At 47.2% G+C, this 106,627-nt stretch overlaps 1 protein-coding gene and 1 pseudogene across 1 annotated transcript; one reads left to right on the top strand and one right to left on the bottom strand.

Annotated features, from left to right (window-relative positions):
* Positions 1 to 264: 264 nt before the first annotated feature.
* Positions 265 to 102,364, bottom strand: TMEM147 (transmembrane protein 147). Its single transcript, XM_069604831.1, has 8 exons — positions 102,240 to 102,364; positions 64,964 to 65,153; positions 55,126 to 55,195; positions 20,965 to 21,030; positions 3,025 to 3,161; positions 2,131 to 2,215; positions 1,532 to 1,653; positions 265 to 866 (listed from the first exon to the last, which is right to left on the bottom strand). The coding sequence occupies exons 2-8, from the start codon at positions 65,038 to 65,040 to the stop codon at positions 746 to 748; spliced, it is 678 nt and encodes a 225-aa protein (XP_069460932.1). The 5' UTR covers positions 65,041 to 65,153; positions 102,240 to 102,364; the 3' UTR covers positions 265 to 745.
* Positions 102,365 to 106,192: 3,828 nt separating this feature from the next.
* On the top strand, positions 106,193 to 106,343 carry LOC138457071 (5.8S ribosomal RNA; annotated as a pseudogene).
* The last annotated feature ends 284 nt before the right edge of the window (positions 106,344 to 106,627 follow it).

Below are 106,627 nucleotides of genomic sequence, written 5' to 3'. Positions count from 1 at the left end.
AAAGTTAACTAGATTTGATACCTACATCAGTCTCCAATAAGGCAGCTCTCGCTTTGTTCCACTATCCGGACCTCTTTCACCCCAGTGTGAAGCCCATCAGCAGCAGGACTTCACTAGAGTGTCACTGATGGAGGTAAGCAATGGAAATACACCCCAACTCCAAGCATCGTGACCCCTTATCATTGGACTGCCCAATTACATATTCTGTGAGTTACACTATTAAGCATGTTGCCACTTGGAAAAAAATCCCCAAAAATGCAGACATAAGGGAGAACACAGAAATAGGTTTGATTATTGATCTGTGCTCAAGTTCCATGGGTGAAAATACAGGTTAAAAAAAGAAATACAATAACATTGCGTGTCAGAGATTCATTCACTTGTACAAAAGCTGTTCCGAGAGCTGTCCAAGCAGATCCCATTTCCCACCAGCATAGACATGCTAATGCTCACATTTGCATAGGTTGCCTTAGTCAATGTTGCTCGAGCTTTCTGCAGATCCAGCTTAACCATGGGACCTGCTCCACGATCCCTGGCAGGTGCGGTTGATGGGTTTGCAGTCTGTCCTACTGGCTCGCCCGTATAAGAGGTTTTTCTGAGAGTGCTGGTCAGGGTGTGGCAGTGGTTCCAAGACCAGAAGTGTGCTGCATGAAATTCCTGCTGTTGAAAAGATTGCATGATAAATTAAGTCTTTGCATCAAAGAATTCTAGATCCTGGTGCAGCCACATTGGATGTGGAGAGGGGATTTCAGTTACTATGCACAAGGGTTACAAAGAGAGTGAGTGAGCTGAGAGACAGGACACCAGTTATCACCGCTTTCACCACAAGAGCAGTCCAGCTCCCCAAGAGGAAAACATGAACAAAAGACCTAAGAGAGAAAGGGAAAACAGGCAATTTAGACCAAGTAAAAAGTGTGTGGCTCTTTACAGTCACAGCAACAAATCATCCATCACCACGTACACATACTGCCTCCTCAAAGAAGGCATTAAATAGGATCCAAACTTTTCACAGCATCCCTGTCATGACACCCTGTTTTCCAACAAGCAAATCATATGGAGAACCCCGCCCCCCTACATGGCACATCTTCACTGCTACCATAATGTGGGGATGGAAAGAACATTCCCAAGATATCCAAATAGGAGACGATACAGGCCTGGCTAGCCAATCAGACCAGGAACACAAAATAGGGGCAGGTCATGACAGAGGGGTACAGAATGCCACTGTAAAGTAGAGCTAACGCTCCAAAGTATACTGTAGCCATAAAACATCACATGTCACCATTATGTTCCAAATTACTCAAATGTCCTCAACTACCAATATATTTACAACCATGAACCTCTGCCCAACTCGTCCTGCACCACAAATTAGCCATTGCATCCTGGTTTCAGACACTTCCAATTTCCTTCTTCTGCCCCACCTCAAAAGAAGGAGACACCAGCTTACGGCTGGAAACTATGGAAAATACTACGGGTTCAGATATAAAACCAACTCAGAGAAGGAGCATTTTACGAAAATTAAACAATGAAAACTCACTCCATCAAGAATGCTTTGTACACGCTCACTCCCAGCAGGAATGTCACCGGCAGTCGGAAATGTTTGGGGAGGTCATATCGTGTGAACATCCAGACAAGAGCTGCCATTGCAATGTAATGAACCTGAAAACACAAATGCAAGTGTTATAGTGACCCCAATAGTCACAGCAAAAGGGAGATGACTCCTCAACATACATGTGGGGGACAGGCACATCACTCCAAGAATATTGCATGCGGGAGTCCAATGACAGAGTTGAGCGATTACGTCACAGTACTGGAAGATACACAGAAATTATCGTAGCGCAGTGATTGGGCACAGCTACAAAACGGAACTGCAATGCAAGCACTGCTGAAGGGACTATCGTTACTGGTGGGTAGTGTAGTACATAGCGTACTACTGGGACATAGCTAATGCTTGTCAGGACTTCGATCCCTGACAGGCTGCTGTTGGCTGAATAACGAAAACAGCAACCCCCACCCCCTCAAACTCCCAATCATTCAAGAAATTCTAATGCTGGATTTCCATAGCATAGCTGAAAAAACTCGATTGCTGCAATAGACTCATCAGTCATTTGTGAAAATAATTCTTCCATTTCATACCAGACTTATGTTCGAATCAATACTCATTTGTATATATTTCCAATCAAACTCAATGCCACGCGCTCCAACCCAAAGAGGAAGACACCTGAAATAGAGGAGGGGGAAAAAGTGTGAGAAGACATATCGAAACATCGTAGAGCAAAGAAAGGTGCCCATGTTGGGGCGGGTGGGCAGCAATAAATAAAGAAAATACAGAAAAGATAAGCTTTGCCAAAACCACTATTATGGCATGTGTACGTATGGGATACCTATTTGCCAAGCACTATCATAATGTCAATACCTGCTCATAAAATCACCTTGCAAATGCTGATCTAAAGTCTATGCAAGAGCCAAAGCTGTTGGCTTTGCCAAGGCTTGTTTTTAACAGAAATTCAGTCTAAGAAACAGATTCGAGGACATAACACTGCTTATAAATCAAGGGGCTGAGGACACATTTAGTTAAGTCATTCTTATTACACCAGCAGGTAATTTCCAGATGAAGTGAAGCCATTAACGTTAGGAAAACTGCTGATTAACAATGGTATCTCCTAAGCAGCACAGAGCTAGCAGAAAGCAATCCTAGAAGGGTGTCTCTTGTGCAGGGATGTGCGTAGTGGGAGGAAGTGGCGAAAGAACGGCAATGGGCGGGTAAAAGCCGAACACCCATCGGCTGCATGTCCATCCACATATCCCATGCCCCCTTCCCTATATGTATTCCTAAGCCAATCGTTTCGGCTTCTGTACCCAATAGTCAAAGCAAAAAAATGTAAACCTAGAACTGCAGACGAACAAAATGCCTACGAGATGCTTCAACAGCTCCCAGCTCATGGGAAAGCCACGCAGAGAAATGCACAGGAACATAAAATCACCACCCATTCTCCTGCACCCAGCCTCTAGCATCTAAGCTAGTCTTACCTGGACATGATCAGTTCTGCAGTGGCCCATCCCATAGCTGCCACCATAATCTTATATTCACCCTTCCCAGCATTCCTTGACATCACAAGATGGAGGCCCACCAAATCTGCTAGATCTACGGTGGCCTTCATGAATTCCTGCAAAAGAGAGGAGAATATGCATGACTTTAGTACTCAATTTGCCACCTGTGCTTAACCTCTTTAGCTTTAAACTGCTACTTAAACTGAAATGTCCAAGGCACCATCATCACCCAATTTACCGGCCCACCAGAATAGACATTCCAAAACGTTTACCACTGAAAGATATTCAGAATTCACAGAAACGCAAACAAAAGTTATTATCTTGGTTTCCAAATCTTATAACAAACACTACCTTGGCTCTGGTTTCCCTTTGGTACCAGTGTACAAGGCTGTGTTCCCTCCACAAGGTCTGACCTCATGGGTCGTCACGTCTGGCCACTGAGAGCAGACATAGATTCAAATACCCGAGTAAAGAGTGGAAGGCAGCCCATGAAGGCCGTTCTGAACATAGCCCCAGGATAGGACATCTTAGCTAGCGACTGTAAGATTCTTCTGCAGCTGAAGTAGAAGATTTGTGCCCCAGCTGCCCTTCAGGTATTGCTCGAAAATGTGTGATAAAGAAAGCTTACAAGTGATGTGTCAGGAGAGGGACTCACCATGCGCCTGGTGCAGTTGCACCCCTATATGTGGGCGAGTGCTCGGCTTACAGACCTGCACACATAATGCCAAACTGAGTATTATGCTCAAGTAGAAGGCAAGAGTGCTTTGCCAGGGCAGCAGGTCTTGCGCCTCATGTCTTGCACCATTACCCATATGTAAAAGACATTGCAAGCGCAGTAGCGGGAAAGGGTCTCAGATAGTTGGGCATCTAGTTTGCAAAGTAAACGGTCATATTTTGTAATTAATGTTAGGGAGATGTAGCATTTGTATGCTTCATCCCTTCTCCTAATGAGACCCCCCCCCTCCCCAGCACTTTCTGCAGACCTTCTGGGCATTTTCCTTTCGATCCTGAATGAGTGGAACGTTTTTCCACTAATTCATTCTTACAGGCTCTGTCTTTTGGCCTCTGTTCTCTCGGTTTCACCTTTACTATGGAGTCTACTGTCATCTCTCTTTTAGGGCATCTCTGCGTTTAACTTTTGCAGCACACAGCTCCTTATGGGCAGCGTTACTGGGAACCCTTTGGGATATTTCTTTATCCTCAAGTAACTACAGTTCATGAGGATTGAGGGATACTTTGTTTTGTTCTCAAGCGTAAGTGTGACGGAATACATGAACTTCAATGGCATTGTACAAAGTGGCATAGATAGCTAGTCTCTACCCCAAAAAACGGTCAACGTTGCAGTCCTACATTTTGCCGTTTTTGGACTACCCCTGGCAGCCCCCTCTTCCTAAATCAAGGTGTTTGATACTTTGATTTAATAAATAGCACAAGATAATGTGCATTGTTAACATACTTTATATGCAGGCGAGTTCTGGTGGCTTTTTCTCTAAATTTGATATGGTAAACGTGAAACCTCTTCCATGGGAGCTATCTTGCACACTAGTCTTGGGTACTCAAAGAACGTGTGCATGCCTCCTTATTTAGTGCCCAATGTAACAATTTCTGCAAGGATAAACTAATGTAACCATATAGTTGAAATTTTACATTTGTGTCAAAATTAAGATAGCCTTCTGAGGTTAAACGTGCTTTGAATTTCTCCAGCACACATTTCAATAAAGGAATGGCATTTTAATGTTCTTAGATCCCAAAATGTTGCACCTAAATAATTGACATGCAATTTCTTTTTAAAGTGTTTTATGCATTTGACAATTGTTTGCAAATTTTTGCCTTTTATATAAATTGTAGTGGCGCACACGGCCAAGTACCGGCACAAGTACAGCTTTGCCGCTGTGACACGCTGCTACTGCTCTTGTGAACCTGGATTGTGGAACGAGGAACGAAGAATCAGTGATTTCCCAGTGATTGACAGCTACTGTTGCCGTTTGCTTTTGTCCCGCCTTGGACTTGCTGGGATTGGCCCCGGCGCTAGCCAGTAACTTCCTATTTAGTGCCCACGCACGCGCACAGCGTGCGCGCGCGCAAATGGGCAAGTACCGGCACAAGTATTGCTTTGCCGCTTCGCAGCGGCGTGGGGTCAGTAGATATTAAAAAAAAAAAAAAAGTTTTGTATTTGATCAGCGTATTCTGAACTGTAGGGGTCTGTGGAAATTTGTTACATTTTATTTTGTGTTCTTTTTAACTTTGTATCTTTATGGTGTGAAGTGAATTACCCTGTGTAAAAAGCTTCAACAAGCCCTGTTCCCAGTCGGCTCTCTTATGTATACCTTGAAAACAAACATGCCGCTGTGTAATAACTTACCCATTAAAAGGACTGAAGCAGTGTCGTCCCAGGCACGCTGCGCAAGCCGCACCGCGATTACATTAACTCCATATAATAGCTCGGTGAGAAGTGCTCACGGTGCAGCTTCTACAGCGAGTGATTCTCTCATTGCCTCCCATCCTCAAGTTGCTTTAGACCCTGAAAATGGGCAATCTCAGTCGCTCCCTCCTCAGGTTCATCCACAGGATAAGAGGCTCATACCTAGTAGGATCCCCAGGAGTGAGCAATTGTCTGACCAAACAATCCTTGATTCTGTAAAAGCAAAATCGTGCCCCTCTTGCTAATCTTCCTTTAACGGCTTTATCACCCATTCCTTTCCCCACTGACTCATGTGGCAACTCGGCCATCTCAATTTATGCCTCTCAATGTGAGTCCCCGATCTCCATCAGAGAAGGTATCGAGGCTTGCATGAGTATGATAGAGACTATTTCGTCTTCTATCTCTCACTCCCACTCCCACTTACCCTCCTTTGCACAACCTACTCCCAGGGCGTGTCGAAACCTCTATCTGGTATACAACGACCTCTTACGCCAACAAATTCTGCTATGTTGGAACTGGCTCTCTCTGCAGTGAACACCTCAGTGCAGAGTCTTTTTAGACTCTTTGAGACCCTAGATAACAGATTGGAGAAACAAACCTCCCTTTTGGAAGAACTCACTCGTGGCTTGACCACGAATCGCATACTTTTGGAGGCACTTAGCCTCAAATGTGCGAAAGTGAGCGAAATTGACCGCCCTGCAAGTGAAATGGAGGCCAGCCTAGTGTATGAAGGATATAGAGCTAGTTTGGATCAGACACCTCAAAATGGGGTTCCTACATCAGCGTTGCCAATGATAGCTGAAATGATCCGCCCCATAGAAGGATCCCCATTAAATGTCCAACCACTTGCGGCCAAAGATTCCTCATACATTGATCTTTCAATAGATGAGATTAATCAGCCTTCTGAAAGATGTGAGGAAGTGACTGACGTCACACAATCTGAACCTAATCAGCACACGAAAAAGCCCCTTCAAAAAAAAGAATTCCCTCAAAGTCTTTAAGAATAAAAGGTCCAAAAGCTATTGTCAAAAAAACAAAAAACATGCCCTACATGAAAGGTCCAAAGAAAACATTGAATGCTTTATTTAAGGCCATTGGTAGCTCCCTTCCGCCACCTCACCCCCCCCACCCATGGCCTCTATTCATCTTGATACAAATGGACCTAATCCAAATATGGTTCCAAATCAAACATCCAGTATATCCATTGGGAGGGTTGCCTCCCCTGTTAGGACAAGTGCCCCTTTAGTATGCCCACCTATTCATTCGCCTCTGAATCAACTTGTAGATTCATTGAAGGCGGCAACACTTGACAAACAGAACAAAGCAGATGTTTTGCCAATGAAATAGTTGACGCTAATGTAATTGTGAATACAAAAGATGATCAAACACAAAATATGACTGCTTCCATCAAACAAATGATAGACAAGTATCTATCTGAGCGTATAGTTGTGACTTCTACTTCTCTATCACAAATGGAGCGTGACAATGTCACATCACAGAGAGAGAGATAAGGAGTTAATCGACCTAACCTTCCTTCGTTCGTTCGTATGATGATACATCTGCATCTGAAAACATGCCTAATGGTAGGGGAGATTTGATACAACCCACTCTAAATCTGCGAGATATATCCTCTAATGATATTGAGCGAATCGAATTTATATCACACTTCACTAACTGTCATCAGATTGTGGATACATTCAGGTGTTGTTGCCAATTTGATTTGGAAAGAAAAAAAATGAACCTTTTTAACATGGGCTTCCTTTTGGCTGAAGAGCCTGAACAGCTGCCTAGCAAAGAACAATCTGTGATTCCAAAACCACATTTCTATCAAAGTACTACTAACATCAAGAGTCATGAAGAACAGTGTTTTAGTGAGGGGGGAATATTAACCACGAACACATGCTATCCCCCCCAACTTTAAAACTTGCGAGTTGGAATTCGAGAGGTCACTCTCACCTGCACTTTTCTCTGAAAAAATTTGCCATAGAATTTGACATCATAGCTCTTCAAGAGACTTGGCTCACTACTACCCCATTATGGGATGGCTTTGATGTCATTTTATTACCTGCCCTACTAACAGGAGGGCGGCCTTCATCAGGGCTACTAGTAGCAGTGACTCTGCGACAGGGTTTGTTAATTAAGGAATGGGCAGCAGAAAGTGCTTATTTACAGTTAGTGAAGATCACACGTGGAACATGGAATATAGCACTTGTTAGCCTTTATAGAAACCAGTTGGCTATGACAGATGAAGGCTTTTATAGCTCTTTAGATAGAATATTAATCAGCAGTACAAACAGTATAACTAATACAGTTATTTTAGGGGACTTAAATTTAGACTGTTGGGCTTTACATCACCAAACTAAAGATACATGCAGATGGTTATCATATATGGAAGAAAGACAATTTTGTATGGTGAATGGAGCAGTTCACGGTGATGTACCAGCCCACACTACTTGGTTTAGAAATAACAGTTCCAGCACGATGATTAGATCTTTGTAGATTCCCTTCTGTTCCAACAAGTTTCGAGCCTAATGGTGCTCGAGTCTTCGCATAGTGACCATAAATTGCTATCATTAACTATAACAGAAGGTGGCCATAGGGATAAAAGGATTTTGCTACAACAACCAGTATTGATTAATACAGGCAAATCTCGAGAGAAATGCTCTGACAACAAGGTAGCGGCTTACAGTACCGCTGTGATGGAAAATGCTAAAGCAAAAGTGCCTCTGCATTACACAGAGCCATTACAACCATTTACTAATACCTATTATGGCCCCTCTAAAGCGCATACAAAGCACTGGCATATATTTGATCAGGACATTCAAACCACACGTGCAACCTATAGGAAACAAAGGAAAAAAAATCATAGCTGCAGGTTCGGCAAGGTGCCAGCAAGACCTAAAAAATGCCAAATGTGTCTACAAAAATTGGATCAAATCAAGAAAATACTTAATGTACCAACATGATAGCGCACACATGGCTTGTGCCATGTCTAATAAAAACATCGGCCCAGATGTGGATGCTTTTGAACAATCATGCTGGTCCCTCACAAGCCAATATTCAATTGACAGCAGTGCACGAGGAAAAAATGGGTTGAATACTTTGACAAATTATATGCAGATGCTGATTTTGCGAAAATACAATCTGTTACACCTAGTGCTATTGGTTGGTCCCTGGTGTTTTCACCATCGATCATTGAATTGATAATTAAGAAAGCAAGCACCTCGAGAGCTGCAGGGCCGGATGGCATCACTAATATGACATTAAAATCAAACCCACATGAGTGGGCCATTATATTAGATCAGATATTTCGACTAATAATAAAAACTGCCCAAGTCCCTGCATCATGGAAAACCTCAATTATCATTCCCGTTTTCAAAAAAGGTGATCGCACTTTACCGGGAAACTATAGGCCAATTGCATTATGAGATGCCCCGGGCAAGATTTTTACTAAACTTGTATTGAGGGACTTTAACTATTGGACAAAAAAAAAAAATCATCTGCGCAATCCTTGCCAAACAGGCTTTGTCCCAGGTATGGGAACACATATCAATTTGTTCTGTTTAAATGCAATCAACGCTAAGTGTCAATCCATGAAATGTCCAGCATATTTTGCATTTGTCAATTTGCACTCAGCTTTTGATTCTATCTCTAGAGTACTACTGTTTGAGACAAATGCCCGCTTTCGTTGCATGAAATCATCTATGCACTGCACTCAGACACCTCTATTCGTGTTCGACTTTCCTTAGATGGAGTATTGTCCGCCCGGATCAACACGGCTCGGGGCATTAAGCAGGGTTGCTCGTTAGCCTCATACATTTTTAATTATTTCATTTATGATTTGAAAAATGTATTTGCAGAGATTATATCTGATTCTCCAAAGCTAGGCATGCATACTTTTAAGGCATTGATGTATGCAGATGATCTAGTGCCGATTTCGAAGACCCAAATTGGTCTCCAAAATCTTTTATCCGCCTTTCAGACATACATCCATCTGAATCAACTGAGGGTGAACACCAAGAAAACTCAAATTGTTATTTATTCCCCAATACGGACAGGCCCTAGGTGCTTTTCATGGTCCATTAATCATGTGATCTTACAAACAGTACCTTATTATACCTAACTGGGAATGTGCTTTGAGGGCTCAAATAATGTCAAAACGCAAGTGGAGTGGGTGGAGAGGAAACTCGACACAGCCATAGCACAGACCAAGTTGACCATGTCTAAATTTGGGAAATTTTCCCTCAAACCGGCCTGGGTATATTGGACCCAGAAAGCAATACCGGCCATGTTATATGGTCTGGAAACGCTCCCGAGCAGTACTTTGCTCCCGTTCGATCAATGGGAGGCTACATTTTGGAGAAAAAAATTATCTTTTTGCCAGGTTGTGTACCGCACGTCTGGATCAGATATGAACTGGGTCTTGTTTCCCTCCAAGCTCTACATTACTGGAGACTCTGTTCCTTGTTCAGGAAATGCCTATTATCCACTGATAAGATCACCCTATGTCCACTATCTGCATATATGTTTTCATCGAAAGATAGATTTATTTCAGCATGGATAAATAAGATCTGTCAGATTATGGGTAATGCCGACCGTTCCATCAATCTATTGATATCACATCCTGATAAAGCCTGATAAAGCCAAAAGAAATCTATACCGAGCTGGTTGGATCAATACATGTGATGAATGTTTGCATTATCAAGGAGGAGATATTATCAGATTCCCACCCAAAAAACTGCGGATTTTACCACCCTATTTAGTAAGATCTCCTACGCCGGCTTATAGATCTGCCATCATACGATTACGCTTTAATGCTTAAACCTTTGGCATACCCGGGAGGTATTATCTAAACAGCATCTTATGCTATCTACTGACAACATTTGTCGCTTTTGCACTGTTAGTGGGGTGCCCGAAACATTGCAACACTTGATAACACAATGTCCCGGTCTTATGCCCCGAAGACAAAAGCACTTCGCACAATACTGTCAACAATTGGGAAATCTCGGTGAGGCAGCTTGTTGGGCAACCATTTTGAGTTGCGCTCAACCGAAGATACAATTAGCAACAGTGAATTTTCTAATAAGTCTCCATCTAACTACAGATCCTGGCTCTTAGTACTACTTTAGCTTTGGGGGCTTATAATTAGCTGGTCTAGTAATGCACCTTTTTTTTTTCCTGACTTCAGTGGTTCACCGTTGCCTTTTCATCTTTGTTTCGATGGCTTGTATTGTATCATATGTATCAAGATAATGAATTCATGTATATATGAAACTGTTATATTTTAAATTATGAACTTGTATATTAATTCTGTTTTACATTTTGATATTGTAAGGTTGATTAAATTCAACTAATTCAATACAAAAAAAAAAGAAAATGAATAAATGTAAAAAAAATTGTAGTGATCTTTATAATATCAAATTGGGTTTTCATCATGGCACAACATGCCAGTCCAGCCTCTACGCACAGGACTGGGCATTGGACCCATGCTGCTCAGTGTTGTCTTGCTTCCGGACAAGCACATTTCCTCCGAGCTATCATTCCAGCAAATTAAGATTTCTTCAGATTCTTACAGGGCACCAGGCCCTCCTCGTCCAGTCTACTCCTGCACTTGGTCTCCTCTGGCCCCCGCCCCCACCCTGCACTTGCCCTTCTGGGCCCCCTACCCCTGCACTAGCCTGGCTGGGACTGCACCCCTTGAGCCCTTCCAGCCCTGTACCTCGCAGTTAGTATGTGGACCTTCTTCCCCTGCACTCCCCCGGCTCAGTTCACCAGGCCTCCTGTGACACCCAACGGCCCTTACGCCCGGACCCTCTCACCCACACTTGTTAATGCACTTGCACAATCTGATTGTCACAAGGCCTAGTAGGACTGTTTTTTGCATTGGTCATCCCCGTTACCCCACCCCTCATCTTGAAACACATTGTGTATAGGCGCATTATAAATACCCAATAAATAAAATAAATAAGTCCCTCCTAAAACATACTATGAGAGATTTTCACACACCACCTTATGTGGAGTGCCAAGGAGATACCTAGTATTCCCATTCTCTCGGCTCCTGTGACTTTCTAGTCACATAGACATCCTTCTAGTTATGGCTGGTGGCAGTGGACATGTTCTACCAACTATTCTGCTATTTCTTAGTACAGACGTATTCACAGTATCAGTTGTGCACAATAGGGTCACCTAAGTACTAAACACAGTGGCTCTTCTAGAATGCACTTGCCACCTTCCAGAGAATGGTTAATCATGTTCTGAATGGGTTAGAGAACTTCTGCATGGCATACTGACATTGCAGTGTTCAGGCCTACCTGGTAAGAACATATCCACCTGGGATATGTCCTGCAGGGTCTTCCTTAGGCCAATCTGACCATAAAAGCAAGTAAGTGCCAAGTTGGTCAGAAAAAAGTGGTATACCCTGGTCATGGAGGTAGGAGGAGTGGAGATTAAGCCCTTACCCAGCAAAGTACAGGCTGTACAAGACTGGGCCACCACAACTACTCAAACTCCAGTAAGAACCTTCCTAGGACTTACTGGTTACTACAGGAACTTCCTTGGGAATTACAGGACCATAGCACCTCCTCTGAATACTGTGTCCTCTCCCAAGTACCCTAAGAAAGTCAAGTGGAATGAGGACTATGAAAAAGCCTTCCATCTGCTTTATTATTCGAAAAATAAAAGATAGGAAAACAGGGTGGGCCACAATTGAACGTGAATGTTTTTCTATTGTATGGGCCTTGAAGTTCAGGCCATAAACTGACAACCAACCCTTAAGCTGTTTGATGCAGATGAAAGGAGAAACCCCAACATTGCTCAGGTCGTCCATAAGCCTACAAAGATTTGATTCCACTATTGAGCACAGGTCAGGTATACAACATAATGTGGATCGTCTCTCCAGAAAGGATTACCAACTGGCCAAGGTATTAATCCAGGAGTGGATTAGATTCTCCTGTCCCTTAATCTGTGGGAGAGATGTGTTGCTGAGATTTATCATGTGGATGCTTCATCTACTCTCCTAGTGAGACCCCAGCACTTTCTGCTAGAGTTCTGGACCTTTTTCTGTCTAGCCTGAATGAGTGGAGCCTTTTTCCACTCATTCATTTTTATGGGCTCTGTCTCTGTGTTTTACCTTTAGTTTCCTCCATATTTCTTTTGGGGCACCTGTGTTTAACTTTTGCAGCACAAAGCTCCTTATGGGCAGTGTTGCAGGGAACCCTTTGGGTTCTCCTTTGAGAATCTTTCTTTATCCTCGAGTAACTCCAGTTACTAAGGATACAGGGATACTTTGCATCCCTCCTAAAACCTTACACTATGAGGCACAACCTTATGTGGAGTGCCAAGGGGATAAGGAACAAGTTACTTACCTGTAACTGTTGTTTTCCAGCATGAGTCTGGCATGGATTCACATGCTCATGAATATTCCTGGTCAGTCTGGGAATCCTCAGTAAAGAAAAAAATCAGTTTCCCTTCTAAACTGTCTTTCTCCTAACTACCAATCACTGGTCTCGGGGGTCATACTGCCCCCAGCCAATGACTGCCCTCTAACTAAGCCCCTCCTCGGGCAGCCATCTTCATATTTGGTAGCACGGAAAGTGGCAGTAGGACCAAGAGAAGAGAAGAGCCGCAGAGGGGTAGGCGGGAGGGTTCGCATGTGAATCCATGTCAGACCATGCTGGAGCACAACAGTTACAGGTAAGTAACTTGTTCCTTCTCCAGCATGCGGTCTGGCATGGATTCACATGCTCATGAAGAAAGAATACATAGAAGCATACACATGCACAACCACGGGAAGTGGCAAGGCTCAACAATAAGCATCTCTTACCTCCTCAACTGCTTTGCCGACTTCTGGACTCCTCCCTGGAATCCCAGTCGACGCAGTAGAATCTTGTGAAGGTGTGAGTCGACCTCCACGTAGCAACCCTGCAGATGTCCAGCAGGGGCACACCAGACAGGAACGTTGTAGTTGCAGTGATCGCTCTAGTCGAATGGGCTCTCGGACGGCCAGGCAACGGTCGGTTTGCCAACGGTGACAATGGGTGATGCAGCTGGAGAGCCACCTGGAAATGGAAGCCTTGGAGAGGGCCTTCCCTTGGTTCACAGGGCCAAAGTTCACGAACAGTTGTGATAGTCTCCAAAAGCGGTTTGTGCGGTCGACGTAGAACTTCAGCGCTCTAGCCATATCCAGCAAGTGCAAAGTCCTCTCAGCAGGCGACGAAGGCTCTGGGAAGAAAACCTCTAACATCAAGGGCTCATTGAGCTAAAAGTCTGACGGCACCTTTGGCATGAAGGAGGGGTGCGTCCGTAGCACTACACATGAAATGGTAAGTACGGTAGTTTACAAGAGAGGGCCTAGATCTCTTCCACTCGTCGTGCAGAGGTGATGGCCACAAGAAACGCTGTCTTCCACGATAGGAATTTCAGTGGTGCTGAATGCATAGGCTTGAAAGGTGGACTCATGAGCCTAGTCAGTACCCCATTGAGCTCCCACGCCGGGGTCAGAGCCTTCACTGGCGGGAAGGAACGAAAAGTCCTTTGATGAACTCCTTGACCAGGCAGTGTGACCACAGCGACAACCATCTCGGAGTTCTGCTGTAGCCGGAGATAGACGCCAGATGAACCTTGATGGAAGCATGCACCAGCCATGCTTTGGCCAGCGACAGCAAATACGGCAGCACCTGTAGAGCCGTAATCCGTAGAGGGTCGATCTTCTGTGCACGGCACCAGACTGCAAACCTCTTCCACTTATGTCCATAGCATTTCAGTGTAGACAAAGCCCTGGCCTTGGCAAGCACATCCTTGCAGTCCGCCAGGATATCATATCCTCCATACTCTAGCGCTGCAGGTGCCAGGCCTGCAAGTTCAGTGAACCTGGATCGTGATGCAGGATGGAGCCTCCTTCTCTGGTGAGCAGATCTGCGACCACTGGAAGCTTGACTGGTGGGGACACTGACAAGCCCAGAAGGTCCGGGTACCATATCTGTCTCAGCCATGGGGTGCGATGTGGATCATCCTGCACCGGGACAGTGAGTTGAGTGATTAGTTGCAGAAGCAACGGAGGGAACACAGAGAAACAGGCCGTCCCAGGGGAATGAGAATGCATCCCCCATGCTCCCCGGGTGGGGAAACCTGTTGGTGAACCTCCGGCACTTCACTTGGTGTTCATCGCTGTCGCAAACAGATCGATGTGGGGATTGCCCCATTGTCAGAACAGAAGATCCACTTGGTCCTGCCGAAGCTCCCACTTGTGGCACGAGCGCAGCTCCCTGCTAAGCGAATCGGCAATTGTGTTCTTCACTCCTGCCAGATGAAACGGGACAAGGAACATCCCCCAGGCAACGGCCCAGTGCCATAGGTCCTGCGCTTCTCTGGAGAGCGCTGGGGATCTTGTGCCCCCCTTCTTCCGGATGTAGAACATTGTGGTGGTGGTGTCCGTGAAGACCCACATCACCTTGCCCTTGAGAGACGAAAGGAAATACTTGAGGGCCCAAAACACTGCCTAGCTCCAGTACGTTGATATGCAACGGCTTCTACTCCAGTAGCCACAGGCCTCTTGCGTGGAGACCTCCGGTGTGCACGCTGCATCCTTCCGGGAGGCGTCTGTCGTGACCGTCTCCTGATGAGGTGGGGTCTGGAAGTCCGAGCCCGCCAACAGATGCGTGTGGACTCCCCACCAACGTATCGCTCCACGTAAATTCTCGTAGGAAATTCTCGTCGAGAGAGATCTTGTCCTCGAAGCTTCCCGATACATGGAGCCAACAGGCGCCGACGAACTCTTGCAGTGGCCGCATCCGCAGCCTGGACAGCCGAATGAGGTACATGCATGACGACATCATGCCGAGAAGGGACTTGATGGCCCTCACCCTCGCGATCTTCAGGGTCAACAGCCGTTGCACCTTGCCCAGGATGGCCGCTATCCTCTTCCGACGGAGATGCCAGTCATGACACCATGTTGAGTCGAGACCGCAGAAACAGTGCGCAGCTGCACCGCCACTGGCACCAGGCACTTGGTGAAAACCCTTGGTGCTGTTCAATCCGAAGGGAAGGGCCTTGAGCTGATAATGTTGCTCTTGAACCACGAAGCGCAGAAACTTGCGGTGTCCCTTGTGAATGGGGATGTGAAAGGAATCCTCCAAGTCCAGCGACGATAGGAAATCCCCTTCTTCCAGCTGTCCTAGCACGTGCTGAAGGATGACCATCCAAAACTTCTGGGATCTGATGTACTTGTTCAGAATGCGGAGGTCTAGGATGGGCCTCCAACAGTCTGTCTTCTTCTTGATGAGAAAGTACTGAGAGTACACTCCGGAGCCTCTTTGGGACGAGCTCCATCGCGCCCTTCTTCAGCATGGCCAGCACCTCCAGCAGAAGCTGAGGGATGTGGTTTTCCTGCCTGGCCACTGGTGGTATGGCCACTGGTGGTATGCGAGAACACTTTTGTTGGCATTCCAGGATGTGTCTGTGGGCCAGAGCGTCCAGCACCCAACTGTCGGTGGAGATGGACTTCCACACACTGATGAAGTTCGCCAGCCTGCTTCCCACTGCGGTGCGCGGGTGGCGGCCCTGCTTTGCCGTGGAGGTGCCGCCTTGGGGACCTTGGCGACAAAGGCGACCTCCTCCGGACTTGCTGTGGCCCCTGTAGGCCTTCTGGGCCGAAGAACGGGACGGTTGACGGTAGACTATGAGCTTCTGCCGAAGCCCTTGAAGGAACCTTGAGATTTTCCTCCAGAGGGCCAAAAGGATGGCCGTCGCTGTTGAAGCGCACCCAAGGCACAAGCCATCTCAGTATCCGCCTTGATGGCTTGAAGGGACTCATTCATGGTCTTTCCGAACAAATTATCCCCATCGAAGGGCATGTCCAATACCCTCGACTGCACCTCCTGGCAAATGTTGGTGGCCTTCAGCCATCCCCGCCGACGAAGGCAAATGCTGTTACCAATTTGGCGGAATCCTGTTTCAGCAATGTCCATGGCCACTGTAATGGCATGGTCCGATGCCACGCCCTCCTACAGGATCTCCAACGCTTCCGCTCTCTTGTCATCGGGAAGGAAGTCCAGGAGGGGAGCGATTTTAAACCAGAGCTCCCTGTTGTAGCGCACCACGATGGCGAGGGCATTGGCCTTGATGGTCGTCACTGCCGATACGATGACTCATCGTCCCATGGCGTCCAACCTCTTCCCCTGGGTGTCCGCGGGAGAGGAGGTCATTGACACCGCAGAGCCAGAGGATTTCTTCCTCGCAGCTGCCGAAACTACTGAATCCGGGGAAGGTTGGGACCTCAAACACTTGGTGCAGAGTCCGGCACCCTGTAGTTCTTTTTGTACCGGTCCCTCTTCGGCGGGGCTGAGTTCTTCATAAGAGACAGCCCCTCGTCCCAAATGTCGTCCAACAGAGGAACCGAAAGCACGGTCTTCCTCTTTGCCTCGCGGTGTTGGTACAGGAAACCCTCTTTCTTCTTTTCCTCAGGGGTCAGCTGAAACAGGTCCCTGGCCCTAAAGATCATGTCATGGAACAAGCCTATCTTGTCGGGCGGGGAGGCTCTAGGCGGCGAAGGGAGGTCTCCTAACCTGCAGCGTCGTCTGTGCCCGTCCCTGTCATGTCCGGTCCGCATCCTCCCCCGGTGGAGGGGTGGGGGGCGAAGGGTGAAAAGGCGGTGGAGGGTGAACTCTCCTCTTCTTGGTAGGGGGCGCACCCGATGGCCCTGGTGCCGTGGGATCTTCCGTCAACAGAAGGGGCATCCTCGTCTGAATCTCCGAATACAAGGTGTGGAGTGCCTGGAGAATGCTGAGGTGGCGGAAGTGGGAGCGACGGAGGCAGGGGGGTAGGGTTCTCCAACTACTCCACGGCCTGCTCCTCCTCGTCGGTCTCATCGCCACTCTCGACGTCTCCATCACCGGGTCCCTCCCATAGGCCTTGGCCTCGATGAATTTCTTGATGGGCATTGCCTTCTCCGGTGTCTTCTCTATGGGCTGAAACGATGATTCCCTCCTGGCAGGCAGGGAAACTCTTGCCTTGGGGACTGTAAGTGCGAATCGACGTACGCGGCCTTTGCTAGGGACGCCGCCACGCCTTCAATGGAGGGCTTCGCCGGATGAATCTGGGCCTGTACGACCTTGGTCGAGCTAAGTGCCTTCACCTTGGTGGGGGAGAGGGGTGGGTCAGCGCCCCGCTCCCCCTTGGCCTTCTCCGACTGGTCCGTCCGGGGCTTCTCCAGAAGCTTACCCGGGTGGTCAGATTTCCTCTTCTTCGCCAAACCTGAGCGTTGGCTCGTGGACCAAGGTGCCGGAGATGCTGAGCTCGCCCTGGCTGCCGGGGAGCCCGTCGCAACGGCGCTCCCGGACTTGCAGTGCTTGACCATATGATGGGCCCCCGTCGCTGAGGTGCCCTCAAAGGTCTTAGAAGACTGCTCAGATGTCTTCTTGTGGCTGGGAGAGGCATGTACCGGGACTCACCCGTAGCAGGGGCCTTGGCCTGCAGCCACTCGTGAGGCGCCTGCGCCGGTCCTTCATGGTGCGGGGGACCATCTCCTGGCAATACGCCCAGTCATCCTCCACTTGCATTTGGTCTGAATACAGGCAGTAGAGGACACGGAGTGGCCATCTTCCAAGTAGATGTTCTGTACGCCGCATCCTGGACAAATCCTGAACAGAGGCGTTGAGTCTTCCTTCTCCTCTGCCATCTCCACGCGAGGTAGGTAAGAAGCTTCTGGAATCCTCAAAGAAGAAACTTGACGAAAAAACACCCTCGAGGGACGCTGAAGAATCCGAAAACGGGTTCCTGTTAATCGCAAGATGGATCGGCGGCGCTTGAGGCTCGATTCAGAAAAATAGAGTAGCACACTTAGAAAAATTGCAAAATGCAGTAAAAGCTCGAGGGCTATAGCACAAGAACTCCCAACACTTGACGTGCGGTAAAAATCTGAAGATGGCTGCCAGAGGAGGGGCTTAGGTAGAGGGCAGACATTGGCTGGGGGCAGTATGACCCAGAGACCAGTGATTGGTTGTTAGGAGAAAGACAGTTCAGAAGTGAAACTAAACAGATTTTTTTCTTGACCAAGGATTCCCAGCCTGACTACAGGGAAAATTCATCAGCATGTGAATCCATGCAAGACCCTGTGCTGGAGAACTAGTATCCTCCTACCCTCTGCCCCTGTGACTTTTTAATCACATAGTTAGACTTCTAGTTATGGCTGGTGGCAGTGGACGTGTCCTACCGACTATTTGATATTTTTTAACCGCAGAGGGTTTTCACTGTCTCGGTTGTGCAAAAAAGGGGCATCTATCTACTAACTCGATGGCTCTGGGAGCCCGTGTGTGTGTTTTGCCTTTGGCAGGAACTCTTGGGTGTCCCCGCCTAGGCTCGAGTGCGTCTGAGTAGGCAGGAAGTGGGGGAGGAGTTTTTCACTCCCCTCCCGTTTGTCTGCCCGAGTGCCTGAATGGAACCAGCTCCCACTGGGTGTCTGGCTGTTCTGATTGGACAGTCACCCGACCCTTTCTGGAAACTGCTGAGAGACACTGCAGAGGAGTGTGTGCTGAAACTGAATAAAAGGTGAGGTTTTTGAGGTGAAAGGCAAGTCGAAACTGGAAACTGAAATAACCGAAGAAGACGACCAGAGACACTACAGACCCTTTGCAAAACCATGAATCGACCACTGCTGCCCTAACCCCATTTTCTATGCGACAGGAACTCCTAAGAGTACGACTCCTTCCCTTTGACTGGTGGGACAAACCAGCCACGAGACGAACAACAATCTGAGTCATCTCCCGAGATGCTGTGCCTCTCCAGAGCTGCAGACCGTGAATACCATGAGACCTCCGAATACAGTGCATTGTATTGCCTAGGGCAAATCCATCCAAGTCTTTGCTGAGCTCCAGGTGAACCTCCATAGACACAATGTGACTAGTCCCAGTCCCCTCACCGGAGTGCAGGACTCAGGAATCGAAGAGGACTGACCGGGAAAATCATGTCCTTTGTTGGTGCTGCAGAAAAGGCCCCAAAACCGCAGACTGACCAGAGAAGCTGAAGCAATCCATGTCAGAGGTCCCCTTCCGAGACTGCTGCAGAGACATCCCACTCATTGCCCTGCCTTTCGTCACCAGACCAAGGAATCCGGAGACCAGGTCGATCGCTGCTGCATGGAGGAGAATCCAGCCAAACATTTCTTCTAACCTAAGGTACTGTGGGATGAAAAGGTATTGCTTACCTTGATCCAAGAGGTCGCTGCAGAGCGTTGGAGTGCACAAAGAGGTGTCCACTCTTGGGAGTCCAAGCTGCCAGCTTGTGTCCCTTTTGCGAGTCCTTTGGCAGGGTCTCCACTGTTGTGTCAATTCTTTTAGCTTCTTTCACTAGAGGCTCAATGCACTGGAACTTTTGCTGTTTCCCTACTTTGTAAGACTTCAAGCTCCATTCTGACTGACATTTGCTGCTAATTAGGAACTGGACTTTAAAAGCTTTAGCTTACCCGGAAACGGTCTCTAAAGCCTTATGCTCTGATACTGTTCGACTAACCAACTGTTTTCCTTCCAAAAAGACATGATCTTATGTGGTGTTGCTAACTAAATACAATTCCTGTATATCTTTGTGCGCGAGTGTGCGGTATTACCGATGATACGGTAGAGCAGTCAGTGTCAAACTCTAGCAATTGTAAGCGCGAGCAACTACTAAGCAGTGGCCTTTGAAAAGTATCTAGAAGTAATCCTATGTGTTTTGGTTTTATGATCCAAGTATTTTAAAACATATTGTGTAAATATAATAAATGTATATCCTATATACATTTATTGGTGTGTTTCTTTGATCTGCTTTACCAACTGGGTTCAGTGTACCTACCCACAAGGCACATCTTATTATAAGCCGGACCACTCTGCCACTCGTTTCAGAAGTAGTACAGACTGATACTAAGAGTTGGGGACCTGTATACCTTTGGGATAGTTTTAAAATGTCTTACCAAGTGGACTTTAGGAAACTCCCCTAACACTTAATAAACATTTATACAAAAATCAGCTATTCTACCAAATTAATAACAGTATTTTCTAGTACAATATCAACTACTATAAACAAATAAACATACAGGTATTTTTATATTGTATTCATTTAAAACGTCAGTTCATTTTCAATAATCTTTGATGTACAGGTTGTCCCACATTATCTGCGACTTTAAACTTCAAACAATACGTGAACACATTAAGAGATCATGTGCAAAGGTTAAGAGCACTAGAAAACGGATTACACAAAACTCCTTTCTGGGGGCAATCACTGGTTGCATCTCTACCGACCTTCCATGCTGGAGCAGAGCAGGTTTGTTTTAAAGACAGAGCGAACGTCCAAGTAAATCAAGTTTTGCGAGTACTGCTTGGACCCAGTCAGTAGGCAAGGACTACTAGTTGGTCGACTGAGGGTGTATGGATGACAGAAATAAAGTTAAAAAGGTAGGACACCTGGTCTCACCCACAAATCCAAACGGACCAAATAGATTTAGACTAAGGTTTAAACAGGTTGACACTTACCCCAATGAAATCATAAGCACCAACGCCTCCTTCCCAGGTCGGGAAAAAAGTTGCTAGAAACAGCATCTACAATAAGACAAAAATACACAATGAAAAACAATAGGTGACCACAAAACACAGACAAAAAATGAAGATTAAGCACTCCTCCCGCCCACATTAGCAAATGTCCACAGCACCAGATAGAGTAAAACAAAAAAGAAATAACATTTCCCTATATTATAGATTTTTTTATAGTGACATTGTCGAATTACATAATCTCGAATGCAAAAATGTGGAAACATTTTGGCCGAAAAAGTCAAATCTTTTTTTTTTATTTTCCGTTCGAAATGGGGGGGGGGGTTCTCCTTCCCCAAACCCCCCCTTTTTTTAAAACCGTTTTTTTTTTAAACACACGAAAGCAAAAAAAACATTATGGATTCGATATATTAACTGGATACCTTATAGATTATGCAGCTATAAAACAGACACTGACTAATTACTACCTGGCAAATGAATATCACAGAAAAACTTTACAAAAAGCTATCAAACATTTCTACAACTGGGAGCCTTTGTACTACTAGTCAGGCACTAAGGTCGCGGGCCACAATTTCAGAAAACAGCTGTATGCAAACTCGTTTATCCATGTGCAAATGCTCTGCCTAGGTTTGAAACAGCATGCAGGTCCTCTCCAAATCCATCATCTCGTCCAGTCTTTCATTCCAGCCATGAGGTAATGCGTGATATTGGCCAAAAGAGTGCGCGAAAGGAGATCGATTGCCAGAAGTAGCGAACCACAAGGCCAGCCTTCTTTAACAACTTACTTACCATGCCCTGCCCTACCCTACCCGAAAACAGGCAGCTGATCGGGGGCCTGGTGACCAATGGAACCAGGCCATGTGGCATCCTCTTTGGGATCTCCGACACCAAGGTGTGGAGGGTCGACAGGATGTCCAGAGACTCATCCCTCGGCTGAGCTGGCGTGATCTGAACACTAGGCCCTGCGCCATCATCTTCTTCAATGACCTTGTGGACTGTGTGTAAGCACTCCTTGTCGTCCGTGGACAAAACCTCCATGGTATGGGCCACGGCCTGGGACTGATCAAGGACCTCCTTGCCCCCCTCTGCTTTTTCCACCTTGAGGGGCTGGGACGGTTTCCCCTTTTCCAGCGTGCCAGTGGACTTTTCCAAAGTGGCTGCAGCGGTTTTGCACATCAGGGGCAGGGATACCTTCTGTGCTGTGGGGGCTACCTTCACAGGGTCAGCCCCCGTAGCCTTTGTGAGTGCAGCCGCCACCAACTATATCATCGACTAAGTCTTATTCTGTGACGATTGGGCCTTCTTGCGCAGTTCCGACTTCTTGTCCTCCGTCCGCGGCTTCTCTGGACTCTCCCACTGTTTAGCCTGGTTGGACGATTTTCTTTTTGAGGAGGAGCTTGATTGCCGTCTGGCAATGAAGGTGGAGGGTGATGCCGATAGCGCCCTGTCCACCGCGGGACCTGCTTCCGCGGTGACCCAGTGGACTCCGACTTGCAGTTCTTGGCCTTCTCTTGGGCCCCCCACAGATGAGGTGCCCTCAAGGACTTAGAAGACTGCTTCTCTGACTGGCCGTTCCTGGGTAAGGCATGACCCTGCTCAGAGCACGGGGCAGAGGCCTTCATGTTGAGCTACACCACCAGTCTACTGTGCCTATCCTTCGTTGTCTTCTTGGAGAAACCGAGACATATCTCACACTCTCCTTCCTTGTGGTCTTCAACAAACACATTCCGTAGCCTGCACTTGGTGCAGGACTTGAAGAGGGATCTTCCCTCCTTCTCCTCCGTCATGGTCGGAGGGCGCGAATAAGGCTCTATGGCCTTCTGGAATCTTTGACTATCTTCGCCCTTGAAGGGCGCTGAACTTCCCTGACAACGGATACCCCTGCTGCCGGCAGATGGAAAAAAAGAGCACACAGTCTCTGTCGGAACAAAAATAGAACCTTTTTCCATCGAAAGCACGAAAAAAACTTAGAAATAGTTTGCAGAGCAAACTCAAGTATTCCCAACACTGATGCGTGCAGTAAAAATCTGAAGATGGCAGCCAGAGGAGGGGCTTAGGAGAGGGCTGCCATTGGATGAGGGCAGAATGACCCGGAGGACAGTGATTGGTTTAAAGGAGAAATACAGTTTGCAAGTGAAACTGTTTTTTTCCTTTTATAGAGGATTCCCAGCTTGACGACAGGGAATATTCATGAGCATGTGAGTACATGCCAGAACCCCATGCTGGAGAAGATAGAAGGCGAGTTCTGCTCACCAACCATCCCCAGAAAACAGTGCAGATGGACCAAGCTTTCACTGAGGCTGCAGTGTAATTCGTACCTGGTCCCTGGAGTGGAAGTACACCAAAAGACTGAATATAAAAAACTGTATGGCATATTGGACTGAATTTAGGCTGTACAAAAATCTCCTATAGCCTAAAAATGCAAACAAACATGCCATACAAACCCATTATAGCGAACAAGGGGACCGGGGGTGTCCCCCACTCCCCTTGTTCGCTATAGCAGGAACAGGGGTTGAGGGGGGGAGGGGGGCCTCCATACAGGAGTAAAGTTTTTTTATTTTTTTTAAAAGAGAAAGGAACCTGTGGGGTCGGTGCCCAATAACATACGTAAAGGGAACCGGTGTTGCAGGAAGTCAGGGGCACCAAACGAGGTGTTACGCCCAAATGTAAGCATAGGGGTAAGGAGGGGAGTTCGGGCAAGGTGGAGTGTATTTATAGACTATGGGTTGTTTGACCATAACGGTCAAGTTAGCTACGGTCATATGAACCGCTAACTTTTCAGTTACGGTCAAACAACCCAAATTCCCTGGAGTTAGGTATTCCCCCTGTAGGTGCCAGCCAAGCTCCATGGAATGGGAGGGCAACAGAAGGATGCACAGTGTTATTGGGTCACTAGTTGGAAACTCACAGGATCTGCAGAACCAAGGAGGTGACCCCGTTGGATCGCTTTGCATCTCTGAACCGCTTAGACTTCAGTTTAGGAATGTTTTGTCAGTTGCCTTGGCGAAAGCTTGGATGTGTCTGAGTCATTGTTTCCCCTTGACGCTCAAAGGTCTCTGCATCTCAGAATTCGATTGACGCTAAAGCTCAGTATCCAAGCATCTTTTAGAATCCAAATACAACGCGACAACCACCTGGTCACCAGTTTAGAGCTCCATGCAGACACCACTGTAGTATCCAGACACCTGTGTGGAACTAGCTCTGCCTGCTTGCCGCTGAAGCAAACAGCACGCCATTTGCAGCATCTTGGGCTTGCAAGCAGATAGTGTTGTCGGCTGTTGCTGAACAGCATTGCACGCCTCCTGAAGATAAACCCTGTGCTACCACATACGTTGGAGGTTTACCTTTCATCTGTGTCCGTTTCACAGGGCATCACTGCTGGTTTAGACGTAGAATGGAGCCAAGTAGCCGGTTTAGCCTCTACTCATTGCTGTACTCCTGCTCAGCAAGTCACTGTGTTACAAACATGCAGCAGGGATGTCTAATCATAACAAGGGGCACACACCACGTACGGCAAAAGCAAGGTCATGCATGCTTCCCACATGATCCAGTACACAGACATAGTTCTCTTAAGCCAGCAAGTGAAGAAAAAACTGTGTCCAACAGTTGCACACTGAAGAGGAGGCAGCATGGGTAGAACAGTGCTCCAAAACACATCACAGTAAGCAAACTACCCATAACAAATAATATTAGAGTGCACACCCCTCCCCTCTCGATCCACAGTTTGCCTGGTGATGGACACAGCTGAGCAGACATCTACAAAACAGGTCCTGGAACACATTACAGGACAACATAGCCTCACCAGCTTGCACGCATAGGCAAGTAGATACACCATCAAGGTCTAAAGCCCATGTGGGAAAACAACACGCAAGGAAATGGGTAATCAAACAAGAAAATGTGCAAACAGAGGCCACAACTGGCATATCCACACACCACACACCACACACGAGTGGGGGGAGGTGGCTGTACTCCTGCTCGGACCCCAGCCATATGGTAAACGTGGGCGAGCAATCAAGGTCTAGCTTCTCAGGAGGTGATGTGGGCTGGTTCTTAAGTACACTGTAGTCCTCGAGCACCCACAAAGGAATGTCCACACACTGCATTAGTTAAAACACAGTGTTTATATAAATAAGGCTCAAGGTTATATACCCATTCACGATAATACACTTTGTGCTCCGGGAATTCTAAAATGGTAAATATATACAATTCTAGGTGGTACCACGATTACTCCGATTCCATTAAAATGGATCAACTGTACTCAGTTCAAATAGCATACGAATCAACACAGCAAAACAATATCAACCATAGACTTAGGAGGAAGACATGTTTGTTAGACAATTGGCATAATACTGAGTCCCTACCCACCAGACACAGTTCTGTATGAGGATCGCCCCACCTGGGCAACCTGTAAATGAAGATGCACAACAAGCCTAGTCCATATATTGTCTATTAAAGACTTATCTTCTTCTATAGTTCTGCAACCCAAACGTACCTTGTGTTGTAGAGTTCTTTGTCAGGTAATCGACGGGCCCTTTTTGAGTGCGTATTCTTTCAAGCAGGAGCCATGGGTCGTCAAACTTCCGAGATGAAGAAAGGGTGAACGTTGTCGTTGAGGCATCAGCTTCGGTCCTTGCAGTGTTCGTTGACGAGTGATCGAAAACATCCTGCAACAGGGGAGGCATGCGGTGCACATCAACGACGATGGTTTGTTGCCACAAAGAGTGAATGAAGAACTTTGGCCCAGCAAGGGCGTCAGCATCATGCGTCCGCAATGGCCCGCGACCACAGCTGGCTTCAGTAGCTTTGACGGCGTCTGCGGTCTTTGGGTGGCGGGAAACCCAGCGGCGAATTCTCCTCGGTCGTCGACGACCTCTGGATCTAATGTTCTTAGGCAATGGGAGCACAGCGGTTCTGGTCAGCGACGGCAGTCGTCGACGGCCGGCTGTCCGGTGCTTCTCTTCAATCTCCTCAGCGGTCCCCTTCTCCGGTCGGCAGTCTTTCGTAAGTCTGTCTACCAGGGAGCTTTGACAAAGATCAGCTGGTGCATTATGGTCCCTCGTAGCTCGTGGAGAGGTCTCCTTACCAGGTCCTCTCTTGGATGAGTCCTTGACAGCAGCTTTCAGATTACACGGAAGGGACGAGCGGTTCACCTTCTTCCGGCTCGGCTTTGAGAGTAAGAATCAAGTATCAACTTCAGCTTCTGAACGATTTCTAGGAGTGAGAGGCCCCAAGTTATACTGTTGATCTCCCTTTGATTCTGCTGGGTCACACTCGTGCAACCAATCTCTCAGAAGGGCATTCAGGCAGTCAGTCAGTTAGCCAATCAGGCGTACAGTGCATTCAGGCCATTCTTCTCCATCCAGACACTGAACACAGAATGTAGATTCGGACAAGTACTCTGCCATTCAGCACTACACACTGCATTCATACCAGTTCCGGTGCAGGGCTGTCTCAGTCATTGTGCCAAACACCAGATACTAGACACCCATAACACAGAATGCGGATTCATCACACAGTCCATTCACCCAGGTTCCACCCCACGGGCCTACCCACAACATACAGTCATTGTGAAGCCTCCAGCCAGTCTGGCTTGGACTTTCCCACAACACCATATATGGAACTTCCACCCAACAGCCAGTCAGTGGGAAGGGACAGAGACGGGGCTTTGCGGGTCTTCAGGAAATGTAAGATAACAGGCGATAGAAAGCAAAAGGCCAAAGGGGCCATCTCGTTTCCTATCAGGAATCCATGGATTCCAATGACAGGGCAGGGCCTGGGCATCCCAAAATGGAGGATGCACAGGGCACCTGTCAATTCAACATGGGGCTGCCACCAGCCCGTACCCTACTCTGTGTGGGGGGGGGAGGGACACACACACACACACACACACACACACACGTGCCATAAGGGTATCGCACGGGTCTGTTCACCAAACCAAATACAGGAAGAGCCGCACCGCCAGGAGTCCCACATGAACTCCTGCACGGAAAAAAGTCAGAACACACATAAGGAAGGACAAGGATTCAGAGGCCCTGTCCCTCTGACGAGTTTCCAGCATCACAGGCCTCACATCACAACTAATTGAGTGCTGCACTAGGCTTCAAACAGCATGATACTAAATAAGAAGTGAAGGCAACAAGATGCTTAATGTGCCACCAAGACAACTCTTTAAACAAAACAAAACAAGGAGGTTTGTAATCAATAACTTTCACTCGGCACTGGCCATTGGCTAATGAGAATTGACTCTTGGCGAGTAAGAAATTGAGTGCTATTTGTATTCATCGAATTGAGGAGGCAAGTGACGCAAGGCTAGTTAGTAGCTTGCAACTTGAAAATGTTCTCCATACGAATACATTGGCAATCAGACATGTTAGTGTTCTTGAGGGAAACGCTGGATTAACGACCTTCCTTTGCAAGAGTGATTCATTACAAGCCACAGATGTATAGTAGCTGCACCACTACTTAAAGTTCAGATTGAGACTGGTCGGGTCATTTGGGTATTAGGGGAGGTGGCGGTTTGTAGAGAGCAGCGATCACCCAAAAGGGTATCTTAGCGCGGTAGTGAAGGCAACATCGGCTACATCAATGAATAAATAGCTATTTGTATTCGAGCTGATTGGCATTCTGGAAATCTTTGACCCATCTGTTAAAGGTTTGATCTCCATACAGAGGAAATGCAGGGGAGAGTTCTATTGAAATAATGCCCCCCAACTTTTTTGTAATATTTGGGAATTATAATTTGTCTGTTCTGACTGGATCTCAAGTTTACTTGAAAGAAAGTGTGAGGTTTTTATATTGAAAACAATTACCAGTGAGAAGCTTTTGAATTAGATGTGCTTGTGTACAGGCAGGCAGTGTAGAGAATGCAACACTGCTAGGGAAGGAACAAGTTACTTACCTGTAACTGTTGTTCTCCAGCATGGGTCTGGCATGGATTCACATGCTCATATTCCCCGTCGTCAGGCCGGGAATCCTCGGTATAGAAAAATAAATCAGTATCAGTTTCGTTTCTGATCTGTCTTTCTTAGTAGTAACCAATCACTGGTCTCTGGGTCATACTGCCCCCAGCCAATGACTGCCCTCTCCCTAAGCCCCACCTCTGGCAGCCATCCTCAGATTTGGTAGCACGTAAAGTGGCAGTATGACCAAGTGAGGAGCCGCAGAGGGGTAGGCGGGAGGGTTCGCATGTGAATCCATGCCAGACCCATGCTGGAGAACAACAGTTACAGGTAAGTAACTTGTTCCTTCTCCAGCATGGGGTCTGGCATGGATTCACATGCTCAAGAATAAGAAAATACATAGCAGTACACACATGCCCAACCACGGGAGGTGGCAACAGGCTCAACATTAAGCATCTCTTATCTCCTCACCAGGCTCACCTTAGGCGAACAGGTTGCGCAGCACTGCTTGGCCGACCCTGGATTCCTCCCTGGAGTCCCGATCAACGCAGTAGAATCTTGTGAAGGTGTGCGTCGACCTCCACGTCGCAGCCCTGCAGATGTCTAGCAGGGGCACACCAGACAGGAACGCCGTGGTAGCAGCGATCGCTCTGGTCGAATGGGCTATCGGACGGCCGGGCAGCGGTCGGTTCGCCAACCGGTGACAGTGCATGATGCAGCCGGAGAGCCATCTGGAAATGGAAGTCTTCGAGAGAGCCTTCCCTTGATTCACAGTCCCAAAGTTCAGAAACAGCTGCAACGTCTTCCGAAAACTCTTTGTGCGGTCCACGTATAACTTCAGCGCTCTAGCTACATCCAGCGAGTGCAAAGTCCTCTCGGCCGGCGACGAAGGCGACGGGAAGAAAACTGGCAACGCCAAGGGCTCGTTGAGGTGGAAGTCCGACGGCACCTTGGGCATAAAGGAGGGGTGCGTCCTCAGCACCACCCTTGTGTCATGAAAAGTCAAGTATGGAAGCTTGCAAGATAGGGCCTGGATCTCTCCCACTCGTCATGCGGAGGTGATGGCCACAACGAAAGCTGTCTTCCATGACAGGAACTTCAGAGGCGCCGAATGCATAGGCTCGAATGGGGCCCCCATGAGCCTGTCAGCACCACATTAAGCTCCCACGCCGGGGCAGGAGCCTTCACCGGCGGAAATGATCGGAATAGTGCCTTCATGAATTCTTTCACCAGGCGATGAGACCACAAGGACGCCCGTCCCGTAGTCCTCGTATATCGGGAGATTGCAGCCAGATGTATTTTTTTTTTTGACAACTTTATTTAAAGATTTATCAAAAGAAATACATATCATTCCAAAACAACAATTATGATAACAAGAAAACAACAAATAAAACGAAAAAAGCATTATACAAGTTGATACAAATAGTACAGAATAAATAAGGAAAACCTATCAATTATCTCTACTAATCGCAACAAACCTAATTTGAAATGATAACTAGCAAAAAAATCAGAGGAAAAGAGGAAAAATAAAAAAAAAATAAAAAAAAAAAAAACACAAACACACAACCACACAACACAAGACAAACACAATAAAAAGAACACAATAGTAAATTAACCACTCTGAAACAAAAACCATCGCCCATCAGCACTTAATTCACACATAGAGTTCATTAAAAGCCTCCCACTGTCCCTTATAAAATTCTTCTTTATGTAAAGCATAATACTTAATCCTCTCAAATCTTGACAGCAACTGCACCTGCGATAACCATTCAACAATACTTGGTTTCTTTCTCGTCTTCCAGAGGCGTAAAATTTGATGAGTCGCCACCAAAAACACTTGGAATGTTTAGCCAGATGTATTTTGATGGAGGCGTGAGCCAGTCCAGCTTTGGCCAGCGACAGTAGGTACGGCAGTACTTGAGGGGCCGTAATCCGCAGAGGGTTAATCTTCTGTGCACGGCACCAGACAGAGAACCTCTTCCATTTATGTCCGTAGCACTTGAGAGTTGAGGACGCCCTGGCCTTTGCAAGAACTTCTCTGCAGTCGGCCGGGATGTCGTACCCTCCAAACTCTAGTGCTGCAGGAGCCAGGACTGCAAGTTCAGCGACTCCGGGTTGTGGTGAAGAATGGCGCCTCCTTCTCTGGAGAGAAGGTCTGCATCCGTAGGCAGCTTTACTGGTGTGGACGTTGACAAGTCCAGAAGGTCCGGGTACCAGATCTGTCTCGGCCACGCCGGTGCGACGAGGATCATCCTGCACCGGGACCTCTTGAGCTGGTTGATGAGCCGGAGCAGCAAAGGCAGAGGAGGGAATGCATAAAGAAATAGGCCGTCCCAGGGGAACGAGAAAGCATCGCTGATGCTCCTCGGCTGGGGGAACCTGCTGGCCAACCTCCGGCACTTGGAATTCGTCGCTGTCGCAAAGAGATCGATCTGGGGTTCGCCCCATCGTCGGAAGAGTCGATCCACTTGATCCTGGCGTAGTTCCCACTCGTGGCACGAGCGCAGCTCCCTGCTGAGTGAGTCGGCGATCGTGTGTTTTATTCCTGCCAGATGAAGAGGCACCAGAAACATCCGTTGGGCGACGGCCCAATGCCACAGATCCTGGGCTTCCTTGGATAGGGCCGGGGACCTGGTTCCGCCCTGCTTCCGGATGTAGAACATCGTGGTGGTGTTGTCGGTGAAGATCCTCACCACCTTGCCCTTGAGGGATGGGAGAAAGGACCCGAGGGCCCAGAACACTGCGCGGAGCTCCAAAATGTTGATGTGGAGTGACTTCTCCTCCGGGAGCCAAAGGCCTCTCGCGTGAAGATCTCCGGAGTGCGCTCTCCAACCTTCCAGGGAGGCGTCCGTCGTCACCGTCACCTGGTGAGCTGGGATCTGAAAGTCTGTGCCCGCCGACAGATGGGAGCGGGTACCCCACCACCGGATCGCCCGACGGAACATCTTGGAGAGGGATCCTGTCCTCGAAGCTGCCCGTCAACTGGACCCAGCGGGAGTCGAGGAACTCTTGTAAGGGGCGTATCCGAAGCCTGCAAAAGCGCACCAGATAAATGCAGGAGGACATCATCCCGAGGAGGGACTTGATAGATCTTACCCTGGCCATGTCCGTGGCCAGCAGACGCTGCACCTTGCCCAGAATGGTCCTGGTCCTTTCCTCCGACGGCGAGGCCAGCTGCGCCACTGTGTCGAGCTTGGCTCCCAGAAACAGGGCGACTTGCGATGGAACCAGGTGGGATTTTGGAAAGATGATGGAGAATCCCAGGTCCGTGAGCAGCTGGACAGTCTTCGCAGTGTGCTCCACGTTGAGCTCCCTCGTCCTTGCCTGGATGAGCCAGTCGTCCAGGTAGAGGTAGACGTGGATCCCCTGTAGGCGCAGCCGCGCCGCCACCGGTGCGAGGCACTTGATGGAACACCCTGGGGGCCCACTTCAATCCGAACGGGAGGGCCTTGAACTGGTAGTGCCGCCCTTGGACCACGAACCTGAGGACCTTTCGGTGTCTTTTTAGAATGGGGATGTGGAAGTACGCATCCTCCAAGTCCAACGACGACAGGAAATCGCCCTCCTCCAGCTGTCCCAGCACGTGCTGGAGGGTGACCATACGGAACTTCTGCGCCTTGATGTACTTGTTCAGTCGTCGTAAATCCAGGATGGGGCGCCATCCTCCCGTCTTCTTTCTTACGAGGAAGTACCTTGAGTAAACTCCGGAGCCCCGAAGCCTCTTTGGGACGAGCTCGATGGCACCCTTCTTGAGCATCGCCCTTACTTCCAACAGTAGTTGAGGGACGCAATTTTCCTTCCTGGCCACGGGTGGAACGCGAGGGCACTTCTTCTGAAACTTGAGGGCGTGCCCTTGGGCCAGGGCGTCCAGAACCCAACAGTCGGTGGAGATGGACTCCCACACGCTGACGAACCTCGCCAGCCGGCCTCCCACCGGGGTGCTTCGGCGGGGGCCAGACCCCACGGTCGGTTCAATCTTGTTTGGAGGCCGCCTTGCCTCCTTGACCTCCCTGTCGACGACGACGGGCACCACCTGGCTTGCCGCGTCCTCTGTATGCTTCCTGGGACGAAGATCTTGCCGCTTGGCGGTACGTGGAGGAGCCACTGCCGGATCTCTTGGAGGCACCTTGTCTGCCTCCGGAGCTCCGAAAGGACGGCCGTCGTTGTTGGAGCACTCCCAGTGCATGGGCAGTCTCTGTGTCTGTCTTGATGGCCTGAAGGGACTCATCAACCGCCTTCCCAAACAGTTTGTTCCCGTCGAAGGGCATGTCCAAAACCTTGGCTTGTACGTCCTGGCGGAAATCCGTGGCCCTGAGCCATCCTCGTCGTCTCAAGCAAACGCTGTTGCCCAACTGAGGGAAACCGGTGTCGGCGATGTCCGTTGCCACCGTGATGGCGTGGTCTGAAGCAATCTCACCCTCGTGTAGGATTTCAAGGGCCTCAGCCCTTTTGGCATCCGGAAGGAAGTCTAACAGAGGGGCGATTTTGAACCACAACTCCCTGTCGTAGCGGGCTACGATAGCCAGGGCGTTGCCCGCCTTGATAGTCGTCGCTGCGGATGAGATGATCCATCGTCCCATCGTGTCCAACTTCCTGCCCTCGCCGTCCGGCGGGGAAGTTGATGTCGAGGCCGATGCCCCCCCTGCTTTCTTCTTTGCCGCCGCCGAGATGACCGAATCCGGGGTAGGTTGTGCCCGAAGGCACAAGGGGGCAGCGTCGGGGACCCGGTACTTCTTCTTGTACCGGTCCCTCTTTGCCAGAGCCGTGGCAGGGTTCTCGAGGAGGGCGAGCCCCTCATCCCAGATGTCATCAAGAAGCGGTACGGCGAGGACCGTCTTCCTTTTAGCCTCGCGCTGTTGGTAAAGGAACCCTTCTTTCTTCTTCTTTTCTGGGAAGAGCTGGAAAAGCTTGGATGCCCTGGAAATCATGGCATGAAAGGATCCAATCTCGTCGGGCGGGGACGCCCGAGCAGGGGGCGACGGGGGGGACACGTCCCGTCATCGCCTCCGTCGTCATCTGTACCTGTCGTAGCCGTGTCCGTGCCTGCATCATCCCCGTGGGTAGTAGACCGGGGGGAAGGCAGAGCAGGCCGCAGAGGTGGGAGAGGTGGCGTAGGAGGCGACCTCCTCCTCTTATGCGGTGGACTTTCCGAAGATCCTGGCTCCGGTTCCCCCGTCGGGTCTGGCTCAGGTACCTCTGTCGGGGGAAGGGGCAACCTTGTCCTTATCTCCGAGCATAAGGACTGAATCGCTGACAAAATGGCCGCCGAAGTGTCCTGCGGCGCCAGAAACGACGGGCGTGAGGGCTCTTGAGTAGCCTTGTCGGCGACACTGTCGCTCTCGTCGTCGCCCTCGTCGGGATCCCTCCCGATGGGCTGGGCCTCTTCCACGACTTCGATGAGCTCTTCTTTAGAGGTCGTGTCTGTATCCACGATGGCCACCAGCCCCTCCCCCACCTTTTCCAATGAGGACTTCGTGGAGGTCTTCTCAATGGGCCTGAAAGACGACTCCCTCCCCGGTGGCAGGGAGACTCTGGGTCCTGAGGGTGCCTCCACTGGTGTAGCCTCCACAGGCTGAGCCAGGGCCGCGGTGATATCCTCAATGGAGGTCTTAGCAGGGTGAATTAAGGCCATCGTCACCTTCTGGACGCCTGGGGCCTTCACCTTGGGGGGAGGGTCCGAGCCTCGCTCCCCCTCTGCCGGAATCTTCCAGATCGACTGGGACCTCTCCAGAAGCTTCGCCGGGTTCTCGGACTTCCTCTTACTGAGCCAGAGCGTTGGCACGTGGTTGGTGGCGCCGGGGAGGATGCGCCCTGCCTGGCAGCCAAGGAGCCCGACCGTTCGGCGCTCCCGGTGCCCGCGGACTCACGGTGCTTAGCCTTTTGTTGCGCCCCTGTCGCCGGGCGCCTTCACAGGACTTAGAAGACCGCTCAGACTTCTTTTTCTTCTTCTCGCCTGACGGGCTCTTCCCTTCCAGCCAGTTGGCGAGACAGAGGTGGCGATCCTTCATGGTCCGCTCCGACATGTTCCCACAAAACGCACAGTCCTTCTCCGTGTGCGTCTTGTCCTCATGGAGACAGTAGAGGCATAACCAATGCTCGTCCTACTTGAAAACATTCTGAAGCTGGCATCCAGGGCAGGTCCTGAACAGCTTCCCGGGCGTCGAGCTTCCTTTCTCCTGGGCCATGTCCGGGGTAAGCCTCGGAACTTCTGGAATCCTCCAAAAGCGTAACACGACGAAAACTTCACCCTTGAGGGGCGTAGAAAACTCCGAAACGGATCCCCGTTGATCGGATGTAGAAACGGTGGAGCTCGAGGCTCTATTTAACCGAAAAATTAGAAAAAACTCCTGAAAAAGTGCGAAAACGCAGCAAAAGCTCGAGAGCTACAGCACGAGGACTCCCAACACTTGAACGTGCGGTAAAAATCTGAGGATGGCTGCCAGAGGCGGGGCTTAGGGAGAGGGCAGTCATTGGCTGGGGGCAGTATGACCCAGAGACCAGTGATTGGTTACTACTAAGAAAGACAGATCAGAAACGAAACTGATACTGATTTTTTTCTATACCGAGGATTCCCGGCCTGACGACGGGGAATATGAGCATGTGAATCCATGCCAGGCCCCATGCTGGAGAAATATGGTCACATTTGTGACCTTTCAGTGAAGTTCTTGCCGGACCATTCTGAACTTACTGTAGTCATTGAATTCATGATGTAGGAAGTCCCAGATAGATGTGGTTATTCAAGCCGAGCTGCGAGTACATCAGAACGTTCATCACCAGCATCGGATGTGGAAAAGATAGATAAAATCAGCTTCTATTTCCTGATAAGAAAGAAGCAGGTAGATGTCTCTGCTGAGCACCGTTTTTCTAATGAGAGTTTATTATCTAGCATCATGCCTAGATATTTCACCCCAGAGTTTGGGTTGGGGAAGTTGCCACTGTCAGGCCAGTTTAGTGGGGAACTGGTAGTTTTTCGTTGATTATTTCGATCTTTAGAAAATCCTTGACCATCCAGTTTTTTTTTTTTGTTTTTTTTTTTTTACAAGGCTCAGACAGTTTGTCTGATTTTACAGGACAGGTTGATGTCATCTTGTTTTAGGTCGACCAGAAGCTGGGTGTCATCCACAAAGTAAAAAAAATAATAATAAATAAAAGCAAACCCCCTGATTGATATAAAATCTTCATCAAGAGACGCATCAAGGGTTGGAGATATAAATTAAACAGTATAGGGTATAGCACAGATCCCTGAGGAATACCACAGCTCATTGGCTGAGAGTAAAAAGAGTCAAGATGTATTGGTTTGTTATGGCTTATAGGAAATGTATCCATCCTAGCACAGAGACCGTAAATCCTTAACTAATCGGTCATACAGGATCCTATAATTGACTGTATCGAACGCTGCCGATAAGTAAACACAGTGCATTTCCATTTTCTCTCTCATTCGGTCTAGTACAGGGGTTGTGATGAACTCTACACTGCCACAGTGTAACGCTCACCTGGTATCCACGGGGACGTCACTCAGCCTGTTCTGACCTCTTACGACCTCAAACCCTTCCCTGGAGTCTACTCGACTGGAGACTGGGCCTGAAACACAGGATTGGTAGAGTTTAACTCCCTATTGTCTCTGTGTGCTTGAACCCCTTCTTCCCTGGGGTCCAACCCTTCCCTTTGATCCACAGCTCACCTTGTTTTCTTGGAAAGTGTGCTCTCCGTTCTGCTTTCAGCGCAGGGGCGCGTTGATTGATGAAGGCTCATTGCTGCCTAGTTACTTCACTGGAAAGAGTCTGACAGGTAAGTATAATGAGTCTTTTGAACAGTTCTCTAACTTTGTTCCTTTCCTTCCTTAGATGATGGCCGGCGTCCGGGGATGGCAACGTGCTGCTGAGATGAGTAGCGCTGAAGGTGAGTGAGAGCGCGATGCGCGATGCGACCCTTTCGTATTTGTATTGAACTGAGTTATTTTTCTGTGTCTTTTAGGTGCCGCAACGTTTTCAGCGTGGATGCCAGTTATGAAGAAGAAATGCGGTGAGTAAGCGCGGTATGCGGCACCTCTAGATGTTTCCACGCTAACCTGGAGTGTCTTTTCCGTCTTGCAGATGGATGAGAAGTTCTGGAAACAGAGTTCCCCCAGAGCGGCTGAGATTCAGGTAAGCGTTTGAAGCGCGTACAGTCTTTAAAAATAAGTGAAGATTTGCTGAATGCTTACTAATACCTTTTTTCTGTTCTTTTCCCTTAGGAAGCGGCGTGCCGGGATGGGAATGACACCGCCAAAGATGCCCGCAGAACAGAAGAAGCGATGAATGATGGGCAGAAGCGCCGCAAGGTAAGGCTGTTCCTAACGGTGTTCTTGTAGGAGCTGAGCGCAGAAGAAAGATGCAGGCCTACTGGAGACCGATCCGAACACGGTGAGTGTCACGCTGCAGGTGCAGAAAGCACAAAGCATGTTTCTCAGCCTGGGCATGGCTTAAATAGTCTCTGGGTATCCCAGGTGTCTCTGGGTTGAACCACACCCAAAAGACTAGACTGCACATGCAGTTCTGGGAACCGAAATATGTGGGGGCATCCATCTTGTTCCCATCAATGCATGACAAGTCCAATCCCCAATGTTATCCTATGGGAGTGAGTGAGTGAGTCTGGTGCCACAAGCGCCAAGTCTGACTCCAAGTGAGTCTTTGGCGAGATGGAGAGGCCCTTGAGGGCCATGTAGGTGATCATGGCCTGGCTCCAGCCTGACATCTTGGAGGGCTGGGGACAGGAATCATGACACGCAGGCCAGAATCACAGCTGGGCATCAAGTAGCCCTTTGTCTTCCACAAAAGATTGAATCTGCGTCACCACTATTTTATCCAATTGCTTGGAGAGAAATGGAAGTCAAGATATTGGTCTGAGGTTTCCTAGGATGGAAGGGTCGAAGAAGGCTTTTTTTTTAGCAGTGGTTTGATCACAGAGCTTTTCAATTATCAGGAACAAATCCTGAATAAAGTGACACATTAAATATCTACAGGATGTGGTCTACGAATAACAGGCAGTGGTCCTGGGCCTTTGAGGTGGAAGTATATCCAATGAGAACCTGAACATTTGGCTGAGGCTAGAGGCTTTCCCAAGCACAGACCATATATGATGTGAACAGCATCCAAGTTATTAGTTGTAGAATATGTGCAGTCAAGGACATTGTCCTTATGGTGTGAACCGTTAATAAATCAGATAATTTCTAATTTTCTTGATTTTATCCAAGAAAAGCATTAGCTGACCAGCTAATGGTTGAGATGGGTGAAACAAAGGCAATGCTGGTCTGTTGCAGAGTTCATGTGATTGGGTTGTAAAAATTACAGAAATCTGTATGGAATAATTATACATTTGTAAAAATCATTATTGGTGTATTGGGACCAATGTGTCTGTCAAATATGATACATGTGTTTCTTTGAATGAATGGTGTATTTCAAGCTCTATATGAAGTTAAAAAATTCTTCATGAAAACAAATTGTATGAATTTCGAATACAATTAACTTTTTTCAACTAAAGAAATATATTGTGTATGTTTTTTGAAAGATTATTTTTGTGATTGAAAAACACAAATGTTGTTTACTTTGAATTAGAAATATGAAGAGTTTAATCTCGAGTAGAGTGACCAAGGTCATGTCCCATATGGTTTTGTGGGGCATAAAATTCTACTGTTGCAGAGTTCATTCACTACTGCAAAGGCTTTCTTGGTCACATTGGCAGCATCTACGATGTGACCAAAGTACAGCTTTTTAGCTTTGGTCATCTATTTCTATAGTTCTGTTGAATAATTTGATGTGTGCACAGCAAATCTTCATCTTTCATTCATCACCAACACCTTTCCAGGAATCTGGTTGGTATTATAGTGCATCCCAAAGACCTGTGACAAGAGGTGAAAACCAGACACTTCAAAACAGGGTTGAGGTGCAGAACTGACACTTTGATCCTCCTGCGTTGGAGCTTTGATGCCAGAAACAGCCCAGTGGCCTCTTAGACGCTTTTGAGTTGGGTCGACACTTTAAGCCACCACAGGATCTGTTGTTTTTGCCACTCTGAGCATCTCAAGCGGCTTACCTGCATCTTAAAGTTGCCCATGCTGTGTGATGATTACCATTTGGCAAAGGAGTAGAAGCCAGGTCTTATTTTATGTATTAAATTAATACAATTATGCAGGTAATTCCCTCTCTGAAAGGGAAATCTGTGGATCAGATTACCATATAATAAGCTTCATGCCAAAAGCATGGTGTGCACTTGTGCCCTGCTGTGTTAGTATCCTGATTCGCTGTGCCTGCTCTACCAGTGGCACAGAGACCGCAGATGCCATCTTGACCACTGTAAGTGCAGAGGCAGCATTGAAGATCAGAACCCCTGTTCCAAAAACTGCATAATGCTGTGGATCCTGTCCTGGAGACAAGGTAAACTGCAACTATAAAAACTATACCACACTAAAGTTATGGTGACCAGCATCTCCCAGTTATCCCAACCAAATCAAAATCACATGTGTTAGCCGCATGGACCCAGTTCAGCTGTGGAAGTGTTGTGTATTCAATTAATTACAGACAAGGCCCTCCCTGTCCATTGGCGGGACTGTAGCCTGGGGGATGTGGGGATTGGCTCCCTGTGTTCCTTCGTAAAGGAAGGCAACATCCTTTCCCTAGAGACAGCCACTCCACAGGAAGCTGGCCAGGAAACAGGAATCAAAATGCACACCCATTCGCAAAGGGCCAGGCCTCACACACCAGTGTGCCACATTTTTAAAGGCCTTTGATTCTATTGAGAAGGAGAGGGGGTAGGGTTAGTGTAGCTAGGGAGACATCTGTACAGTTTGGGGAACATTCTGCCATTTTGTCTCTGCCGCTCTCAATGTCCTGTCCCTACTGCCTTCTCTGGAGCAAAGCACTTTGGGTGTGGTGACGGAAGGGCATCGACTCATTTCAAGAGCAGGGATTGGACCCCTAAAGCAGGCTAGCTTTAGTCCAATGATATGTGGGCTTTCTCCTTTAAAAGAAGGGGACTCGCACTGCTTCGATCAATGATCTTTTGGACTGCAAACCTTAAAGAATATTGTGTTGGACAATGCTGGGCATGCAGTCAGGCAGGTGTTCCAAGGTAGAGACAAGCTTAGTCCCCCAACCATGCCTAGGGACCATTGGGGGGTGAACACTGCTGCTGTACCAAGACTGCATTATTTTGCCTGGGACCTCACCATGATGCAGATCCCATGAAGGTGTGTACCAGCCTCCCCAGTGTTTGGAAGCCCGAAGAAGTACTAACCTTGACCCTTGAAACCCTTGAATGGAACTCACAGCACCTTGAAGCCAGAACAGCTGAGCGAACTTTCATGACCCTTTGACGTTAATCGTTCTTATAACTGCCATTTGCCTGTCGACTCCGTTCGCCACTGTACTGCGCCCGCTGAAGCGATTCGTTGCTTCGGCTTGAACCAAAATAGTATTGCTGCTTCGCATTTCTTGAAGCCACGTCGAGGGCACCATATTCTTCATCCCCGTTCCTGTAAAATCGATCAACCTGACCCTGGTGTCCCCCGAACAGCAGAGCTTCTACATTCGATTACCTGCATATTATACCAGCTCACCGCTGTTGAGCCTCAATCGCTGACTGAACTTGGTGAACGCCTTATCCGCACAGCTCGAGTAGACGCTTCGAGACTGCAGCTACCTTACGTTCGACCCGGTTCTCAGCATCTGCTCTACCAGTGGCAGAGAGCAGGTTAAGAGGTCACAGTTGCCCGTTTGACATCTGCAGTTACAGCCAAGTCACAGCAGCAGAGGGGCTGCATTTAAGATATGCATCCCTGTACCAAAACTATGATGTTCATAAATATCCCATGATAGTGGGAGGGTGAACCCTAATAATAAATTAATGCCAGAGTTAAGAATGGTCCAGCCACATACAATTTGTTAGCTCCTGTGAGTCAGCTCAGCTGCAGAAGGTGATGTGTATTTTGGCCGGACGGGCCGAGCCTGCCAAATGACTGGAACTTGAACGGTCATGCCTCTTTTTTTTATCTCTTTGTGAGGGTAGGTAACGCAGCTGAAGTGGGACCAGGCGAGAAAGGAGCACACTCATTCAAACGGAGTAGCCGCTGCAGGTTGCTGCATTTTTAAAGGCCTTTGATCCTAGTGTGAAGGGCAGGGTTAGAATAGTCAAGAGGGCTTTGTACAAGTGGAAGGATACTTTCACCATTTTATTTCTCCATCCTTAGTGACCATAAATTCCATGAACATACCAATTACTGCGCAAAATTCATAATAAGTGAAGATAGTAGAAATGTGACACATTCCACCAACAATATCTCGTCAGCTCAATAGTCTCAAGAGAAACAAAAGGGAAGACACAACATTGTCCAATCTATGCTATAGCTACTATACGTGCGATGTTACTTATTTTTGACACTTAATTGCAGAGGCTCTATTCACATGTGTCCATCATATCACTTCACCAAGTTTTCATGCATGGGGCAGAACTATCGCTTGAATCAGTGAAAGCTGAATCAAACCTATGGTTACTGGTATGTTCAAGGAATGTATTCAGTTTTTATTAATGGCTGTCCTTGTACAGATTTTTTTTATTTTTTATATTTAGAGCACACTACAGCCCACAGGCATCGAGGAGAGAGTAGTAAGGCTTAATTCAGGGTTACAGGAATGCAGCCCAACAGCAAAATTACTTGGTAAATTACTTGGTTACAGTTACATAGATACATACAGGTAGTTATAAGGGTAACAATCCAGAGCACATGATGCAAACAGGGTGCAGTGTCCTACAAATAGCTTGGTTTTGATGGCTTTCCGGAAAGCTGTGTTAGACTCAATTAGCCTGATGTGAGAGGGGAGGAAGTTCCAGTAAGTGGCAGCCATGGTTGGGAAACTGGTACTGCCCACACAAACTTTACGGGTCTTGGTCACATATTGATTGATTTTTATGTTTTCTGTGGTGAATTATGTATTTATGTTGTGATATTGAATATGTTGTATTAAAAGGCTTTATCTCTCTGACCAGGTCTGCTGATAAGTGGTGTATGGAACAAGTTACTTACCTGAAACTGCTCTCCAGCATGGGTCTGGCATGGATTCACATGCTCATGAATATTCCCTGTCGCCAGGCTGGGAATCCTTGACAAAGAAAACAATCAACTGTCTTTCTCCTAACAACCAGCCACTGGTCTCTGGGTCATACTCCCCTCCCCCCCCGCCTCCCAGCCAACGACTGCCCTCTACCTAAGCCCCTGCTCTGGCAGCCATCTTCATGTTTGGTAGCACGTAAAGTGGCAGTAGGACCAAGAGAAGAGACGCAGAGGAGTAGGCGGGAGGGTTTGTATGTGAATCCATGCCAGAGCCATGCTGGAGGACAACAGTTACAGGTAAGTAACATGTTCCTTCACCAGCATGGGGTCTGGCATGGACCAGAACCCATGCACCAGATTCACATGCTCATGAATAAAGAATACATAGCAATACACACATGCACAACCATGGGAGGTGGCAAGGCTCAACATTAAGCATCTCAACTTTAAGCATCTCTTACCTCCTCAACAGGCTCACCTTCAAGCGAACAGGTTGCCCAGGACAGCTTGGCCTACTCTGGACTCCTCCCTGGAATCCCTGTCGACACAGTAGAACTTTGTGAAGGTGTGCATCGACCTCCACGTAGCAGCCTTCCAGATGTCAAGCAGGGGCACACCAGACAGGAACGCCATAGTTGCAGCGATCGCTCTGGTCGAATGGGCTCTCGGACAGCCAGGCAACTGTCGGCTCGTTAACCGGTGATGCAGCCGGAGAGCCACCTGGAAATGGAAACCTTGGAGAGGGCCTTCCCATGATTCACAGGGCCAAAGTTCACAAAAAGCTGCGATGTCTTCTGAAAACTCTTTGTGCGGTCCACATAGAACGTCAGCGCTCTAGCCACATCCAGTGAGTGATCGTCCTCTCAGCCGGCGACAAAGGCGTCGGGAAGAATACAGATACACCAAGTGCTTGTTTAGATGGAAGTCAGACAGCACGTTGGTTATGAAAGAGGGGTGAATCCGTAGCATCACCGTCATCTTGTGGAATGTCAAATAAGGTGGTTTACAAGAGAGGGCCTGGATCTCTTCCACTCTTCGTGCGGAAGTGATGGCCACAAGAAATGCTGTTTTCCACGACAAAAATGTCTGTGGCGCCGAATGCATAGGCTCGAACGGGGGCGCCATGAACCACATTGAGCTCCCACGCCGGGGCCGGAGCCTTCACCCTGGCGGGAACGAGCAAAATAGTCATTTGACGAATTCCTTGACCAAACGATGCGACCATAAGGATGATCACCCAGGAGATCTGGTGTAGTGGGAAATAGCCGCCAGATGACCTTTGATGGAAGCATGGGCCAGTCCTGCCTTGGCCAACGACAACAAATACAGGAGCACCTGCAAAGCAGTGACTCGTAGAGGATCGATCTTCTCAGTACGGCACCAAACGGCGAACCTCTTCCACTTGTGCCCATAGCATTTGAGAGTAGATGAAGCTCTGGCCTTGGCAAGCACCTCCTTCCAATCCGCAGGAGATCGTATCCCCCAAACTAGTGCTGCAGGAGCCAGGCTCTCACTCCTAGGTCGTGGTGCAGAATCGCGTCTCCTTCTCTGGCGAGAAGATCTGCGTCTGACGAAAGCTTGACTCGAGGGGACGCTGACATGTCCAGAAGGTCCGGGTACCATATATGTCTCGGCCACGCTGGTGCAACGAGGATCATCCTGCACCGGGACCGTCTGAGTTGATGGCAACGGCAATGGAGGGAACGCATACAGAAACAGGCCTGCCAGGGGAAAGAGAATGTGTCCCCCATGTTCCCCAGCTGGGGAAACCTGCTGGTGAAACTCCGGCACTTGGTGTTTGTCGCTGTCGCAAACAGATCGATCTAGGAATTGCCCCCTCTGCGGAACAGGTGATCCACTTGGTCCTGCCGAAGTTCCCATTCGTGGTAAGAGCGTAGCTCCCTGCTGAGTGTGTCAACGATAGTGTTCTTCACTCCTGCTAGATGAAAAGGGATGAGGAACATCCCCTGGGCTACGGCCTAGTGCCAAAGGTTCTGCACCTCTTTGATGAGCGCCAGGGATCTGGCTCCCTCCTGCTTCCGGATGTAGAACATCGTGGTGGTGTTGTCTGTGAAGACCCGTACCACCTTGCCCATGAGGGATGGAAGGAAGGACTTGAGGGCCCAAAACACTGCCCGCAGCTCCAACACGATGTGGTACGACTTCTCCTCCGGTAGCCACATGCCTCTTGCATGAAGACTTCCGGAGTGCGCTCCCCATCCTGCCAGGGAGGCGTCCGCTGTGACCGTCTCCTGGTGAGGTGGGGTCAGGAAATCTGTGCCTGTGGACAGATGTGTGGGCACTCCCCACCACCGCATCGCTCGAAGGAAACTCTTGTCGAGTGTGATCTTGTCCTCGAAGCTCCCCACCACTTGTATCCAAAGGGCGTCGAGGAACTCATGCAGCGGACACATCCGTAGCCTGCACAGCTGAATTAGGTATATGCATGACAACATCATGCCGAGTAGGGACTTGATCGACCTCACCCTTGCGACCTTCAGGGCCAACAGCCATTGTACCTTGCCCAGGATGGCCGCGATCCTCTCCTCAGACGGAGACGCCAGGCACAACACTGTGTTGAGTCGGGCTCCCAGAAACAGTGCATCCTGCGATGGAGTCAAGCAGGACTTTGCAAAGTTTATCGGGAACACCAGGTCCGTCAGGAGTTGGAATGTCCTCGTTGTGGTCGGCAGCGATGTCCTTTGAGTTGCCCGGATGAGCCAGTCGTCCAGGTACAGGTACAAGTACAAGTGGAACCGTCGTAGACGAAGCTGCGCTGCCACCGGGGCCAGGCACACTGGGAACACTCATGGCATCGACTTCAACCCGAAGGGAAGGGCCTTGAACTGGTAATGTTGTCCTTGAACCACAAAGCATAGGTACTTGCAGTGTCCCTTGTGTATGGGGATGTGAAAATAGGCATCTTCCAAGAACAGCGACGATAGAAAATCTCTGTCAGGCCGGTCTGGGTCTTCTCCAAAAGCTTGCCCGGATGGTGCGACTTCCTCTTCTTTGAAGAACCCGAGCGTTTCTTCTGGGCAGGGTAGGCATGCTGCCGGGACTCACCCAGAGGAGGGGCCTTGGCCTGCAGCCACTCGTTGAGGCGCTTGCGTCGGTCGGTCCACGTTCGCGGCACCATCTCCCGACAAGCCATGCAGTCGTCATGAGTCTGGTCTGAATGCTGGCAGTAGAGGCACAGGGAAAGTCCATTGTCCGAAAAGACGTTCGGTAGGTTGAAGCCGGGGCAAACCTTTAAGAGAGGTGCAGAGTCCTTCTCCTCTGCCATGTCCACATGGTGTAGGCCTCAAAAAAGCTTCTGGAATCCTCCAAGAAGAAACGAAAATCCACCCTTGAGGGGTGCTGAAGAATCTGAAAACGGGTCCCCGTTAATCAGAAGGTTGATCGATGGAGCTTGAGGCTCGACTGACTGGAAAAAAAAAAATCTCAAAACGCAGTGAAAGCTCGAGAGCTATAGCACAAGGACTCCCAACACTTGAACGTACAGTAAAAATCTGAGGATGGCTTCCAGAGGAGGGGCTTAGGTAGAGGGCAGTCATTGGCTGGGGGCAGTATGACCCAGAGACCAGTGATTGGTTGTTAGGAGAAAGACAGTTCAGAAGTGAAACAAACAGATTTTTTCTTTACTGAGGATTCCCAGTTTGACGACGGGGAATATTCAGGAGCATGTGAATCCATGCCAGACCCCATGCTGGAAAGGTGGGTTATCCAACACCAGTTGGACTGCACTAATTGTTACCTAACAGGTCCCAGAAGATGGCCCGAGGTTCCAGTACGTTGATGTGTAGGTCCTTTTCCTGCAGTTGCCAGAGGCCTCTGGTGTGTGCAACTGTCCGGTGTGGGCGCCTCATATCTCTACCGAGGCGTCGGAGGTGATCATCTCCTGGTAAGGAGTATCCCTAAACGGAGCTCCCCGGATGGGATGCTTCAGAACACCCCGCCACTGTATCGCCGGACTGAACTCTTCGTTGAGAGAGATCTTGTCTGTAAAGTTCCCAGATAGCTGCATGCACCTAGAATCCAGAACTCTTCGAGGAGGTATTATGCACAGCCAGCAAGGTTTTTGCAGGACGACAAAATGAACAGAAGCGACTTGAAGAAACACACCGTCACTGCCTGGACCGACGATAAGCGCTTGCCTTGTATGGTTTTCACCCTCTTCTCTGAGGGAGACGCTATGCATGTCACTGTGTTGAGTCGTGAACCTAGGAATAGGGCGTCCTGAGATGGCTTCAAGCAAGACGTCGGATAGTTTATGGAGAACCCCAACTCTGTCAGCAGACTTACGGTCCTCGCTGTGTGCTCGCTTGCCAGGGACTGCGAGCGGCCACGCACCAGACAGTCGTCAAGGTAGGGGTAAATGTGGATGCCCTGCAGACACGGATGTGCCGCCACTGGGGCTAGGCACAAACACCCTTGGGGCACACTTCAGGCCGAAAAGAAGAGCCTTGAACTGATAGTGCTGACCCAGAACTACGAATCGCAGGAACATGCAGTGCGTTTTGTGCATGGGGATGTGGCAGTAGGCGTCTTCCAGGTCCAACAACGTCAGAAAGTCTCCCTGTTCAAGCTGGCCGAGCACATGCTGCAATTTGACCATCCAGAACTTTGAGACAACGATCGGCTCCCAAACCCCGGTCTTCTTTCGAACTAGAACTATCTGGAATATACTTGGAGCCCCATAGTTGCTGGGGGACGGGCTCCATTGCCACTTTCAGTAACATGGACCGCACCTTCTGCAGAAGCTGCAGCCCATGTAGTTGTGCCCCCATCTGAGAGCGTCCAGAACCCATCTGTCCGTGGTGATCTTTTCCCACATGCTGACAAACTTTGCCAGCAGACTCCCACTGCAGTGCCTAAGTGGGGGCCCGGAGCCATCCCCGGTTCAGGCCTGCTTGCGGATGGCGGCGCTGCTGCCATGAGAGAGCCCCCTGTACGCTTCAGTGGAGGAGCGCAAGGGCTGCCTTTAAGGGCTACTATAACCCTTTGAAGATCTTCCTGGCTTTCCTCTGGAGGAGCGAAAGGACGAGGATTGTCGCTGCTGTTCGGTCTGTGTCATCTTTTTCACCTACAAATACTAGTCGACTGCATTTCCGAAGAGGTTTTCCCTGTTGAACGGCATACCCAGCACCTTAGTCTGAACGTCCTGGCAGAAGTTTGTAGCCTTCAACAAACCTTGATGGTGCTGGGACACCCCGTTGCCCGTCTGGAATGTCTACCGCCACCGTGATGGCGTTCTCCGAGCACACTTCACCTTCCTGAAAGAGTTCCAGTGCCTCATGCTTCTTATCTTTGGGTAGTAAGTCCAGGATGGGCCCATCTTGTACCAGAGTTTCCGGTCATAACAGGACAAAATGGTAAGGGCATTCACTGCCTTGATGGTAGAGGCCGCTGTGCAAATTATCCTCTTGCCCCTAGCATCCATCTTCTTCCCCTCGTGGTCCAGAAGTACCATTGCTGCCTATGACTGGTTTGCCAAGTGTTTCCTAGCTGCAGCCAAGACCACCAAATCCGGCGAGGGCTGAGCTCCAAGGCACTTTCGGACAGGGCTGTACTTAGATTGTTCATTAGGGCTAAGCCCCCCTTCCCAGCTGTCGTCCAGGAAGGGAACAGACATGATGGTCTTCCTTCTTCGACTCGTGTCATTGATACAGGAAGCCCTTCTTCATCTCCTCTGGGACTAAAACAGTTATGAGGCCCTTGAGATGACCGAATGAAAAGATCCAACTTCGTCCAGAGGGGAGGCCCTATGGGCCTCGTCCACCACAATGAAATAGTCGTCCTCGTTGGTACCAGTAGCCGTGGAAGATATGTCCGTGCCCGTGTGTGGGCCTGGAGCTCCGGTAGGAGTTGTGACGAGGTTGTGGTGGCGGCAGGGTCAGATGATGCCTAGGACCTGTGCCACACCCCCTTGTACTTCGCTTCCACGGGGGAGAGTTTTGAGAAACCTGAAAGTGTCTCACTTACTAGTCCCTGGGGATCGGTCATCCAGGTGGCAGGGAAACAGCCATTGCTATTGGATCCAGTTCCTTGGGGTGGACCAGTGGGGGAGGATCACCTGGATGAGGGGTCTTTGGGGAGTGGAGTGGGAGACCAACGGTTGAGATGTGGTGCCCCCTTCGTTGTAACACCTTTTCCCCATCCTACCCTGTAGGATGTTTGAAGCTCTATCCCACCCCCCTTTGCCGACACAAACACTTACTTAAACTGTAACAGACAACGGACCAACAGTTTACCTGACTTGTCCCAATACAAGGGTCAGGTAATTGACAGTACCCACGCACACACGACAGCCCTTTACCTTCCCCAGAGGGACAAAAGTCGGAGCACGAGAGCACACTACGAGCAAGGTTGAATACACAAGGAAACAGCTACACCGAACCGGCAGTTCAAGGGAGAAGAAAGGCGGCGAGACCTGGAGGGACGGCAAGACCCGGAGGGATGATGAAGGGAGAATTGCCCTTGCCCCTTTCAACACAGACCTGCAAAACCTCCAAAAAGGGAATTACAAGACCGGGAAGTACAGCTGGCGTGTGGTGCGATAGGTGTCAACAGTACACAGGGGCCACCCGCGTTGATCACACAGGCAAGGAGGCAGGTTGGTTAGTGTGGTACCGTCCTTGACTCCAGAAGCAAGACAAGCCAACGGACTCAGCACAGTGAGTCGGAGGAAGACGATAGCAAACTGAACTATGTTGAGCCCAAGGTTACAAGTGGCAACATTAGATGAAAGCAAGAACTTGGGAACAAAGAACTTGTGTATGTTTGACCTTTTGGGAAAGCCCCTTTAATGTTGAAACTACAAGTACCAGAAGGCCCCAGGAGAGGGCGGCGATAGGTGTCAGGGTGGTCCTACAAGGGTCACTTCAAATCCCTTGTACAATCGAAAGTCTCTGACCGATTGCCAAGAGAAAGCTAGCGGAAGGGAACCCTGCTTTCTGATGAGATTGCAAACATTGAGAACTAAGGCAAGTGTGAACCAGACAGAGGGACCCTGAAGCAAAGCTCGGAGAAGAGAACTGACGCTTTTTGATGAGATGAAGCAATCACAAACTGTGTTAGAAACTCATGAACTGTGTATTTGGCAAACGTGTACCCGGCTGAGGGATGCCTGCGAGTTGGGGTGAAGAGTAATACACCTATGAACATTGTGTCGACAAGAGTGAACCCGGCTGAGGGTTGTCCGCAGTGAGAAGTTGTTTAAAAAGACATTAAGGCTCTTGAATATTGCTAGCTGCATTTGAAAGGCCGTAGTGAACAAGAAGGAGGGAAGCCCAAGTTGCAAGAAGGATCCAAGCGGCGAAGATCAATCGCCCAAGTTGCAAGATTTCCGTTTGTTGTTTTGATCCATCAGGCCTTCTAAGGTAAGAGACTTTGTAGAAAAGCGACTTCGCCCCTGAAGGTTCTGGTATCGTTGAACTAGAATTTTGAGCCTTGTGCTGGAAAGGCCCAGGAGTGTGCTGTGCTCAGGAGGTCTCGTCTTGACCCGTGCTGAAAGCAAGGGGAAGGGAGACCCGACGATTTTATGAACACTTCTTTCTTTTCTCGTGAACATTATCCCACACTTTTTGTAACATATGGTAAGGATTGGCAATGGTTTTTTTTTGTATATGCGCTTTTTATTTGACAAGACGCCCGTAGGACAGCCTCATTATTTAATGGTCGTAGCTTGCTCTCATCTTAGATTTAGATTAAGGGGGTCATTACAAGTTGGGCGGTAAGGGTTAACGGTCACCGGTAATGATGCCGGTGCCGGTAAACACTTACCGCCCTATTCTGAGGTCCCTTAGCAGTTCCCAGGAGGAACGGCTGGTCTGACCAGCCGTTCTCTGCGGGTCCCGTTAAGGTTCCTTGGAGCTAATAACGGGCCCGCAATTTGCGGGCCCATTATTAGCGCCTTCCCCATTCCCATTGAGTCCTATTGGGGCTCAAATGGGAATGGGGAATGGTTAACTGAATGGGGACTTCCCGGGTCCACATAGGTCGGAATTTCCCGGTAAGTCCCCATTCAGCCAGACCGGACCCGGACCCGGGTTTGGAGGCAGCCATGACGCTAATAGCACCATGGCTGCCTCCAAACTCGTAATGAGCCCCAAAGTGTTTATCTCACACATTAAAAAAGTTAATTAAACACCCTTGAACTGTAATCCCTTGTGTCTGTCTTTACTGTTGCCAACATGCATTTCTTACAGAGTTTACCCCGGAGGTTCTGGAGGGGCAGGCCCCGATGGCAGCATCCTTTGTTGGATTTTGGTGACCAGTGCTTGCAGGGTGGATAGAATGTCCAGAGACCTATCCCTAGGTGTAGGGGTAACCTGAACCAATGGAATTTGATCCGGGCTAATGTGTCTCTTCCGCACCAGGGATGGAGGTCCCCCCTCTCAGTTTGCCCTCCTGTGGTCTGAGTAGCACCCCTCGTGAGGATTGTTGTCGTCTGTGTCTATCCTCAGTAGCCTGCCGGTCCTTATACCTGGGAGGCTCCACAGGTGGGGCCGCTTCCTTCTCCCTAACAGGAGGCTGTTGGGCCGGAGCAGCCGCCTGGTCTCAACCTGGCGCCAGTTCCTTCGCCGCTGCTTCCGCAACCGTATCTCGCCTAGGGGGCAAGGTCACCGACTGGGCAGCCACCACTTCCTTCCTGGACGCACTGAGCCACAGTGGATGTTGTTTACTTAGATTACAAAGTGCTTGTGGCTGCCTTAGTCGATCATCGATTGTGCAATCGTCGACTCCGCTGACTTGGCCTTGGTTGAAGCCTTGGCTGGCTTCGACAAGTCTTCCCCGGACTTTTCCCTTGTCCAACTATCCATAGACACAGAATTTGGACGGGGTTAGGGACTTTCTCTTCGAAGACGCGACTTTCATTGGCAGACTCAGTCTGGAGGATGATGGTGATGACAACCGCCTTTTGCCCGGCTTGGGATCCGCATCAGCGGCAAACCCAGCGGAGCTAGCGTCATGTAGCACCTCACGTGGGCAGTCTTTCCCTCTTTCACAATGAGGCTTGACCCTGCCCCGAGGCTGTGTCAGAGGCCTTGCTCGACGTATGCCATGCCGACAGAGTGCAAATTCGGTCTTTCTCCGTTTTTTTCGATAAAATACAGCACACCTCGCATCCCTCCTCATCGTGATCCAGATACAGGCAGTACAAGCATTTATGGTATTGGTCTTCTACAAAGACATTTCTTCGCGCAAAGTTTGAAGAGGCTACAGCCTTCCTTCTTCACCTCAGCCATTACTTTTCCAGAGATGTGGCATTTTAGTAGAATTCTGAAAATATTTTAATACAGGTCACCTTCCATGAGGAGGGCTTAGGGTTCCAAATTCTGGGGTTTAAGACATTGAGGTCTTGGTGGACATGCTAAAAACATAGGCTTACCTAGAAGATCAATAGAAGTAATCTTGAGATGGCATTCTCATAGGAATCTATAGATTTTGGAAAATAGGTATTTGTGTCCTGAGAAGTGTCTTGCCAAGTGCCTGCAAAAAGCCTGCAGTAAGCACTGCCTTTTTCTTCCCGGCTTATGCGAGCCACCTCTGCAAACTGCAGCGTTTGAAGATGCTTTTCCGCGATTCTGATTGCCTAATTTGGGTCAGCAGCGGCATAAAAAGGCATGGGCATGGGCACGTGCACCTGCGAAGTGCCTTGCCAATGCCTGCAAGAAGCCCGTTTTCCGGCTTCCGGCTTTATTTGTAGGGATTTGTCCTTCTTGCCCCTTGTTTTAAGGTCTTAGTGAGGATCTGTTCCGGTGGTATGCCGAAAAAATATACATACAGCGCACTGGGCCCAAAACGAGGTGGAAAACTCAATCTGGATGGCGAATGTATGAGGACATTATCTGCCCCACTTGTATTTACACCAGTGAGAGGAACTATGAGAATGGCCCAGGCTATGCCTTTACCTTTTTCTTTGGTTTGCAAAAGCCCATTTTGACACATGTGGTGAAAGCTGCTAGGATTTCCCTTTTAAATTATGTTCTTCCATGTGACTTCCCAATATTGTACTGCAGCCATAGTCCGTTCCTTTTATACAGCAATTTGCTTAAACCACAGATGCACTGAAATTGACATGTATGTATATGTACTTATCTCCTTTGTAACCAAGCTCAAGTTATCTTGTCCTACTGCGCCCGCCTACCCATGGGTTTGGCACGCACTATCAAATAAATAAACAAACATAGGCCCAGAGAGCTAGGATTTCTTTGAAGCCTTGATCTTTGACATTTTGTGACTCAAATGTCAAGCGTTTTCTGCGGCTGAAAGTGAAGTTTCTTTTGCCTTTTCAGATTTGCCTTTTTTCTTTTGCCTTTTCAGGCTGTGTCCCTGCATGACACAGCCTGTCATGCAGGGATCATGCCTTCTTCTGCTGAAGCACAATGTGGATATGGATGGGCATGGCAGGGCCTTTTGGATAAAAGCAATGCGACGTGGAATAGAAGAAAATAGCGTCAGGACAGCATCCTTTTTCAGTGCAAAATATTCCCTTTTCAATAGGAACTTTTTGCAAGCAGCAGAGCAGTGCTGCTTTGATGTGCTTCTTTTGGGTGCAGCCAAGAACACACTGGCACCTTTCTCAGTGTGCCCCCTGTCCCAACTCGCCCAATAGATGTTTGGCAAGATGGTGGTGCCATCCTTTTGTCGCTGCAAAATGCAGTTTTGATGCAATGGTGCTCCAAAGAGCTAGCGCAGCTATTTTGCTGTTCACTGCAGAAGCGCAGCTTGGTTATGGATGGGAATTCTGCTGAGTGGGTCAATGTAGACCACATACAAAAAGGTCCCAACATGGTCAAATGGAGCGAGATCCTTTGTAATGGATTACATATCTTGTATGAGGCAGTCATTTCATTTAAAATCCTACCATCTAGACTGAGTGACCATAGCATGCTGGAATTAGTAGGGAACTTGGGGTTGAAGCGTGATTTTAACCATTTCCAGCCAATTCGTCTGATTGTCAATCAGGCCAAAACAAGACTCAGATAGCATCCTGGCAATATATTGAAGTTAAACAAACTCTTTGTGAAAGAAGATTACAAAACCACAATAGAAGATAAGCGAGTATTATACACGCATAAGAACTTTGGCATATTTACAGATAAATTATTAGAAACTATTCCTAATAAGATATCAACCGGGATATGACAATCTAGTGAGAGATAAGAAAAACGAATTAACAAAGGCAGTGAGCCACCTAAACAATTCAGGTCCAAAAAATAAAAAAGAATAAATAAAATAAAAAAAAGCATGCATCATGGTAGATAAAAACATAAAACAGAAACGCTAACATTGGATGAAAAATTATAAGACACCTCTTATACAAGAAGATAATGAAAACATGTTGAGTGCCATGAAAGATGGTTGAAGTAAACATTTCTGGTTGTTAATAAATAAATTAGAATCGAGTCAAAGTATTGCCCAATTAAATCCCATTTCAGAACAAGCATGGATAGGTCATTTTGGTAATATATACGTCTCTAATTCGGCCCCCAAAATTTGGAAATCTACTATGAGGTTGCCGTGGGATATTAAATTCACGGTTGATGAAATAGAGACAAATAAAATGCACAAGCTTTCCTTGCGCAGCGAGCCCAAACAATCTAATGTACTAATGAAGGGGGATAGTGGACTATGGACCAAAAACCTATTCTTCCTGTTCGATGATATTATGTTAACAAAGACCATACCGCACTCCTGGCACTTTTCCTATATTATCCCCATCTTTAAACAAGGCGATAAAAAAACAACTTAAGAACTATCGCCCAATAGTTACTGAACGCAAATTCTAAAAACTTTGGAAGATTGATACTGGGAAAAATGAAGGAGTGGTGTGATGAAAACATACTTTCTCCGCAACAGTTTGGTTTTAGGAAACATATGGGAACGGATGCATAGGGTCTGTTGTTGACAGTTATGCAGCAAAGGGCTTGCAGGGAGGGGTCACCGCCTATGTATTTGGCTGCGATTGATCTTTCCATGATCTTTGATCTGGTTGACAGGGATGTTCCTTGGCAGAAAGTAAAATTAGGAATGCCGGGCAACATCTTAGCTATCTTAATATATCTGCATGAGAATTCGAACATCCAGGTACGCCTAAATATGGAAGGCTTGTTGACTGCACTGATAAAGATTGTTAATGGTCTGCGACAGGGGTGTATATTTGCCCCCACTCTATTAAACCTCTATGTGTCAGATGCAGAAAATTGTTTGGATGGGGAGCCTTTCAGACCACCATAAATAGGCGGGAAGAGCATCTCTTGGTGTGCTTCCACCGTCGTTTTGATTTAACCCCAAAGGGACTGCAGTATATGATAAATGCCTTTTCCTCTTATGTTGTATCAAATTACTTAAGAATAAAACACAAGTAAAAGAGTAATTATGAAATTAGCCTGATGCAAATTGAGTAAGGGGTATGCTTGGTCTATAAACAAAGATAAACTGGAGGTAAAGGGTGCAAAAAATACTTGGAATACCCGATTTTTGTTAAATATAAGAAAAGTCACTACCAAGAACATCTGCTACAAAAGTTATTACATCAAACCAGACAAATGAGGAAGGTAATCCAAAAATATGGACGGTACTCTATATCTCCATTGATACGTTTTTAGAATTTAAAAGTCATCCCAAAACTTATATATGGGATGGAGTTATTTCCGGAAAGTATTACTATGGAACTAAGGATGACAGAGGCTAAAATATGGAAGTACATTCTGTTTTGTCTACCGAAATTGGTCCCAATTGAGGCCGTAGGTATGATCTGGGCCTTTTGTCACTGGGTTACTATGTTCTTTGGCGCCACATGTCTTTATACAGAAGGCTGGTTGTAGATTCCGGGGACAATCTTTATAGGTTATTGGGTGAGGAACTTAAGAGGGGAAATGGTCAGAATGACATTAATAAATCTGCAGGTTTCGTGTCTCAAAACACTTGAAAATGTGGGTTTAACTGGTAAAAATCTCATAGAAAACCCAGTACGTGTAAAAAAGTTATTACAGCATGTGAACTGGAGTGCAACAATGGATAAAGTAACATCCACAACACTTTTTGCACATTTGGTCACACATCAAAAGAAGGTGGGAGATATAGAAACTTATTTGTATAGACTTCCTAACAAATGGTGGCAAAATGTCTACATGAGATTCTGTTTAAACGTCTGCCCGACGGGCGAAATGCTAGAAAGAAGATCACAGAAAAAAGTCTTCTGAGACATCGAATAGAGTATCAGTATGTCGTTTCTGTAGAGATGAAGCTGTGAAAGAAACACTTAGACATTTGCTCTTGCACTGTAAGGCTTTACTCCCAGAACGTATTACTGTGTTCAAACAGTTTGTTCCCAATCTTGGTTGGGTAAATTCAGATGGTTTGTGGTGGAACATGTTGCATGGTTCATCTGTGTCTTTGAAAATCGCGGTGGTCTACTTTTTGTCCCAAATATGCAATGTTTTTAGAGTAGGCTCTGATTAGAGTAATTCTTCACATGTGTCTTTGTGCAAGGAATAGAAACTATAACTTGAACTCAATTATATATGTTTGGGACAAACTCTTGTAAATGAAAATACTTGGGGAATGGCACCAAAGATTTGTTCGGATTGGATACATTCTAGCTTGAGAAAGTCTGCATCAGGGCCTAACTAATGGGCGTAAAATCACTGTACTTAACATGGAAATATTTCTGCAAGGATGTCAGAATTTTAACATCAATGTCAATTTTATTCTTTTATCTTGTCTTTATATAATGTTGTATGAACTGTCTTACAACGCAATGTTAAGTGGTTTTTGCTTCATTTTTGTAAAGGTTTGCTTTGCGAACCATAAACAAATAATAAAAAAATAAAGAATATATATATTTGTGCCCATACCAAGGAATCTGGTTTGAATAATGCATGGCATCTTTGTTCAATCTGCCATTCCCTATAATATCCCATAACTAACCAAATCTTTTGAAGCTCTTACTAAACTGCAAATTGTACAATACGGAAACTATTTGCAGCGCACCATAAGGAATGCTGAAAATTTTGGATAATTTCAAAGAATCATTTTATTTCGGTTACACTCTGTGACTTACTTAGAGCACTGTGATCATGTTAATTTACCTGCTGTGTCATTTGACTAACGTGTGAATAATGTGCCTTTGAAATCATAAGGCCCACTTACCTTGCATAACTGCACACAGAGGTAGGTGGCTCCAGCTTGCACACATTTCCAGAAGGCATTGTATTCGGACCTGAAAGTTGAAGTGAAAAAAACAAAATATGAACATGCTAAAATTAGCTTCAAGAGACCGCACCATAAGCTTGAACAATGCACACTGCATTAAACCTCTAACATTCCTCCTCTGAAGGCATCGGAGCGTCCAATCTGCTGTACCTGAATTAGTCTATCCTCCTATGCGGACATATTTTACTCAACTGTAAAACACTTGATTGAATTGAGGCTCACAGAGCTCCGTCCCTATTAAAAATCTCTACCTTCAAGGACGACCGAAAACAATTGCATGCGTCCTGGGCCACATTTGGTACCAAAAGATACAAAGCACTAGCTTCAACACTGTTAACCAGAAGCTTGATTGGGACGACATGGGAAGCAGGACTTTGCGCAAGTGAAACAAAAGTTAGAAATTCAGCATTACAGATGAGAAATGTGCTTAGCGTCAATATAAAAGTGTGCGCTGAGCCTGTTAATGTGCAATATTTTCATTAAGCAAGGGGTAGCGCCCAAATACTACAGGAAGTCTGTATAGGGAGAAACATGCACATTTGTTTTTCATGTTTCTGCATGTTGAGTAGTGGAGAAAGGTCAAATCTATAAGGGTAAAATGCCATTATAATTTTTCAATTTAATGCACCCAACCGCTTTTAGTATAGTTTCAGTATATTTCGGTCCGATTGTTATGGAGAGCCTGTGTTAAACTGAGATGCCCAAAAAAAGACATGCATTGTGAAGCAGGTGTACTAGTGGGAAGAATGCAATTCCAACCATCCTCAAAAACATTGCTTACTAATGGGAGCACTTGGGGTAATTCAATTGCCATTCAATGGATCCCATGTTGTCTAGGATGAGTGAGAATAAGTGTGAAGTACAGAAAAACTGTCAATTTGTCACGTTGTTCTGGCTGAAAACCTCCTTCAATCCCATGTTTCGTCATTGTTCTTAAGAGTCGCACATAAAAATGCCTGATGGCACAACAAAAAAGGTGTTCTCAAATCAGAGCAACTGTTGCATTGTGTAATTAGACATATACAATGTCAACTGCTTAAAGTGCTAACAAATGTAATTATGCAAACATACAAACTCAATATTTCATACTAAATGAAGTTAATTGTAGTTAAGGGACGATTTGTGCACAATTCAGACAGGCAGCAGACAGCAGAACTCACGGAAAAGACACAACAGCTTTAATTATAAGGTTATTTGAATGTCGAGACGTAGCATCACTGAAAAGCAGAAGAACGCATGTCAACAGGCCTGGTCCAGTCCCAAAGCATTACGTATTAGATCTTACTTTCATCGCAATTCAAGTTGAAATGGCACACAAGAGCTGCCTACACCATTTGCAGAAGCTAATATAGTAATCTTCCTGATAAATATTTTGCTTTGATTTAGAAATCATTTCAGTTCCATCCTGCCTGCTATGAGCATTTGATTTCCAATACACTATTGTGTACTCAGCACTCAAATTGTACTCGTAAGTGAATAGAAACTCTTTCAGAAAATAGCATATTTAATCCAATTTTGGAGTTCAGAAATACGTAAATAAGCAGATCTACTATTCTGTATATAACCAAGCATGTGCTTGCCCTGACCCAGATTTTGCAGTTGACGTAATAAGAAGACAGGAGTTGCGGCTGGCTGGAGCATGCAGCCAAAAAAAAGAAGTGGCTCGGGCAGGAAGCAAGGACTAAGCTGAAGCCCTCAGCAGAGACAAGTACAAGGCATAAATAGTTCAAACGTTGATTAGCAGAGTTTGCCAATTAAAAAGGTCTTGGCAAACAAACCCATTTGATTAGCAATGTTGTACTAATATTTGTAATGTCACCAGAAGTTATTTGTCCCCAAGACATAAAAAGCGCAATAATACAGCAGTTTTGAGTACCGCTGAAGTAGGACATTAATGAGAGGAGTTGGGCCTTGCCATTTCTTTAAAATTCCACTCGACCTGCAGGTCAAGCAACTTAGTTTACCTAATGGACCAAAGAAAAAAGATCCAGGTCAACCGATGACAACACATTTTAATGCACTTTCTGTAAAATTTGGTGCATTTCATCACAAACACACTTTACATTTTGGCAAACTGCTGCCACCGGAGGCCAGCCATGCACAGTGAAACTTAATGTAAATGTTAAATAAAAGTTTCAAACATCCACTGCAAATGGTACTTGCCCTTCAGAAAATCTACCCGACTATGCGATTGGCCGAAAAGACTTTGCAAGCCCTGGATGGCTGTCTGTAAAATGTAAAAGGTTAGTTGAATGGGCACATATTTTTTAAAAAAGACTCTGAAAACAGTTTGGCCAGCTCTCTCCTGCTGATGTGAATATCTGCAATCCTAATCAGAGCAAAGCGAAATTTTGAGGCCAACTACAGTGTATAGTAGTGCAGTAGGATTTGTAGATGTATGGAATGGATGGAACTACTGAACACTACTTCATGTACATTTCTAGTTTGATTTGCATTTATCAAGGAAGAGGAAAGAAGGAACAAGTTACTTACCTGTAACTGTTGTTCTCCAGCATGGGTCTGGCATGGATTCATATGCTCATGAATATTCCCCGTCGTCAGGCTGGGAATCCTCAGTAAAGAAAGAAATCGGCTTCAGTTTAAATTCTGAACTGTCTTTCTCCTAACAACCAATCACTGGTCTCTGGGTCATACTGCCCCCAGCCAATGACTGCCCTCTACCTAAGCCCCTCCTCTGGAAGCCATCAGATTTGGTAGCACGTAAAGTGGCAGTAGAACCAAGAAAAGAGCCGCAGAAGGGTAGGCGGGAGGGTTTGCATGTGAATCCATGCCAGATTCATGCTGGAGAACAACAGTTACAGGTTAACTTGTTCCATCGCCAGCATGGGGTCTGGCATGGATTCACATGAATACATAGCAGTACACACATGCACAACCACGGGAGGTGGCAAAGGCTCAACATAAGCATCTCTTATCTCCTCACCTGGCTCACCTTCAAGCGAACAGGTTGTGCAGCACTGCTTGGCCGACTCTGGACCCCTCCCTGGAATCCATGTCGACGCAGTAGAATCTCGTGAAGGTGTGCGCCGACCTCCACGTAGCAGCCCTCCAGATGTCCAGCAGGGGCACACCAGACAGGAACACCGTAATTGCAGCAATCGCTCTGGTCGAATGGACTCGGATGACCAGGCAACGGTCGGTTTGCCAACCGGTGACAATGGGGGATGCAGCCAGAGAGCCACCTGGAAATGGAAGCTTTGGAGAGGGCCTTCCCATGGTTCACAGGGCCAAAGTTAATGAAAAGCTCTTTGTGCGGTCCACATAGAACTTCAGCGCTCTAACCACATCTAGCGAGTGCAAAGTCCTCTCAGCTGGCGACGAAGGCGTCGGAAAAAATATAGGCACCACCAAGGGCAATGAAAGTCTGACAGCACCTTGGGCATGAAAGAGGGGTGCGTCCGCAGCACTATCCTTGTCTCATGGAATGTCAAGATGGTTTACAAGAGGGCCTGGATCTCACCCACTCGCTGTGCAGAGGTGATGGCCACAAGGACAGTGGTTTTCCACGACAGAAACTTCAGTGGCGCTGAATGCATAGGCTCGAACGGAGGACCCATGAGCCTAATCAACACCACATTGAGCTCCCACGCCAGGGCTCGAGCCTTCACCAGCGGGAACAAACTGAACAGTCCTTTGACAAACTCCTTAACCAGACAGTGTGACCACAGCGACAACTGTCCTGGAGATCTGGTGTAGCGGGAGATAGCCACCAGAGGAACCTTGATGGAGGCATGAGCCAGTCCAGCCTTGGCCAACGACAGCAAATATGGCAGTACCTACAGAGCTGTGACTCAGAGGATCGATCTTCTGTGCACGGCACCAGACAGCGAACCTCTTCCATTTATGTCCACAGCATTTAAGAGTAGATGATGCTCTAGCCTCGGCAAGCACTTCCTTGCAGTCCGCTGGAAGATCATAGCCCCCGAATTCCAACGCTGCAGGAGCCAGGTCTGCAGGTTCAGCGATCCTGGTTCGAGGTGCAGAGTTGCGCCTCCTTCCCTGGAGTGAAGATCTGCGACCACCGGAAGCTTGACTGGAGGGGCCGCCGAAATGTCGAAAAGGTCCGGGTACCATATCGGTCTCGGCAACGCCTGTGCGAAGAGGATCATTCTGCACTGGGACCGTCTGTGTTGATTGACTAAGCGAAGAAGCAACGGAGGGAACGCATACAGAACAGGCCGTCCCAGGGGAATGAGAATGCGTCCCCCATGCTCCCCACCTGGGGAAACCTGCTGGCGAACCTCCTGGTGTTCGTTGCAGTCGCAAATAGCTCGAGCTGGAGATTGCCCATCTGCAAAACAGGTGATCCACTTGGTCCTGACGAAGCTCCCATTCGTGACAAGAACGCAGCTCCCTGCTGAGGGAGTCCGAGACGGTGTTCTTCACTCCTGCCAGGTGAAACTGGATGAGGAACATCCCCTGGGCGACGGCACAGTACCTGCCGCTTCTTTGGAGAGCGCCGGGGACCTGGTGCCCCCCTGCTTCCCGATGTAGAACATCATGGTGGTGTTGTCCGTGAAGACGTGCACCACCTTGCTCTTGAGGGACGGAAGAAGACTTGAGGGCCCAAAACACTGCCCGCAGCTACAACACGATGTGAACACCTTCTCCTCTGGCAGCCACAGGCCTCTTGCATAAAGACTTCCGGTGTGAGCTCCCCATCCTTCCAGGGAGGCGTCCATCGTAACCGTCTCCTGGTAAGGTGGGTTCTGGAAATACGCACCTCCGGACAGATGTGCGCAAACTCCCCACCACCGTATTGCTCGACGGAAAGGCGTGTCGAGTGTGATCTTGTCCTCGAAGCTTCCCGATACTTGTATCCAACGGGTCGAGGAACTCTTGTAATGGGCACATCCGCAGCCTGCACAATTGAATGAGGTATATGCATGACATCATGGCGAGCAGACACTTGATGGACCTCACCCTTGCTCAAGATGGCCGCTATACTCTCCTCCGATGGAGATGCCAGGCACGACACTGTTGAGTCGGAACCCAACAGCACATCCTGCCATGGAGTCAAGCAGGACTTTGTATAGGTCACCGAGAACCCCTGATCCTTCAGGAGCCGGACGGTCCTCGCTGTGTGGTCGACAGCGATGTCCTTTGAACTTGCCCGGATGAATAGTCGTCCAGATAAGGGGATATGTGGATCCCTCACAGACGCAGCTGTGTCGCCACCGGAACCAGGCATTTGGCGAAAACCCTTGTCGCTGACTTCAATCCGAAGGGAAGGGCCCTGAACTGGTAATGTTGCCCTCGAACCATGAAGTTAAGAAACTTGCGCTGTCCCTTGTGGATGCGCATGTGAAAGTAAGCATCCTCCAAGTCCAGCGACGATAGGAAATCCCCCTCTTCTAGCTGTCCTAGAACGTGTTGAAGAGTCACCATCTGCAACTTTTGGGACCTGATGTACTTGTTCAGACGACGGAGATCTACGATGGGCCTCCATCCGCGGGACTTCTTTTTGACAGGGAAGTAACGAGAATACACTCCGGAACCCCAGAGCTTCCTTGGGACGAGCTCTATCGCGGCCTTTCTTAGCATGGCCCGCAGCTCCAACAGCAGCTGAGGGACGTGGTATTCCTTCCGGGCCACTGGTGGTATTCGGGGACACTTAGCTGAAATCCCAGGGTGTGTCCGTTGGCGACAGCGTCCAGCACCCAACAGTTGGTGGAGCTGGTCTTCCACACACTCACGAAGTTCACCAGCCGGCCTCCCACTGGGGTGCACGGGTAGAGGCTCGACACCCCGGCTGGTTCAATCCTGTTTTGATGTCGAAGGGCCGCCTTGGGGTCCTTGGCGACAGCGACATCCTCCTCCAGATTTGGCAGTGCCCCTGTACGTCTCCTGGGCCGAAGAGCGGGAGGGATGACAGTAGGAAGAAGCTCCTCCACCAAATCCTTTGGAAGAACCTTGGGATTTCCCACCGGAAGTCCGAAAGGACGGCCGTCGTTAAGCGTGCCCAAGGCACAAGGTGTCTCCGTGTGTGTCCTTGATGGCTTGAAGAGAAACATCCACGAGACTCATCCACGGTCTTCCCAAACAAGTTGTCCCTGTCAAAGGGTATGTCCAACACCTTTGACTGAACATTCTGGTGAAAATTTGTGGCACTCAGCCAGCCCTGCCGAAGGCAAACGCTGTTGCCCATCTGGCGGAACCCTGTGTCGGCAATATCCGTGGCCACTGCAATGGTGTGGTCCGATGCCAACTCGCCTTCCTGTAGAATCTCCAAAGCTTCCGCCCTCTTGTCGTCGGTAAGGAAGTCCAGGATGGGAGCGATCTTGAACCAAAGCTCCCGGTCGTAACACGCCACAATGGCAAGAGCGTTGGCGGCCTTGATGGTAGTCGCTGCCGACGTGATAACTCTTCGCTGCATGGCATCCAACTTCTTCCCTCACTGTCCCGGGCAGAAGAGGCCGCCGAAGAGCAGGTGGCCAAAGACGACTTCTTGGCTGCTGCTGAAACCACGGAGTCCAGAGGCAGTTGGGACAGCAAGCACTTAGGCACAGAGCCGGGCACCCTGTACTTCTCATAATGGTCCCTCTTAGCCAGGGCTGAGGAAGGGTTCTTCGTGAGGGACAACCGCTCGTCCCAAATGTCATCCAACAGCGGGATCGAAAGTACGGTCTTCCTCTTCGCCTTGTGGCGCTGGTGTAGGAAACCCTCTTTGTTCTTCTCTTCAGGGACAAGCTGGAATAGCTCCAAGGCCCTGGAGATCATGGCGTGGAACGAGCCTATCTCGTCAGGTGATGAAGATCTGTGAAGCGGAGACGGGAGATTCCCCAATCTGCTGTTGTCGCCGTGTCAGGATCAGTCTCATCCCCAGGTGGGGGGGGGGGTGGGTTGAGGGCGGCGAGGGGTGATGAGGAGGCGGAGCGTGCACTCTCCTCTTCTTGACTGGTGGTTCCCCCGATGATACCGGCACGGTGGGAGGGGCCGTTGGTGCAAGAGGCATCCTCGCCTGGATCTCCGAGCATAGAGTATGCAAGGCAGTGAGAATGTCCACCGAGATATCTCCAGGTGGATGTCGAGGAGGTTGTGGCGACGGAGAAGGCAGTTGCGGCCTAGGTTGGTCCTCCTGGACCTCCGCGCCCTGCTGCTCCTCGGTCTGCTCGTCGTCACCTTCATCATCCCTCGTCGGGATCCTCGCTGAAGGGCCTGCTCGATGCATCGTTCCTCCTGGAGGTCTGGAGGTTGGTAAGCTCCTCGTTTGAGGGGATATCCGTGCCCTGGAGGGCTACTGTGCCCCCCCCCTTATCTGGGACCAAGGGAGACAGTTTAGACAATATGATAGGCATCTCCTCAGCGTCTTTTCGGTGTGCTGAAAAGACGACTCCCTCCTGGCAGGTAGGGATTCTGCATTCGGGGACGCGCCCTGCGGATCGATCTGCCACAGTGGCCTTTGCAAGGGACGCCACCACTCCTTCGATGGACGGCTAGGCCTTCGACAGATGTACCTGGGCCTTCACGGCCTTGGTCGTGCCAGTGGCCTTAGGGAGAGGGTCTGAGCCCCGTTGCCCTTTGGCCTTCTCCAGAGGGCCTGTCTGGGTCTTCTCCAAGAGTTTGCCCGGATGGTCTGACTTCCTCTTCTTCGAAGATCCTGAGCGTTGGCTCATGATCAATGCCGTCAGAGACACAGCACTCGCCCTAGCCACCGAGGAGCCTGTTGCAACGGCGCTCCCGGTGACAGTGGACTCGCGGTGCTTAGCCTTTTGGTGGACACCCACGGAAGGGGCGCCCTCAAAGGTCAAAAGCTGCTGGGACTCACCCAGAGCAGGGGCCTTGGCCTGCAGCCACTCCTTGAGCTGCCTGCGCTGATCGTTAAGCATGTGGGGCACCATATCCTGACAAGACGCTCAGGTATCCTCCACGTGCGTCGGGTCCGAGTGCAGGCAGTAAAGGCACAGGGAATGTCTGTCATCCGAAAGACATTCCGTAAGCAGCAGCCGGGGCAAATCTTGAAAAGGGGCGCAGGTGTGATCTGACACGCAGCGTAGGCCTTGAAGAATCTTCTGGAATTCTCCATGAAGTAACTCGATGAAATTTGCCCTTCAGGGGCGTGATAAATCCGAAAAACGGTTCCCAGTTAATCGGAAGGTTGATCGATGGAGCGCAAGGCTCGAGCCGTAAAAATTGAGACTCTTAGAAAAAGCGCAAAACGCAGTAAAAGCTCGAGAGCTAAGCACGAGGACTCCCAACACTTGAACGTGCAGTAAAAATCTGAAGATGGCTGCCAGAGGAGGGGCTTAGGTAGAGGGCAGTCATTGGCTAGGGGCATTATGACCCAGAGACCAGTGATTGGTTGTTAGGAGAAAGACAGTTCAGAAATTAAACTGAAACTGATTTTTTCTTTACCGAGGACTCCCAGCCTGACGACGGGGAATATTCATGAGCATGTGAATCCATACCAGACGCCATGCTGGAGAATCTTTTTTTCTGGAACCGTAGTCATTCTAGACTGGTTTGTATTTTTCTACCATAAAAACAAGTCATTTTTGCATTAACTGTATCATCCTTTTAACAAATGTATTTTGGTAGGTCTTATTGTTCATGATTCATCTTAAATATCTAACACATTCTTAACAAGAAAAAGAAATAGCCAACCATTCGTGCCACAAAGTGTTTTATCTACTATGTCTGTGGACAAAAGTATGAAAGCTCCTTAAGAGCACTGAAGACAATGCTACTGTATAGAAAACATGCAGGAAGCCAAATTGTGGGTTGAGGGACCAAATGCAAGCCAGTTGAGTGTTGCAGTCCCACCTGCAACCCGAATACATTTTCAAAATGTCACAGAAACAATTTTTTTTTTAAAAACACACACGTCTGATATCTGAGATAACAAACAGCAGGAAAAGCTATGGGAGGAATTTGACGCACTGTTGTGGAGTCTCCACCGGTATGCCAAATGTTCGGAAAGATGTTCTTTTTGCTGCTTTCCACCCATAGACTTCTATGGGATGCCCTTAATTTGGACTCCAGAACCAACTTCTTGGAGTCGGGTAAAACCTTCTGCTTTACTTCCCTTGCTTTGTGCTTTTTTATTGGGAGATTGATAGTCCATAAGACTATCAGTAGTGAGAGACTACGTCTCTCTACAGATTTCTTGTATTATTAAAACTGTTTACATCACCCTACAGTGAAGTGTGGTTAGGATACTTTGTATTCTTCTACAATTGTGTCGAGGGTGGGCTTGTGGCAGTGGATATTTTTCTTTCATGTTTCAAACTTTGGGGTAATGCATATTTTCAATTACCGCAAATGGCTACTGCACTCAAAGATGGCAATGTCATAAGATTTTTTGGACTGTCCTTTAGCTATATTCTTTAGCCTTCTTCATACCCTCTTAGGGCCAGAATTGCCTTAAAGGGAATACCCTTCCTGGGGGGGAAAGCTGCCTCTTTCAGAAACTAAGTGTTAGGTCTTAGGGGGTCGGTTTGTCTTGCACTCGCTTTCTCATGTGTGACAATGTTTGCCCAGAGGTTTCATCGCTTAGTGTACATTTTAAAAGTTTTTATAAATCATTGTATGTTTTTGTACTTGCAGGTTTAACTGGAATGATTTTCTATTTTAGTTCTAGGCCACTCTCGCAGCCCCACCCAATTTAAGACTTGCTGCTCTGCTCCATTTGGGTTTGCTTAAACTTCTGTGTCTTTCCTGGTCACCATAATAGGTTGGCCTCCCATAATCCATTCTCAGCTTCCACAGTACGTCTGCCCTTCCAAATGGCACAATATTTAGGTCTCATACTTACAGGCCGCTGCATTTGTAGGTGATAAAATATGGGAAATAAGCCAAGGCAAAGCAGTTTCCAAAATGAAAGAGGGTCATTTTCTTGGCAGATGCAGAACTGATGTGTGTGAGGCTAAGATTACTCAGAAACCACTCCAAGAATCACCCTTTGTTTATCAGGTGACCCCTGCCGATGTTTCAGGTTGTAGGTCCTGAAAGAAAAGAACAGAGTTCATGAAAAAGCATTCTGACCCATAAGAATACCCATAACCACATCACAAGTTTTGCAATTTCACTTATATACTGTACAAAAACGACATGCAATAAACCAGAACTAGCGTGTTCTTGCTAGTCTATCAATATGTTACAATTAGCACTTTAATAGTGTTAGACATTCATTATAATAATTCATTGCACACAAGGCAGATGTGTCATTTAGCATTTCAAAGGCACCATTCTGGAAACAAGAGTAGAACTTACATTTTTATATATTATTAATTGTACTAATAACTGTGTTATTAGGAAACAACCATGTTTGTAACATAACCATTTTTGTAACATAAAAAACAAACAAAAACACACACACACATACTTATTAAAGTGATGTTGGCCGAACACCAACAGGCTTCCAACCAGAACAACCCACACACAATCACAATCATTACCAACCAAAACACTGATAATTATGTACGCAAACTCACTACTAAAATCACTCCAAATGCATTTGCCACCCGCAGCGCACACTCAAGACTTAGTGAAATCCACTGGACTCCTTGCACTGGAGATGGTTTATATGAGAGTAAAGTATTATTTTCAACATACTTCACTATGTGAGCTTCGCAAATGCTATCGCAGGTACCCACTAAGTAAAAACAGATGAGTCGGCATTGTGTCAATCATAATCACGTTATGACTTGGAGGACATGCTCCCCCTACCAGCTAAGGCAGGCAGTGGGTGTTGGGAGGAGAGGACCGCAGAGAAGTGGGGGTGGGGGTGGGGGGGGGGGGTATTGTAGAGGGGTAGAAAACAGGCTGTGATAAAACGTACACAGATGTGCTCAGAGGACTGAGGATCCTATTATTACCTACAAAGTGTGACGAATCCCAGGAATGTGTCCCTTCTCCCCAAGAGGGAGCCCGCCCCCAACCACCCTGTGAGGCGAGCCCGCTCTCCAACACACTCCCTAGAAGTCAAGGCAAGTGAGACCTCATTGAGAGAGACTCTTTCCCGTGAGGAACTCCCTAAGAAACCTTCAGTACCTCTTTCAAAACATCCAGTAAAGAAATGTAAGAAGAAAATATAAGTATGTATTATTGCCATAGGGATCATCCCTGTTTACTGGGGCGAGGAGGAGGACCCGTGGAGGAGAGAAAGCAAAACAAACATAGGAAAGGGAATATCAGACTGTACCGGGGAAGTCACATGGCTACGTAATAAAGGAAAGGGGAGGAGACTGGAGAATGAGAGAGGAAGCCTGTGAGTTATGAATTGGCTTGCTAGCTTACACGGAAAAGAGCCTGGACGCACAGCGTCCTTTGGCCGAGAGAAAGCAAACTGCAGAAGTAGATGAGCAGTGGCAGGAAACCAGATAGGATAGAAGCCATGGTTGGGCATAGATGGTGGGAAATCGAGAGATGGAAATAGAGATGGCATAACTGCAACAGAGCCGTGGTGGACCAGAGGTCCATTGAACAATGCCGATACCACTCTGCTAAGGCGAACGTGGAACCTATGGCAGACGGAAGAACCCGTTTGTGCAGCAACATCAAGAAAAAGCAGCAGAAGCATCATGGGAGGGCAACCTGACAAACCGGAGAGAAGGAGTCACCCAAATAAACCTGCTGACGTTATTCCTGAACACTGCAAGTAGCAGGTTAAATAGAAGACCCGGGAGGGGGATCGAAAATCATTACTGGTGCACTCAAACCTACTCCCAGTCAAGATAAAGCATTGACATTTGAAGAATTGAATGAGAATCATTATTGGGATACTCATACTCTTCCCAGTCAAGAAGAAACCCTTGACACAGTACAAAATAAGAGGGAACAAACCTCAAGATTAAAATGTTCATATTGGAAATTAAGCCAGGCAAAGAAGGTCCAATTAAAGAAGATATAATAGAAAAGAAAAGCCTGAAGATACTATGCTTTGGGAAAAGCGAAGGATAAGTAAAATAAGTCAAGAAAAGAACAAGAAAGAAACAGAGAATGGTCACCAAAGAAAAAAGAATCAGAAGTTGAATAATCCTGCAACTGAACAGCATGAATTGATAACAACAGTCACCAGGCACTACTTTAGAGTAGCTTACTGAACTAAATGTTGTGGAAAGCAAGTCTTCAGAAGAAGGGAGCCATTCTCATGTTTTTGGTTATTAAAATAGTGGTAGAGTGAGGACAGGTTAGTTTGGACAGCGGACAGATTCTGTTTGGACTCTCACTGACGAGCGACTTTGTTTGTTCGGTTAGGTAGAGAACCCCCATAATATAGGGGAAAAGATGCATTTATTCTTTATTTAATAACACTTTCAGTGAGATGGATAATCAGAGTCAGCTTCCTTTGTCCGACACGCCACAAACTCTGCTGCCTGCTTGGGTCCTTGCCCATTGGAGCACCCTTCATTTGAAATGCAGCCCCTCACAAACAACAGACTAATTTACATTTATCAATTAATTGATTTTATGAATGTATATTCAATATAACTGGCCCAGCAGTAGGCCTCGGTCACCTGGACACTTAACACTGCTGCTGCAAGATAGACTGGGTTTCATATACGCCCAGAATTAAATTCAGGTCTGTGTCCCCTTCTGGCTGTTTGAATCACGCAGAGTTTCATAATTACTACTGCTGTAAATGGGCAGGTGTAAACGGAAGCAATCCTAATAGCATAACTGTTTTACGACAGGTTTTCACCATCCAAGGGTGGCTCACCAACCTATGACCGCTCGATCACTGCGCAAACACCAGAAGAAATGGCTGATAACATAGCTGAAATTCTTGTCCAATGCAAGGTCCCCCAACACCTTATAAAGACGTATGAACAAAATATGTGATTAGTCCTGTAGAAATAAATAAAAATATGTAGACAGGGTTATGAAAATGTGTGTTGATCGCTCAGTCTTGGAAATGCAAACACCTCTAAAGCCAGTTATGCACACAAACAAGTTCATCAATGTTTAACAGAAATAAAATCATGATTTGGAGAAGGCAGTGTGTTCTACAGTTGGAGTGCACTAGAGGTAATTGTTACGGCTAATGGTCTACTTTTGATTAAGTCTGAAAACCATATTTTAGAGGAAGTGATAAGAACATAAGATGTCTGGACGCAAGTGAGAGAAGGGTGGAATGAGGAATGTTGGTTTCAACGTCAATATCTGGTTTCTCACAAATTGCCTGCTGTCACTATGAGAAGCACCTAGAGTGGTCTGTAATATCAACGCAACATAACTAAATTGTTACATCCTGTCTTGTCAAATGCTAAAGTTTACATATAAAACATATGCAAGTGGCACAGGAACATCTTCTAAAAATGTTGAATAAAAAGATCCCAACCCCCTTCATTGTTACAGCTCTGGTGTTAGCAGGAGGCAAAATGGAAATAAGGCAAGCTAGCTGCTGCAGCCGATGTACCTCCAATCCCTTGGGCTGGAACGCCATTAAACTATGGCAAAATCACAGGTGAAATTTGTAAACTCTGCCTGGACATAAACACCTCAGTACAGTAAAGGCAGTCGGAGAAGGTTCTTGGAATCTCTGGCTGTGCATTCTCACGGTGGACTAATTGTTAAGGGAGCCCCTGATCATTCATGTGTGGGAAGCAACAGCATTCCTCGTAGCTGCACAATGCAGGCACCTTTAATAACAAATGAAGTGGTGCATACCGTTTACATCATTGTCGTTTGTGCAAACACTCCAAGAGTAAAACTGAGCAAGGGATTGGGCGTTCCAGTACAATATTACCTTTTCGGGGTGTGGTTTAGGCTATCGGTCTTGCCAGCTTGCGTTTAAGGTAATTTTAAAAACTCTGTAGGATTTCGTAGGAGCGTACAATGCATAGGAACATTTTGAGATGTGTGGGCATAGATATAGATGTCCTGCTGTCGTTTGAAGTATCACAGTAAAAGTCCTACCTTGTATATAAAACATAATTAAGGTAAAGATTACTTAGAAGCATCACAGTTACGCACTGTTTGACATACTTTGCAATTGGTTCTCCTGGTAGCACTGAGTGTGCAGCAGAAGTTAAAGACAAATGATAAACCCAGCAGCGATGCCATTGCCTGCTTAGCACTGAGCAGCATCCGAGATGGCTGAACGGTTATCTTTACGGGACTCCTTTACAGTTGTGAAACAGTGTGTACCTTTGGCACACAGTTTTTGTTCTCATCCTCTTCTATGGCTTTGGCTATCCTTGCACAGGTTTCTTGATGCACAGGCATTCAGATTTATCTTCGCAAATTTAACTTGCTTTTGATCTATTTCATGCTTGCACCTTTTGGGCGGCCATAGACCTCTGAAACGTGGGGCGGGTGTGGGGGGGGGGAATTAATGCTTGCTTCTGGACATCATTTTAGTGCCACCTGCGGGAACTCTGTGCTTGACTTAAGCATAGGCATGGGTTTAATATTGTAAAATGATGCATCATTTTTAACCTTTACTTTTCTGAAGGGAAAATCCTCATTTTTGCAGCAGTTTAAAAAAATGCATGCCCTGTATTAAACTCTGCAGCCCTTCGTCTTCCACCTTACCTGAATGGGGACAAATCCCAGTGGGGGGGCTGGCTGTCCTGATTGGACAACCACACCACCCCTTGTTGTAAAATGCAGTGAGAGAATGCAGAGGTTGTGCTGTAGTTCCTGTTAAATACTGCGAACCTGGAAGCTAAAGTCAAGTCGACCACTGGCACCGAAGAGGATGATGAAGGAAAAGCAGCTGAGGTAATTTCCAGCAACCAGAGATCCTGCTGTGTAACCGGAGCCTGCTGTAGCCCTTCCTTCCAATCAACCTGGGGACTCCAAAAACAACGACCCTGACCCAGAGCCTGGCGAGACCCACTAGACTCAGGAAGACCAGCATTTTGAGCAATCCCACACATTGCTGCGATCTTGCAGGGCTGCAATACTCCAATACCCTGGGACCTCGAGCCATGGTGCAGTGCACGGTCTTCCGCATCTCGCTGAAACTTTGTGGGCAACCTGGTGTATCTCCAGAGACACTAATCGAGTCTGAAAAGTCCCCTCACCAGAGTGCTGGACCTTTGTAAGAATTCAACTGCGATATTCGGTCTTCTGTGCACCTGTAAAAAAGGCACCAAATCCACAGAGCTGCATTCAGCCGCAAGGAAAATCTTGCCTAGAGCATTCTCCGTTGATCCCTGATGCAAAGTTCCTTCTCTAGTCTTGTTTTCAGTCACCATGACAAGGAATCCACTGACCGGGTATTTGGCTACAGATCCTGAAGTTCTCCTGCTTCAAAGTCTACTTCAATAATGAGGTACTGTGTTGGCTTGGGTATGTACTTACCTTAAGTCTCTTGTGATTCCTGCAAAGTGTGGGGTGATTTCTGTGATTTGGAGGCCCCTCATCCAGTGCACCCATTCCCACTGGTAGAATCCTGCTAAGGTGTCTTCTGGTAAGCCCCTGGACCCTCCTCTAACTCAAAGTAAAATACTCACCTATTTTCCCTGTCGGAACTCTGACTTTTGCTACTTAAGAACCTATTCTGACACTGTCTGTTGGTCACTAGATCCTAATGACCCCCCCCCCTTCTGTCACTGAGAACACTCGCTCCAAGAATAAGGGAAAGACTTCAGGGATTGGGCCTTTCGCCTAGAAAAGAAAATAAGTGTTTAAAAGTTACTTACTTGTAAAAGAGTTGGTTGGTAACGAACTCTGAGAGCGAACAGTTACAAAAGTTCTTACTTTCCTTGGATGTGTGATGCACTATTCTCAAAAGTATGGTTAACATATTTCTTTCCTCAGTAACCGTTTCGCCACTCTAATAGAAAGTAGATGTAAAGGTATATTACTCACCTGTGATTTGGTTGTGCCTCTTCCCCAAAAGTAATGTGTTGGTTTCACCAGATTATTCCTGTTAGGATAATTGGAGGAGTGTTCCCCAATTGGGTTCCGCTTCCCCCGACTTGCTGCTAGCCTGTCCAGAATAAGTCTGCATTAGGTTTTACATACCTAGAACAACTTTGAGTCATTCATCAAGTGCAACATTGGGTTTTGCTTTCCCTGTGCTATTTAAACAAGTGCCTCGGGTCAATAGGCATTGTTCAAATTGACTTTGCATGTCCTGGCTCCCTGCAGACTCCAACCCATTGACGTTCCAACTGTCCCTCATAGGTGGTACATAAGTTTAACTTGTATTGCTGGTAAAGATCTAATCTAGACTTCATTGGGAGATTGAAAAAGTGCATGGGTTTTAGTTAGCCGTGTGCCATCTAAAAATAAGATACAACAGTTACTGCTTATCTCAATCTGTGTTTCACTGATCTCAAAAGTAACTGTAATTGAATATTACATTCTTAGGTTTTACTCACCTAGTATAACACTGTTTTATCACAAACGTAGTTATAGGTTTTTACTGTACCTAGAATAAGTGTTCACTATTCATAAAACATATATTGTCCAGTTGAATAAATATGTGATTTGTACCGAGTGTCACAGTACAACTGGTAGGGTCCACTAGCCTTAAATTACTGCATTGCAATCTGAAAGTAACCATTGGTTTTTACTCCCCAAGAATAGGTGTGACCTAAACTGAATGTGTATGAATAGGTTTGACTTCCCTAGAAGTACTGTTAGGTGTTCCAAATAAGGTTTGCCAGTGTACCTTCAAGCATAGTGTTGTGTTTTTGTAATTGTGATTACATATAATGTGTGATAGTATTTATTTACCCCCTAGATTTATCTGGGCCTACCTGTATTTAAATCATTTCTTTTTACATACATAGTGTTGACGTGTTTCTTTGGACCATTTGTATGACAATTTCATTTGTACTGAATCTACAGCCTTCTCTCCCTCCTAAAATAAGCCTGGCTGCTCGGTCTATGCTACCAACAAACTCAGGTGGTACAGCATCATACAAAGAGTGCAGTCTTGTACTGCCTCAGTTGAATGGTTTTGAAAGAGCTTTATATATATATGTCACTTATGTCTTTGTGCAAAGTTTATTACTGAATATCTAAACATCTAAAGCACACTGGGTTGGCACAGGTTTTGTTTAAGAAACACCAACAAAGCTTTTGCAAATATCAAGCATATATACAAGTTTGGCCATTTAAGACTTTAGCTGTCACAGTGGAATGACTGCCAAGAGCTCAAAACTACTTGCAGTGTTGTGCATCAGCCACATTCGTGGAAACATGATTGCCTTATATTTAATAAAAGGACAACCAGTAAATGACAAACTACAATAAAATGTCGTTCCTCTGGCAATCTGCTGCCCTAGGCCTGGGCCTAGTCCGTCTTGTTGAAAATACGTCTATGCCTGGAACACATCACACAGCCACCCGGCAACTACAACAACTAAAAGACATCAGGGTTGGAAATTGAGGGGAACTTGGAGCTATTTAGCTCCTGCTTCTAGCACAGAAGAGCCTAGTTAGCTTGAAACCAACAGCTACAAGGACCTACTTTCGGCTCGTAAATGTTACATTAACTTTGAGAATGTTAAAACAGAAGAATTAGAACACATCTAATATATTTAAAAAACCAATGGTTCAGGCAAAATGGACAAAAAGTTAAAGGAGCATCCTGGTAGCTCCTGGTTCACCTGCGGTTGCTCCTGCCTATTGGGTGATGCCCGACACCCAGCAGATGGCTTTAGCTCCTGCTCATCGAATCTCAATTTCGAACCCTGAAGACATCACATCAAGGCACTGCAAAAACCCTAAGACAACACCTTCCCTGTCTCCCAGAATAAATAAACCATAACACAGGACATAGTCACGCAACAACCACTAAAGCCAAACATCTCACAGTAACGCAAATCGACAGAAAGACCAATTACTTGAAAGCCCTATAAAAGGCCAAAGAAAACGTCCACTGACTAACCCTCAATTTCTTTCCACACACAAATGCAAAACTGCAACTCGCATACATTTTTTCCCACTCAATAAAAGTAGAAGGGTCACCATCTCCCCAGACTTCAAACATCACAAACGTACACCTAACTGCAACTGACATAGTGATCCCCTGGCCAAACAGGTTATGTTATTAACATCATGTTGAGCGCAACACGTCCGTGGGCCTCAGTGCGCTAGAACCAGGAAAGGAGCAGTCAGAGAACCAAACAAGACAGGAAGTTGTCAACAGGAGGGCTACAACGGACCAACCATAATTCTAGTCAGAATAAAACAAATAAAAAAATAAAGGTTTTTATACCCTAAGAAAGAGGGAATATTGAGAAAAGAACAATTCCAAAGCATTGGAGCCTGTGTAGAAAAATGATTGACCGCGAAAATAAGTTTAAACCGGGGGACGTGGAGCCAAGCAGAATCGGTTGACCTAAGAGATTGAGAAGCAGTGACCCTGGACAACCGATTAGAGAAATGGCTAGGAGCTCATTGTTCAGGCATTTGTGTGTTAATGTGAGAATCTTAGAAGAAATGCTATGATGTACAGGTAACCAATGGAGGTCTCACCTTGGTCGAGTTCCATGATCGCGCTGGCCCAGATTACAAATAGTCCTGACTGCGTTATTTTGTATAACCTGAAGACTGTGAATCATAAGATCGGTTTTATCACAGTTCAAGGCTAATGAATTCAGTGTCATCCATCTTTGTATCTTTTCAAACAAGTTATTAACAGACAAGAGGTTGATGTGATAATCTCAATCAATTTCGAGGTCCAGCTGTGTATTGTCTGCATAATAAGTGTTGATGATACCAGCGGAAGCAAGCACCTTGAATAGTGGGTGGGTATAGACAAGTGGGCAAAAGACATGCTCCTTCTGGTACACCACAAGTACTAATTACTTACGAGCCTTGGAGTTCCCAATAGTCACACATGCTGCTCTTGGGCCAAGAAGAGAGGAGAACCAATTGAGAGCAGACTAAATCTCTCAATTGATCTAAGAGAAGATGATCCATCATGTCAAACGCAGACGATGGGTCCAACAGAATCAGGAGAGCAAGCCTACCCTTCTCAATGAGATCACGGAGGTTGGAATGCAGGTCAATTAGAGCAGTTTCAGTGCCATATTTGGCTCAAAATACTTGATGAGGACTAAGCAGTTTGTGATGTTCAATATGATTATGAAGCTGTAAATATGCAGCTTTGTCCAGAATTGTAAGCAGAAACGCGACATTTGTTATAGGACGCTAACTGTTAATTTTTCCAGGGTCCAGAGTATGCTTCTTCAAAATAGGGTTTATCCTGACCTTAAGAGAGGAAGAGAAACAAGAGGTACTAAAACAGGAGTTAACAATCTTAGATATGAAGGGAGCAAAAAGGTCCAGCAAATATTGTATTAAGTGAGAGGGGCAGATGTCCGAAGGACTAGATGTAGGATTAAGTTGAGACCATTTTCTTCATGGAATCATCAGTAAAGGGGTGAGTAATTAAATTGTGCAACATCATTGCAAGTGATAAGACGGTCATTAGAATTATTAAAATTGTTCTGGCATTGAGCAGATAGATGTGCCAACACTCTAGACACAAGGTCACCCCTCTGGACACAAAGCCTTCAATGCTGCCAACACGTCACACCTAAAAAGCTTACAAATAGAGCTCAGGGTACTTCTACATCCTCAACACCAAATCAATGCAATCTTGCCTTTCCCTCACCTCCCAACTAACGAAGCTCACACACTCCTACCAGAGCCACCAGAGCTCCTGGAGGCAATGCCAACGGTGCTCTGTACAAGTCCTAATAACATAGCATGAAACCGCCTCTGGGCACTCGACAGTGGAACTTAAGCAGCCTGATGCGCTGTCAAAGCAATGGACTTCAGGATATCAGGTAAAAGACATGCATTTGTTTTTCTGTATGCAAAAGCCCTGTTGCATAGGTTTTCCTGCAGAATATTTGATTTGTCCACCTCGCAACCAACGTAGAATCTTCTCACCTGGTCATGGGACTTCACACACAGAATCCTGGAGCTTGTAACCTAGAGCCCCAGACTATGGCCAGAGTCTGGTTATAACGTGAGTAAGTGTGAACTGTATAACGTGTGTATATAGTTGTTTCAGTGATGGCTCAATCTATTCAAATTACATAAAGCAAAGAGGCTCACAAACCTTATTATGGAATGGTGAGGCATGTGTCTCGGTTCACGATGTCCAGCATCGTAGAAATGTTCCTCTTGTTTCTTGACACACAGGAGGAGGAACATACGAGTAAAGAAATCACCTAATCCACCTCCCACCAAAAGCTGCAAAATGAGCTGTCCCATCCCCCAAACTCCACCCCAACTCTACTGCAAGCAAACTCATGTCATCCTTCGGTTTGTCAGCTACCTAGAGCTTGACCTTTCCATCCTTCACCTCTTACAGCACATCACCAACTGTCGCTCTGCCATCAGGTGGCAGTTTTGAATCAGAGGTTATCTTTTTTCAATCCCCCAATAATAACCGCACCCTACCTCCCAGAACCTATGCACTTTGCATCTTAGATCCCAACCCTGGGGTCCTCTTTGACGACCTAAAACTACATCATGATCACTGCCACTGCAGCCATGATAAAACCTTTGTATCATCAGGAAGATCGTCCCACACCTCACCCTCAACAAAACTCCAATCTTCACTCTGTAGCATTCACTTATGTTCTAGCCGAATGATCGGTAGGAGGATTTCTTGGTAAACAATTGTAATACTGCTACTGCTTTTCGCGTTAATGCTGTCAAGTATCATTCATCCACAGTTCAACGTTCTTTTTTGTATCTTGATATTATTGTATCATGATATTATTACAATAGATTTGGCATTCACACATGTTAGCAAACACATAGGAAACATTGTATAGTGTAAATCTATAGAATATTCACAATTACCATCTTGCTGCAGAGTAGAGACGTTTGCAAACCAGGTTATGTTTGATGACAACCGTGTCACAGTTCTGCATTAATTCAGAGGTTCCAAAAACCCTAAAGAAGCACAACGGGGCTGAGTTTTCACCCATTCGAACATGGCCAATTCACTAAGAGTGCTGAAGTGAGATTATGCTGCTGTAATGCAGGAGTGCAAAACATGCTGTAATCTAAATCGTTAGCATTCACATAGCACTTATCTGATGCCTCTGGGCTGCTAGATGCAGGCCCAAGGGATGTTGCTGTTGGGTCCGACTAACCTGTGGCTTTCAGGAATATGTGGTGACTTAACCTTGGCACTTGGCCACTTCTCGGTTCAAACACCCCCCCTTACTAGTTATACATGGTTACCAATAAAGTATCTGCGGCATACCTTTAATAACAAATGTCCATGGCCGGCTTATTCTTTGTGGCTTAAAGGCTGCAGGTTTATTACATACACACACCAATCAACATCTATTCAATTGTACTTCATGATTGTCAACACCGCAAATCACACTTTGGTTAAAAAAAAAAAAAAATCTCCTTAAGCAGAGATCAGCTGACTAAATCCACATGTTCTTACTTCCTCCCAACCAAAAGTCTCATCGGTGTGCATCCCCTTGTAGGAGATCCTGGGCTGGAGGAGCGCCATTCCTGGCAGGGGGGAGAACCGAGCTGTATTTCTTTATTATTAAAGCCCCCTCGCTGCTGGGCCTAAGTGTGAGGCTCACCTCGGGAGGGGCAAAAATCTCTCCAGATTATTACCAAGCTCACTTCAAAAGTATTTTAAATCCAACTGGTTGCTTGCACACCGCCACACCACAGAAGGGTCAATGTCCTTCTTTGGCTCCACCATGAAGATCCCCACCACAACTCCATCAACTTGGTATTTAAACGATCCATGCCCTTCTCCGAAAGCTGCACCCCATGTTCTTCCTAATACTCATGCTTTTAAGTTCGACCCATCTCATCCCAAATCACCAATGCTGGTCTTTTTGAAAGCCCTCTTTCTTTTATTCATCCTGACTTTTGCACCCCCTTCTGCTGCTCTCACTATGAAAGAGTGACCAGTCACCCCAGCTATTTTTCTGCTACTCATGGAGTGCTCATATCATCCCTGCATAGTGGGTGGCATGTGTCCCGAAACCACTCCACAGCACACACTCACAACTGGAATTGCACTTTATGCCCAACCTCCACACGGCGCAATTGCAAGGGTGGTAACACTCAAAAACCGCCGTTCCCATAATTGCCTTGCCTTCAAGGATTACTATATAACTTCCCCATAGTCAGGATAACACTCTGCAAAAAACATACTGGCGAAACTCAGTCACATGTTCTGGCTGCGCAGAATGCCATGTTCTCTTCTGTAATTATGATGCATTATTCAGTCAGCGCTGAGACACGTTTTTTTTATTATTTTTTTTTAGAAAGAACATATCTCCCTACATACAATACGACGTCGGAAGGATGAAGTGGGGAGTTGGCCTTGACAGGATTCGAGCCTGCAGATCACACACACAATGCCGCGAGCGCTCCACCCGCTGAGCCATCTAGCCGGCGGCTCCCTGTCATCTGGGAACCACACTCAAGAACACTCCTCTCGCTCAAACATCGTGCGTTGCCGGCAGCCCGTGAAAATTCCCTCATTGGGCATAATAAAAATGACCTTCTCCCCTCGCAGCGCTCGCAAAATCTCCTCGCCCACACGCATCGTGGAGGAGTTGAAGGACGAGTAAGCAAGCATTCTGGTGAGTAAAGGGTTATTTGACTGTGTTATTTGACTTAACAACGAATACTTTATTTGCATTAAATGGCAAATTTACGTGGCTCCCTAAGGATTACTATAGAACTCCACCACCGGGTGGCAGCAGTGCGTCAGAAATGGATGTGCTTATGGCGACTGTATGCACAGTTTAGAAAGGAGTCTTTCGGCAATGGACGTTTTTGCAAGGTTCACTTGCAGCAGATCCACTGTAACAGAACAGGGGCCTTTACAATTACTACATTGCCAAAAGGTCAGGGACATTCAATACATCATGTAAATGACCTAGAACACGTTCATTAGGATACTGCAATTTTTTTTCGGGCCGGCGTTATGCTCTACGTCAAAAACAATACTAGCTCTGTCTCGTGACACCTACCACAAAGTATTCACGAAGTACATGTTAATCGTAAACTTACGCTGGCCTGCATTTATAGTAAAATATCGCATTTGTATCATTGCAGCATAGCTGTGGTGTTGGCCATCTGGGAAGGGAAACTTGGTAGAGATTTCCCTAGGCGTTTGGGAAGAGAATATGGTCGCATGTGCAGTTTATGGGGACCCACAAGGGGTCAAAAGGGTAGCAGACTACAGCTCCCAGGCGAGCAGGCCGAGACTCCAACCGAATGGTCCCATTCAGTGTCAGGCTGCAGCAGGTGGGGTAGCCCCATTTGCTTCCTCAGATCAACTACTGCGTGGCTATTTAGAGCGGCAGCTGCCATGCAGGTCTACTGGCAACACGGCTGCTTCCGGGGGCGGGGAATCGACAACTGTCCATTGAAAACTGACTCTAGGCTCAATTTCATAAGTTTTGCAAATTGCGCACATAACGAACCTGCGCGAAGAAAAAACGGGTCCTATTGCTCGCTTGATTGTGAAATAACTTGGATGGGGGAACATTCATGTCTCGACCATCACTGGTGCATGCTTGTTGCACGTGTGATATGGCCCCTCCAGCTCGCATGGTTTTTTGGCAGCTTCTGCAAGATCAGATGTAGCCATGTCAAGGTCTAATCAATGATGTTCAACCTCAGCAAACAATGAATGGGACCTGCAAGCCATTCTGCTCCAAACCAGGTTTCGCATTTGAACGTTTTTTTCCCGCCTCACTGCATCTCGATGTCGGTGATGCAGCAGCAGTCGTACATGTTGCATTGCATACACAGCACTGAAATAGCACCATACGAGATATACAACCTGTCCTCTTCCACGTATCCGACACTGCATATGCGTTTTGTGAACAATAATTTTCTGGTACTTCGCACATTGAAACCCGAGTGCTATTCAACTGGTAGATTCCGCAATGTGCACAGTAAAAGCAATTTAATTGCCAATATAGAGGTTTTTTTTCTTCGAGATGCAATATCGTTTGTTGCCAACGTGTATTACCTAGGCTGTTGACACATGTCGACATACAAAGCATTCTCTCCGATTTACTTCATACGTTTTTGCCAATCTGCTCTTTAGACGTCATCATCCATTACCTGCCCACAATCTCCCAGATCACGAACAGACCAATGAGTTCAATTCCTCTGATTCACTGTGGTGCGTTACTCTATTGGTCGCACAGCAACAGTACTAAACCAGAATTGGCAAAGCCAACAGTTTTTTTTGTGAAATCACGTGATAGACATTCTGCAGGTAAAGACATAATCGTGCTACCAAGTCATGGTAAAAGCTGGCAAATTATGCGAGTACCTGGGCATATAATGTCGCTGCCTGGCAAATATCTATAGGGAAGCCAAAAGTGTTGGCATAGCCAATGGTTGTTTTTAATGACCGTTCAGTGTAATTAACAGATGCAAGGACCCATGATTATTAATAGGGTTAGCACAGTCTCATTAAGTATAGCAGTCCCTTGGAGGAGTTCTGGTTCTGTGCAATTACTATTACAGCGGCCTCTCAAAGAGACAGAAATAAACTACTAAAATAGAGTAGCCCTACTCTGAAGTGGAGCTGCTGTACCACTAAATTAAATTCCTCAGTATATCTGTTTAGTGTGGGGCAGGACAGCGCAAAAGGGATGGGAGTACTCGTCACTAAGATTATTGCAAAATGTGCCATGTGTGCCAGAGACATGGGAGGAATTAGCGGAACACTTTCCACTCAGATTGAAACCAGCAACGATGCAGCAAATCACTGTTGATCAATGGATGCAAGGGTGGTTTAGAAATAGACTGCAATATCAGCAGCTGTGCCCAAATCACTCAGGCGCCAATGAGTGGGGCATAGTTAGCTTTCTAGCCACTGTCGATGCATAAACGGGGGATCTGCAACCACAGTGCACCACTCAAAAGACCCGCACCTGAAAGGAGGGAGCATCGTCACATGTACAATTACACAGAAAGCACTTGTACGTTTTTTGTAATCACGAATTATGGGGCAGGTGCATTTTTGAAAGGTCGAGTATAAAAACCAAAGATACTCTACCTACAGTACCAGCAACATTTAAGAATTTGCAAGGCCTGCCTCGGTCTGGTTGTGAAACCATAAAATCGCGGACATCCTCAATTTCTCCATGCTCCAATGACAACAACACTGGCAATACTTCAAGCTCAAGGACCGGCCTGGGTCATTGGGCCGTGCGCCTGCTTGCACTAGTTGTAACCGTCCAAGTGGTATTCCCAATTACGAGGCCACAACCAACTACAAATGTCTTTTAGACTGAGCTATGATAAGTCCTGTTCCCCTCCCCTGAGAATACCCCTGAGAATACCCATATGCCACTACCGTAACAAACTGTCAAAACGTGACCTAGCCTTTTCTGCAGGGGGAAGGACATATGTGTCAAAAGCAGCCCTATTAATGCACAACTGAATGATAGGCTCCTAAGCATGCAATCACTGCTTTATTGCGATTGCTTAACTTTCTCCCCTACTCTGGGTCTTGTCCACTGAAGAGCTCTAGACTTGATAAACCATGCGGAGGAACCATTGCTAAAAAAGTAATGAGGTGTATATCCCGTGTGATGGAAAAATTGCAGCTCGAAAGTAGGCTCTGAGTGGCGCACCCCCGGAACAAAGAAAGCTAAATCAAATGATTCTATGACAAAACAGGAGGCGAGCATTATGCTATACTTTCTTTATTGCTGCCAATCCAGCATTTCAAAACTTTAAACAGGAATTTTCTGCTTGGAACATCGAGAAAAGAAAAACACTAAGTTTAAAAGTTTAACTCAAGTCTCTCAAGCCCTTCTGCTCCAACACTACTAGTCCCATGAGACTCTCCCCTTTTGGTAGTCCTGAGGCTACTCTTTTCCACCTATCTGCTGGCTGCTCACAGTATAAACTCCCCCAGCGCTAGGTCCTTTCCTCTTTCTTTTTGCTGCCTCTCTAATGTTTTCTCTGTAATGCCAAGCGTATATGTATTGTAAATAGAACGCAAGTTTTGTGAAGCGCGTACTAACAGTGGTAAAAGTAGTGCAGCGAATATATTAGACAGATACAAACAAATACATACGAGCGTGATAAAACGAGGTCAAGTGGAAGTAGTATTACCGAAGCGCACCTAACGCGGCTGCGGTCGCACTCGTGAGGTGATTACCTCAATTCTTTCATTCCGCCGGTATTTTCAGTCAGTGGAGGCGGGGCCAGAGCCACAAGCGAACGCGCTAGTGCCAGGGGGCCGGCCCCACTCCACGTAGTGCCCCGAGCACCGTAGGAGCGACCCGGGGGAGCGGGAAGCTGCCAAGTTTTCTCAGCGTCCCCCGGGCCATATCATGCATTCGCACACTTTCGGTCAAAGAGAAACACATGAATACGAGAGCATAGTTTCATTGAGAAGAAAAAAAGCAAAAATAATGCCATAACAAAGAACACAGCGGAGCACATTTATACACTCGTGTTCCCAGAAGGCCTGCAGCCGTGTCAGAGGCTGCTGATCTACTCAGAGCCAATTTACAGCTGACATAAAAACGTTGGCCTTGCCAACCTCAGGTTATCATGGCTCACTGTGGAGCACCAGAGTATAGTGAAGAAGAATGGGAGGGGATGCCCACAATCACGAGACGGACCGTCTCTCAGCTTTAAGAAGGTGTTGGGAGACTCAGTGTCTCAGGCAGTCTCTGAAGGAGTTCAGCCTATAGCGCAAAGATTGGACCTTCTAGAGGCATGGATGGTGGAGAGAGAACAAAGATCCTCCAGAAAAAGATGGGCTCTGAGCCCACGAGAAGATATGTTGGCTGGACACCCCCAAGAAAGCGTTGAACAGGGGTGTAAAGTTCGGAAGAGAAAAGACTCTTTGACCCCCCCCTCACCTCGGAGCAAAGAGAGAGGAGGGTAGACCCATACCACCAAAGAGTAGACTACCTAGTTGCAAGACTTAAAAAGGCCTTCCTGGCGAAGACAGCAGAACGCCAGAGCAGAACCCCTGCCCCAGGGGTGAACAATTCAGGGGACTTGGACCAGAGCTTCTTGCCCGATGACAAAGGGGGAAGAGGAGGAAGAGAACCCCAGAGACCCCCCCTATAGAGGCAACGATCCCTGATGAAGAAGACAACACTGGGGACATGTTCAACCCCGAGGCCATCAGACATCCAAAATCCTTGGAATGGGTGCCCTCCCCTAGAGTCTCGCTTTACATGGCGCAACAAATAAGGAAGCCTCTAGACAAGGAAGTACAGTCTTGCATGAGGGCGGGGTGCCCACGGCCGGAATTGCCAGATAAATTGGCGTAGACCCCGGACCTCGACCCCAAGATAGTCACCTTTGTGACCAAGTCCTCAAGAGACATTAGGAAAGAGTGAAGAGGGCATGGAGAGGATGCCAAGATAAGGTCCTTGACCTAGCCAGCCCGCTGGCGAAGATAATGGACTTGGCCGAAAAGGCCAAGGATACTGGCACCCCGATAGATGCCCAAGCCTTAGCTAATTGGGCGAAGCGGGCAATGTGCCTGTTGGGAAATGCCAACTGTGCCCTCTCATCAGAGAGGTGGAGAGGAGGAGTACTTCTAAAGATAGACAGCAAGCTTAGTGATCTTTCATCCTACGAAGCAAGAGAAGGGGCAAAAGGACACCTTTTTGGCGAGGCGTTTGCCAAGGAAATGTCCCAGTTCGCGGGGACCTATTCTGCCTTGGAAAAGGTGCAAAGCAGTTTCCATCGCAGACCCCAGGATTAACGAGCCCAATATTGTGAAAGAAGGCAGCGGGACACCTTTCCGACCAGAGGAAGATTCCAGAGAGGGCGCAGAGTTACAGGGGCCTACCGGCAGCCAAGAGCCACAGGCGGGGCGTATAGCGAGTATGCGATTGGGAGGGGGGTGAGAACCCTTCAATTTCTGAACGCATGGCAAGCTTTATCCAGCGATGCATGGGTGCTACAAGCAGTGGCAGGCTTGCGGATAGAATTCTTATGGGACCCCATAGAGAGGAAGGAACCTCATGCGATTCACATGCCTTTGCAGGAGGCAGCGCTGCTGCAGAGCAAATTACTGAAGCTGGTGCAGAAAGATGCGATAGAACGCAATCCACAAGGAGAGCCAGGGTTTTTCAGCAACGTGTTCCTGGTGCACAGAGCGGAGAAGGCCAGGCCAGTTATCAATCTAGAGAGTTTAAACTAGTGGTTAGTGTATAATCATTTAAAGATGGAAGGGATCCACCTTCTCAGAGACCTTCTGCGTTCGGGAGATTGGCTAGTGCGCCTAGATCTCAAAGACGCTTATCTTATGATACCGATAGTGACAGCGCATTGCAGATTGGGACAGAGAAATTTGGCGTTCCGCATGTCTACCATTCAGGCTGGCATCCGCGCCTTGGGCGTTTACCAAGCTGATGAGACCAGTGGCTGCAGCCATAACAGAAAGGGGGATACAGATTATAATATATCTAGACGATATTCTCGTGCTAGGGCAGACAAGGCCTCCGTCGCCGACAACGTGCGTTGGGTGTTCAATCACCTATCTTCGCTAGGATTCCTAGTGAACCTAGACAAGTCTCAGCTGCAGCCAGTGCAGATGGAGTTATTAGGATTTACAATAGGCACCGTGAGAGTGACGGTAGAGCTCCGAGGTCACAAAGTGAGAGCGATCAAGAAAGAGCCGAGGGCAGTAATAGCGAAGAACATTATTTCGCTTCGGAATCTAGCCAGGATAGACTGACTGCTTGCAGCCTCTCTCCAGGCAATCTTTCCTGGACCGCTCCATTACAGAGTGCGCCAATGGCTCAAGATGAGACATCTGCAAGGGGGATTAGGATACCACCAGTTAGTGACCCTAGACAGCGAGGCAATGACAGAACTGAGTTGGTGGTTGCAGAATATGGAAGCCTGGAACAGTAGAGTTATCTTCGACGACGTGCCAGACTTGATAATAGAATCCGACGCGAGCAGAGCAGGCTGGGGAGCCAGAGGCGATCAGGCAGAGACAGGAGGGAAATGGTCCGAGGACGAGTTGAAGTTACACATAAACGGTCTCGAATTGCTAGCAAGTTCTTTTACGGTGCAAGGACATAGTCAAGTGTTGCATGCAGTTGAAGATGGACAACATCTCAGCAGTTTGCTACATAAACTAGCAATGGAGTACCAGATCCAGAATGCTAGCAGAACTGGCAAAACATTTCTGGCACTATAATTTCTTGCACTATTACCTTCAGCATCAGATAGCAGTAGCAGCGGAGTACCTTCTGGGAATGCAGAACAGAGTTGCGGACTGGAACTCTCGATATCTGTAGACTCCAGCGATTGGAAGCTACTACCTCAACTATTCCGACGGTTTCAGGAGTTATGGGGTCCCCTAGATACAGATCTGTTTGCATCCAGACTGAACCCATATGTATTTCAGCTGGTGGATGGACCCGGGTGCAGCAGGTACAGAAGCATTCCTGCAGCCATGGTCGGAGGCAGCTCAGTACGCGTTCCAGCTGTTCATCATGATCACAAGGGTTCTAGCGAAAGTTTGCAGGTAAGAAGCGGAATTAGTGCTGATCGTCCCATTCTGGAAGCCCCCAGCCTTGGTTTCCAGTAGCAATGGAACTTTCTTCTGATTTTCCGAGGATAGTTCTGCATCATTCAGACCTTCTCAACCCAGCCGGTCAGCGTCACCTGCCGAAAGAGGCGTGCTCACTGCGCTGGATAGCCTGCAGGGTTTCAGGAAGAGATGGGAGTTGCCAGGCTTTTCGCAGCTAGCTGCAGACTGTATCAGAGACTCCTGGGCACCTTCCACCATTAGGACCTACAGTTCAGCATGGGACAGATGGTCATGATGGTGCGCATGTCAGACTTTGGATCTCGTTTCTGCAGCTGTAGTACACATTCTCAGTTTTCTGGCGAGCAGATTCCAGGAAGGTGGCGCGTACAGGACAATAGGGGTGTATAGATCCGCTCTATCTGCGGGGCATGACAAAGTAGAGGGTAACCCGGTGGGAGAGCATCCAGCGGTCATTCGCCTGCAGAAAGGAATTAAATTGAAGAGGCCGCCAGAACCCAAGTACGCAGTCTTATGGGATGTCCGAGATGTCTTGCAACGGTTTCCAGAAAACAATAGTCTCTCCCGCTCACAGCTTTCGGGAAAGCTAGCGATGCTGCTGTGTCTGACAGCGTGTTGGAGGGTGTCGGACGTGAAAGCCCTAGAAATTGACAGGAACATTTTTTACTCAGATGGGTAGCGTTTAACATAGTGAAAAGAACAAGAACGATAAGGAAATCATGAGCGGAGAGAACAAGCCACCAGCAGAGGCTGAGGGGAAATCCAAATCGAGCGGGGAACAGGGCGCAGCCCGGTAACACGAGACAAGGAGTCCCGGTTGAGGTTGCCCAGCAAAGAAGAAGGGCTGCCACACGTTGGAAACAAGTGTTGCTAGTACAAAGCAAAGGAGCCAGAGAAAATAATTCATATTAATGAGTCCAACCAGATCGGCACAACGGTAGCGTGCTCGACTCCCGACCAGAAAGTTACGAGTTCAAATCAAGTCGGGCCAAGTCAGTAATAACATTATACGGAGGCTTTAGTAAGAGCACGGCAGCAACAGGAAATATTGTACCCAAGGCAGCAGAATTTGACACAGCATTGTGCACACAGTGCAAGAGAAGGAATCCAGAGATAAGAAAGCAGCTGAGGCAAGCTGCAGAACACAGTAGGAAGAAAAGACATAGAAGGGATGTTTGACAAATACTAGCAACCAGCAGACCAAGGAATAGCAAACATGGCTGAAAAAGCACTGACAAGTGCAGAAAAACGAGGAAACAAGCTTATGGAATGGGCTGCAGCAGATACACGGCTGGGCTTGGGTGCGCAAGAGACTAGGCGATCACACAGATGAGGAAGAGGACACCGTGGCTTTGGACAAAACAGAGCCGCCAGAGACGGGGCAAAACCAACCACAGCAGAGGAAGCAGATGCAGAGGGGCAGAAAAAGAAAAGTTAAAGATACAGACATGACTGCATTTATGGATAGTTTTGCTAACAAATACATGGCCAAACAAGAATGAATAGTAAATTCTAAATTTGATAAGCTAGAAAACATGATAGCAGAACTAGGGGAGAAATGGGTAATGGACATAGGGCAACATGAGAAAAATCTGTCAAAAAAAAACAGGCATTTAAGAGCTTGGGTAAGGGAAAGGCAGCTCAGGCAGATGGGGCTGCAACAACAATACCCACGTCAAAAGACCAGGCCGTAACAACTACCACCACCATTACTGAGCCTGCTAACATAGGGATCTTAGAGGGGAGCACAGGGATCACACAGCCATTAATACAAGCAATAATTAAATAGATAATTTGCATCTAATAGAGAAAGATGCAAAAGAGGTCACTAGCATGGGATATTGACCAAATAGCTAAGGAGAATTCAACAAAATATTCTCACTTTTGGAGGCCGAGCAGAAAGGGTATGATGTATTCGGGGATCCTAAAAAGATAGAAGAAAAGAACATAGCTAGGAAGGTAGTACAGAACTATGATAACTGGCCAAAAGCTTTCAACATCATCGCAACAGTCATTTTGGAAACATTTTCAAATTACGGCAGGACACTGTTTGCGTACAAGGATAACATCAGGCAGATAAGGGAAACCTTTGAGGGAGATGCATGTCTCACCTATGATGATCAGTTCAGAAGAGCCATGGAAGCATGCCCCGAGATTGGGATGAGGTTCAGGCCAACATATACATCCACAAAGTGTTAAAAACGAAATCACCTTGCTGCACAGAGAAAAGCACACTACAGGCAAATAAACCACAGAGCAACAGTGTGAAAAGCACAGACCCAGAGCACAAGAATAAGGGTGAGCAGACTTTTCGTAAAAAAAACAGCCATGGGGGGCTAGGTCAAATACACGCAGCCAGATATAATAACACTAAAAGCAATGTTACATGTTGGAAGTTTGAAAAAGGGTACTGCTCTTGGGGAAAGGAGTGTAGATATAAACACGCATGCAACAAATGCAGGGGAGAACATAGCAGCAATGGGTGTACCAGACTAACCAGTAAGACTACCAAGAGAGAGGAACCATTAAAGCTGCCGGAAAACGGGAGGGATCTGGCAATAAACATTTAGAATATCAAGGCGAAAGGGATAGGGTGGCCATAGCCGCAGAAAGCATAACACTGGGCAAGACACCCATTAAAATAGACCATTTTATGAATCTACTAGAGAGCCACCCGGGCAAAGACATAATCCAGACAATAAAAGACGTTTTAAGGAAGAATTTATCATCCCGGTCAAGGGTCTGGTTTGATACCGTCAAACTTCAGCAAAAGAAACCCCCACATTAGTAAGGGAGAAAATACAAAAGTAATTGGAGCTAGGAAGAATTGGAGGGTCATGAGTTAAAATGCCTTTCAGCGAATACATATGCTCACCACAAAGGCTGGTACCCAAAACAGAGCCAGAGCAGTATAGTATAATACACCACCTATCATACTCAAGGGGCAAGTCAGTAAACAAAGGGATACCTCCCACAGAAGCAGCAGTGTCATACACACTTCCCGGAGGCGCTCAGGATGATAAAGAAGTCTGGCAGAAATGCACTAATGGCAAAACTACACATAGAATCTTCCTTTAGATTATTACCAGTCCACCCCATGTCACAGCCTTGGTTGGGCTTCACATTTGACAATAGGTTCTACACAGTAAGTGCCTACCCATGGGGCGTGCAATATCATGTGCATTCTTTGAACAATTTAGTTGCTTCTTTCAGTGGGCTTTTTAAAAAGAAAAACCAGGGACACAGGTGGCTCACTATTTAGACGTCCTGTTTAAAGGGCAGCCAGGAACTACTGAACGTGAACAGTCGATAGGGAAAACTATAGCGGTGGCAGGGCACGGGGGAATCCCGCTAGCAAAAGAAAAAACCTCGACCCCCTCTGCTCCCCACCCAACACAAACATATTTTCCTGGGGATTGAAATAGATACAGCTGCGGGGGAATTCAGGATTCCAACGAGTTGCTAAAAAATATCAAATCACAGGGGGGAAACAGAGGGACAATTAAGGAAATGCAATCATTAGAAGGAAGTTTACATTTTGCGGCCAGAGTTATCCCGCAGGGGAAGGTCTTTTCAAGAAGGCTGGAAATGAAGACCAGAGAGGTAAATATTCTTTTAAAAACAAACAAAAACAAAAAAAGAATTATCTAGCAGTATGGGAAGACTTCCTGACTGACTTCAACAGGAAAATATGGCACACGCCATTTAACACCAGCAGGAAAAGGGTACTTTTTACTGATGCGGCAGGAAGCAAGGGCTTTGGTGCAATACTGGAGAAGGCATGGTCTGCAGGACCATGGCCAGAATTATGGCACACACAAGGACTGACAAAGAACATAACATTGCTGGAAATCATACCAATCTGCCTGGCACTGCATGTATTGGGCGACCGGCTGGCTAACAGTAATTGTATGGTCAGACAATATGGCAGTAGCAGGAATTATACAACAGGAAATCAAGTACATGCCAGTTAGTCATAAAAATGTGTAAGGTCATGACCATAACACTGAAAAAAATATTGAGATAAGAGCCAAGCACATAGCCGGCACGCATAATAAACATTGCAGATGCATTATCTCGCTTTCAGTGGGAGACATTTTGAAAAATGAGGCCAGAGGTGGACACCAAGAAGCCAGAGGTACCTAAAGAATGATGGTATATTCTGTCACAGAAATAAGGAAAACACCTGCGTCAACGCCGGACGGCCGGGACCAAGGTGAGAGAACAACAAAAACAGGCGCCTCAATAATGGGTGCTAGTAAGAGCGCACCTCTGGCCGGCTACACAGTCGCTGCCACAGGGTTATTATTAGAGATCGTCAAGAAAGTCTTGGCAGCGAACACAGCAAAACAATATAGCAGGTTTCTGGAAACAGTACTGAAAGTCAAAGATGGAGCATTTAGAGCTCATAACAAAAGAGATTCATAATAGAATGGGCGTACAACCAAAAAATGAAAAAAGATTGGGCAAAGAGACATCTAGCAGCAGTAGCATATTTCTCAAAAATACTAGGGGGATCGGAACCAACCCACAGTGCATTGATACTTATGCACTGAAGGAGTGGGGAAAGACAATAGGGCCCACAAAAGGTGTCCACTAAACATTGAGAAATTAGCGATATTGATATAATGGCTGGAAATAGTTTGCTCGGAAAAAAAACACAAGACAACTGTTTAAAACAGCTTTTGCCATGGCATATTTTGGGGCATTTAGAGTTAGCGAGCTTATCGCATCCAGCACGAAAGCTACAGAGGGGTTAGGAATGCTGGAGGTCCAGGTAAAAGAGGATTTATGGCAATATAAATGTACAAATGTCACAAGACAGGAAGCAGAAGGACCATTACAATTTATTGCATTGATGACAAAAACAAACTGCCTGGTATGTATCAGGAACCAGTACCTCAGGTGCCGCCCAAGTATGGGAGGGCGATTTCCGATGCATAAAGATGGGAGGGCTCTCAGTCAGTTCCAATTCCAGGCAGTCCTCCAGACAACCATTGAAAAAGCGGGTTGGAACAGCATGGAATATGAGAGACACTCCTTCAGAATAGGAGCAGCCACATCAGCGGCCCTGGGCGCGGACAAAGTAAAACAAATAGGGGGTTGGAAAAATGATTTATAAAAGATATGCAAGGCCAGAACTAATGTAATAATGATTTTCCCCAACAGAACGAGACGCCCCCCTCAAATCGGCATGGACCGTAGGACACTCTTGTTTTCAGGACAGGGAAACAAAAGAAAATCGGCATTTAAGAATACCATTACATCCTGGTGGGGATACAGGGGCTTGAGATGGGCGGAGATACACCACAAACGGGCAGATCTGGTAGCATTCAGGGACCCACCGGAATTCTTAATGATACATCTGGGAGGCAATGACTTGGTAGATTGAGCAAGGCAGAAAGCAGTTACTGTCAGATACATGCGCATCCTTGGCAGGAATAGTGCACAATTGGAAGGAGACCGACATTTCCTATTCAGCCATGCTACTCAGAAAAACATGGCAGGGGGCCAATTCATAAAAGGCAATTGACATTGCTAGGAAAAACAGGAGACTAGAACAATTCTGCATCAGCAGAGAAATTCACTTTATACTACACTCGGCAATTTCGCTAGCACACCCTGAACTGTTCAACAAAGACGGAGTCCATTTATCAATCAAAGTCATGGAATAATTCCACGAGGAGGTGATTGAGAAATTCGATAAACAAGGATACAAGTAGTTCAATAACTTTGGGGGGGGAACCTGGCCGGCCGAGAACCCATCCAGGTGTGGTGGCACGAGCCAGGTAGATGCCACTGGCCCCGTGCCCAAAAGATGTCAACATTGTGTGTTTTTGGATAAATAAATGTACGATTATACTTTGCAATAAAGAAACATGGCCTTTTTATTTCCAACCATAAGACAACGCCTCAGCTCATCATTTTACAAACACCAACCAGGGTAAGAGGTCAGCCGGCTCTGGGCTCCACAGATTATGGCCAGTTCTGCACTATAGGGCACAATAGGGCCCCTATGGAGTTTGCAGGCACAGGAGAATAATCCGGGGGCTAGGGCAATGGTAAGCACCATGCAAACAAGGCTGCTTGGGGCAGCCGTTGCAAAAATGAGCAAGGCAGCTTGGTGCCTTCCCCACAGACACACCACACCCTAAACACTTGCCACACAGTGTGGTGCCAACAGCAGAGGGGCAGAAACGGGGACAGGAAGATTAGGACAAAGGAGGTCAAACCAAGGTGTGAATGGCTGTCAGTGCCAGCCGGCCAGAGGGGCAGGAAGGCTGTGGAAACAACATGCCAGCAGGCATTAGAAGTAGAATAAACAGAGGGAACTGGAGGGAAGACATCAATTCTCCTTGGTACTCCCAACGGAGCACCAGCTGTCATTTGGAGTATGCAGGAGACTTCTTTTCTTTCCCAATCCCACCCACCCAGAAGGAAAGGAGAAATAATTAATAACAGGGCAACGAATGGGGCCCACAAAGTCGTGGGAAAAAGTTGGCGGCACGGGCCAGGTAGATGCCACTGGCCCAGTGCCCAAAAGATGTTATCACTGTGTTTTTGGATACTTTTACCAAATGTGTTGTACGATTATACTTTGAAATAAAAAACCACACCTTTTTATTGCCAACCATAAAACAATGCCTCAGGTCATCGTTTTACAAACACCAACCAGGGTAACAGGTCCACCAGCTCTGGGCTCCACAGATTATGGAAATAATGGTGAGGTGCTTGGCTCAATGAAGGCATCGCACCCTTAGCCTGGCAAACCTGCTTTGTGACAGACCCAAACCTCCAGCACCTCCCCACCCGGTTTAAACTGAGGAAGTCATGAAGGCACACTTTTAACAGCTTAGGTGCATTCCCCTCGGGTTCCTTCTTATTCAAATTGTTTAGTCAGATCTGATCAGATCAGTAGGGATATTAGGTGGTGTCCTCTCAAAACATCGGCTGCAGAAAACCTGACTTTTCCCTCAATTCATTTGCATTTTTAAAGCGCTCACACAGCCCGGGGGCATCGAGGCGCTGTTACAGGAATAGGTCTTAGTTGTGTATTTATAACGTGCTTAATACCCAGAGGTTTCTAAGCACAGACACGGACATCCTCCCGGGACATCAATGCATCATGTCGGAAGCAACCCAATTTATATGCTATTAGATTGGGTTGCTTCTCGGAAAGGTGTCCGGTCAAAGGTTCGAATCCAAAAGGATCGAATGCCATAGGGTAGAGTCAAGAGGACCTAAAAACAAAGGGGTCGAATTTTTTTTTTTTAAATATTATTTTGGCATTTCGTATAGGAAAGTTTTCTACCACAAAAAAGGGAGTTTGGGGGGACCCCCTCCCCAAATAAATAAAGGCAACCCTTTTGTTTTCAGTCCTTTTGATTCAACCCTATTGTATTTCAATCCTTTTGATTTGATCCATTGACCTATAACCTCTCAGAAACCCCAGTCAAACATGCAGTGGGTTCATTCGACAGCTGTGTTGACTTCTGCTTTTTTCATCAACCCTTCGAATTAATGTATATTTCCCCATGCTAAACCTCCACGTTCAGCTTTCCCTAGTTCTTGTGGGAGCAAGAGCGCGCACAAGTAAGAAAGATGCTGCCTTTCTCCTGTTGCTTCAGATTCCCCGGTTCAAAGCAGTAGATTGCTGCAGATGCACGCGCAACAGCAACCTCGCAAACACTTTTGCTAGGTACATGGTCGCCAACCACTGTATCTTCCTCAGGAACCCTTATAAAAGGCAATGTTGAGTGTACCTGGACACCTGACTTAGGACCACCCAAGCTTTTAATGCAATGCAGACGTGTAGGATATTACATAGGCTCTCACCTGGTTTGCCCACTTCATGATCCCCACAAACACACAGTCCCTACCAGGGTCATGCAAGTACGTACAGGAAAGGTAGCAACCGAATCTTCAGCTCAAACCTTGCATGCAGCACTATTTGGCTGTAACCCGCCTTGCTTCCCAATTCACCCACCCTGATATCCGTAATTTCTGCTGTGACTGACTCAAGTCCTGTGTCATATCACGTCCTCTGAGTTGAAGGTTTTCTTTGCTTCAGCCCCAGCTCTTATTTTAATGACAATAGTTTTGCCATTAAAGGTAACCTGGTCTAAAAGGATGACTTTAGAGACCATCCTGGGGTCATCTGATGATCATCAAGCTACACTAGAAGTCATTACCACATCAGACATCACACTGTTAAAGTCATCAGCAAATATCTCAGAATGGTGGGTGATAATTTGGGGATGAGCTTAGGATGCCTTAATGAATATGCTATCATCCCTATTTTAGGAAACTTTTTTCCTGATGCTTTTGGGACGACCTGCTGATTACTTCAAGAGCATTGGCATGATGTTTGTTCTTGGTGATTTGGGGATGATTTACTGATTACTTCAGAACATCAGAGTTTGTAGGATGATTTGTGGACCAATACAGATGGTCATTCCGCTTTTGCATGTTTGCACTTATGCTGAATGACCCTTCACTGTGGTAAGGGTAAAGCTTGAGACTACGTTGGGCCAAAGTGGAAGCCAGAGGCCTAAACATAGCATGCACCCCCTGGGTAAGAAGCCTTTGCCATCCCAGTTAAATCCAAGAACCCAGCAACCCTCACTATCAATACATTTGCATGCTGGCTGCACCAATATATGCCAGTAGTCACATGTACTCCTTCACACAGTATTCATGTTTGCTTTGTGCATAATCCAATAATCAACAACCATAGCCAAAAGGATCTCCAAGATAAAAAACACACATAGGATCTGAAAAAGAAAGAAGCAAAAATATAGGATCTGAAAAAGAATGAAGCAATAACATGATCCAAAAAAGAAAGAAGCAATAAACAAACTGAACCACAAAGTCCCATCAACGGAGGTCTGAAGTACCCACAACCTACCAAATACAAGCAACAACAAACCACAAGCAGCAAAGACTAAGCTCAAAAGACCAGGAAAAACACCAACCGCAAGAGGAAGCCCACTCAAAGGAACACAACCCACACATTATGCCTCCCCACAAGAAAAACAAAGAAGCAAGAACAGACAACAAAAATAATAAGAAAACCCAAACCACTCGGGAAGGCACCAACGTTGCAGCATGATCCCACAAGCCCAAAAAACCGACAAATATCTGAGGTGGCCCAAAGAGACATACAAATAAAACAGAAAAGACTGCCTACATTGCTCACTACCCGTCCACATACGACAATGTGGCAAATAAAAACGGGACAGCAACAACGAACAGACAGCCAACAAGTGTCACAAATACAGACCCAACTAGGACACCAAACAAAACGATACAACTAATAAACCATCCCAACCCAGTCTCCACCATGGACAATACGGAAATCAATCACACTCTACACCCCCTATATTACCAAGACTGGAATGGAGGGGTTGCTTCCCATTTACCACCCGGAACAAACCAGCCCCACCAGCCCCACCATAAACCTCATCAGTCTACTCGACAAAAGGATTGACCAACAAAGAACCACCCCACCCAAAAGACTTAACCGGGAAAAACCCACCTGGAACAGAAACCCAAGCAACAACACACTGGTCAGAATAAACATTACCAACAACAACACGAAAGGGAAATAAAGCAAACTATACTGCAGCTTCCACAACGTTAAGACACATTGCAAAAAACAGAAATCAATGACCTAAGCGAGGATGCACAGATATGCTCTTCCTTACAGAAACTGTAAAGAGGTGTAGAGGTGCACTCAGGAATACTATGTTTTTTCCTGGTGTTCTTTGTTTACATTGGATAAGGCTGCACATTTTCGGTGCTCCTCGTCTGTTCTGTGCTACCAGATCTAAGTGAAAGTTGAGGGAAGGTCCTTTGAATTGAAGGGCAGACTCTTGTAGATCCTAGTTGTCAATCATTCAATATTCAATTTCAAATTGTGCACCAACTTTCTGTCCTATAAATTCACAAGTACATAACATTGTTTTACTTTTCGCATTTAATTGCACCAAGTGATCCGTAAGCATAAACATATGCTGTCCGTTTTTTTTCAAGTAATTGACTATTCAAATGACAATTCCACTTCAATCATTCCAAATTTTTGTGAAATACAATGTATGGCAAACACATTTTTGTCAAACAAATTTTTCAACATATTATTAAATGTTCTGCATAATTAGTGATGAAAGTTTGAAAACCCATGTACTTTGATAGGGGCAGATGTAATTCTTGCAGAGATAAATTGTCTCGGATTGACGTCTCCTATCAATTACTACCCGTTTCGGGCATGAGTTGCCCTTCTTCAGGTAAAAATATCTGGAGATATTGGCGAGTTCTACAAATAAAATTTTATAAACAAGCAGTTTTTTATTTCAAATACAAAGTAGATCCTTGGAGCCATTGTCACTGACCTTCAGAATCGTGATTTTTGAGCATCAACAATACCCTTCATGTGTATTAGTAACTAGTTTCCTCAATTCTAGAAATAAACAAAGGTTGTGCAGGCGATTAGATGTGCTATTTCCCGGGCAGAGGGGTCGGTCTCATGTGGGATCAGTTGCTTGTGCAGTGCTGGGCCCCACTTAGATGCCGACAATTGTTCAATTGTTGTTTGCAAGCTTCATTCTTGTTAATACAAATAATCTGGACTCACCTAGTTTTCATAACAGAGCCACAAGATAACTGGATTATCCAGTCTTTAGATCGTGGATGCCTGTAGTATTTCTCCCTTCATCTGGGATGATCCCGTCCACGGTCTCTGTGGGCACTATATTAGATATGCGATTCAGTCTTTATAATGACAAGTATGTTGTCATCCTGGCATTCGTTCATTCTGATGTAGCTCATCTCTTAATGGACTTATTTTTACCCAAATATGAACATGTGAATTTGTGAATACCTTCTTTTAATGCCTTTTGCTTGCCGTCTGGTTGAGGTCGATTCTGCCGGCGTTCTTGGATTTGAGCTTGTTGTTAGCAAGGCGTTTTATGGTATTACGTCTGAGGGAAAAGGTCTCTGTGTTAATGTCATGCGCATGAATAATGGGCTCATTAAACCATTTTTGAGTACTGCACTGGATCTCGATTCTCGTATGTTTTCTTTCCGAAGCTTACCTTTGTTAATCCTGTTTCGCGCGTTGTTGTCCTCACGCATCTCGGTTCTTTCATTCTCCTGGCATTTCGTAGCATCTGATGCGTTGCTAGGCACCTGTTTGGGCCTGCGCATTTATTCTTGTATTGCTCCACTCAGTCAATGTGAATAAACTGGGCACCATCTTGGTGTGTCTTTTAGGCATTGGTTTAGTATTATAAAAGTTGTTACACTGTATATGATGCAAAATTGAAGACCCAGTGCTTTTCTATATGCCCATTTTGAGGTCATAAGCCGGTCACTTGGTATTAGGCCAGCCCTATGATTTTCAAATGTGTCAGGAGATTCAGTCATATCCCGTGATCCATTGAGGCGTGGTGTAGATATGATCATGGACAAAAATGAATTAGGGCCAAAATTCCAAAATCTGCGCTTTTCTGAGATTTCAAGTGGATAGCTGAATATTGGATCATCCTTGTAGATAATCAGTCTGTCAGGGGATACCATCATATCACATGATCCATTTGAAGTGTGGTATAGACGTGGTCATATACAGGACTATTGTTCGTAGTACAAATTTTCCTGGTATATCCGTTATAAGTAGCAACTCCGGTCCCAATCCAAAATCATCCCCCATGGATACATTGTGTTCAATTGTTTGATCCAGTATAATTCTTTTTGCTGGAGTAATCTATTTAAATTGCCCCCTCTACTGGGTAAAGTAACATGATCCAAAATAATACATTGAATCTGGGCAATCATGTGTTTGTGTTCAATGAAATGTTGTGCCACAGGAAATTTTTCTGATGAAGAGTCGAATGTTTGACTTGTGTTCACGCCACCTCGTTTTTGCTTTCCTGGATGTTAGCCCTACGTTAAAAAAAAAGAAAACATGGGCATTTAATTCCATATATAAAATTTTTGGTATTACATGTTGAGAGAGGGATCTGATGTCTTTTGTGTGGGTGATTGATGGGGTTTCCTGTGATAATATTGTGGCAACAACTGCAGTTGTTACATGGTAAGGTCCCACTGAAGATTTTTCTTTTGGTTCTTTTGTGATCAAAGTCTGCTTTAATCAGGTGATCACATAGTGATCTGCTTTTGCTGTAGGCAAAGAGTGGTGGAGTTGGAAAGAGTTTTGCCAATGTTGGGTCCAAAAATAGCATATTCCAATTTCTTTTAATTCTTTTTTTAATTTGATTACTTTGTTGTGAATAGGTTGTCACATATACAAGAACACTGATCGTGGTTTTAGGACTCGGTTTGAGTGCTTGCAATCTGGGATATTCATGACTCTGGTTGAATACCTTAGTACTGTCACCTTGTTGTATTCTCGATCCAAGAATGTTTTTGTCAGATCTGACGTCTTAATTTTAAACTCATGTTCTTCAGATACGATTCTTCTATATCTTAGAAATTGGCCTAGAGGTATGCTCTCAATGGTTTTCCCTCAGATGGAAACTTGATGCCAATAGTAGGCTGTTCTTATCGGTAGCTTTGGTAAAACTGTTTCCACTTTGTTAGCTTTGGATAAATTAGGACATCCTGAAATTAAAATCAATGTTTTGCTCACTTTGTGGGTGAATTTGATCCTGGTTGCGAGTGTATCCATGAATTGAAAATAATTCCTCCAGTTCTTCTACGGTTCCAGTCCATATTCCGAACAAGTCATCAATAAATCTCACAAAGCAATTTAGATGATTCTCCCATCTCGGGTTATGAACCACTTGTGTTTCTTCCAGAAATTACATGTAGGTGTTGGCGTAACCGGACAGCATATGCTGACTGATACTTGTGCAATGAAATGCGAAAAGTAAAAAATGTTTATGTACTTGTGAATTTATAGGACAGAAAGTTATGTGCACAATTTGAAATTGAATATTGATGATAGGTTGTACAAAAGTGTGCCCTTTAACTGCCCTTCGATGAATTCGAAGGACCGTCCCTCAACTCTTCCTTACAGAAACCTGGCTATCAGACAACTATAAAGCCATCGCAAATGAAGCAATACCTGACAATTATAAATGAATACATGCCAACAGAGAAAACCAAATAGGAGGCGAATCGCAATTATACACAAAAAACACACCCGAGCATCTCGAATCATCACAACCCACGTGGAGACTACAAATAGCTCCTAAACAAGATATAACTCAATGACCAATCTAACATAGTATTCCTACAGACCATCTTCTTACAAACCCGACTTTGCAACAAAACTAGCAGACAAGGCTGCCATTCTATCAACCCACCAAGACAACCTAGTCATACTGGGAGATTTCAAAATATGGTTCGAAAAAGAAAAAAAGTGTACACAGCAGACTCGCTCTGCGCATTCCTAGAAACCTTGCAGTTCAATCAAATAGTAAATGGATCCATCCACGACACCGGACACACCCTGGATGCAATTTTCTGCAGGGAAGAACCATTTGCATCAGCGGCATATACACCAATGGTGTAGAATGACCACTACTGGAAACCATTCTACATCACACCCTGAACCCGCCTACTGGCTGGGAAGGAAATACTCCACAACAGCAAGAAAGGAAACGGTAAGAATTTGGACCTAGTGGCCCTAACAAACCTTCTAGGTGCAACCGTCCCAAGGCAAAGAGATCCCACCGATCCAAACATAGATACCACATAAGACACACTCAACAATTGGATCACCAAGGCCCTTAACCAATTAGCACCAGCTAAAACATTCAAAGCAACACCAAAAGAAAACAGCCAGCAAAATGGTTCACAGAATAACTGAAAAAACTCCAAACAAATAATCACAAAATGAAAAAAAAAAGGAGAACAATACACCAGACAAGACAAAATAAAATACCAAAGACAACTCAAACTGTACAAAGCAACAGTCCTCAAAGCAATACAACTCTACTACTCCACAAGAATAGAAGCAACAAACACATTTAGGAATTCCCAGTTGACACTGGGCTTCAATGGGTGGAGGCAGCAGGGTGCTGCATACTACGTGGCATGTTCTCGGGTCAGAACATGAAATCCTTTGCACAGTGCAAGCAGGACTTCGGGCTAGAGGCATCACTACTCAACTGAGGCACTGGCTTACAAACCCAATGGTCGGTTCAGCGGCCACCGGGGATCTCACGCCCTTTGAAAGGTTTGTAACGATAGACACAGGGACAGGCATTTGGTAGGAATGTTATATGGGATTATAGCGGAAGGGGTAAGGAGCTAGATATGGCACTTTTTGGAGCACTGGGAAACTAATCGGGCAGCCGCTGGAGGGGGAACTTTGGGCTCCGTTATGGGCAGATATCCCAAAGCTCACGCAGGCCATCCAGATTCAGGAGATGTGGGTGAAGATAATTGGTCCAATGGCATTTCACCCCAGAAAAACTACATCCATTCTAACCAAATGCGTCAGCGCTCTGCTATAGGACAGAAAGTCACACAAGGATGGCTGTCCTGGGAATGGGCGGGGTTCTGTAAAATCTACCCTCGAAAGCTCAAAGAAAGACATACATCATCCCGATAGTGGCAACCCGTGTGGTGGCATACAAATGAAAACAAAGCTGCCCCCACAGAACACAAATGGGTTAGTAAAATCTGTAACTTTGTGGCACTGGAGTGAATGACCTATTTGATTCAAGGGGATCACCAAAGGTTTCTCTCAGACTGGGACATTGTCCTGCATTGCCTGCAGCGGGACTTGCGGGCTGCATGGTGCCTGAGGAAAATGAGATCGCTGGGGCTGGTGCGAGTACTTGCTCCACTTGGGGAGGGTGCCTTCACCGGAAGCTGGGAGGAGATATGGCTGAAGTTTCTAGGGGAGACGAGGACTATGGGGGGAGGTTCTCAAACTGTGCATGGTCCCATACAACGGCTGGCTATAGAGCTGGCCACTCACACAAACTTGGGACCAGGAGCTATCTATATAGTTTATGGACTCACGGGTGCAGGGGGGGGGGCGGGTGACAGGACTGGGAACGTTGTTGGTTACATGTGTTGAGATCAAGGGGGGAAGAGGGGAGAAGGTGGGGGGCGAGAAGGGTGGTCACATGTGTTCTTACTATTGAAAATACCAATAAAATACTTTTTTTAAAAGTCCATTGTTACTGTGCTGCCCTCCCCAGCCAAAATCAGCTCCATGCCCCAGCACTAACACACCCACATTATTTGACTCAACATTCACTCGCTTATTCACACACAGCGTTCACTCAATCATTGCATGAGAGGATCATAAGTGACCTACCCATACATTTTATATGCCCCAGCACCTGTCCCAAAAGGCACATGGAAAAAAGGTTTCCCACTGTGCTTTGAAAAATGCACCTCTTTATTTGAAAATGCCCAAAACACTCTTTCCACCCTCTGCCTTGCGCAGTTCTGCATTTGGTGGGAAAAGAGCACCTCAATGTGCACAACTATGATGCATACATTTAAAATGTCCTTTGTGCACGGTTCACCACCTTGTTGGCGCAAATGTAGTGAATGAGCATCCCATCAGTTGCACCAAACATGTTTTGAAAATCGTGGCACAATGGTTTATCCCTACCGATCACTTCTTTACGCTGTACGTTTATTTCAGAGTCTGTGATTTGAGGTGTCAAGAGAATTAGGAATGGGAAAGGACACACGAGAAGGACAAGGTGCATGGGGTTTTTACTATTTCTGCCGTCATTAACCCCATATTTGTCCATAAGCAGGTAGGTATTATGTTAAATACCATTAGCTCCAGAAAAGATACTGTGACTGGAATCGTTAGCCCCAGAGTATGTACTGTGCAGAGCAGGTATTGTGTCTGTAGTAATAAGACCCACGGGAGGTATTCTGTCATGTAACGGATTAGGAGGCACTGTGTCTGTCATCCGTATCCCAGATCCGGTACTGTGTCAGCAATTATTTGCCCCAGGGCAGGTATTGATGTAGCTGATGAGTAGGTGCTAAGTACGGTATCGGAAGTCATTAGCTCCAGAGCAGGTATTGCGTCTGCACTCATTCGCTCCCTTTACCATCAGCGCTAGAGAAGGCAGTGTCTGCCTAGTGGTGGAAATGGAAAAAATGTGGTGGGGGATCCCACAAGTGTGGGTGGGGGAGGAGTTGGGGGAAGAGGAGGCGTGGTCTAGAGGGGGCGGGGTTGGTAGTGGCCATCCGATCAGATAAATACTTAAAAATAAATAAATAAATAAATAAAAGTGCCCACAAAGGCAACATTGCCTTTTACCACCGGCCAGGGCTTTAAGTGGGACGGGGCCTGCTGGGGCTCCGCCCCGGCAGGCTCCGAAATTTCAATCTGAGGCGGGGCCCTGTGGGGCCCACTAATCTCCCCTGCCAGCCCCGGCCACTACAAGAAAAGGATTTTTTTCCGAAGCCTGAAGCTCTCTCTCGTGTGCGAAAGCTTCAGGCTCCAGAAAAAAATGCCTTTCAGCCATAATTGTGGCGCCGCACCTGCGAGGCATACCTTTAAGCAGGAGATGCCCGTGGGCCGGTGCCACCATTGTGGAGAGAAAGGTGAGGCCGCTGAAAGCTGAGGCCGTTTTCCTGAAGACTGAAAGGAAAACGGCCTCAGCTTCCAGCAGCCTCACCCCTTCAGCCTTAATGGCAACGCTGCCCCTCCCCAGCTGCCGAGGGGAAGCACCACCATTAAGGCTGAATAGGCGAGGCGCTGTCCCCTGCCAGGCAACCCAATAGAAAATAAATGCAGAGATCAACACCCGGGGCTCTTCAGGGGGGCGTGACCTAATGGGCCAGCAGGACGCCTGCAGTTAGGCCAGGCCCCCTTGATGAGCCCTGGCTCATTTTGTTGTGCCAAAAAAAAAAAAAAAAACGCCTGCGAGGGCAGCATTGCCTTTTACGCGGCTCTGGCGTAACTGATTCCTTTCAGTTGTACATGTAGTGAGCATTGTGCATTACACATCAGTGCCAAAGCCGCGGTAAACAGCAATGCTGCCGTTGCGGACGCTTTTTTTTTTTTTCTTCTTTCTTTTTTCCAGCGCGGTTCATGGGCTTGGGCGGCTGACTCTGGCTGGATCCCGAGATCCGGCTACACATCTGGTGCCGGATCTCGGATTCGCCGAGAGCCGGCCCAATGACCAGCACTGTGTCTGCCCATATATTCATGGGGTGCTGTTTCTGGAGCCATTAGACCTAGAACAGACACTGTGCCTGCAGTTATCCACAGAAGGGCCATTAGACACGGGGAAAGTACCGGATCTGCAACTATTATCGCTGGGGAATCATTACTTTCAGAGTAGGCACTGGAACAGGAAACAGTAGCAGGCCTGCAATCATTACGGCTCTGGTATTAAATTAAATATATGGTCACTTGCAGTAGCTGCACAGTCAGCAGTTACTGCGTCTGCAAGGTTTAATGTCAACATGTGACAAGCACAATACAACGAATGAAAGCTTCAACGTGCATTTCCAGAGGGTGTAAAGAGACTCCTCATACGGTCAAATATAACAAAGCGATGAGATGAGCACATCTAAGTTAATGGATACTAAAAGAAATGCATATAAAATTCACTGCAAAAACGGGATCGCATGCGCTCACCTGATGTTGCCCGGAATCAGAAAATAAGCCTATCGTGAACGGAGGCCTTATATTGGTTTAATTATCAGTCACACATTTAAAGTCCTTATGAGCCCCGATTGCATAGTGTGTATGTTTAAAAGTTTGCCGATATATTCTTAAATGCCTTTACAGCGTGAAGACGTATTTCACGTGTTTCTGTTAAGTCGTCGGGACCTTTCACGTAGGACGTGTACGTGCTTAGGTAGAGACCACGGAAGAGGAAGTACTAAGAAGTAGCACATCCATTCCGTATACGGGCAAGGTAGCGTCGAGGTCCCATCCGAGAAACATAGCAATGGCCCGCCTGCTCTTCTTTACGTAAGCAATTTTAGTGAGCGGGAAAGTTCTTACTGCCGGTGCCAGTAAAACCGAAATCCGCGTGCCGTTGGCTGACAGCGGTCACGGCGTCGGTGGGCATTTTATTCGGAATACTGGGAATGTTTTTGCAAAAAAACAGGTGGAGCGTCCGACTTGTCTTGTCCTTCATCGTAATTTTTCTGAGCAGGAAGGCCTGCCTGCAAGAGCAGCGGGAATTTGTGTGTTCTTGGCTGGCTGAGAATACAATTTCCATTTTCTTCGGGAAAGGGGAACGTTCCTGCAAGTCACCAGATTGAGACGGGGGAGCGGAAAATTACATTTACTTTAAAGATCATGTTCAGCTATTCAACGGGAAAGCAATGCAGGGCTAAGAACTGGGACATTGGATGGTGTTTAACTGATCAGAGGGAGCCAATAGAGTAATTTAATGTTTGATGAGGGGGTCGGCTGGGGCTATCTGGGTGTGGTCCAGGAGACGCGCATGGGCTTCTTGGTTGGGTTTGCAAGGGGAAAGGGGCACCTTGCTATGTGGAGGGAAGGTGGGGCATTATGGTATTGGTCTAGAGGGAGGGATGGGGCAACTTGATGGGATTTGAATGGTTGTATAGTGGCACGCTGGTGTGGGTCTGGAGGGAGAGATAGGGACACAGTGAGTCTGGAGGGAGGGATCGGGGCACATAGGTGTGGGTGTTAGGGTGAGATGGAGCACAGTTGGTCTGGAGGGCGGTATGGGGGCATCTTGGAGGGGGTCTGCAATGGATGGATGTCGTCTCTGGTGTTGGTGTTGGTCTGAAACAAGTATGGGACATCTGTTGGTCTGGAGGGTGGCATGGGTCATCTAGGTGTGGGTTGGGGCATCTTGGTGTTGCTCTGGAGGGAGGTAATGGGGGGACATTGATTAGGGTCTGCGGGGAGGGATGGGGCACATTGGTGTGTGTCTGGAGGTCTGGATGGGGCATCTTGCTTTATGGAGGGGTGGTGGCACATTGGTGTGGGTCTGGAACTGTTATGGGGCATCTGTTGGTCTGGAGGGTGGGATGGGGCCATCTTGGTGTGGCTCTGGGGGGAGTGGATGGAGGCAAATTGTTGTGGGTTTGATGGGAGGGATGGGGCACATTGTTGTGGGTTTGAGGGGAGGGATGGGGACTTTGGTCTGTCTGGATGAGGAATGGGGGCACATGTGGGTCTGGGGGGATGGATGGTTCATCTAGGTGTGAGTCTGGAGGGCAGGATGGGGGCATCTTGCTGTGTGGATGGAGAGATGGTGGCATCTTGGTGGGGTCTGCAATGGATGGGGGCACATATTGGTCGGTCTGAAACCAAACGGGTATGGGGCATTTGTTGGTCTGGAGGTTGGCATTGGTCATCTAGGTGTGGGCTGGGAGGGTGGGATGGGTTATCTTGGTGTAGGTCTGGAGGGAGGGTATGGGGGCACATTGGTGTAGGTTAAATGGGAGGGATGGGGGCATTGGTCTGTCTGGGGGAAGGAGGTGGGCACATTGTGGGGCTGGGGGGAGGGATGGTTCATCTAGGTGTTGGTCTGGATTGCAGGATGGGGGCATCTTGCTGTGTGGATTGAGGGATGGGGGCACCTTGCTGTCTGCAATGGATGGGGCACAATGGTATCGGTCTGGAACAGGTATGGAGCATCTGTTGGTCTGGAGGGTGGCATGGGTCATCTAGGTGTGGGATGTGCCATCTTAGTGTGGGTCTGGAGGGAATGGGGGAACATTGGTATGGGTTTAATGGGAGGAATGGGGACATTGGTCTGTCTGGTGGTGGGATGGGGGCACATTGTGGGCCTGGGGGAGGGATGTTTCATCTAGGTGTGCATCTGGAGGGCAGGATGGGGGCACCTTGCTGTGTGGATGGAGGAATGGTGTCATCTTGGTGGGGTCTGCAATTAATGGGGGCACATTGCTGTTGGTCTGGAAACCGTATTGTGCATCTTGGTCTGGAGGGTGGGATGTGGCATCTTGGTGTGGCTCTGGAGGGAGTGGATGTGGCATCTTGGTGTGGCTGTGGAGGGAGTGGATGTGGCATCTTGGTGTGGCTCTGGAGGGAGGGATAGGGACTGCTTGGTCAGGGAGGGATTGGGGCATCTTGCTGTGTGAAGTTGAGGATGCAGCATCATGGTATTGGTGTGGAGGAAGGGATGGGTCCTCTTGGTGCAGTCCGGATCGGATGTGGGCATTGTGGATCTGGAATGGAGGGAAAGGCATATAATTGGTGCATGTCGGGGAATGATGGAGCATGTGGTTCTGAGTGAGAACTGGAGCACTGGTGGGAAAGAAGGGGGCATTTGGGTGTGCATGGAGGGATGGGGTATGTATGTCTGGAGAGAAGAATGTTGGTCTATGGGGGGTGGGAGTATGTGTGTGTCGAAGGGATGGGGTTATCTGGGTGTAGGTATAGAGGGAGGATGGCGTCATCTGAATGCGAGTCTCATGGTAGAGGTGATGCATATGGGTGTGGCGCTGGATGGTTGGAGCATCTTGGTGTAGTTATGGAGGGACGGATGTTGGTGTCTGTGTGGGTTCGGAGGGAGGGACTCTGGAACGTGTGCTTGGAAGGAGAAATGGGGCGTTTTGACATGCAGGGCTGGGGTATCTGCTTGTGAGTGGGGGCATGAAGGATCATTAACAGCGGAGCAGCTGGAGGGAGAGCCTCACGCCCGACCTCGGTGGTGTCTGAGACACGCAGACCCACAGCCTTGCGCTACAGTCCGGCCAGCATAGCGGTCTGGTGTGCGTGGGCAGCCAGGCTCCGGGAAGCAGGATTGCCTTCCACTGGAGGGGGGGGGTCGTCTACGACCCAGCAATTGGATGGGGACGCCTGGCAGGTCCACTGGCAGGTTTGGGTTAATCTGCTGGGGATGTCCCCAACCACGCACCGGAGAGGGAGCCCTGCGCGGCTCACCGACTGCGCCAGCCATGGGTGTGCGCTCCTGTCTGACCTGCCAGGTGGCGGGCATTGGTGGGTGCACCCGGTTAGCAGGTAAGCCCCGAGTGGGGGCAACCGGGTGCCGAGGTAAACCTGGCTGTTCTCAAGGGATGCTTCCCTAGGTGGGCGTCAGGCGTGAGACCTGAGCCATGGCGCAGCAGGCTTTCTTGACGGGCGGGCATCTAAGTCATCTGTGGTCGACCGTTGCAGCGGGTGACCTCTCTTGCCCAGGTACCTGGAGCTCGGCTCCGTGTGAGTGGGTTGGTGTTTGAAGACTCTAGCGGTCCTACCCGACTCTCTGTCGTGCAGTCTCTTCCCCCTCACCCTCTGAAAGGGGTGCTGAGGGGTCTGAGAAGGAATAGTGGATCGGGCCGGGTGAGCTGGCGGTGGAGCGGCCTGCATCCATCCCCGTGGGAAGCGCTGTGCTGCTTCAGGTGGCGGGCAGGTTTCCGAGCTGAGCGCCTTGATTTTTATTTTTATATATATATATATATATATATATATATATATATATATATATATATATATATTTTTTGTTTTTAAAACCACAATGGTCTTGGCCGACTCCCAAATGAGGAAGCTAGACGTAGCACTGGGCTGTCTCGCCACAGGCGGTGCTGCCTCCCTCGGCACAGGCGGGGTTAGGCCGACGTCTGGAACAAGTTGCCTGTGACTCTTGGCGGTGGATCACTCGGCTCGCACGTTGATGAACGCAGCTAGCTGCGAGAATTAGTGTGAATTGCATGACTCATTCACCATTGACACTTCAAACTCACTGTGGGGCCCAATGTTCCTCCCAGGGCTACACCTGTCTGAGGGTCGCTTGAACATCAATCGCCCTGTGGTTGCCTCCCGAGGGTGTGGCTGGGGCTGTCGTAGGGACCCTGTTCCCTTCGTCCCCGTAAGGCTAGTCCCCGATCAGCACCGTCGCAGGATCCCTGGGCCGCAGGCTTATTGCCGGCGCGTCCCGGCCTCCCCAGTTTCCCTGCCTCATGCCAGTTTCGATTGCACCCCGGTGGTGGTGGCGGCAGCAGGCCTTAAAAAAGCCAGGCGCACCTTCAGTCTACCCGAGGGCACCTGGCCGTGCCCGAGGGCACCTGGCCGTG

The sequence above is a fragment of the Ambystoma mexicanum genome, chromosome 1p (genome assembly GCF_040938575.1).
Source record: "Ambystoma mexicanum isolate Mex_15411 chromosome 1p, UKY_AmexF1_1, whole genome shotgun sequence".
Taxonomy (NCBI): Eukaryota; Metazoa; Chordata; class Amphibia; order Caudata; family Ambystomatidae; genus Ambystoma; species Ambystoma mexicanum.
Note: the sequence above shows the minus strand (reverse complement) of the source record. Positions and strands in the feature narration are given on the sequence as shown.

Excerpts from the sequence above, each read along its gene's own strand:
- TMEM147 (XM_069604831.1), bottom strand. The coding sequence starts at position 65,040 with ATGACCCTCTTTCATTTTGGAAACTGCTTTGCCTTGGCTTATTTCCCA. Across the intron at positions 55,196-64,963 it reads ACCTACAAATGCAGCGGCCT|GTCCGAATACAATGCCTTCT; the intron begins GTAAGTATGAGA and ends TTCAACTTTCAG. Across the intron at positions 2,216-3,024 it reads GCAGAACTGATCATGTCCAG|GTGTCTTCCTCTTTGGGTTG; the intron begins GTAAGACTAGCT and ends CCTCTATTTCAG.